The sequence below is a fragment of the Eleutherodactylus coqui genome, chromosome 6 (assembly GCF_035609145.1).
Source record: "Eleutherodactylus coqui strain aEleCoq1 chromosome 6, aEleCoq1.hap1, whole genome shotgun sequence".
Lineage (NCBI taxonomy): Eukaryota > Metazoa > Chordata > Amphibia > Anura > Eleutherodactylidae > Eleutherodactylus > Eleutherodactylus coqui.
Window position 1 is genome coordinate 210,010,139 of NC_089842.1, and position 144,179 is coordinate 210,154,317.

Consider the following 144,179-nt stretch of genomic DNA (forward strand, 5'->3'; position numbering starts at 1 on the left):
CATTTACAGGGGGGCTTAGTAATGTATGCTTAATTAGGGGGACTGGGCAAAAAAAAATTTCACTGCTTCCTCGAGACAACCCCTTTAATATTGTGTGAAAGAACAGTGAGTGGAGCAATTATTACTACTAACTATGAAGAGTGCGTCCTGATAATAGTTTATGGTCTCCAGGACTACAACATGGTCCCTGCAGCGGGCTTGCAGTTTGTGGTTGTGACTCAGCTGATCGTACACTAGTAGAATGGACTGTCTGGCACAGATAAGTCTCTCCGCATTCCACCGTTATCCACTATAGTGTTTATTTTTGAAAGTCAAGTAAAACTTCCCATGTGACATCAGTGCCACTCAGTGTCACCAGCGGCAGCCACACATCATGACCGAGATAGAAACCTCCACAAACGTGAGTAGAGGAATATCACCGTGTTACGTTACTGCTTTTATATGAACAAAGCCTCATCACTGTATAATGAAAAGTTCTGCAATTCTCAATTATTCGTGTTGTAATATGTCACCATTTTCAAGATCTCTGCTTGCTGTCAGTGAGTGAGAGGATTCTTGTTTGCATCTAGAGTAGACGGTTAAAACACATGCATATATATTACTATTCACAGCTAATAGTTCATTTATATGAGAGATTATGCCATTCGCAAGATACATAGAAATCGCACGGGAAAAGGAACCATTGTTTTTAATGGTTACATTTACATGTGCAATTTTTTTTTTAGCGCTGCAAAAAAAAGCAATGTAACAAAAAAATTGCAGCAAGTCCTATTTGTGGGCAATTCTGTTTAAGAATAGCCCATTCTTCTTTATGGGAGCCCCCCAAAAAACGCATTGCGCTTGCATGTACATGTGAGTTTTATTCAAGTGCAATGCAATGTATTTTTGCTCCCATAGGGAACAACAGGTAAATTTCACGCGCATAAAAATCGCAAGAGCAGCAATGCGAGTACAATGCAATTTCCTTGCAAAATGCATCGCACTGACATAAGAGTGCGGTATTTTCCAATAGATTCGCCTGCGTAAATGCGTACTAATAGTTTGCTACAATTGTATCCAGTCTAGGAAGGCTGAACCCCTGATGTGAACAGAGCTTTACCTATACTGATACACTGTAGCAAACCATCAGAACCAGAGAGGTATTTGTGCAATGAATGCATTTAGCTCAATTGTATCAAGACAATTCCCCAAACTAGATACAGCTGCAAAAAACTCTCACTGGGAGAAGTATTCGATCTGTATGAGTTTTTTGCCTCTGGATGCAACAACAATGGTACCATTTACTAAAAGCAAGCAGAGATCTTGAGAACAGTGAAAACTTTCATTCAACCTATGTACGAAAGCTGCAGAAATTATTACTACACAATATGATGAGGTCATGTAACCTCAATGTATTTCCCTGTGGTGGAAAGAGATGTATCATTTGCAAGAATATGGCATAGGGGAAACATTAAAAATATGATCCATGGTTTTACCATGATGGTAAGTGACCAGAATTTGTAATGGAGCCTAAGGTGCTTCCACACGGGCATTTGCGTTTTGGAGCGGGGAAAAAACGCAGCGATAGGGCAAATGTGTGTCTGCTTTGTGAAGTGTGTTGTCTTGCGTTTTTTTACTCAAATCGAACAAATGATAGCTTCATATGGAAATGCAGCGTCCCAGAGGGAGACCCCAGATACCTGACACACGTGGGGAGCGGGGAGGGTATAGTGCTGTCTTGTCACAGCAACACTTACCAGGCTCCTTCCTGGAGGAACACACATAGCCAAGGCCAGAGTTTCACCGCAGGCCACCTGGGACACCCCTAGAATAGGGAGATGCCCAACACACAGGATGACAGGGGTTGTAGTTGTCCTGGGTGACACCACTATTCCTACACACACTGGTATGACCTTGGGCGGAGAATACATTTAGCCACAGACATTTCTTAGTACCACGGTTAGACCCCGCCATAAACTTTACTTGAACTTGAAAACAGGTAATACAAGGCAGTTCAATTATGGACTTAACAGTGCAGGAAAAATAACGACTTCAGAATGTAGTACTTCCACATGGCTCTTATAAACTCAAAGACGCACATGTGTGAACAGAGATTTTTGTCTTGCAGTACCCCCACCCCGACTTGGAGACGCGTGGGTGTGACAATTAAAGAGTGTACCTCTACGCTGTGATCCAGACCTCAGACAGCCGATTGGGAAAATTAGAGGATTAATTAGTACCTCTGCACTGGCCTTGGAAGACAGTTGTTACTTATAAAATGCTCTCTCTCTCACTCACTCTTGGGGGCTCACTCCATTTACATCCAGCTCACAAGCAGCACAGGAAATCTCTCTTCTTCTTCCATCTTCACCACAAGAAGGCTGAAGGTGCCTCTATGTGGATATGTGTTAGGTGGAAGACAAGATGGAACATAGATTGAAGACCACTACTCCCCCTTTCCTGCTTTCAAACACTCACATTTATAACCTCCTCTCATACCACATGACATGACAGACTTGATACATTTACATGCAGGCTTTGGATTTTTATTAAGCACTTAACCCTTCTAGTACCGCAGCTGTGCAACATGCATAATGGAACTGACAAGACAAGTTTTCACAGTGCATCAACATAAGACAAACAAGTATGACATTTATGGAGGGGACCAGGATTTGCATAAAAAGGCAAAAAAGCCGAAAGATAGAACATGGCGTGATTTTTTGATGTAAATGAAACCATTGAAAGACATTGGTATTATAAATCTGCTTTTTTACTCACTCTTGCATAGAGCAACAAACGCAGCATTTTAGCGTCCGTGTGGAGGCACCCTTAGATTTAGATCTTTTGTCATTTTCAGATCATTCACAGAAAACTGAGTCATATTATAGAATGTTTTCCTGTAATTTTTTGCCATAAAGTATTAAAGGGGTTTGTTCAGTACTAGAAAAAGGGGTGCTGTTTTTCCAGAAACTGTGTCACATGTGACTGTGGGCTGTCTGGTATTGCTCCATTCACGTGAATGGGGATGAGGTGTAATATCAGATCCGGCCCACAGACCCTTTTTTCTATCCTCTATAGGTGTCCCATTCTTTTACTATGTTTTACACTGAATAGATCTGAAAACATTGCCAACAATTCTTTTCTTGTCTTTGGGGATATTTAAGGCACAATTCTATAGGCGCTGCTGCTATTCCTGGAGTGGCAGGGAGGGCAGGCGGGAGATCTGAATTGTAGCAATCCTTATCTGTGAGCAGCACCAGGGTTGGAATCTGTTGGCTTCTATTTTTTTCATGAGCTGCACTTACATGTGAGTCTTATATCATTGAGTTATGACAATGCAAATTTTCTCTTTACCTGCAGTCACGTTTTTTTGAGTCAATCGCATGGATGCTTGTAATTGTAGTTTTACGTAATTTATTTTTCTTTATTTTGTAAGAATCTCAAAAATTTACATCTGACACAAGCGAAAGCCAATATCTAACCATTCCCTCTAAGTCCAATTGTTGGAGGCCCAAGAAGCTGAGAACTGGGCGGTTTACAGGAGGCACTTGTTTATCTGCCCTCTGCTTGTGGAAGTGAAAAAAAGTTGTCAGCACTGAATATCCTTCGCTGACCAACAGGACTAATGAGACACTATAAGATTAATGAAGTTGTAAAGTTTGGAGAGACCCCCAAAGTGAACAGTTGTAAGGTTGAAGAGTTCATTAACATGTATTGAAGGAAGTCAGCCGCCAGAATACAGCCCATAAATCACTGCCAGCAGCAGATTGGCGCTGTGCTGATATCCAGGAACTCCTGTTTTCTGAAAGGGCAGCCATCATAGACATAAGGGCTTTTACGTATTCCACTCACTGCCTACGGCTCAGTCCTCCTCAGTTCTCTCCCATTGTCTAAGGATTGGAGTTGTAGACGTCAATCATTAGACAAGGCGAGAGGCTAAAGAGAACCAATTTGTAGACTGTCCATCAGACTGATTACAGCTCATTTACATAGAGCGTGCACAGACCGTATAATGCACACAGGAGGACGGAATAGGCCCCACAACGTACCGCAAGCCACAGTAAATTCTGCACCAAAATCTACAGGCTATCTACAGCTTTTGATACAGAATTGAAAATGGGGTAAAACCTGCCTGCAATCCCACATCAAAACTTGAAGTAAGACCTGCGGATCTTGGTGTGGAATTTCGCAGATGCTGATTTGGCTGTGTCTTGCGGTGTAATTCGATCCTGTGTAAAAGATCCCTAAAAGTCCCTATCTACCTGATGGTTGCACTTTCAGAAAAACAGGAGGGGATGTACAATCTTGCATATTGGCATAGCACCAGTGTACTGTTGGCAGTAGTCGGTGGGATGTATTGTGGTGACAGACTTCCTTTACCCGTTTTCAAGGGTTCTCACTGTCCAGTGTAGTGTTCCTCCACTCTAGGTTGGCAACAGGGAGATATCCAGCCTCGGTTGGCATATAATGGGAGCAGATAAGCTTGGGCAGCTACATTGAGACAATGTGCCAGATTAGGGCAAACACTGCAGCTGCTATGGAATTTGTGGAGAGATGTTTGGTTTCACATCCTTTTCTACTAGGCGGCTGGAACCAGTGCAGGACTTCCCTCTCCAAAGGAACTGAATTGCTTAAAAACAAGGAGGTTGGGAATTGTTCTAAAGGTCATGGTAAAGGACAGGAAACCAAATACCAGAGCCTTCTGCCCTGGGTGCCAAAATCTAGCACCTTAATACGGGCCCATTTGATCTGACCTCCCCACTTGGCGCTGCTTCAGTTATGTATATAGTAAGCCAGCTTCTGCATTTCAGGTGAAATGCGTTGGGGCAGCCTGAGTGGAAAGTCATATTTCGGCAAATAGGATAAGGCCTGGAGAAAAGACTAGTATGACCGGAGACCCCTTGAGAAGCTATCCTGTGGCCGGAAGGAGGGAGAGAAGTACTTTGCAGAGTTGCTAGCGAAGGTTCCGAGAGAGAGGGGAGTTGTGGGAGACACCAATCGAGTGACGCAAATCAGAAGCCAGAATGCAATTACTTTTGTATTGCGTTCCAACAGAGTTCTCTATCCAGAGATATATTTTTCTGAAAAAGACTGTGTTTATTGACTTGTTTGGGTTTTGCAAGTATTTTGTGCCCTCCAGAAGGAGTTTCTGCCGGAGTAAAGCTCAGTTGTTTGCATTCTGGTGTAGGCCTATCCTCTATCCAAAAGAGACTGTATCTAAGAGCCGTACTGGTCCCATTACCATAGAGTGACAACTATTCTTATTAGGGATAGACGTTCACTGGTGACTACGTGCCTTTTGCCATATCCGTTCTCCAATGTGAGGAACTCTTTACTATAGTAAGTGCCAAGCAACAACAGGTCCCGGGACATGAGTTGAATATATACAAGGGAAACACATGTGCTCTCCATATCTAGCAGGTGGCCTCTCAGATTACTTTCCTTAGGTGGTTCTGAGGACGACTATTTCCCACTGATGAAGATAATTACTCACTGTATTAAATCTTAAGGGAGAAAAATATGTTGGCGCCATCAAAGGAGGGATGAAGCCAGCGATGAAGATCACCATCATGGGCATTGTGGATGTCAGACCAAAGAGGTAAAATAAAAGCAGAACATTTTATATTAACATCTATCTGTATAGTAATTATACATAAAGTCCAGCACTTCACTAGGATCCAATAAAACCTTGTAGCTTTATTGGGCTATACAGTAAATAAAACCTTCAATAATACAACACTTATGCATTTCGAATTCCCAGACTTAATCATAGCTTATCATTTCTTTAATGAAGAACAGATGATCAAAACGCGTAGGTGAATATTATCTAAGATGGTTTTATTCACTGTATAATGTAATAGACCTGCACGGTTGAATGTGATCGCAGTGGAGTGCTGGACTTTACCATCTTGCATCAATAGCATTCCCATGCTGATGTGCACCCGGGGGTGAGGTACAGTACTGTGGAAAAGTTTTAGGCAGGTCTGGAAAAAGTAAGAATTTTTTTCAAAAACATAGGGCGTCTGATTCCAAACTTATTGTGCAGCAGGTCAGCGACACCCAATGTTATTAACTAGAGATGAGCGAACGTACTCGGTAAGGCCGATTTCGCAATCGAGCACCGCGATTTTCGAGTACTTCACTACTCGGGTGAAAAGTACTCGGGGGCGCTGTGGGTGAGCGGGGGTTGCAGCGGGGAGTGGGGGGGAGAGGGAGAGAGAGAGGGCTCCCCCCTGTTCCGCGCTGCTACCCCCCGCTCCACCACGCCACGCCCCGTACCACAGCGCCCTCGAGTACTTTTCACCCGAGTAGTGAAGTACTCGAAAATCGCGGTGCTCGATTGCGAAATCGGCCTTACCGAGTATGTTCGCTCATCTCTATTATTAACCCCTTAATTATGCGGCCCTTTTGTTTTTTTCTATTTTTGTTCTTTCCTCCCCCGTTTAAAAAAATCGGAACTCCTTTATTTAGCCATTGACGTAGCTGTATGAGGGCTTGTTTTTGCCAGACGAGTTGCATTTTTTTCGTTCAAAAATATTTTATTCGTTTCTTTTCAATAGAAAACATACATTTGTCTTACATGTACCGCTGAGGGCTAACATGTGTTAGTGAGAATTGATAAACTACAATAAACTCTTTCTGTGACAAATTCGGGCATGTTTCCTTTTTCCCAACTTAGACAGATTTTACTGTCCTCGCCATACAACACTTAAACCAAATCAACAACAAGACTGACAAACAGGGGACAAGGGGACGGGGGAAGGGGGGGGAGGTTTGAGGTTATTGGGGGGGGGGGGGGGTAGGGGGCACTGAGGAGCGTTCTAGTTTGGTCGAGCTTAACTCCGAGGGGAGCCACACCCAGAATCGAGTCCCTTCAGGAGCGTACCTGATCGCCTCTATAACTGTCCCGTAGCCACCCAATTTTTAAATCTTTCAGTAGACCTGAAGATAGTCCACACTTGCCATGTGTGATAGAATCTCTCCTGAGTGTCGCTCTCCTCTGCCCCCAATTCGTCAAATCTCATGAGGCTATTCAGTTCCTCGACCCACATCGCTCTTGTGGGTGGTGTCGTGGTTTTCCAGAGTCTAGGAATGACTCTTCTAACCGCCAGAATGAAAAATCTCAGGATACCTTTCTTAACAGTTTTGATTGAACCTGGGAGGACTGAGAGAAGGGCCATCTCCTGAGTAACAGTTAATTGAGACTTGCAGATATGATTGTATAATTCAGTCGTTTCTTTCCATAGGTCAGACACTGCCGAGCAGTTCCACCATATGTGGGACATGCTCCCTCTCTCCGTGTTGCATCGCCAACAGGTAGGGGGTGTCTGGGGAAAGATCTTGTGTAGAAGGTCGGGCGTTCTGTACCATCTGGATAAAATTTTAAAGTTTAGCTCTTGGGCTCTGCAAGCTGGGGACATTTTGTGGCACAGGGTCCAGGCCCTCTCCCAGTCCTCGTTTGTTAGACTGTAACCCAACTCTTTCTCCCAGGCATCTATATATGGGGGGCTCTGGGCCTCCATCTCCCGACTCCGCAACAGCTTGTATAGGGATGAGATCATGTGCCTCTGTGGTGAAGCTGACATGACCATTTGTTCGAAAGGCGTAAGCTCACCTGCCAAGTTCACCTGGGGGACCAGGGACCCCACGAACCCCCTCAACTGGAAGTATTGCATCCAAGAGCCGGAATGTGTTATTCCTTCTCCTATGATCTCTGACAGTGGTTTTACATTTAGATTAGTGATCACGTCTTTAACTCTTGGTATTGGCGTTGTGTGTATGCCTAGTATGGGTACCCCGTTCAGCGTTGTTTCGAATTGCGGATTGGTTATGAGGGGGGTTAATGGGCCTGGAACTATGACCATGTCGTTTTTTTGGCCAAATTCTGTCCAAGTCCTGAAAATCTGGCTTGCGAACGGGGAAATATTGGGGATTGCTTTTATGAGTTTGGGTGGGATCCAAGCAGCCCCTCTCAGGGTACCCGGGACCAGTGCGTGCTCTGCAGTGACCCAGAGTTTGTGGTTCTCTTCTTTGAGTAGATCTAGTATGCAATTTGATAGGCAAGCTTTATAGTAAAGGGTGAAATCGGGTAAACCCAGACCCCCCCTCTCCTTCTGTCTGGTGAGGAGCGAGAATCTCATCCGTGGCTTCCTTCCCCTCCAGACAAACGCCGTGATGAGGGTGCGTAGGCGTTTTAGGTAGTAGTTTGGCAATTTCACTGGGACCGTCTGGCATAGGTACAAAAATTTTGGCAGGGAATCCATTTTAATTACATTTATTCTACCACTCCAGGAAAGAAACATAGGTTTCCATTTACTGAGGTCTTTTTCCAATTCTAATAGATATGGGAGGTAATTAAGTTTGAAAGCTTGCGTAATGTCCTTTGGGAGTTGGATTCCCAAATATTTTATTGAGGGGTCTCTCCATTTGAATGGGAACTGTGCTTCTAGCAGTGATGCCTCGGCCTGCGGCAGCGAAATGTTCAGGATCTCTGATTTTTGAGTGTTTATTTTGTAATTGCTGATTCTACCAAATTGTTTGAACTCCTGCAGGATCACGGGAAGACCTACGTGTGGGTTGGCTAAATATAAAAGCAGGTCGTCTGCGAACAATGCCATCTTGTGTTCAATTTTCCCTGTCCGCATCCCTCTGATTGAATCGTTTTGGCGGATCGCGTTCGCTAGTGTTTCCATTGTTAGGACATAGAGAAATGGGGAGAGGGGGCACCCCTGCCTAGTCCCGTTTGTTATTTGGAAGGCTTCCGACAGGGAGCCGTTCACTCTGATTCTGGCTGTAGGCTTTCGATACAAGGCCATGATTCGGTCCTTCGTTTTCTGGCCCACTCCTATCTTGTCTAGAGTGGCTGCGAGAAATTGCCAGCTAACCCTGTCGAATGCCTTTTCTGCATCGACCGCCAGAAGACATAAAGGGTCGCCTGTTACCCCAGCTCTGGCGATCAACGATAAGGATTTAATCGTATTATCCCTAGCTTCCCTGCCCGGGATAAACCCCACTTGTTCCCCATGTATCAATAACGGGATGACTTTTTGTAAGCGCGAGGAGATTAGTTTTGCGAATATTTTTATGTCCACGTTCAGGAGTGAAATGGGTCTGTAGTTGCCGCAGACCGAGGCATCTTTCCCCGGTTTGGGGATGACTGAGATATGGGCCATCAGTGACTGCATCGGGAATGGGCAGCCCCGGTCCACTGCATTAAAGGCTCTAATTATTAGAGGGGAGATCTCCTCTCGGAAAATTTTGTAGAATCTGGCTGTAAAGCCATCCGGGCCTGGGCATTTCCCGACTTTTAGGTCTTTGATGATTTCTCCGAGCTCTACCGAGCTGAAGTCCTCATCCAGGCCTGCTGCCTCCTCTGCTGTTATTCTTTTGGGGGCGTTTAGATTCAGGTAAGTCTCCATCTCTTTATCTAGTCTCTGGGTGTCGGGCTGTGTTATATCTTTGATATTGTACAGTTTAGTATAATATTTTTTAAATTCCTCCAGTATGCCAGTTGTGGCGTGTACTGGTTCGCTGTCCTCCCCCTGTATTTTGGAGACATGTGTTGTGGCTGATCTAGGATGGAGAGCTCTTGCTAACCAGCTCCCGCATTTATCTGCGTATTCAAATGCCCCTCTGCGCAATTTATCTCTATAAGCTAGGGATCGTTGGTCAAGGATTTTGAGTATTTGGTGTCGTATGGTGGAAATTTCAGCCTTAAGGTCATCTCTTTGGGATTTTTTGTTGGCCGCCTCTTTAGTTTGCAGGTTTAGGATTAGTTTACGTAAGTTCGCCGCGTTTTCTTTTTTGCGCCTTGATCCGTGCGAGATTAGGATTCCTCTAATGACGCATTTTAGGGTTTCCCATTGGATAGGGGCTGATGTTTGGTCATTTTGGTGGTCTGCTATAAATCCCGCTATGGCTGTTTTGATGTCCGCGACGCACACGGGGTCCCGGAGCAAATTGTCGTTGAGTTTCCACGAGGTGCCCCCTGTGCGCTCCAAACGTCTCGAGAACCCACAATAAACTGGGGCGTGATCTGACCATATAAAGTCGCCCAGGGAGCACCTCGGTGCGAAGTCCAACAGGTCCTGCGTGACCAGGATCATGTCTATTCTGGTATATGTGTTGTGAACTGCCGAGTGGAACGTGTAGTCCCTGGTCCCCGGGTGAAGGATCCTCCAAAGATCCACCAAGTGTAGGGCGTTAAATGTTTTTTTGAGTCGCTGTAGTGCCGAACGGGAGATAGAGGTCCTACCTGTCGAAGAGTCCCGCTCTGGGTTCAGCACCAGGTTCCAGTCCCCTCCCAAGATGATTTTGGATCCACCTGCGAACTCTGTCAAGGTCTTCAGTATCTTGATGGCGGTTGGTACCTGTTCCTGGTTAGGGAGATAAATGTTAGCAAATGTACATATCATATCAGACATTTCTATTTTTAGAAAAACGAATCTGCCTTCTTGATCTATCGCGGAGTCAATTACGTTATGCCGAAGTCCTCTGTGCAAGGCAATAGACACGCCTCCTGCTTTCTTCGTGGGGTGGGGGCTGTGGAACCAGGTGGGATAAAGTTTGGATCTGCATGTTGGGATACTGTCTGCTCTAAAATGGGTTTCTTGGAACATGGCTACCTGAACCCTTTTCTTATGCAGGTGGTAGAGTATCTGGCCTCTCTTCTGGGGGCTGTTTAGGCCCTTGGCATTGTATGTGCTACACGTCAGTTCAGCCATGTTCCTTTTTGGTTAAGAAGTGCCATCTCGTGGGTTTCTGTCCGCTCTCAGCAGTGGGAGGGGATTTGGGAGGAAGGGTGGGGAGGGAAGACACACGGGGGAAGCTATACATAAACAAAAACAGATAGTTAGTAACAAACTGTAAATCTATCGTGTCCCGATAGTTTGCGAGGGCTAACTGCGCCGACGCCATAACCTCTTTTAGCCGAAATCAACAAACCTACGAGCTTTCGCTCCCAACCCCTATGAAACCAAACATAACTGGTGCAGTTAGACTCTGAGACCCCCCAGACCCCAATCAAGTCCCGGTTTTGTCTTTCCCCCTGCCCTTGTGGCTCTCTCCTCCGATCTTGTAGAGTATTGCCAGCGTATTCCCTCTCAGGTTGGCTTCGCTGGCCTGGGCTTCTGGTTTTCCCTGCTTTCACCAGGCCTCTCTCTTCGTCTACGTGGTCTGTGATCCACCGTCTGCCACTCGGATCTTGGCGGTAATGTCAGGAGAGGTGACGACTTGGGCCAGTCTGGCAAGGCTACGAGTGGCAGTTCAAAGGTGCCGAGAAAATTGGGTAGGTCTCCCAAACCTCGAAATGTGGCAGATTTGCCTCCTTTATTGGCGTGTAACTGGAACGGAAAGCCCCACCTGTACATTATTTCTTTTTCTTGCAGTAGTGTGAGAAGAGGTTTTAATGCCTTTCTTAGTTGGAGGGTGCGGCGTGATAAGTCTGTCAGTATCATTAATGGGGCACCTTTGTAGGATAGGTCTTTCTCTCTTCTGGCTTGCTGCAGAATTTGCTCTTTCAACTTGTAAAAATGCACTCTGCAAACTACATCCCTCGGTCTGTTTGGGTCGGTAGATCTAGGGCCCAGGGCCCGGTGAATTCTGTCGATCTCCACTTCAGAATCTGGCGGTCTCTGTAGTAGGTTGTTGAAAAACTCTTGCGCCCACTTGTCTAGCTGGTTGTATTCAATCTCCTCTGGAAGACCTCTGATTCTTATGTTATTCCTTCGGTGTCGGTTTTCCAGGTCGTCGATCGTGTTGTATAGCTCGGAGATTTGCTGGGAGTGCAGCGCCAGCTCGCGTGCGTGGTCATTAACGGTATTAGAAACTATCTCTTGTTCACCCTCCACCTCCTCCAATCTTTGCCCCATGTGGCGAATATCTTGTTGTAGTTCTGCAATATCCTTTCTGTGGGATGCTTCCATTTTTTGGAATAGGCCATTAATTTCGCTTTTTGTGGGGAGCGCTCGCAGGTGCTCTTTCCAATCCCACTCTTCAGGGGGGGCTTCAGATCTCGGGGGGGAGGGGGGGGAGAGGCTCAGTCGCTCACTCCTGCTCTTCCTCTGCTTCACGGGTGTGGATGCAGTGGCGCTTGTGACTGGCGTTGGTGACGGGGGAGCGGATTCTGCCGAGCTGGAGTCCTCCAGGCTGCCTGTCTCAGCTGCTGTCTCCCTTCTCTTGGGACCTCTGGCTTCTCCCCTTATCTGTGGGGTATTTAAGGACAGGGAATGATGCTGGTAGGGGGGGGGGGCTCCCTTCCCCTGCTGCTGCCGTCTGTGCTGTGACCCTTTCTCCCCTGGGGACCTCTGGTGTGGGATTTCCTGCCTCCCTGCCTTCCTGGCTCAGGGGTAGGCTATAATGCTGCCTCTCCTGGGGCTTGGGGCCAGATAGCGTGGGGATACATTCCTTACCCCGCTCTGAAGTCGGCTCCTCCTCTCCTGCCGCCGCTCTGTTTGCCGGCATTCCCCCCCCCCGCTGTGTCTGCTTGCGGAACGTGGTATGACTTGGTGCCCGGCTCCGCTTCCCCTGCCGCTCCGGAGTCCGTCCGTGCTTCCCCCACGTGTGCCGCTCTCCTCTCTGCCGGCGGCGCCATCTTGGATCCGACACCGCGCTTCCCGCTCTCCCCTGCGCCTCGGAGAAACGCCTCTAAGCCCGCTCCCCGCCGGGTCGGCGTCTTCCCGGGGTGCTCCTGCGACTTCTTCTTTACCATCTCCGGTGAGAGGGGTCCTGGGGTCTCTTCTGGGTCTCTTTATGTAACTTGGGGCCGGGAGCGAAGTGAGTGCACGTCTCACTCGCACATCTGCTGGCCACGCCTCTTCCGAGTTGCATTTTTTAATGGTACTATTTAGATTACCATATAATGTAATGAAAAGTTTTAAAAAAAATTCTAAGTGGAGTAAAATGTGAAAAAAAAGGAAATTCCGCCATCTTTCGCTGCATCTTGTTTCTACAGTGCAAAAACTGCAGCAAAAATGACACAATAACTTTATTCTATGTGTCAGTACGATTACTACGATACCAAACCCGTATAGTGCTTTTTTTTGTTGTTTTTTTTAAGCTGTACTACATGTATTCTATATTTAATCTTTTTAAATTATTTTCTGCCGCCATCTTCTGCGCAGAATAGCTTTTTTTTTTTCCAGCGACATAGTTTTGCAAGGGCTCATTTTTCTCAAAACATTCTGTAGTTTGTGTTGGTACCATTCTGGAGTATATACGACTTTTTGATCACCTTTTATTGCACTTTTTTCTTTGAAGACAGGGTAACCAAAAAAATTGATTTCCAGCTCTTTTTTTTTCTGCCGACGTTCATTATGTGGGGTAAATAAGGCGCTACTTTTATAGATTGGAATTTTATGGAAGCTGCAATGCCAAATATGTATTTTTGTTATATTATTTAATTTTTTTATTATAAATATAGTAAAAGGTTTTTTTCTTAAAACTTTCATTCCTTTTTTTTAATATTTAGTAAAACTTTATTGATCTTATTTTTACTTTTTTTAGCCCCCTTGTAGGACCACAACTAGCGATGCTTTGATTGTTCCTGCAGTATTATGTAATGCCATAGCATTACATCATACTGCGATTGGATAGGCAGTCTATCAAGCCACCCCACAGTAATAGCTTGATAGGCATTCTGCCATGACAGCCCTGGGGCCTTTCAGAAGTCTGCCGGCTGCCATGACACCTGTACAGCTCCCTGCATCCTCAGGGGGCCGTACGGGACCCCTGAACATTGTTTGGGGAATTTAAATGCCAATGCCAGAATCGACAGAGGCATTTAAAGGGTTTACAGCTCTGATGAGCCGTGTGGCTTATCGGAGCTAATGCCGCTGGCAGCCGCGATGTACGGAAGGAGATTGCTGCGCAATCTCCCGTCATACATACTCTGCAGCTGCCCAATGTAAAAACACTATAGGCTGGTCATTAAGGGGTTAAGAACCATCTTCAGGGTAAAGAAGAACAAGATACCAGCTGTGCGCTCCGTGAATACAGCAGGAGTATGCAGAAGACAGTGCTCCAGCTGTGTTCTGTATACCCTGCTCGGAACGCTCAGCTGGATACCAGCTAAGTGCTCAGAGAAAAAAACAGCTGTACTGTATACAGAAGATAAACGGCCCCACTTGTCTTCTGCATACTCTGCTCTGAGTGCTCAGCTGAGAGAACAGCTGTATGCAGAAGATAGCGGTCCCGCTTGTCTTCTGCATACAGCGGGAGCCTCTATTTACACTCTTATACAAAGTGAACGCTCAAAACTGTCACTCAAACTGCCGGTTGAGCGAATTTTGAGCGATCACCTTGCCGTGTAAATGCACACAACGATTATCGCTCAAAAGATGTCTTTTGAGCAACTTTTGAGTGATAATCGTTGTGTCTAAATTAGGAATTACTTTGCAGCATTTTTTCCACATCTCACAAACTTTTACACAGTACTGTATATTCAAGCGTGGGGAACACACAGTTTTCTTATTCTATGTCTAGAGCATGCCAAGCACTGATTAATGCTGTTCGATATGTAGCTTTACAGTCAGTTTGCTGTGCAGTCCCAAAGTTGCAGAAGAAGACGTTGCTCTTCTACTTACCGTCAACTTCCAAGACAGATCTATAATCCGAAACGCCATGTTTGCAGGAATTTGGGGTGCAGAAGAGAAAAAAATTCCATATTTCCCTTTCACTCCTGGAGACAGCTTTAAGGTAAGAGTCCAAATAGTATTATTAGATATTACCTGGAGCATCAGAATGTCCACGACCAGCTACAGCTGCGTGTGTAATTTAGCAGATTATTAAAGGGATTAGAGAAAACCTTAAAAAGTTCTTATATAAAGTAACTTTCTCCTGTTACACACTCACAACTCAGCCCTGTTCCCATTCCAGATGGAGATCCTCTGTGAACACCAACAGATACGGGTACTCTTAGACGGACAGCAACTCTGCGAATTTACACATCGTGTACCACAGCTTAAAGCAGTAACGGGTCTTCGGGTCACAGGAGACATTAAACTTACCAAGGTGGCATAAGAATGGGGCCCTATGAAGAAGAAAGATACTATTGTGCTTTGGCTCCAGTTGCCTAGTACAAGTCCACAATCTGCCAGTCAGCATTCTACTACTTGCTTGATACCAAGTTCTCTCTTAATTATTTGCAATCTTCTATCTGTCTAGCACTATTTTACTACTTGCCTGATACCGATCCACTATATTCCAGGAACCAATCTAATATCTGTATGATACAATTCTACTTCTTACTTGGTACCTGTCTATTATCCTTCTGATACAATCCACTCTTTGCTTGTTATCACTTTACTTTCACTATTACCCTGGCACCATTTTACTACTTTCTTATAACCAGTCCATTATTTCCCCAGTACCATTCTATTTGCTTGGAATCAATCCATCATCTGTCTGGTACAATTCTACTATACGTCTTGCTTGGTATCTGTCCATATCCATTTGAAGTCATTTCACTACCTGCTTGGTAGCAAACCCTTTTCTGCCTGGTATCATTCTACTATTTGATTGATGGCAGGGAAATAGTTCACTGGTACCATTTGACTACTTGCTTGATACCAGTCCACTATTTACTTGGTACTAGAACACACTCAGCTGTACTTCTGGCTTTATACCACTTAATGTCTTGCCCAATTCTGTCCACTATCTGATTGCTACCATGCTAGTACTTGCTTAGTACCATTTTACTACTTGTGTGGTACTAGGTAACTGTTTGCCTGGCACCATTTCTCTACTTGTTTTGTATCAGTTCACTATATGCCTGGTACAATTCTACATGTGAGCAGATAGGCGCCATATATCAAGGTTTGAATGGAGGCTCCACCGACAGTACAGATTGACCCATCTATCAAACTGTCTTGTAGTGCCCTATATTAGCACAAGAATAAGAATAGTATCCAAAAGGATAGAGTTCAATACCTTTCATGACACTTCAACCAAATCTCAGAAACTGGGAGGTGGTGAGTTCTCCTTGAATGGAAGTGTTCAAACAAAGGCTGGACAAATATCTGTCTGGGATGATTTAGTGATCCTGCATGATCCCAGTTGGGCCCGATGACCATGGAGGTCCCTTCCAACTCTACCCTCCTATCATATGATTCTATGAACCCACGGTACTGTGACTGGAAGACACCCAACGCATATCACTGCCACCCTGTGCAGCTTTGTGAGGGGCATGAGGTCATCTTAAACTGTCCTATTTATATGGTCACTAATAGGGTGATGTAGTGTCTTGTTATTGGTGACCATATACATAAGCATCGGGATGTCTTCCAGCCACAGTACTATGGGTTTGTCTGTGGAATATGAGCTTCTTCATATAGTTTCTTTTGCCCTATGCATCATGCTTAGCAGTTTACTTCTGGTCCTACTCTTTGCTGACATTTAATGAGTTGCCACACTGTTTGCTACATCTTCTGTTTCACTACATATCATGCAATACTTCGGGGTTTCTGAGATTTGGTTGAATTGTCATGCAGGCGTATTGAACTCTATTCTTTTGCTATTGTTCTTATGCTAATATTGGGCATAATACAGTTTGATACATTACTCAATCTGTACTGTAGGCGGAGCCTCTATTCAGATTGTTATTGGAGGGTACATTTTTAAATGTTTTTTTAAACTCTCAGCCTGTTATGTTCTTTAGGGCTCGTTCACATGGGCGTGAAAATCGCACAGAAGATAGCCGCGGGAAAAAATTGTGTGAATGGACGATTTTCCGTGATCAAGTGCTGAGCCTCATTAGTGCGAAAATCACCCATTCACACGATCGGGAGCGGCGTGTTGTAGAAAAAATGCACTGCTGAAAGAGAGCACAAAACCTTCACACATGTGACATTCCCAGCTGCTAATCCCACTCCTCCTCCCTCTGGCATTGTTTAACAAACTCCCTCTCCCTACCAATGCCATTGTTTAGCAGGGTTAGGTAAACAATGGCAATGTTTAGCTACAGCTGCTACACTCACTTCCCCTCCCACTCCCTTTTTTTCCAGCTCCCAAAAGGAGTCTATGGACACTCCTCCGCTTAGCACACCAAAGATAAGTCAAGACTAGAGATGAGCGAACCTACTCGGCCACGCCCCTTTTTCGCCCGAGCGCCGCGATTTTCGTACTTCCGTACTCGGGCGAAAAGATTCGGGGGGCGCCGTGGGTGAGTGAGGGTTTGCAGCGCGGAGTGGGGGGGGGGGGGGAGATGGAAAGAGAGAGGGCTCCCCTCTGTTCCCCGCTGCTACCCCCTGCTCCGCCATGCCCCCCCCCCCCCGAAACTTTTCACCCGAGTACGGAAGTACTCGAAAATCGCGGTGCTCGATCGAGTAATTACTCGAAACGAGTAGGTTCGCTCATCTCTAGTCAAGACCTATCTTTCTGCGCAACAGGGAATTTCAGTTACTCATGTCTTATTTTTTTTTTTTAGGTGAGATTTTTTTTGCGTAGCTAAAATTCCTTTGTCTGAATGTTTCCTTAGGAAACAATTGGTTTAAGTAGTCACAATAGTTTTTGCGTGTGTAATTTAGCTGCGCAAATTCCCTTGTGTGATTGAGGCCTTATAAAGCGGATTCATCATTTGCACAATACCTGGGAGTGTGCTAACCTTTTTGATGGTTCCTTCTTTCTTCTTTTGTTAATGGTACCAGTCTACTTGCTTGAAACCAGTCTACTATTTGCTTGTATCATATAATTGGCTACACATAGGAGATCAAACTATTTCATCTGCTAGATAAAAGGATACCGGCAAATTCTGCCACTTTTCTGTTTGACTAGTGTCAATGTTATGACTGTCTATGTTTTATATTATGTGGTAAGAGTCACTACTTGTGGTAAATAAAATATTTCATACGCATGGTTACTTCTGTCAGATGCGCAGCAGTGTGGCGTGTATACCAACAAGACTGCGCCAATGTTCAAATCCATTGCTCAAGGAAAGCCAAAGCATAGTAAAAGAGTAGTGGAACAATCCCAGCTTAAAATAGAAAACAAAATTGAGGACAATGCGCTCTTTCTGAAGAGTAATGAGCTGAATTCTTTGAATAAACGGGAAAAAGCCCTATATAAAGCAGGTGCAGCCAGCCCAAAGTACCGTCATACCCAACTGTACAAACATTTAGACAGCAAATGCCAAAACGGTTAAGAAAATTTGGATATAAGGTGCGGCCTATATACATAAACACATGAAATTGATATTTGCCGGTTTATAAGACTAACATATATACACGTTTCGAGGTCAGCAGACCCCTTCCTCAGTACTTATTGGGAACGAACGTCTGGCTGAATCGTCTCTCAAACACACCATCAGCATCCAGTCATGCGTCCCCAGCAAGTACCGAGGAAGAGGTCTGCTGACATTGAAACATGTATATATGCTGGTTTTATAAATAAACAGTGAAGTGTGGCAAATATCCATGTCATGCGATTATATGTATATAGGTCGCACCTTATACCCAAGTTCTTTAACCATTTTGGCCTTTATCGAGGAAAACCAAAAGACTGACTGAGTGCTACCGGAAATCACTTCTGCAGAGTAATTAAATCACTTGTAGTATTAAAGGGAAACTCCAGCAAAAACAACATTTATTAGGAAGTCTTTCCCATTTCCTTATCAGCGACTATAAAGATGGAAAAACACCTTTGCAGCGCCACCTATTGGATGGCAGCATTCCTTCAAATCAATCTGACTTTCCAAGCCAGAATCCATATAGACAGCTGTTTTGGGGCGTTGCCCCTCAGTGTGCAGATTTCTGGTTTAGTTAGTGAGAGGCCTATGACGTGGGTCGGGAGGGGTATCGTCACTCCTTAAGGAGTACCCAAAAAAAAGGCGTGGGGACATGCACACGGGTGGTAATGGCACAGCAGAAAGCTATAACATTGGCAAAGTCACTCATCAATATTATGTGGCTTTGTCACGATTGTGGTCACCATTTCAGAAAACATAAAAACAGTATGAAAACCATCTTGTTTTGCCGAGCACTATTAACCCTCTCCAATCCACTGTCTAACATCTAAAGACATTATGATTTAAGGCTGTACAGCTCTGATGTTGGAAGACGTCCGTCCGGGTTCTCTTACTGTATATTGCCAGCCTTTCTGCTGACGGAGCCTATCCAACGTGTCACCTCATGCAGTACTGGCTTTAGCCAGCATATAGCGCCATTGTATAACAGCAGAAAAAGAGTAAGACCCCTAGGAAAACCAGGATAGAAATTGGATTGGAAACGGTTAAAAAGGATTTTCCAAAACTTAAAAAAAAAATCTACTCCTTTAGAATAGTGTGAAATAAAGAAAAATGTCAAACACGCCTCTTTGGTAGTTCCCTGCCCAACAGTGGAGTTTCGACCCTGGAAGAATCTGCCTGCAGTTACATGATGAAGCCTGTGATTGGCAGAGTGGTCACACACAATGAATGGCATGTGACCGCAGCCGGCTTTTTCTGGGTTTGGAACTTCGGGGACTGGAAGCCACCGAAGCAAAAGAGTATGACTCTTTATTTCCCACCATTCTGCTGCAGAATATTTTTTCTTGAGAGTCTTGCAAAATCCCTTTAAAGGAGTATTTCCATCTTAGCCAATCATGATCACAATAAGAACACTCCTGTGTATGAGGTGACCATGCGGTCGACAGTTATGGAAACACGGTTTCATAGGCTCCATTAGAAATGAGTAGGGGTTATGGAAACAGCAAAGCACAAGATGCAATGTTCAGGCTATGCTGTTTGTGTAATACTCATTCACTTCTGTGGGAAGCTAAGAATCAGCATAAGACACCCCCGCTTGGCTGTTTCTGTAATGGCCAACCACTAGATTCAATCAGGTTATAGACCTGAATCTGAGTCTCGGCTCTTGGACCCACACTTATCAGTCTTTTACAAATATTCTGTGGATATGCCATTTAAGTCTCTGATGCAAATACCCCTTTTAAAGAGGTTTTACCCAAGATTACAATAAAGATCTACTTTTTGAGAAACAGCACCACATGTGTCCATAGGCTGTGTTTGGTATTGCAGTTCAGCTTCATTCACTTGATTTCATATAGAATTTTACCAAAACACTACAACCTATGTCTCCATGTAAAGCCATATGGTGGTACTGTATGACCCCGTAGATGTCTAGGAGTTGCAATTTACTGCTCCACACAACCCAAAGGATGCACATGGTTGTAAGAACAGTAAAGTAATAATGAAAACCAAGCAGTCTTATAAGGATAAAATAAGATTTTATTTATACTTTTTTATTGTAAAGGTGAACATTAATTGGAGATGGCCAATTGGGCTTATGCACAATATACCTAGTATTTCCAAGAGGAGGGGTGGAAACAGAAACATTAAAAAGTATCATCATTTTACTGGGCACACAGAACTTCATGTGTGTAAAGAAATAAAAAAAAAGGTAAGAAATGATAATTTAACTATTCACCAACATTGAACCATAACGAGCTATGCGACAGGCTTGGTCATCCTGAACCTTCCCAGCAGTTGTGATGTCAGTCACTGAGGCAAAAATAAAAAAAGGTTAAAAACAACAAAAAAAAATTTCAAAAACAATAATCGTTAGAAAAAAAAAAAAATCAAACCTACAGCGACCGAGCATTTGACAACTAGACACGTATAGCCTAATGCTGTTAAAGGTTAATACATCTCCTGCATGCATACCGGTAGGACACATATACCGAAACGTCCTCTCAGACGCACAATGGAAAATAGCTGCCAATTTTGTACTATGCTATATGATAGCAGACTTAAATAGTGAAGATGCTTTGTACACCAGTAAAAGTTCATCAATTGTGTGCGACATCCACAGCACACCCGATACCACGAGATAGCAGATTTACCAATATATAAACAATTATATTCAACTTACCATACTGTTATAGAAAAGTACTGCGATATTGTGAAGTGTTCCTCCACCAGCAAATAAAAGTGCTCTTCGGACAACTTCTAACAGCTGTTTGTTATGTCTCGAGGTGACAGCCAAATTGCCCACCAACTCCCATAGGGGTGTTCTTTCCCCCCTATAACGGTGGCATATCTGGCTTGTTATGATGTGTTATAGCCACAAGGGTGCAGCACTGAAAGCCTACATTATTTGTTGTTATTTAGCAGTATGAAAATGGTGCGACATGCCCCCCCCCTTGTGTAATGGCAAGAAAAAACAGAAAACTAAAAAACAAGCCGAATAAACCGGACGATGCAAGGATGGAAAATTCCTACGCAACACCGAGTGCTATTTTACCTATGAATGCCAATTTATACAATCCCTGTCTTCATGATGGAAGAACTAGTATATGTACAGGTGTAGCAGGACTACAGACATCCTCACAGGCGGACTGATATGGAAAGCCCTACCATGAGACACAAGAAGGGATGCGCCTCTATCAAATGTCGGTAATCAAAGACAAAATTAAAAACTATAAAAATATATTAAATAGCAAATCAAAAGAACTAAACAAAAAAAGGGGGAAAAATATAAAGCGCATAATAAAATGAACATAAAGCTCCACTTTGGAGTAGACTTTCACAAGCATGAGCGTTTGCTAATAGAGCAATCCCTTAAAGGGCTTGTCCAGTCTCTTGAATTTTAAAAACAGAAAGCTCAAAAGGTTTTAAAATTCTGAAAAGTAATGTCCGCCGTACAACCCCCCGACTCCCATTTCGAAACTTTCCAGGGTCCCCACTGGTTTCCATACTTTTTAATCTGTTAAAGCGGTTGTTCGGTTACCAGACAACATCCCTACAATAGGGCTGCCTGTAGAAAAAACACAAACTGAGCTATGCTTACTCCTCTGCCTCTGGCAGGATCCAGTGCTATAGTCCCGCTGTGGTCCCAATGTATGTTGGGACAGCTGACGTCACTAGAAGTCAGATGACCGCTACAGCCAGAGGCAGAAGCATCACGTTCCCCAACTCCTGGCGCTCAAAATGTGAGCGCTAATGCCAGGAGAACAAGCGGTGATGCTGCAGCTGTCACCTGACTTTCAGTGACGGCTGCTATTACAACAAACACTGGGACCACAGCGGGACTGTAGCACTGGATCCCGGTGGCAGTAGAGGGGTAAGTATAACTTGTTTTGTTCCCTATTGGGATGTTGTCCGGCAACGAGACAACCACTTTAATACATACACATATGAGTACTGCAGCCAATTACTGAACATCCTGGTCTTTACTAACATGGACATGTGACCGCTCCAGCCAGTCATTGGCTGTAGCTCATCATCACTGTAGTCAGTAATTGGCTAGATCAATCACTTGTCCATCAACAGGGACTAGGTAGTACAGAAACTAGTAGGCGGCCCCGTAAAGCATCAGCTCAAGAGTGGCAGGAGATTGGTAAGGCAAATAGTACTACTTCAAGTGTATTTTATGAAAAATATAAGTGGCCGGAGGAGCCCTTTAAATGTGGTCGAATTACAGAAAATGCTTAGTTAGGAACAGAGGCAGAAAAATTATACTCAAATTCTGGATATACCCAACTCTCTTCAAACATGGAGCCAATCAGCGGCTAGATCAGTGTGATCATCCTGCGCCGGCTACTAAATGCAATATTGCTGGTGATTAGACTGTATTCGGAGATTGCCCTTTAAACAAGCCCCAATAGACTGGTCAAAGCCGTACTTCCAAGAGGAGCGATATTTAACACTAACGAGGATGGGGGGGGGGCTGTATGGGACTATAATGTCTCATCCAGGATGCTCCTATCCGTTGTAGCATTGAACATTACACAAGACTACCTGTCACGTAGAACAAATTTAATTTGGCAAATACATACAGAAAAACACGCACACAAATGATTTTCAATTTGAAAGTTGGTCAGATCACAGGTCTCTTGATACAAGTAGTAGTATAATACATTAAAAGTCTGAGGACGATCGCAGAGGATTCAGCTGAAGCCAAACCCAATCTGCAGAACGGCCTCCTGAGCATCACTATGGGTGGCGCTCAGTGTTGGGGAAGTGCAACTATCACTATACAATAGGATCCCGTAAACGCGGCAATCTCAATCTTCTTGGTAGAACAAGTATTGGGGTAACTAATCGGAACTAAACGATTCCAACCCGGTCTCCAGACTACGAGGGGACACTTCTAATATGTTCTCAGTCTGATTAGCCATATTTGAAGACATGTGATGCACGTGGAAACGAATGCAAAAAAAAAAAAAAAGGAGAAAAGGAAAATAAAAACGTAAATACATAAAAAAATAAAAATAAAATTGCTAAGCCTTTTTTAAAAATCAGAATTAATGCTAATTTTTACCCGGGAGGTCAACTGCAGCACCAAGTATTTGGAATTTTCTTACGTGGCATGGTAACTCCTTTTCTGCAACACTGATCTTATTGGAAGCGTTAACTACTCAGCATAAAAACAAAACAACAAAGAAACTAACAAGTGTATTTGGGTGTTTTTTCAGGTTTCCCTAACCTGCTTTGTTCACCTTGTGATACCTGCCGTACAAATATCAAACAGCAGACAAGTATTATGGGTAACGGCGGGTCACTAGAACCGCGCAGAGTGCAGATTTGTATCATTGTAAGCATGGACGTGTCGATGAAGTTTAAATAACATATAGGGGAGGGAGATATATAGGTGAAAAGAAAAGAGATGCAGTCCAATAGCTCAATGATAATGGGAAATGGGGAGGGAAGGGGGAGGAAAAATAAGGGCGAGGGGACAAACAAAAAAAAATTAGGCAGAAGTCCTTAAATGAGCTGAAAAGGGCCTATTTATGGGCTATGGAGGGTCCGAACTTGATAAGCTTGGTACAGGCTGCTGGTTTTATTGCTTGTGTTTGTTTAACTCGCTTCCATCCGTAGCTTCTTTCTGCTTTGGGGTTCCTCGGGTTCGGACTCAGAGCTCGAGTCAGATCCTCCATCGAAGGCGGATATGGTGCTGCCGTTGGGATTGGTGTAAAGGCTGCTGTCGGATGAGGAGTAGTTTGACTGAAGGCGAGAATTGGATCTCGCTTTCTCCAGCGCACGGACTGTAAAAAAAAACAGACCAAATGGTGAATTAGTTACTATCCACTTAGTATTTAATAAAAAACACAACTCTTTAGTCTTTGTAATCACAATATGTCGTGCAGCGAGGTCCATTAACACCCATTTAGGAGAAGAACTACCTCCTCTTGTTGCCTTCACCACAAATGTACATCAGGATGATCTATCTGTTTGCTCTCTACAGGTAAAGACTCAAAAACCTCAATCACTGCATAGTGAGACGGATGGACAGACTTTAGGTGGTCATATACAGAGTAATGTCCGCCGAGGGGCGGGCCAGGCAAACATCTAATTTGTATAGAGGCTTCTGAGTCGAATGTGTAAGTTGGGGTCCGAAAAGAGAAGCATTCCGCTGACAGCTTTTGGAAGTGTATGGCCACCGATTGAGTGAGGGGACTCTCGTGACCAGATAATAAACAAAGTAGCTCCATTAGAGCCAATATGGCTAATAACGGTGAAGGATAGTTACTTCCGGTCTCAGAAACCGTAATGCAAAGTCTGAGCTTACAAGACTACAGAGAGTACAGTCACTGCAACTAAGGATTCACAAGCACAGAAAAGTTTTAAAGTGACCCTCTGGTTTCAAGACAGAATCCTCTCGCAGGACCAGAGGCGGAGGGGGTAGATCACCTGCAGTGGTTTCCCTCCGGTTGTCTCTCTGATCAACAGGTTCAGGGTCCTGTTTTCGGCCATCCAAAACGGTCGACACAATATTCAGACTACCTAATTATACACAGTGCACTGCTAGTGTTAGGCTACTAATGCACCATAACTGCTCTCTGATTGGTCAGAGCTGCTCATGTGATCAGCACTGGTCAATCAGAGAACGGTGCATAATGTACATTAGGTGGCTAAAAATTGCTGAAACCACCTAGGAGAGCAGAAAACAGTTAATCAGAGGGGCAGCAGAGAAGAACAACTACAAGTAATAAACCTCCTCCGGCGTCAGTCCCGGGACAGAATTTTGTCCCAAAATCCAGAGAGTTGCTTTAATTTCTGGATGGAGGAAGATGTCAAAGTATGTAAGCCGTAATAAATGTGGCCTGCGGATGGAGGGGATGTCCGAGGCAGAAACATCTTTTTGTAAATGTAGGAAATGTTCTAAAATAAAACAATCTACAGTCATCTACCACTCCGTGGCCTCCAATCCGGTCCTCTCTTCCCTGCTCTGTTCACACGGCCGCAGAGGAGATGCACCTGTATACCCATGAGGCTACTACAGTCAATTACAGGCCTCAGCTATGTACAGCAAGAGACCGCTGCGGGCAGAGAATGGTGGCAGCAGTCATGTGGGTATATGGGCATGTCACCACTGCACTGTTTTAGTTATTTAAAGGGGATGCAAAAGTACCTCCACAGCAGCTCTATTGGAAGACGACTTCGCTATAAAATCAAGGTTCAACCTTTCAACAGGCGATTTTTGTGCGATGCGTTTTTAACATTAGAAAGTCCCATTGATTATCTCGTGAAAAAAACGCAGCGATATCGCAGCGTTAAAAAAACGCTAGTGGAAAGGCACCCTTAGACGGGCAGATAACCTACAGGTGCCAACAACCACTGACCCACAAGGAGCATGTCAGTGAGTACTCCTTAGGGCTCCCACACATTTGCGTTTTTTTAAAGCTGCGTTTTTTGTTAATGCGATTGTCAATGGGACTTTCTATTGTTAAAAACGCATCACACGGCAACTTGTGTTTTTGGTACGTTGCGTTTTTAACATTAGAAAGTCCCACTGACAACCGCGTTAACAAAAAACGCAAGTGTGTGGGAGCCCTTATTTCTACTTGGGCGACCGATCATTAACCCCTTCCCGCTACAAGGCGTAAGTGTACATCCTGGCCGTGGGGTACTTAAAGCAACAGATGTACACGTACGCCCTGTGGATAGCACGACATCAGAAGAGATCCCACACTATCCAGCAGTGGGAGCCAGCTGTTACTGATAGCAACAGCTGGGGTGCAAAGGGACAGCAACCCCGCTGGTAACCCCTTACACACCACGATCTATGTAGCTTGCAGCATGTAAAGGGCTCACAGAGGGAGTGCGCTACCTCTGTGATGTCATTAGATCCCCGCGATGTAATTGCAGAGGGCCGATGGGTTGCCATGGCAACAGGACGCCGGATACAGGCTATGCTATTGCAAAAGTCCTGCAATGCTTTATCATAGTTGCTATGGTACAAATCCCCAACAGGGATATAAAAAAGTGTAAAAAGAAGTTAAAATAGTGTAAAAAATGAAGAATGTTAAAAAAAAAAAAGAAGCAAAAAAACCCCCTTTTTTAGTGCTTTTTCCCCTTTTAGCATGAAAAAAATTTTTTTTATTAAAATCCCACATATTTTGTATCTGCGAATACGTAACATCTTGTACAACAAATTGAAAACTTTTTATCCTGCACGTCAAAAAGCTTAAAAGGGGAAGGGGGGGGGGGTTGGACAAAATGCTTATTTTTTTATTTTGCCTCCCAAAAAGAAGCAATGAAAGTGATTAAAAAAATAGGATTTACCCCAAAATGGTACCCATAAAAACTACAGCTTGTCAGGCAAAAAATAAGCCCTCACAGAGTTCTGTCTATGGAAAAATAAAAAAAGTTATAAGACTTTGAATGCAGAAATTTTGAAGAAAAAAAAAATTCCCCCCCCCCCCCCAAAAAGGTTTTTATTGTGGGAAAGTAGAAAAACCTTTGAAAAAAATAAAAAAAGAATCGTACCGCCATGCATTTATTTTTTCATTTATGCTGCATAATTAACACTGTAAAAAAAAACAAATAAAAGATCAATGGCAAAACTGATGTGTTTTCTCTCCCTGCTATCATATATACGTTTTGCAATATATTGTAGTCTAATGTACCCAACAACGGCACTAATAAAAACTACGATTCGCCACGCAAAAAACAAGCTCTCATATGACCATGTCAATGGAAAAATGAAAAAGCTACAGCTTTTGAAAAGTGGAGATGAAAATCCCCCCAAAATCGTTGCATCCTTATACCCAAAATAGGCCATGTCATTAAGGGGTTAAGAGCTTTTCCAGGCAGCGTCTGCTGTTTGTGTCGGGATACACCACAGACAGCGGAAGCAGCTGCTCCGGCCCCCGTGTAGTGGCCGTTACTCGTAACTGCAGGCGCAGCATTTACTGAAATAAATGGGAGCTGCTCCTATAATTACAAGGCCACTAAACAGGGGTCAGGGCAACGGGTTCAGCTCCGACCCTGGCGTATCCAGCAGGCGCTGCCTGGAGAACCCCTTTAACACAGTACTTCAACATACAAAAAATGTTTTATCTCGGACAACACAGTGCAAGACCGCAGTTGAGCAGTGCAAATAAAAAATAATACTACTTTCTTCTAAGGCTGGACCACAAATTTCATCCCCATTCAGTGGCACGGACATACCATTTATCACATGAATGACGAAGACATGCCCGGTATTATTACAGGATACCATTAGATACTAGCCAATAATAAGTAGGGCAAACTCTGGCTGCTGACGAAGATTCGTATTAAAGAATCTGAGGGAAAGGGGAATGTGAATATAGCAAGAGTTCAGTCGTCGCTGCTTTCTTCAGTTCATGTATAGCTCTTGGATTATCTATGGGATTGGGTAGACTCTGTACCCTCTCTCTCTCTGCCATGTGTGCACCACTTTGTGGAGTCAGAAGAGGATGATAGCTTCCCCCATACACGGTCTTACCATTAAAGGGAGTAGCAAGGAATACTTGATGGCCACCCCAAAGACCTGCCTACCCCCCATATATACCTCTTCCATCTCCCCGATATTGGCAACAGCAGAGGAACCCGCTACTTCTCACCTCCGATAATCATGTCATGATGTTTGCCAACCTTGGTTACAGTATACTTCTACTGAAGGTCTCAAGCCTGATCTGACATTACGTGTGGAGAACCACTACTGCGTGCTGGATGCCACCTGATGCCCAACAAGTATCATTTAAAATAGGAGGATATTCACTAGACATTATACGGCGGTCTAGACGGCTGCAACACCCGGCATGCAGTAGTGTCATGTACGTTAGATGTGAGATCAGGTGGGGGAGCTTCAGTAGAGGTGCAGTGTAAAGGGCACCTGTCACTGGGTCCTGCCCGATTACGCGCCCATGTTACAGTGATGTAACTCTGAAACACTTTGGTGGCTTTTCCCCACCGGCATCGCCTAAACATTCCCATTTACGCACAGGGAGAGAGCCATCAATCTCGCTGATCCTGGTGACTCGCACTTCCTCACGTTTACTGCAGCTTTTTACAGTGCCACAAAGTTTCAGAATCTAACCCATTTCACTGTAATGTTATCAGAAGCTGTAGGACCAGCGAGTCTGTCCTCAGCTGCAATACTCCGGCACTGCACAACACTGATTCTGGGAGCTTCTGCTGCTGTTAGAGGCCTTTAACCTGTAGCCATACGGGTATACACCATGCATTCACAAAGGATTCAGACCTTTTCTCTTTTACATGTTGTTATGTTGTGGCCTGGTGCAAATTTAAAAAATATGTTTTCCCCATCATTCTGCACTCAGTACCCCATAATGACAAAGTGACAACAGAATGTTAGAAATCTGTGTGATTTTTAATAAAATGAAAAAATTTTGCATTAACACTTGCATTGGTACGATACCAGAAATTTAGCTCGCAGGGCTCCATTTCTGCTGATTATCTTTGAGATGTTTCTACACCTTGATTGGAGGTACCAGTGGGAAATCTAGTTGATTGGACATAATTCTAAAAGACCCCCCCCCCCCTGTTTATATAACGTCTCACAGCTCACAATGCAGATCGGAGCCAAAACCAAGCCATAAGGAGGAAAGACCTGTCTGTACGGCTCAGAAAATGTGGAGGTACAGATCTGGAGAAAGCTACAAAAAGGAGGTTCTGCGGCTCTGAAAGTTCCCAACAGCGCAGCGGTCTCCATAATTCTTAACTGGACGTAGTTTGGAACAAGCAGGACTCTTACTAGAGCTGACTGACCCACCAAACTACCGTATATACTCGAGTATAAGCCAAGTTTTTCAAGACAAAAAAATGTGCTGAAAAAGCCCCCCTCAGCTTATACTCGAGTGAGGTAAAAAAAAAAAAAAAAACCCGCTCAGTACTCACCTATCAGCCAGCATCTGTGTCCCCGCCGCGATGCTGTCTACGGCGGTGCAGCCAGCTGCTGCAGTCTTCTCCCTGGCTTGCTTTTGAAATTTCCGCTGTCAGCGCTGTGATTGGATCGAGCGCCAGCCAATCACAGCCGGTGCTCGATAAATCAATCACAGCCATTCAGTGATGTCATTCTGAATGGCTGTTATTGGTTTATCGAGCGCCGGCTGTAATTGCCCGGCGCTCGATCCAATCACAGCGCTGATGGCGGAGATTTCAAAAGCAAGCCAGGGAGAAGACAGCGGGGAGAAGACTGCAGCAGCTGGCCGCCCCGCCGAGGAAAGCATCGCGCCGGGGACACAGATGCCGGCTGATAGGGGAGTATTGCTTTTTTTCCCCCCTACTATATACTCAAGTATAGCTAGGCTTATACTCGAGTCAATAAGTTTTACCAATTTTTTGTGGTTAAACTTATTGACTCAGCTTATACTCGGGTCGGCTAATACTCGAGTATATACGGTAAGTGATCAGGGGAAAGGCCTTGGTAAGAGAAGTGACTAGTAACCCAATAGTCACTCTTGTTGAGCTCGAAAGATCCTGTGTGCAGATCGAAGAAAAGTCCAGAATGTCATTCATCACTGCCGCCTCCAGCAATCTGGGCTTCATGGCAGAGGGGCCAGAAAGAAGCCTCCTCAGTAAGAGACACATGAAACACCGTCTGGAGTTTGCCTAAAGGCATCTAAAGGGACCTCAGACTGTGAGAAACTAGATTCTCTGATCAGATTAAACCAAAATTGAACTTTTTGGCCTTAATTTAAGCATTATGTTTGGAGGAAACCAGGTTCTGTCATCACCTGCCCAATACCATCCCTACCGCAAAGCTTGGTGGTAGCAGCATCATGCTGTGGGGGGGACAGGGAGTCCGGTCAGGATGGATGGAAAGCTAAATGAAGTAAAGAACAGAGATATTCTTAACGAAAACTGAACCAGAAAACAAGGGACCTCAGACTGGGCAGAAGGTTCTCCTTCCAACCAGACAATGACCCCAAGCCAAGACAACACAGGAGGGCCTTAGGGACAACTCTGAATGTCCTTGAGTGGCCCAGCCAGAGCCCTGACTTACACCCAATCTAACATCTCTGGAGAGACCTGAAAATGGCTGTCCACAGACGGCCCCCATCCAACCTGACAGAGCTTGAAAGGATCTGCAAAGAAGAATGACAAAAAATCCCCAAATCCAGATGTGAAAACTTTGTGGCATCATACCAAGAAGACAGGAGGGTGTAATCACTACTAAAGATACTTCAACTAAGTACAGGGTGTGAATACTTATTTCAATGCAAAATGGTAGTTTTTCATTAAAAAAAAAAAAAATTACAAAAGGCTTCTACCTTTCTGTTTTGTCATTATGGGATACTGAGTGCAGAATAATTTGCACAACACGACAAAATGTAAAAGATGTGAAAGCATCTGAAGACTGTCCCAATGCACTGTAAATACATATGGCTTTGGGTTGTGCCCCTGATCTAGTATCACCATGGATAAAAAAAACCTATCCTTGTGTCTTCTAGATGGGACCATAGGATGAGCTGCTGCTTCGGGGGCATAGTGCTCCAGGACAAATACTAAGCTGTAGGGACACAATTCATGATGAGGAAAGTGGACAAAGTGAAGTGTAAAGACTAAAGAACAGGTTAATGAATGGCACATAGTAACGTAACCTGCTGCAATGTACCGCCATACCTTGTTGTTCTAATAGAGCATTTTGTCTCTTTAGGTCGTCGATGTCTTGCTGGTGTGTGTGATTTTTCCTTCTCATGTACTGTATATACTCTGTTGCTTTGTCCAGTATTTGAGCCCGTGAAGCCTTGTAGGGAGAACAAAAAAAGCGTTTACATAAATTTTCATTCTATATCATCAGTCGTCTTTATTTAGGGATTTATTTAAATCCCATTCACTTTAAGGCCTCCCTCACACAGGGCGTTTGCAGAAACGCAGCGTTTTTCAATGCTGCGTTACTGCAGATTCTGCGCCGTTTCAGCAGCGCGGCATACTTTATGCCAGCGTTTTGGCTGCGTTTTCAGCTCGGCTGAAAACGCAGCCAAGAATGCTGAAAAGAAAAAAAAAGTTATACTCACCTAGCCGCTGCAGTCCGGGTTGCGGCCGCTGGTCTCTGCCGCTGATCCGGGCTTCCTCGGCACTCCCAAGTCTATTGCCGGAGGCCAGGTTTGAGAACCCGGCCTCCGGCAATAGAGTGCTGTGATTGGTTGTCGGTGCTTGCTCGATGCCCAATCATAGCCCTCATTGACTGTCTCAGCCAATCAGAGCTTTCCGGCGCTGATTGGCTGAGACAGTCAATGAAGGGCTGTGATTGGGCATCGAGCGTGCCGATAACCAATCACAGCACTCTATTGCCGGAGGCCGGGTTCTCAAACCTGCCCTTCAGCAATAGACTTGGGAGTGTTGGAGAAGCCCGGATCAGCGGCAGAGAGCAGCGGCCGCGACCCGGACTGCAGCGGCTAGGTGAGTATTACCTTTCTTTTTTTTCTCTAGCCAGCTGGGACTGATTTTTGGGGTAGAGATTCTATTGCAAGCCCTCACCCCGAGAATCGGCGAGCGGTTAACGCTGCCAAAAACGCGGCACCAAGTGTTGCCGCGTTTTCAGCAGTGCTAGAACCGCTGCCCATTCATTTCAATGGGCGACGCAGGGCTGAAAACGCCCCAAAATAGAACTTGCATCGCTGTCAAAGCACAGCGTTGGAAGGCGCTGGGTTTTCAGCCCTGTGTGAGCAGCCCCATTGAAATGAATGGGAGTGTTGTACAGCGTTTAGTGCTGGGCTGAAAAGGCAGCGCTAAAGGCTGTATAAAACGCCCTGTGTGAGGGACGCCTAATAGTAAAGGTTTTCCACTGCGGCTCTTCCGCAGTGTTTCTGCAAGGTGGGAACATACCGTAAAAGAGGTATACCAATCTAAAAACCGAAAGCCTATTACCAGGCGACGCCATAACTTTATGATCAGTTTGGCTCTGACCTCTGGAAGCCCCATAATCTTGAGAATGAAGTTTCCACACTGATGATTCAGCACTGCGGCCTCTTTACGGTTTTTCCTGCAGTGCATCACTCCCGGCCACTCAGCCATACTGCAGACTGAAGTCGGCCCCACTTACTTGAAAGAAGCAGTATCACCGTTCCCCTACAGAGCACTGGGGAGCGAAAGACTGAAGGGGCCGTAAGGCTGAATCAAAGCTGCAGCCACGTAAATCCTTGGGTTGATGCGAGCCCCAAATGTCGCCCCCCCAACCGATCATAAGTTTATAGCATAGCCTGGCAGGAAGCCATTACTTTATGAGACTTAAATATGTAACACTAGACCAACCCCTTTAAAGGGGTTTTCCAAGTTACAGTAAAATTGAGTAGAGGGCAGTAGACGGTTAAAAATGAAAAGCGAAGTCACACTCATTACTATGTCCCCCCTTCAGTCCAGTACGGCCACTCTTGTCCTCAACATTGGTCTTTAGTAGAGATGAGCGAGTATACTTGCTAAGGCACCTTACTCGAGCGAGTAGTGCCTTAGCCGAGTATCTCCCTGCTCATCTCTAAAGATTCGGAGGTTGGCGCCAGTGACAGGTGAGTTGGGGCGGGGAGCAGGGGGGAGAGAGAGAGAGATCTCCCCTCCGTTCCTCCCCGCTCTCCCCGCCCCCCCCCCCCCCCCCCCCCCGAATCTTTACAGACGAGCGGGGAGATACTCGGCTAAGGCACTACTTGCTCGAGTAATGTGCCTTAGCGAGTATACTCGCTCATCTCTAGTCTTTAGCTTACTTTTCTGCAGCGGTGACGTATCCATAAGCACACATGACCGCCGCAACCAATCATTGCTACAGCTCGAGGCCTCTGAGGTCAGTGATTGGCCGCAGTGGTCATGTGTGTATACGGATATGTCCCGGCTGTGGTCTGTCAACAAAGATCAGCAGGGAGAACAAGAGCGGGGACATTTGACTAGTGAGGGAATGTATGTCAATTCTTTTTAACCATCTACTGCCCTTTCCATAATTTTACTATTAATTGGAAAACTCATTTACGTTAGGTCTGAACCACTATTTGAGCATCTGTTCGGCATATATAGCCATAGACTGATATTAGCTAGACCTTTTTGAAAGAGCGCCTTATTGGCATGTACCAACATTGCCACAGTTGGCCACAGGCTTTGTCGAGTACTGCGGCTCAGCCTTATTCAACTGACTGGGCTGAACTGCAACCTTTACAGCAGGTCGCTGGCAGCTGCATAGTGAAGTAGGGTTTGTCCAGCTAAAACCACCCATTTCAGTATTAATTAACCCTTTAGCTGCCTGAAAAATTTACACACGATTGACAAATAAAATCTGAATTATGAAATTTAAGAGAAAAACATACAAAAAACACAAAGTTTACCCAGCACCTCCACCAGCAGCACCTTCATGCAATTTTGCATCAAAGAACAATCCTTTGCAATAATTGCATAAAAGACATGTTTGCGACTAAAGCCCCATTTACAGGGAACGATAATTGTTGAGTGTAAATTCTACTATCATTTGCTTTTCAGCCGAACGACGATTTTTAGTGCAGCATAAAATCCATCGTTCAGCCGGGCAACCAATAGCAGGGACCGCACGCCGTGATTCTCCATGGGATCACTGATTACATTGTACTCAGCGGCAGTCCCGCGGGAGAACAAAAGGTGCTGTATGCAGATAACAGACCACGTGCTGTTATGTGCATACAGCAGAGAGGCTCATTTACATGCAAATGAAGCTAATAAGCTACTAATAGGCATTAGTGCCCATTAATAGTTTATGCAAAATGATCGCTCATACTGTCAATCAAGCTATCTTTTAAACGACTTTTGAGCGATCATCTTTGCGTGTAAATAGGGCTTAAAAGTTTGATCCAAGGAGAACAGGAGATTCACAAAGCAAAATAAAAACAAAAGTTTAGGATCTTTCAAGTCAAAGGGTCTTTTTTTTTTAAACATGAGATGACCTGTTAGGAGCAGATGCCCGACAGGTCGTCCCAGCAATTATATCTTCTGAGCCTTTACACAGGAACGAACATCACTGGGCGAATAGAGGTGAGGGGGCCGGAGATCGTTCCGATCCGCCCGCCTCCATTCACAGTCAGCAGGTAGTCGCTCGTAAGTGAATGACTGGTTATTTCCATGGAATGATCCATTATTTAGTTTTCTGCTTGGAGAAACTGAATGCCAAATGAGAATGCGAAGGAATTGTCATCAGTCGGGGCATGCATTTACACTAAGCAATGAATCGGTCCATATAGGAGAGCTGACAAGTGTCCTAAGTGCAGAGATGATTAGTATGCAAATACTCAGCTTTTTAACTCTTTTCCTCGAGCTAAACAAAAGAATCCCGCCAGTGAAAAGCTGGAAACAAGAGGTTTGACTGACCTTTTCGCCTTGCAGTGAAGGTACGGAGTCTCTAAGGCTGTGAAAGCTGTCCTTGATATGGTCCCTGCGCTTCCGCTCCAGTGCATTGTGGTGTGCTCTTTTGTCTGCCTGTCAATGACAAGATACGCAGATGCTTTACGATTTGCAGAACTCTACAACATTGTTGTCTCCGGGTAGAGCCATTCCATGAAGACGTCGCTCGGTATTAAATACTACAAGAACGCTCAAGGACAACAAAACTATTTTATAGGAACAGAAAGTGTTTTTAATGCTTAGAAATTAAAAAAAAACAAAAAAAACAAACAAACTTAGGATGTATTTACTCAGGGGGGAGTTTCATGCGGTAGCGAAGTTCCAACCCGATAGCGATGTGCATGGAACTCGTACGTGTTAACAACACATGGATTTCGATGTGTTTATTCCCATGAGCCAACTAGACAACCCCTTTAATAGCAGAATAGTGGGGACCTCATTGATTAGATGATAGGAGGAGGCTGCGGGACACCTGGAGGCTCGTCATCAATAGTGCAGTAGCCCAGTATAGTAGTATAGTTCACTACCATTAAAGTGAATGGGAGAGAGTTGCACTACCATACCGGGCCACTGCACTACTGATAACGAGCCTCCAGGTGTCCCGCAGCTTCCTCTCATCATCAAGGTCCCAGACAGTGACTGACTGACAGACAGACAGACAGACAGAAAGACACACACACACACAGATTTGCTATTAAAGGGGTGGTCTAGTTCTAAACTATTCATGGCACCTATCCTATTACAGGCATTGAAGCAAGTGGGAACTTTGCCTGCAATACCAAGCCTGGGCACTGCAGTAAGAACAGAGCTGTCTGCTTTCTGCAGAAATCAGCTTAGTGCATGAGCTGAAAGTCCCAGCTTACAGCTGATCGGCAGGTGTGCCAGGCAGCAGACCCTTCATAATTTTCTACTGAAAGCCTATCCTAAGGATAGGCGCCATGACTAGTTTACAACTAGACAACCCATTTAATAGCTTATTCTGAGGATAGGTCATTAATAGTTGTGGACTGGAAAATCCTTTTAAAAAGGGGTTGTGCCAAGATGGTATTCCCTGTTCATATGAACAGCGTGGAGTGCGGCCCCAGATCTGGGCCCACTACCATGATCCAGAACAGAAAGCTACTCAATAAGAGCAGCTCCCCTCCTGGCGGACCAACTGAAGTCCTGTTATTACAGAACTGCTACTGATGTAAATAACCATGGGTGTGCCAAGAATGGGACCTGGGGCAATAAGCTGATCTGCCTGAGACCTGCCTGATCGGCCTGAGACAGGGCTGTGCATCTTGGTACGACTCCTTTACCCAATAATTATACAGGACGGATTGGGGAGGGGGGGGGGGGGGGGGGACGACAAATCTGGATAACGGGGGTACATGAGAGGCGTGCGTGTGCTGCAAGGCTCTGTTCATTTCTATGGGAGCGCTGGAGATTGCCATGAACTGAGTGGTGGTGTGCATGTAAGACTTTCAAGACCCCAATTCTCCTGACCGATGGTGGTCCCAGTGGTCGAACCCCACCAATTCTAAAGTTATTCCTTATACTGTGTACATGGGAAAACTTAATATCTTGGCACAATCCCTTTAAAGAGTATCACTCAATGGTGGCTCAGTGGTAAGTACTGTCACCTTGCAATGTCTGTCCTGGATTTGACTTTGACCATGGTTAACATCTGCACGGAGTTTGTATGTTCTCCTCATGCTAGAAGTTTTGATTGGTGGCAGTCTAGATACTTAGACCCCACCAATTACTAAAGTAAAGGGGCAGTAGACCTTGGCCATACATTGCGCCCCTTCTGCCGTGATCTGCGAGCAGTACGAGACTCAAGACCTTCTACTGAGCCAACACATTACTCAGAGGACAGCCGAAAAGAGCTGACTGGGCGTAGCGCTGAAACGAGCACTTCTGGCCCTTCGTTTATTAGTCTTAGCACCAAGACCCTTAACGATCAAACCTTCTAATATGTCACCATGACACATCAGTGTTAGGAAAATCTAGTTACCCTTTAAATTGGAACTCAGCATGATAACACACTCTGTACAGCGCTGCGGAATATGCTGGCACCATATAAATGGATATAATAAGAAAATATCATTAATTCTTTAAAGGGCTTGCCGTTCTCCTTAAACAGCGCCATTATTGTCCATGGGTCCACGTCCGGTAGCTCAACACTGTTGACTTTAAAACGGGTTTTCTGGGCAAAAACTATTGCTGACCGATCCTCAAAATAGGTCATCAATAGTTAATCGCTGTGGTCCCTGGCAATCACCTGATCACCTGGGCCACTGTCAGTGCATCATAGAAGATGGTCGCAGAAGCGGCCTAGCTGGCTTCAATCCCATTGAAATCATTGGGAGGCAAAGCGGCTATTACACTTCTGCTTTGAAGATCGTGGGCAGTCGTGGAAGTGCAATAGCCGCTTAGCCTCCCAATGACATCAATGGGAGTGAAGCCAACTAGGCCACCTCCCATAATGGTGGTCCGGCCTGCTGCACTGACATCTACACTGTATCCCGAGTGGCGAATTACTATTGATCACCTATCCTAGGGATAGGTCATGAATAGTTTTGGCCTGGAAAGCACCTTTAAGCTGCAATACCATAAACAGCCACGGACAAGGGTGGCGCTGTTCATGAGAAAGAAAATAAGCAGCATCTCCCTTTTTGATAGTCTCCTAAATGACATATTATAGGATGAGGACCCTTCCCCCACAAGCTATTCTGGTGACAGGTCCTCCGCGACGGAATCCCCCATCTTTACGGCATCCTTATATCTCAAAGTACAAATCTTCATCCGTCTTTGTAAAACTCCCCTGCCGCCCACCAGACTTTGTGCCCTACTTTCCCTGCCGCTTCAGCAAATCTAGGCAGAGCAGACGGTTGGAGAGGAAACACATGGAGATAGTCAGCTACGCATAACAGATTCAGGGGCGACTCCTCTGCTTGCCGAACTCCACCGGCTTTATGAATAAATCACATTTCTTACAAATTAACCCTATGCAGTCTGTGGCGTTCACCGGCGCTCTGCAGACACTGCTTGTATACGGGGTTAATAATTAAGGACCTCTCATGTGGTATCGCGCTAAAGCTCTGTAACAGATGTCGATGCAGAAAATGCCTTCGGCTTTGAGGACAGGCGGGAACTGAAATATAGGACGGGGTTATGTGGGATGCGCACAGAACACGCTCTAACAGAAGACGAAGGGAGTCCAGAAGAAGTATGGCCGCCTCACAGAGGACCACACGGGGGATAGAGGGGGCGAGAAAGGGACTCGCAGGCAGGTGCTTCCCATGGGGGGGCTCTTTAGTAGGGGCTTTCTATAAAGCAGGCCTCCTAAGCGTATTCATGCGCACGTTTGCGCCATTGATTAAGTTTAACATGTGTTGCACGAAAATAGGTAATGCTGTGAATATCTTTGTGCGACCGGAATGCGAAGGTATTGAAACCAATGGGTTCTATTCACTGCGTACTGCGTGCTTACATTTTGCATGCGTAATACGCAGCACAAATGTGATGATGTGAATAAGCCCCAAGGCCGCCCTCACACAGGCGTTATTACAGCATTTACTGCGCCGTTTCAAACGCCACTCTAAACGCTGTAAAACACATTGATTTCAATGGAGTTTGACTTTCGAATGCCGTCTGCTCTACCTTAGTGTGTTTAAGCGATTTTTGACGCGACTCATCCCCTATTGCAATGATGGGGTGCATTTGAAAACGCTGTAAAATGGCGCGCTTAAAGACGCAGTGGCTTTCTCAGACGCCTGTGTGAGAGCAGGCTTAGGGTTCGTTCACACGTCACTGAGTTTCTGTAAATTTTGTCGCAGGTTTCGGTGCGGCCCCGCAGCAGATTCCACCCCTTCGATTTGAATCCAATTGACAGGATGAAATCTGCAATTTTCCCTCCGATGCGAGACGTTTTTCTGGCAGAAACACCTTCCATCACTCCTGTGAAGTAGCGATCCTCCGGCGCGGCTTTCAGGCGAATTAGAGGATCGGCAAGTGTTTGTCATTGTTTTCAACGGGAAGCCTCGCAGCGCACTCGCACATTACACGGCGTGCGATGTGTTAAACTGTCCAATTGAAAACAATGGGCAACGAGTTCCGAAGAATGCGAAAAGGTAGGACGTGCCGCGATTTATATATATATATATATATGTCTAATTAAAGGAACCCGTCAGCAGCTTCACATGTAGAGGGAAGAAACCGCTGCGCATTTCTGCTAGCTGCACTGCACCTCTGACCCGCCGTTAGGCTGCAGATCCACTGCAGAAAGTCCGAAGCAAAAACCGCTGGATTTCCACAACATGTGAAAACGCCATAAAGGTGACTTTTAATTCTTCCCAACAGTCCATAAGGCGGACCGCTCAATCCTGGCCCTTCTCTGTGAGAGTGATGTGGATGATGTGTCCTACGTCGTCCACAGACCTGTCCAAATCTTACATAAGCCAAGACCCGCACCTACGCAGATCCTCTAGCACTACCATTGGCACACCTGGACGACTCTTCTGTGCGTGACTGCATGGCATGTGAACGAGATTTGGTCGGGACTGTGGATGACATAGGAGACATCATCCACGTCACCCGTCGATTGCAGGGAGGATGATTGGGGATTGGAGGGCACTGCAGGCAGCAGAACCAGCGCATGCCCGCCTACTGGACCACTCAGGATTCATTGCCATATGGCACAGGACTAAAAGACACAAGGTATCTGGTCATTACAGGCTTCACTAAAATGTCCAGAGCCGAACTCTCTGCCCGCTCCCTGCATAGCACTGGTCTCACCAGCTCCAACCTGCTGACAGGTTCCCTTTAACAGTCTTTCAAAGGATGCCATAAAAATGTGTTCAGTAGGAGTCAGGCTGCTGTAACCCCCATCGGTCCCGAGAACAGGTTTGCTCAGTCCCCGTTACTAGGGCACTCATCATGTGTCCAGATGGGATGGATTTTCTTCAGAATGTCCACGGCGCAAAAAGCCACATAAAAAAAAAATTGATGCAGAATCTGGTGTGGAATTCACCTCCTCATTTGAAGTGAAGGATTTTGTACAGAAAATTCGCTGCTAGAACTATATGTTCACACAGCAGAACTCACCGTGGAAAATTCCATGTGAACTCCTCGTTTTTTATGTGAATTCCACCATACTCTAAGTGACATGCTGTGGATTTAAATTGAGAATAGGTCATCAATAGGAGACCGGTGGAGTTCCATCACCTAAGACCACTGTCGATCAGTGGTTTGTCAGGCCGATGCTCTTTTTCACAGAGTTGATTTATGCAGGAAGCAGACAGCTCTGTTCATATTGCAGTGGCCAGGCTTGGTATTGCAGGCCAACTTAGCTAGCAATACTAAGCATAGCCACTGTAGTAATAACGAAACATGCTTGCCTCAGCGAACAGCTGGATTTATATATTATATATTTTTACTTTACTCTGTAAATGTTTTTAAATTTAGTTTTGTAACTTTTTTTTCTACCATCTATGATCCCCATGAGATCATATAAGACCTCTGGGGGTCATTCACATTGCGTTTCTTTTTTTTTTTTTTATTTCACACTTTTCCACTGTAGCTGGGGCATACACAAGAGCCCCCATTGTAGAGGGGGAAACAATGCCCTACAGTGACAATAGTCACTAAAAGCTGATCAGGGCCTGAAGGACCCTGCAGCTCTGCTGTGACGCACCCGGCTGTCACGTGATCCCCGGAGTACATAGTAAGACGTTCACTCTTTAGTACATAATGCTCATTGAGCACGATGTAAGCTGGAAACACGAAGGCAGAAGCGGTTACTGCTTCTCTCTTCTCCTCCGGGTCCTCTGCTGTGTCTGACAAAGACCTGGCCTGATCCTGCTTGATTGCAGGAGCACAAGATTTAATCCTGCGCTGTATTTCTGCTATTCAGCGCAATTAAAGCCCAGTACCATGGGCCATGTATTTACCGTCCACGGTCCTTAGGATAGGTCATTAATAGATGATCGCTGGGGACCAGCTGATTGCCTGACCCACTGACAGTGCAACAGGCCAGAAATGAATCACTGGGGGCGGCAATGGAAGTGCCATGACTGTCTTCACTCCCATTAAAATCAATGGGAAACTAAGGCGGCTATTCTATTCTGACACTTTTACCCCTGACCCCGGGGACAGCCAAGGAAGTGTAATAACTGCTTCAGCTTCAAGTTCGTGGATCTTAAAGGAAACCTGTCAATAGCTCATGTTGTCTGAGAGATATCAGCATGGACTGTAGCCCCGCACCCGCATCTTCTAAGGGTGCCTTCACACTTGCGATATCGCTGCGTTTTGTTTAACACGAATGTCAACAGGACTTTCTAATGTTAAAAACGCGTCGCACAGAAATCGCAAAGCACAAATTAGTAATTTTTGTGCTATACGTTTTTAAGATTAGAAAGTGCTATTGACATTTGCATAAACCCCGCCCCCAAAAAACGCAGCAATATCGCGATCACAAGTGTCAAGACACCCTAAGGCTCCAATACACAATAAACCTTAGTCATCTGAACCCACCGATAATGGAGAGACCGACCGCTCTGATGGCGGCTTACAGTTTCCAAACATACAATGTTGAAAGATAGGAGGCTGTTGAATTTTAAGGCCCAATCCTTTTGTTCCCCGGGAGATAAGCGGGAGACAGAGCTGTGCGGCTGCAGCTTACCTCTCTAAACACACAAAAGTTGGTGTACATATGGGGGAACTAGGCGAAACCAGCCATCAGATGAACGATCGGTTGTCCGACAGTTGTTAAATGCGCATGGGCACCATTATTCTGAAATGCTGCAGCTTCTCAGAAAAAACGCTGGAGGAAATTTACTAAGCCTGGCATTTCCTGTGCCGGGTTTACTAAGATTTTCCCCAGTGCACGGGGAGCTGAATACATGAAAAGGCGCATGTCCCGCCTCCCACGGGCACCTTCTGAGAAATGTATACCTGATCCTGACCAACCATACATTTCTTGGATAATTTAGGCCAGTTTCTGGCGTAAATTATACATAAATCTATCTCTCCGGGTCAGCCCAGCCTCCTCTTGACTAGCCCCACCTACTTTTCAAAAAAGGAGACAAGCCAGCGCTTGGCAGATGGGGTGGCACCGCCGGGAGTGGGTGCCATTCTGGTGTGCAATACCACACCGTTCTGTTCAGCAACTCACAGGTGGTGGCTCAGCTCTGACAGCCCTACCCAGGCATCCAAGCCACCCGCCAAGGTAGGAAGCTCGGTGCTACAGAGGTGGAAGGGGCTGGCTATCATCTAACTGGTCCTAAAGGGCATCTTGGCCTTTTACTGACCAAATGGCGTACCATTGGAACGATTTAAAGTACTTTATCAAGAACCTAGAAAAAAGGTACACACACCATTGTGTTTTGGGTTTGCGGTTATTCTCAGAACATGGTCAATGGTTGAGTATGGCGTCTACAGGTTATATAACAATATGTTAAGGACTGGTTATATTTATCAGCTCTGTGAAAGGCAACCATAATGCTGATGTGGTCCCCGGTAACAATGAGGTTGACACCCCTGTCCTAGGTTGCCTGGTGGCTAGATGTTTTTGATGCTCTCAAGTAAGGTCCCGGATTCATGCCGTGTTATGCTGCATTTAGAGTCAACGATCAATCAGATAATCGTTCACATGAGACTGAGCGACAATGGTTCAGTGTAAATGCAGCCAACGACTGAAGGACGAACAAGAATCGTGCGCTTCTCGCTCGTTGTTCAGTTTCATCCGGCAAAAGAATCAGCACCGGCTCGGGCATTTATACAGTTTAAACACTGATTGTTCAGTGGATCACATAGAATGTCAAACACTGAGCAATTACTGCAGGAGAGCAGTACAATCCCCAATGAGAATCCGCAGTCTAAAGAGGCGGCCCGAGCGCAGATGACGTCACCAGCCCGTTCACTCGGACAAACGAGAATCGCGATATGCTGGAATGAAAACCTTACGGGCTGAAGAGATATAGTGGCATCTCCTTTCCAGGTCTTTGATTAATTACTAGAGATGAGCGAGCATACTCGCTAAGGACAATTGCTCGAGCGAGCATTGTCCTTAGCGAGTACCTGCCCGCTCGGAAGAAAAGGTTCAGCTGCCGGCACGGGTGAGAGGTGAGTTGCGGCAGTGATCAGGGGAGAGCGAGATCTCCCCTCCGTCCCTCCCCGCTCTCCCCCGCAGCTCCCCGCCCGCCGCCGGCAGCCAAATCTTTTCTTCCGAGCGGGCAGGTACTCGCTAAGGGCAATGCTCGATCGAGTAATTGTCCTTAGCGAGTATGCTCGCTCATCTCTATTAACTACCTGTAACATATATGGAGCGAGATGTTGGTAAATGCGTGACGATGACAGCGTTCGCTCATAAAGCCAGTTCAAACAAGCAGATACATTGTTTAAACGCCCGGTCGTTCAGGGAGTGTGAGCGACTGAACAATCGCTGTTTACACCTAATGACGTGCGGATGATGATATTTATGTGTGCATGAAACGAACGAACAATAGAATGAATTACTGTTCACCGTTCAATCATTTTAATTTGCATGATCTAACAATTTATTGAATGCCACATAAAAGGGCCCCAAGCTGAAAAAAAGACCAGTGCCCATCCAGTTCAGCCAATATCCCCCTGAATGTTGATCCAGAGGAAGGCAAAAAATAAGGTACAAGCCAATTTTCCCCATTTAAGCCCTTTCCAACTCCAAATCTGACGCACAGAATGATCCCCGGATCACGACCCTTCTGAAGTAATTAGTGGCTATGACCTATAATATTGTATCGCTCTAGAAAGGCATCCAGGCCCTCTTCAAGTTCTGTCCTTTTAGAGTGGATCTGTAAGTAAAAGTTGTGCGCATTACAGCTGTGCGACTGTTACACAATTTTTAGCCGTTTACCAAAGCCACTTTTACACAGCCGAGAAAATCACGCATGATATATGCGCTGCGGGACGCACAAATCTTGCGCGAATATGAACGCCATTCTTTTGAATGGGCACATATACATGAGCGAATTTATTCGACATGTCCTATCTTTTGGCGTTCCCTTGAAACACCTCACCCATTGCATTCAATGTGGCTAGCAAAAGCAAAAGCCTCGCACAGCCGCGCCGGAGAAGCAGTACTTCCCTAGAGCGAGGCGAGATATTGTTGACACAAAAACGACTCTCACCCACGGGAAAATTGCACGATCGCGAGCGAGTTTCACGGTCAGATATTGTGCTCGCCTGTGTGAAATTAGCCTAATAGGAGCGCTGACAGGATTCACAACACTCAGACTCCGGATAGGCCGCCTGCAGACGGGCGGGTCGGATCCGGCGGCGAGAATTCTCGCCGCGGGACCCGACCCCAGCGCCTGCAGGGAGGAGTGCGTACTCACCCGCGCCTGGCGGCCCCGGCGATGCGCAGGCCGGAGCCGGCGGCCGGGTGAGTGACGTATCTGTGCAGGCTTTTAGTGGCAGAAATCCCGCCGCGGGATTTCCGCCCGTGTGCCGGCGGCCTTACAGAGCGTAATCCTTCATGGGATTTTTACATGTAGGTTTTACCCCCAAATCCACAGCTTGACATCAGAGCTGCGCCAGTTTTGCAGTTCAGTTCACCGCAGATCTGCATGTGGAATCTGTTGTGTGAACCATAGGGTGATGTCAGACAATAATATTGTATCACGCTGAACTCTTTAGACGACACTGCGGATTTCCCTCTACAGGGTAAATGCAGATGGGCAGTTTTCAATTGCAGAATGTGGAGCGGGCGGCCTCCTCTAGATTCCGCAGCAAATCCCGCCCGTCGCATGCTATGAAAAGTGATTCTTCCTGCACACGAGTGAAAACCAATCACAGTTTCCGCTCACAGATGAAAAAAACGCAACATGCTCCATATTTGTGCAGGCTCTGCACGGACGGCTTCCAATAAAGTCAACGCAGCCAGAATGTCAATTCCGGATTGGCTGCAGGTACCTGCGTCATCGCCTAGCGACATAGCGGGAAATTCTGTACTGTGCCTGTGCGTAGCCGAACCGTCTGCAGTACAGAAACTGTAGAGTCACCGGCCACGGCCGGATTTCGCTGTTGGAATCCGGACCTGCCGTGTGCATTCAGCTATACTGAAAGGTATTTTCACAACATTATGAGGATTTCAAAATTTGCAGCTTGTCCATTTTTCGGTGATGAAAACTTCCACATGTGTGTGGCACTAATACAACCACAACTACGCCTATTTTGGCCACAAGGATGCAACCATTTTTGGTGATTTTCATGTTGCATTCGAAGTCCCATAACGTTGTCTTTTTTTCCATGGATGGAGCTATGCGAGGACTTAAGTTTTGCTTGACAAGCTGTAATTTTTATTATTACCATTTTTGGGTACAAACTGCTTTTTTGATTACTTTTATTGCTTTTTTTTGGGGAAGCAAAATGAACAAAAGAAGCATTTTGCCGTGCAGGATAAATAGTGTGTTCAATTTACTGTACAGGTCGTTAAGGATACGAGGATTCCTAATATATAATATATGGGGGTTTTAGTTATTTTTTAGACAATTGGGAAGGTAACCAATCACAGAGGATCTCCTGGTTAATGACATCAAAGGGTTTTCTTCTGTGATGTCAAAGGAGAGAGCTCTTCGGTCTCCCTGATAACAGAGTACTATGGCATTAAAGGTGAGGGTCCAGGATACTCCTGTGCGTGGATTGTGTCTGATACTGCGGTTGTTTAAAGCCCCATTTACACGCAAAGATGATCGCTCAAAAATGTGTTTAAAAGATAGGATGATTGGCAGTTTGAGCGATCATTTTGCATAAGCTGCTAATGGGCACTAATGCCCATTAGTAGCTTATTAGCTTCATTTGCATGTAAATGAGGCTCGCTCAGCTGTATGCGGAGAACAGCAGGTGGTCTGTTATGCGCATACAGACCATTTGTTCTGCTGCAGGGCTGCAGCTGAATACAATGTTATCAACGCTCCCGTAGAGTATTGTAGCGGTCCCTGCTATCAGCAGTCCAGTGATAGATGGATTTTAAACTCAACTAAAAATCATCGTTCGTCTGAAAAGCAAACGATGGTAGCATTTACACACAACGATTGTTGAGCGATAACCGTCCCGTGTAAATGGGCATAAGGTGTTGTCCTGTTACAGGACAACATTGCTGTTAACACTCCAACTGGGTTAAAATAACTAAAAGAACTTTAGTTGCACTTACCCGATCTTTGCCAGGGGGATCAAGCGCTGTAGCCCCCACCATCCTCCCAATGATTATTAGTGTAGATGAGGTCACTGGAAGTTATCTGACCGCAGCAGCCAATCAGAGGCTGCAGCGTCACCGTTCTAACCTCCTGGCATCACAACAAACATTGAGAGGTTGGTGAAGTCACATGACTGGATTTGCGCGGCAGGGGATGAATACACACAGATTTTTTTTGTTATTTTAACTCAGTTGTGGCTAAAGGGGCAATGTTGTCTGGTAACGGGACAACCCCTTGAAATGGAACCTGTCACGTTTCACAGCACCATAAACTAAGTTATGGTGGTGTTTAGGGGGCGTGACAGGGAGCCGGTTGGTGCATTTTTTTCCTACTCACTGACTCATACAATCCAATGGCGTCCCCCTCTGATGTTGGCGCGCGGCACGAAAAACTGACTCTTTTCGAAATCCTGTGTGCTCGCTCTTCTGTAGACCAGTATAGGAGAAAGATTTTCGTACCACGGATTGACATCAATTGGGGACACCGCCGGATCACATGTGAGTATAAACAATACATCACCCGGCTTCCTGTCACATCCCCCAAACACCACCATAACTTAGTACCTAGCACTTATCACCGATGTAGCGCAGACGCTTCAGTGATTCCTCCTACCAACAGCTTTCTGGACTCCTAGAAATATGACAAAGTAGGAGAAGTGCCATGTTGGGGTCAATGGTGCGTTACGAGGTCGAGCAGGAAGGCACAACCTTTTAGGGTCTGAGGGCCATAACAGTTTATTTGTATGTTATAGTTACACCTTAAGGTGTAACTTATGTTAAACATTTTAGTGGTAGCCTATCATGTATTGTAATTATTCTTGGAGGTATGTACTTTTCCTGTGATGTCATTTATAGTATATAAACAGCATGCACCTTTGAATAAAGTAGAAATCACTTGATACCACAACAGGCTGGTGTGATTTGTATTTCTCCTGAGGGCCTACACTTCTACACGAGATCTGATTGTCTTCTTGGTAAACAAATTCTCTTCACATACTGCTGAGGTAAAATGAAAGCTACATTGTGATTGGTTGTTATAGGCAACAAAGATTTCCTAGAGTGCTTTCATAACAGTATGGTGCCCATAGCAACCAATCACAGTGTAGCTTTTATTTTACCTCAGCAGTATAAGTAAAGCAGAGCTGTGATTGGTTGCTATGAGCAACAGAAAGATTTTCTTTTAGACGCTGTGGTGCCAGGAGGGGTAACACGTGTATTTGTAGCCTTTTTTGTGTGACACAAGTTAAGGATAAACCACGCTGCTGTATTTTGCCTCCAACTTACATACGGAATACAGACGTGTGTCGCAGCCTGACCGCGGGTCTCCTGAACAGAACTCTGAGCATCCTTGTCTCCTACGATGTTTGGCGCTTGGGTCAGGAGGGATCACACTTCTGTGTTATGTATGTAAAAACAGCAGTGTGGTCATCCCCCCCTTACACAGAAGGCCCTATGGGGACAACGCCTTAAAGATTGCCGTATGCAGATCGTGCCGCGGCCCCCGAAGAGGCACAGAAGAAAAAAGACGAAAACAGAAGTACTAAACCACATGGCTTTTAGTGCATTTCACAATTCACTATTGACCTCTAATTAACACCTGGGCGTGCCGCTTTTGTTGCAAGAAAGCGACAAAAACACCACAAAATTATATTTTTTGCAAAATAAATAAAATTTTATACATTTTGTTATGGATTTGTCACGGATTTAACTTGCCGAAAATCTGCACTTGAAAATCTATGGAAAGAATTGACATGCTACGCCTTTCACAATCCCTACGCAGACATTGCAAAGCATGTAAATTCACTTTTTTGCTCACACTTGTGGATACGGCTTGCGTATTCTGCGAATAGAGAAAAAAGATAATCAAAGCATGCTCTATTTTGCTGCTAACTCCACGCAGACGGCCTCCATTGAAGTTAATGGAGGCCAGCGACCCGCAGCCCAGCCGCAATTAACATTGCATATGGGCGGTAGATAGCATCGCTAAGCGACGGCGCTTGAAATACAAACATTGTAAAGAAAAGTTTGCACTGCACATGACTGACGGCGAGCTGCTGCGCTCATACATAGTATAGAAATCATGCAGCTCATCATCGGGGCTCACAGCATGCGGAATCCGCTGCACCCATGTAAAGCCGGCCTTGGGCTACTTGGACTAGATTTCTGTTTAATTTTCGGACTGTGCACATGGGCTCTTTTACTTGAATAGAAATTCTGAATTATCCCCTTGAGGGCCAAGTGCGGTAAATATATGGCGCTTGGTCCTGGGCTTTAATCCCGGTGTATAGCAGAAGTACAGCACAGGATTTAGGCTTAGTTCACAAAGGGCGGAATTGCAGCTGAATTTCTGTGTGGACTTTCCATATGGAAATTCCACATGCAATTTTAAACCTGAGACTAAGCAGCAAAGTGGATGAGATTTGCAAAAATCTCGCTCACACGCTGCCAACAGTCCACTGCGGACAAGCCGCGTGCAAACTGACGTGCCGCGCGGAACTCAAATTCACGACATGTCAATTGTATTGCCGTTTCCGCTGCGGGCTCTCTTCTCTCTATGGTGAGAGATTTCCGCAGCGGAATACAGGCTGAAAAGTTGATTGAAACCTGTTTAAAAGCAACCTTTGCACTGCAGAAATTTTGCTGAATTTCCGTGCTGTCCCGTTGCGGACATTCAGTGAGATTTCCATCCCGTGGGAACCCAGCCTAGAGCTTCTGCTTCTGTAATCAAGCAGGAGCAGGTCAGGTCTTCGGCTGTCAAGACACAGTCGAGGACCCAGAGGTGAAGGGGTAAGTGGTTTTTGACCGTTTCTGCCTTCTCCTTTCCCAGCTACATGGAATGAGCGCTATGTAGTAAGAATGGAAGTATTACTTCCACTATGTGACCCGACGATCACGTGACCACCGGAAGAAAGCCCCCTGTTACAGCAGAGCTACAGGGTCCTATCAGACCCTGATCAGCTCTGTTAGGGCTGCTTTGCACTGGCGATTGTTAATTGCAGAATCCGTGGCGATAACCCACATGTGGGCCCCGCATGAAAAGCTTTCCATAAGATGCTTATGGAAATTGCAGTCCGGTGCCCACGAGCGGATATCCATTAGGATTTTCTGCTTGCGTAATATAAATCACAGTATGCTGCGAATCTCCGCATTGAAGCTTCCAATAAAAGTCAATTCTGCGATAAATCGCAATGACTTTTAATGTTCTTCCGTGGTGGAAATTTGCTTGCGTTATACGCAATGCCTGTGGACGGGCGGCCTAAGTGACTGCTGTCACTACAGGGGAATATCTTCCCCTGTAAATGGGGCTCCTATGGATGCCCCAGCTACAGTGGAAAAGTGTCAAATAAAAAAAATATATATGAATGACCTCATGGGGAAAATAGATGGTAAAAAAAATAATTGCAAAAATAAGTTTAAAAAAATTTTAAGAATAAGATTAAAATATATACGTAAAAAAGAAAATGACCCACTACCGACACCAACCAAAACTGCCGTCGTATGCGCCCTGCAAGCCAAAACTATACATAGTATATATCAAAATGTCTGAAACCTGAAAATGATGAACCTATTATCACACTTTACTTTAATGTAAATATACTAATTAAAAAAAGACTTTTTACCCCCGATAAAACTAAAAAGCAAGAAAGTGTCAGTGAAAAAAAAAGATATATATATAAAAAAAAAAAAATAGCCCTGTATATCACGGGGAAAAAATGCTGCAAAAATAACTTTAGTAGCTAAAGGAAGAAAAATAGGGCAGTAAATCCACCACATGGGTAAAATCCCTAAAAAGTGTCTGGACCAAAACAGCATGATTTTGCTGCGATTTTCTCACGAGACAGACAATAGGACTTTCTAATGTTAAAAAGGAATTAAAAAGCGCATGAAAATCGCAAGTCCATGCTTTGCAATGCGATAAAAAGGAGACTCCATAGCGAAACATGGGAGATTTTAAAAAAAAACAAACAAAAAAAAAACGCAGAAAAGATGGGGCATGCTGCGATTTTCTTTTCACTCCACATAGCATGGGTGAAAACATCACAAATGGGAATGAAACCATTGAAAAGCCTGTGATTTTATCGCCTGTGTGAAACCGTCCTTAAGGGGTTAATGCAGCACGTTCGTGTTCCAGAACTGTAGGGACTGGACACACCGGCTTCCTGACATATGCATGAGGTCCACAGCCAAGTGCGCACATTACACATTTTTTAGCGGATCCCTGATTGTCCTCCGACTGGATCCAGGAGTCAGGCAGCTGGGATTTAACCGTTCCGACTGTTTTGGTTGGATGCAGGTGATGCCAGATGTGTCATGTATCCCGCTATCCCTGCACGTTCTGCGGGGCCATGTGTGAGGGTGGGAGACATCCTGCAGCCAAGAGCCATCAGCTCAAAAATCAGCTGCGTGAAAACTAATGACGTAATGACAACTCAAAGTTTCTGCACAAAACAGACAAAAGGAAACAAAAAACTTTAAGGGACTAATGAGTATGAAGTATAATGCTGGGCTCCCACGGGACTGTTTCACCGCGGAAATCTTGCGGGTTGCCGAGGCCAATAGTAACTAGGAGATACACCCAGGCGTTGTGGGGATTAGTTACTGACAAGTGGGCTTTAAAAAAGATTTTATGACTAGCAGTCATGAAATATACAAAGTGGGCCACAAGAATGAGCCCCACACGGTTATGAAAGCTGTCCAAAAGAAAATCTGTTGCCCATAGCAACTAATCACAGCGCAGCTTTCATTTTACCTCAGCAGCATAAGAAACGAAAGTTGAGCTGTGATTGGTTGCTATGGGCAGCAAAAATTACAGGGGAAGTCGGTGAGGTATTCGTTGCCTGGTGCGAAAAAACGCTCACGCAAAAGTTCACTTAAGGCCGCCTGCAGACGGGCTGAAATTCTCGCGGGATTTCTGCCGCCGGAAGCCTGCAAAGGATTGCGTTAACAAACGCAATCCTAGGCAGATGGCCGCGCGAAATCTCGCACGGCAAACAAACTGCGGCATGCTCTATTTACCCGTCACTCACCCGCCGCTGGCTCCGGTCTGCGCATGCGCCGGCAGCCGGCACATGAAGGAGCCGGGGCCGCGGGAGCAGGTGAGTGACGCGCAGCTCTCTGCAGACGCTCGGGTCGGTCCTGCAGCGAGAATTCTCGCTGCCGGATCCGACCCAGCCGTCTGCAGGCGGCCAAAATCGGGCCAGAACTGTGGTTTGTATACGACACAAACAAAAGACACAAAATTTGTGTTTTATAGACAAAATATACGTGAGGGGCAACAGATCACATGTCTATCAACACTAATATTGTACGCAACGGCTACTGAGGGGACTGCGCCAAACAGAGGCTGGACAAACACCTGTCTGGGATGATTTAGGCCTAATGTCTGCGGCACGGGTGGATTTTCAATGCGGATATTCGCAGCGGATCATCTTAAAAATGGTATTTAATGGCTTGCGGGTGATGGCAGATTGTGTGTTTTCATCTCCCATGGGGAGGAGTGTAGCCACATCCGCGATAAAATGGAGCAAGCTGCGATTTTAGATCCGCACGTGGCGTCCGCAAAGCAGGTAAAAATCAAATCCGCAGGGTTTAAATCAGTTGGGGACGCCCCATTGTTTCCTATGGGCAGTTAGAGCTACGGATCTCCAGCATGGATTTAATAATTCTGCGCGTGGACATTGGGCCTAAGGCCTCATGTCCACAGGCAAAAGAAGAATTAAAATCCGCAGCGGATTTTAACTCTTCTCCTGCCCGCAGATCCACATCCCATAGGGATGCATTGACCACTCGCGGGTAGATAAATACCCGCGGATGGTCAATAAAAGTGATTTTTAAAATATGGAGCATGAAAAAATTTGGACCATGCTCCATTTTCGTGCGGGTCTCCCGCGGGGATGGCTCCCGCGGGCTTCTATTGAAGCCTATGGAAGCCGTCCGGATCCGAAAATCGGAATTTACTCACCTGCTCCGGATCTTCCCTTCGCCGCGGCTTCATCTTCTCTCCGTCATGGCCGGATCTTCTTTCTTCGGGCCGGCGCATGCGCGGGGCACGCAACCGACGTGCCCTGCGCATCCGCCAAGCTGAAGAAAGAAGATCAGGCCGCGACGGAGAGAAGATGAAGCCGCGGCGAAGGGAAGATCCGGAGCGTGCGAGAGGTGAGTTAATTCTTATTTTTATGCCTCATGTCCGCGGGGCAGGAGGGACCCGCTACGGATTCTCCATGGAGAATCTGTAGGGGGCCTGATTTCCCCCGTGGACATGAGGCCTTAGTGATCCCGCACTGAGCAGGGGGTTGGACCCGATGACCCTGGAGGTCCCTTCCAACTCTACCAGTCTATGATCAGATAGAGTTGCCAAATTACACGGAAGGCTTCAAAAATGTGTTCATATATAAATAAGGCGTCTTTGTGCACATTTGCGCGCACAATGCACAGTGAATAGAACCTATTGATTTCAATGGGTTTGTTTACATTGTCTTTTTCCTCTGCATTTCGGTTGTACAGAAAAAAAAGCTGTTTGCTCTATTTTCCTGCACATGTGCGCCCTAAAGGTCTCCATAGAAGTCAATGGGGATGTGCAAATGTGCCTCAATACGCACTGAGGTGCGTGAAACACTGCGTAATTGTGCAAGAAAACGTAAACATCTGGACCTCATTAGACTAATTAGCCATTTCAATGGCATGGGTGCTTTTCTTTTGGCATGCGCAAATGTACATGTTTTGCGCGTGCAAAAAGTACGGTAAAATACGTCAATGCACCAAAAAGCAACGTTCGTGCCACAAAAAACATGGCGCTCATGCGCACGCAAATACGTTCGTGTGAAGCCGGCCTAAAAATGTACTTAACAGAACTCTTTAGGTTGCATTGACACGAGTGACAGCGAGTCATGCCCAACATCCTCAGGTGCGACTAACATCCGAGAGCTGTGCAGGAGACCGCACGACTGCATGTTCTATTCTCATGCAAGACTCATCCGAAAATAGAACATGCTGGAATTTATCCGTCCGACATCGCACTTGCAATCCTGAGATTTTGCCTGTGAATGCGATGTGTAAACGACAGCCTCGGCGCTCTCCTGGGCAGACGCTGCAGCTGTAAACGACAGCCTCGGCGCTCTCCTGGGCGGACGCTGCAGCTGTAAACGACAGCCTCGGCGCTCTCCTGGTCGTACGCTGCAGCTGTAAACGACAGCCTCGGCGCTCTGCTGGGCGGACGCTGCAGCTGTAAACGACAGCCTCGGCGCTCTCCTGGGCGGACGCTGCAGCTGTAAACGACAGCCTCGGCGCTCTCCTGGGCGGACGCTGCAGCTGTAAACGACAGCCTCGGCGCTCTGCTGGGCGGACGCTGCAGCTGTAAACGACAGCCTCGGCGCTCTCCTGGTCGGACGCTGCAGCTGTAAACGACAGCCTCGGCGCTCTCCTGGTCGGACGCTGCAGCTGTAAACGACAGCCTCGGCGCTCTCCTGGTCGGACGCTGCAGCTGTAAACGACAGCCTCGGCGCTCTCCTGGTCGGACGCTGCAGCTGTAAACGACAGCCTCGGCGCTCTCCTGGTCGGACGCTGCAGCTGTAAACGAGACCTCGGCGCTCTCCTGGTCGGACGCTGCAGCTGTAAACGAGACCTCGGCGCTCTCCTGGTCGGACGCTGCAGCTGTCAATCCATTCTGCCAAGCAGCTCAAGAAGTTTTGTCTTCATGGCGCTTTTCGAAGTGGCGTGTGGGGAGGTTTCAAGTTATTTTTCAGATTCCAATTGCTAGTGTAATCATTGAGAAAGGTATGTATAGTCACTTCTCCTCTGCACCTATGTAGCGGGGTCCACAGTTTTGCATTGGCATATCACCTGACAGGTCCTTTTAAGGTGACCCTCTGGTTTTAACCAGCTACTAACATGTCATCCAGATATGTCAGAAGTTCACATCAGTGTAAATTAGAACGGAGCTATCCTAAACTCCATACTATTTACACCCGAAAGCTCTAGATGTAACCAGCCTCAATTCTCATCATACCTGCTGATGGTCTCCCATGGATAGAAACCGTAAAAGTGTTTCTACATTGGACCCATGGATATTGGTGAGAAACAATTGTAGGATCCCTCTCCTTGTATAGGTACTCTCATATAAACCCATTACTTACAGGAAGAATATGGGTATGTGCTCAGGGCACTGCCATGTGCATAAACCATTACTTAAAACTTATGTCTATATACCACTGGGCCACCATTTTTAATTCCTTAGTGACCAAGCCTGTCTGCGCCTTAACCCCTTCGCGCAAAATGACGTACTGGTACGTCATCGAGATAGCTTGAGATCATGACTGACCTCGCGCAATCCCGCAGCGGGAGCCGGCTGACAGTCACAGCCGACATTCCGCTGCAACAGCGGGGGGCATCGGAGATACGCCCCCCGCTGTTAACCCCTTCCCTGCCGCGATCTAAGTAGATCGCGATGTCATCGCAAGAGCCCGGCCTGTCACCATGGCAACAGGACACCAGACACTGGCTTCCTGTATTGCCTATGCCTATGATCGCTGTATAAGCGATAAGGCATGGCAGAGCACTAGCTCTGCCATGCCTTATGACAGCGATCATAGGCACAGTGCTGCAAGTCCCTCAGTGAGACTAAAATAGTGTAAAAAAAAAAAGAAAAGAAAAATGTAAAAAAAAGAAAAATGTAAAAAAAAAAAAAAATGTAAAAAAACCCTTTTTCTAATATTAGCATAAAAAAGGTAAAAAAAATATTTAAACCCCACATATTGGGTATTGACGCGTCCGTAACGACGTGTACAAAAAGTTGAACATGCTTTTTATTTTGTACGGCAAAAAGCGTTAAAAAAAAGCGAAAAAACAGAGGCAAAATTCTAATTTTTACATTTTGCCTACCAAAAAATGCTATAAAAGTGATCAAAAAAGCTGTACATTCCTCAAAATGGTACCAACAAAAACTACAGCTCGTCTCACAAAAAATAAGCCCCTATAGAGCTCCGTACATAGAAAAATAAAAAAGTTACAGGACTTTGAATGCAGCTATAGAGAAAAAAAAAAGATTTCCCCAAAAAAAGGGTTTTTATTGCAAAAAAGTGTAAAAACCTAAAAAAAATATAAGAATTTTGGTATCATTGTAACCGTACCGACCCGCAGAAAAAATTTAGTGTGTCATTTATGCTGCATGATTAACGCTGTAAAAAAAAAAAATCTATGGCAGAATTGTTGCGTTTTCTCTCCCTGTTATCATAAAAAAAAAATAATCAAAGTTTTACGATATTGTCTATATACCCAAAAGTGGCACCGATTAAAAACTACAGCTCGCCACGCAAAAAACAAGCCCTTATACGGCCGCGTCGACAGAAAAAGTTATGGCTTTTGAAAAATGGAGATGGAAAAATACCAAAAATCGCTTGGTCCTCAATGCCAAAATAGGCCATGTCATTAAGGGGTTAAAGGGGTTGTCCCGCGCCGAAACGGGTTTTTTTTTTTTTCAATAGCCCCCCCGTTCGGCGCGAGACAAACCCGATGCAGGGGTTTAAAAAAAAAAACGGATAGTACTTACCCGAATCCCCGCGCTCCGGTGACTTCTTACTTACCTTGCGAAGATGGCCACCGGGATCTTCACCCACGGTGGACCGCAGGTCTTCTCCCATGGTGCACCGTGGGCTCTGTGCGTTCCATTGCCGATTCCAGCCTCCTGATTGGCTGGAATCGGCACACGTGACGGGGCGGAGCTATGAGGAGCAGCTCTCCGGCACGAGCGGCCCCATTCAGAAGGGAGAAGACCGAACTGTGCAAGCGCGTCTAATCGGGTGATTAGACGCTGAAATTAGACGGCTCCATGGAGACGAGGACGCTAGCAACGGAGCAGGTAAGTGAATAATTTCTGTATGGCTCATAATTAATGCACGATGTATATTACAAAGTGCATTAATATGGCCATACAGAAGTGTATAACCCCACTTGCTTTCGTGGGACAACTCCTTTAATGACCAGGCCAAATTTTGCAAAACTGACGTGTCACTTTAACATGGAAAAACACCAGAAAGGTTTTGCATATCCAAGTGATTCTGACATTGTTTTTTCGCCACATGTTGTACTTCATTTAGGCAGAAAAAAAAAGACCGATAGAATTTGTGTTTATTTATTAAAAGCGCCAAAATTGGGAAAATTTTGAAAAAAATCGTCATTTTTTCACATTTCCAACTGTAATATCTCAAATATGTGCAAACATAATATAGAAATTTTTGCTAAGATATATATTTCCATCCGTTTACTTTATTTTGGATGCACATTGGAAAAACTTTCGTTTTTTTTTAACCATTTAGGAGACGTACAAATTTAACATTACTTTTCAGCATTTTGAGGAACACTTTGTTTTCCTACACCAAGCCAAGATTGGAAAGGCTCATAGGAGTCAAAATGATAGATACCCCCACAAATGTCCCAATTTTAAAAACTACACCCCTTAACGTATTCACTGAGGGGTGTCATTAGTATTTTAACCCCACAGTTTTTTTTCAGGAGTCAATGCAATTTAGAAGAGAAAAACTAAAATTTCATATTTTTGCAAATATGTCATTTTAAAGACAGGACTTTTTTCTATAATACACATGAAAATGAGGATTTGCACCCCAGAATGGATACCCCCGTTTGTCCCGTGCTCAGAAACATACCCATTGTGGCCCTAGTATTACGTCTGTTTGCACAATGGGGCCCAAAATGAAAGGAACAACCGGTGGCTTTCGGAACAGAAATTTTGCTTGAAGGAGATTTAGGTCCTATTGCCCACTTGTAGAGCCCTTGAGTGACCAAAACAATGGAGAACCCCCACAAGTGACCCAATTTTGAAAAGTAGACCCCATAACGAATTTATCTAGGGGTACGATGACTTTTTTGACTTCAGTTTTTGAATGAATCTAAGCAAAGCAGAAGGAAAAAATTACGATTTTCATTTTTTTGGCAATTTAAAAACCGTTTTTTTTGTGCAGTGTACATAGGAATGAAGACCTTCACGCCAAAATGGATCCCCCCGTTTGTCCCGTGTTCAGAAACATACCCATTGTGGCCCTAATCTACTTACAGGAAACATGGCTCAGCCTACAATGAAAGGAATACCCGTTGGATTTCAGGGTACAACTGAATAAATTCCAGGCCCCATTGCCCACTTATACGGAAAAAAATTGACTTCCTAAAAATACCCCCCCCCCCCTCGCTTTTTTGGGGGTATTTCGTGACCTCAGCGGCGGGGATGGGGTGTAAAAAGTGGCGCTGTGAGGCTTTGTAATCTTGCAGCGGTCTCACACAGAAGGCGCTCAACAAGCTGCTCCTGGAACTGCATGAAGGCGAGCGTTCCCGGTGCTTCTTGTAAATTACGGATTACAGGTAGCGATCTAAATAACGCCAGGCTCTCACAGCCGTATGCAGAATCCGCTTACGGAGGCCTGCAGCGGATTCCAGCTGTGACCCTGTGTACAGCCACGTAATGTACTGCGCATAACTGCCTACTCACACAGGCGGTCATGCGCAGTACACCGTTGTTTGTTTATATTTCCCGTGCCGTCGCTTAGAGATGACCCGGGTACCCGCAGCCCGTACACAATGTGTTTGCATATGGGCTGCGGGTATATCCGCGGTCATAGAGCACAATGGGCTCTAGGTCGCGGATATCCGTGGTAAAATATAGCATGCTGTGTTCTGTTTCTGCGAGTGGATTACGTAATTCCGACCCGCTAATTGGGGGGCATTGTGTAATCCAATGCATGCGATTGATCCGTGGATTACCGCTGATCAAGCGCATGCAGAACCCGTAATTCCTCTCCGGTCATGCGTGACCGGCCTAATGTTAGTTCACTACTTTATCATGTGACCGGGGACCGCTCAACGAGGCCGCCGGTCACTGCTCCAAGCACTCAGCAACCATTGGTCGCTGGGAGCAAGGAGATTTAAAATTTCCTGGGCTCCCCGGCTCCTGCGAATGTGTCCGGCATTTTGCCGGCGGGCACATACCCAGTAGCTGGCAGGATCCATGGAGGATAATCGCATCTGGATTCAAATGCGGAAGCCTCCGAGAAGATGTTTCATCTTCCCCAACCGATCGCATCGGTGAGGGGAGATGAAACTGCCACTTTTTAAAGAACTTTTACGTGATCGCCATTATGCATTAGATAACGGCGATCACGTGACCAGTAACCGCATACCGCGGCTCCCCGTGACATCTCCAGGCTCTTGGGTAGCCAGCAGCAGGGAGATTTTAAATTTCTTGGGCAATCTTTCACTTTTGCGCATGCGTTCGCCATCATGCTGACGGGCGCATGCGCTAAAGCTGGGGTAAGGTCCACGGATCAACATCCCACCAGGGAACAAATCCGGGACCTTGGGTACGTAATTTCATCCCCCTTACGGATACGATTCCCTACTTAGATCGCGGCAGGGAATGCAGGATATGATCTGCTATGATCTTGCGCTATCCCCATGACGTAAGGGTACGTCCTTTTGCGGAAAGTACCCCGCTCCCATGACGTACCCTTACGAAGGGGTTAAATTAGTATGTTTCCACTAAAATAAAGTATAGGAATGGGTTCCTCATTTTGTTTCAGACATTTTGATATATAATATGTATGGTTTTGGATTACAGGGCGCATACGGTGACGGTTTTGGTTGGTGTCGGAGGTGGGTCATTTTCTTTTTTTTGTTTATATTTTTATTTAATTCAGTAATTTTTTTTTTTACTTACTTTAGTAACTTTTTTTTGAGACTTGTAAAAATGTATTTTTATTAGAGACTTTGTACGATACAATCAAGTAACAGGCATCAATTTCACAAGAATACATAACACATTCCATGTAATAAGTAAAATATCTTCTGCAGCGGTCTCTGCGTTTTATTATAATATCATTCCAAATAGTTATAGTACTCTTATAAACAAGTAACTATTCCTTAACAGTTGTAACAGACGTATATAACTTGTTCAACCTGCCAACAAGGTCCCTGGAGGGGGAAATCGCCATTAGGATGTTGGAGTAGGTTAGGGGAGGGAAAATAAAAGGAACTTGTTTTGTTTTTTTTGGGGTTTTTTTTTAACCATCTATGACCCCTATGACCTCTGGGGGTCATTCATAGTCGTTTTTTTGTTTTCACACTTTTCCCCTATAGCTGGGGCATCCACAAGAGCAGACTCAAAAGGAGCCAAAGTTACAGGGGAAAATATCCCCTGTAGTGACAGTTGTCACTGGCAGAGCTGATCACCTCTGCGAGGACCCTGCAGCTCTGCTGTGACAGGGGGCACCCAGCGGTCACGTAATTGCAGGGTTGCATTGAACACTTCCCAATTGGGACTCGTCTATCCCCGGGCACAGCGGCTTCTCTGTGTAAGTGCTCCGAACCTACAGCCACTACCTTCTGCCATCCTCAGTGAGGTTAGCATAACATACCCAACAGGCTCCTTTAGGCCTCATGTCCACGGGGAAAATCAGATCCGCTGCAGATTCTCCATGGAGAATCTGCAGCGGGTCCCTCCTGCCCCGCGGACATGAGCGCTGAAAATAACAATAAATAAGAATAAACTCACCTCCCATCCGCTCCGTTTCTTCTCTTCGCTGCGGCGTCATCTTCTGTGCGTCGCGGCCGGATCTTCTTTCTTCGGCTCGGCGGATGTGCAGGATGACGTCGGTGACGTGCCCCGCGCATGCGCCGGCCCGAAGCAAAATGATCCGGCCGCGACTGAGAGAAGATGGCGCCGCGGAGAAGAGAAGAACCGGCGTGTGAGTAAACTCTGATTTTTGTCTCCCGCGGATCCGGACAACTTCCATAGGCTTCAATAGAAGCCCGCGGGAGCCGTCCCCGCGGGAGACCCGCATGAAAATGGAGCATGGTCCGGATTTTTTCATGCTCCATTTTTTTAAAAATTCCTTTTATTGACGATCCGCGGGTATTTATCTACCCCGCGGGTGGTCAATGCATCCCTATGGGGTGCGGATCCGCGGGCAGGAGAAGAGTTAAAATCCGCTGCGGATTTTAATTCTTATTTTGCCCGTGGACATGAGCCCTTAGGCATAAATGTAAAGTAGTTTGTGTAGAGACCATATAAGTGTAGTATTGTGGTCAGCTGTCGATCAACCCAGTTTCACAACTGGGCCAGGAACCTCCGGCCGGAGGTTCAGTTGCAGATTCGGCTGAAAATACCAGAAAAAAAAAGTGCTGCATGCAAGGCTTTTTCCTCTGTCCAAAAGCTGGGCAACTGAGCAGAAAGCAGGTGGACCCCATTATAGTCAATGGGGTCCGTCCGGCAGGGGCTGTTCGGTTCCGGCCAGAGACAGAACAGTTCGGCTATGGAACTCCTCTTTAATATTCCCCAGGAAAGTGGAATCCCTGACGCAGATGTGAAGCCACCCTCAGAGGCGCAATCGTAGGTTTATATAATATGGCAGTCGTGCCGTGTGCCTTGCCCATCAAAACCCAAAAAGAAATGGGCTCCAATCTAAAGTTTGGCAAAAAATACATAAATAAAATTGAGTGTCATCTGTACCAGCCTGCGACCAACTGTCCTGGTACAGGAACCCAGCCATGGGCAGGCACAGCTCTCCAAGAGCCCATTACTCTGGTGGAAAATGAAGGACGAGAACATATTAAAAGTATAACGGATCACCAGGAGAATTCACAGACCGAGGAGGAAAATCTCAAAGATTCTTCAAACGAAAAAAGGAGAAAAACTTCCATTAAGAATCCATTATTTGTTTTTCACAATTTCAACACAATAAAAGAAGTTTCATTTTAGTAATTTATGATTACTGTGAAGTGGGGGAGGGTGCTATATTATACGTAAAACGGCTAGGAGCTGGCTAGTGCCATATCGGTTGCCCTACTGTGTAGTGGCCTGTGTGGTGCTACAGTGAATGAGAACGAGCAGCAGTACTAGGCGGGTCCACACAGGGGCCTATATACAGCGGGATGCACCATTTGGTACCTCCATATACAGCGGGATGCACCATTTGGTACCCCCATATACAGCGGGATGCACCATTTGGTACGGATGGTGAAAAGGTTTTTTTTTGCATAATTCTGTGCGGAAATCACCCTCTGATTGAGAAGTGAATTCTGCAGCAGAATCGGACATAAAATTGACATACTGCGAAGTTCAATTCCTCGCTGCATGTCACTTTCCGCACAGGTTTTGTGAAGATTATTTCTGCCACTTGTGAACGAGATTTTTAAAGTCTCGTTCGCTTTGCTGCTACAGTAAACGCTGTGGAATTTCCGTGAGAAGGATACGCGTGGAAATTCCACAGCAAATCTGCCATCTGAACCCCCCTTACGGCTCACTCCCAGGGACCTGTGATGCCCACATACTAAGTACGTAAAAGCGCATTGATTTCTGTTGGGGCACTAACACCTGCGTTATTTTATCATGTGCATATTCTTCTGGTACATAATATGCCCCAATATATGCTGTAACATACACCGCATGTACATGTGTATTTGCCATGTACTGTGAATTTTGGGCGCTTAAAAGTATGCGCACAATATGCAGGACACTTATGCCCATGTGAGTGAGCCCTTATGTGGCGCCACTACACACTGGATGGGGTTAGGTCTGCCAGCTGGTTGCCGCCCCTTTAAATCAGGTGATCGGCGAGAGTGTCGGACCCCCGCTGATCTGCTACTGATGACCTTGGCCGAGGACGGGTCCTCAATAGTTTTGGACTGTATAGGAAGTGATAGCATTTTCACCAAGTACAGCTGCCGGGATCCCCATCGATCCCATGAATCAAGGTGCTGCTTCCGTTTTTTACCTGCGCAGCAACACTTTGTGCAAGTACAACGCAGCCCCTCACCCTGGATTATCTTGCCAAGGGCAGCCGCAATCAGCCATGTGTTTCCCGTTTAGCTGAGACCCTCCTAGTAGGGCATATGACCAGGGAGGGGTTGTGAGAGATAATTCCCCTCCACTCAACCAATGTGCGGACAAACGACAAGGCCCAATGCGTGAAAACTACTACACGGAAACATGGAGGTGATGGCCGTAGCAACCAATCACAACCGAGCTATCACTTCTCACACTGTGTCAATAGCTCCATTACGGCCTCAGGCACACTAGCGCTTTTTTCTTCTATGTGTCATCCGTTAAAAGTACGGACAACACGCAGACTCATATTACTAGTGCGAAACACTACTGAGATTTTTCATACAGACGCAGGTTGCGTGACAAAGGCTATTGCACGCACTATTCTGATGCCATTTATGGATAAAACTTCCCCATTTAAATCAATAGGGACAGAAAAAAAAACTGACAGGTGGTATCAGTGTGTTTTTTGTCTTTTTTAAAAATATGCAGAAAAAAAATGCCCTTTTTAAGGTATAGCAACCAGAGACCAAGTAGATGAGGCCTACTTGTCACCCATAGCAACCAGAGACCAAGTAGATGAAGCCTACTTGTCACCCATAGCAACCAGAGACCAAGTAGATGAAGCCTACTTGTCACTCATAGCAACCAGAGACCAAGTAGATGAAGCCTACTTGTCACCCATAGCAACCAGAGACCAAGTAGATGAAGCCTACTTGTCACCCATAGCAACCAGAGACCAAGTAGATGAAGCCTACTTGTCACCCATAGCAACCAGAGACCAAGTAGATGAAGCCTACTTGTCACCCATAGCAACCAGAGACCAAGTAGATGAAGCCTACTTGTCACCCATAGCAACCAGAGACCAAGTAGATGAAGCCTACTTGTCACCCATAGCAACCAGAGACCAAGTAGATGAAGCCTACTTGTCACCCATAGCAACCAGAGACCAAGTAGATGAAGCCTACTTGTCACCCATAGCAACCAGAGACCAAGTAGATGAAGCCTACTTGTCACCCATAGCAACCAGAGACCAAGTAGATGAAGCCCACTTGTCATCCATAGCAACCAGAGACCCAGAAGATGAAGCCTACGTGTCACCCATAGCAACCAGAGACCAAGTAGATGAAGCCTACGTGTCACCCATAGCAACCAGAGACCAAGTAGATGAAGCCTACGTGTCACCCATAGCAACCAGAGACCAAGTAGATGAAGCCTACTTGTCACCCATAGCAACCAGAGACCAACTAGATGAAGCCTACTTGTCACCCATAGCAACCAGAGACCAAGTAGATGAAGCCTACTTGTCACCCATAGCAACCAGAGACCAACTAGATGAAGCCTACTTGTCACCCATAGCAACCAGAGACCAACTAGATGAAACCTGTCACCCATAGCAACCAAAAACCACGTAGATGACCCTGTCACCCATATCAACCAGAGACCACATCGATGAAGCCTACTTGTCACCCATAGCAACCAGAGACCACGTTGATGAAGCCTACTTGTCACCCATAGCAACCAGAGACCACGTAGATGAAGCCTACTTGTCACCCATAGCAACCAGAGACCACGTCGATGAAGACTACTTGTCACCCATAGCAACCAGAGACCATGTATATGAAACCTACTTGCCACCCATTACAAGCAGAGTCCACGTAAATGAAGCCTACTTGCAACCCATAGCAACAAGAGACCATGTTTTTTGTTTTGGTTCTGTCAGTTGACAAAAGGAAAGCTCATCACTGATTGGTTGCCATAGGCACCAATGACACTTGACACAAAGGGCCCGGAACATATCAGCACGAATGAGAGTATAAATCATTAATGGTTATTGCCATCCTTTAAAGGCCGGCCTCACACAATTGCAGAATCTGTGATTGGCGTGCGAGCGGACGATCCACAGAAAGCACAGGCATTGGAAAGCATGTTCTTACGCTTTTTCGTTGACATTCGTGGATACAAATTGTGTATTCCACGAGTGAAAGAAAAATTGCAGCATGCTTTACTTTGCCCGGACAGACGCCCGTTGAAGTTCATGGAAGCCATCTGACCCACAGTCCATACGCAATTAACATTGTGTATGGGCTGCGGATACCCGTGTCTTCACTTAGCGACCATGCGAGAAATATAAACAGTGGGGAGGGGGGGCTGTACTGCCAATGACCGCCTGCGAGCCACCACGGTTATTCGCAATACAGATTACTCAGGTAGGCAGGGTCGCTGGCCGGGCTCACAACCAGAATCCACTGCAGGCCCATGTGAGCCTTAGGCTGGTTGCCGTATCCACATGCCCACAGCTATAGTGGATGCATATATATCTCAAGTGAAACACTTCACGTATATTAACCCCGTGTCTGGCCTCATCCGAGGTGGTTGGTCTGTTCACACGTCAAGACATCTACTTCCCCTTTATGGTATTCAGTAAACACTGTCAATCAGGAAATCCAGAAACCAGAACATCTACAGCGGGCAGAAAAGTCTACCCGTTATAATGCCAGCTGAAAGATCCGACCAAGATGAATCATTTCAGATCTTATTCCCCTTCAGTGTGACCAGTTCTCGGTACAATCCCATCAGAAACCAACTGAAATGTTTGAGGCCGCTTGCACACGGGCGGATATGCATTGCAGACGTCTACCTCCAGACTCTGCAGCGAATACCGCCCCATAGCATACAATAGCAAAACGCCATTTCATCTCCATGAGTGGAAATAGATTGCGATTTTCCACTTGCGGAGAAGAAATCGCAGTAAGTTGCGATTTTGTGCGGGCTACGCACGGCTGGCTTCCATTGAAGTCAATGGAAGCCGTCCGTCCTGTGGCACTGCCGCAGTGAGCACTGCAGAAGTATCGCAGGATCCGCACCATCGCAGAGCTGAGCAGAAGACACCAGACAGGACGCAGGGTCACAGGCCGGACACCTAGTCAAACTCCGCAAGCAGGGTCCGACCCGCCGATGTGCAGGAGGCCTTAGGGTGGAAAAAAAAATAACAAAAATAAAATAATTTTATCTTTGTGGCTGTCTGCACACGGGCGGTCAGATTCCGTATGAGGAATCCCGCAGTGCAATCTGTCCCTGTGCCCGACCGCCATCCGCCTTACCCGCTTTCTTTTATCTTTTCTGCACTGCAGATGGTCCGCACGGCGAGCCATTGGACATGCGCAGTACAGATTTTATTTTTCTTTAAACCTCTGCTTTTTCTGCATCATCTCCTAGCGTTAACATGAAAACCGCAACCCTTCCGCAATATCAGTGTGGAAGGGCCGCGGATCGGACAACTTCCATGGAGTCTGCGCAAACATAGAACATGTTGTGAATTTTCTTTCATGGGCGGAAAATTGCAATTGATTTCCGCTCGTGTACAGGAAAAAGTTTTTCAATAGCATGTTATGGGCGGCATTTGCTGCGGAATACGGAGGCGGACGCCCGCTCTGGATTGCACAATGAAAATCCGCCCGTGTGCAGGTGGCCTAAGACCCGCCAAAAAACAGGAAAAAAAGCATGTCTTAGGGCTTATTCACACTGGCAGAGAAAAAACCAGGAGTGGGTTCAAAATACAGAAGAAATGCAAATCTTTCTATTCTACCTTCTCAGTAGGTTCCACTTCTGTGAAGAGTCCTAAGGCTGCCTTCACACTGGTGAGAAACTCGTGCGAGACGCACAAATATGAGGCATATTCCCTTGAGTGGGGTCATATACATGAGCGATGTTCTTCTGCACGGCACCGCGATGCGGGAAACAGATCACAGCATCTATCTAGCTGACAGATCTCGCAACGCAGCCCTATCGGTGAGGACTCCGCGATCCTCTGCCGCCGCTGTGACAGACGCGGCGGGGATTCCCTTCATCCCCGTAGTGATGCGAGGCTATTTCTACATGAAAACGCCTCGCATCCACAGGTTTCACATGGATGGTGAGGGTGACATCGGGCTGTGAATCACATTCTGCAATTCCCATATCGCCCTCGCCAGTGTGAAGCTGGCCCTACTGTGCTACAAACTAAAAAACAACAAAAACACTGGGTGAATAAGAAAAAAAAACTATGAAAAACATGGGCTGTTTAAAAAAAAAAAATCTAAAGGGGGCTAAGGGCTTGTTTATACACACAAATACGCCGCATATTTCACCACCTCTGGCTCACATTGATTTTGTGCGTATACGATTTCAATGGACCTTTGCGCTACGCAAATATGCATCAAGCCGGGTCATACCACATATTTTTTCACACGATTGCAAACCAACCACTTTTAACTCATTGGGTTATATTTACAGCGTATTATTCAAGCTACATTTGCGCACATAGCATGCTGCGAAAATACGCTTGTGTGAACCGAGCCCTTCGGGTGCTTTTACACAGCTCAGGTGGGCCGGATAGCAAACACTGCCGGGTGCGGTGGGCGCTCGCTAAGGGGCCTTTAACGCGGGACGGAATTACACCGTTTATTCAGTTATCTATTATCTTCCAGTGAAACTAAAGATCAGACGGGGTTTATAAAATCCGTGTGGAACACTGCGAACGGTCAATGGCAACGGAAACTGATAAGAGTGACGGCGCTGCTGGACCCCTCAAATACCGGACATCAATGGCAACGGATGACCCCCACTGACTACAATGAGGTCCTTCAAGTTTCGGTCCTCATGTCCAGTATTTTTCCGTGAATTAGGCTGCGCTTACATCTGCGCTATCGATATCCTTTACTCTGCTTCATTACAGGAACAACCACGTCAAAGGACACAAAACGCGTCGGAGGCACTGCAATGACTATAAGGCCGCTGCACACGACCGGATTTCAATTGCGGAATTCACGATTGTCACCCGCACGGACAATACACGGTATTCCGGGTCCATTGAGAAAACAGAAAATTGGCATGTCCACTCAAATGAGCAGACGGCGATTGCGATTTCCGCAAGCGGATTTAGAATTGCAACATGTTCTATTCTTGCACGAAATCAATGGAAGCCATCCGACCCGCAGCCCATCCACAATCGACATTGCGGATAGGCTGGGGGTATTCGCGCCATTGCCTAGTGAGAGCGCGGGAAAAACAAATATTTAAAAAGGAGAAAAAAAATCTGTACTGCACATGACCAACGGCAAGCGTCCACGGTCATCCGCAATACAGGTAGAGACGGTACGCGGGGTCGCCGACCGCAGTCAGACGGCTTCCGCTCTCATGCACACGCAAATACACATACGCTCGTGCGACGCTGGCCTTAGTCTAGGGCTACACAGCGACGTCAACCACGACCACAGATCGCAGTGTTCCAACGCTACATCACAGCCCAACGGAAGGAAACGTAGTTGCATTTGCGACTCGCAAGTCGCAGTGACCTAACGATTGCGGTTGGACCGCAGTCACGGTAAGTTGCAACGCAACCGCATTCACTTCCATGAGGTTGCGATGTAGCTGCGGGATATTGCGCTCTTTGGCGGTGCGATGCGTTGCATCCAATGTCGCCGTGCAGCGCTCACCCCGCCGCACAGAGGGAGGTTTCCCAGTATCCTACGGTGAAAATGATCTTACAACACGCATTTCATGGCAACAGATATGGAGGATGTCCGACTACGCCAATCCAGCAGCCGTAGAGAATCAGATATTACTGAGGTCATATAGGCCACTTTTTCCGAACGGGAGAGGCGACAATTATTGTAAGACATAACCGTGTTAGAGATAGCTACGTTTAAGAGGACGCTCGCTATTCGCAGAATTTGCGTATCGTTGTTTATAATCTCATAATAATGCAGAATTACATCACATTTACAGAAAAAATATATTACCGGAATTAAAGGCTATAAAAAAATAATAATAATAATAATGTCTTTGGCGCAGGACAGCGGCGGCGACTGCGTACAATCATCACATTCTTCTTTATGACTCTTGTTTATCCAATGATCAATTCGCAGATCAAACTGGTCCGACCGGATATTTAGAGGATCTTCTCATCCAGTTCATAATATTACATGACTTATCACACCCCAGCAGATTTAAAGGAAACCTCTACTCCCTCCCATCCCCCAACCGGGTGATCCAGCAGGCCAGCAGCTTTATGGCCTTAAAGGGGAACACACCCTGTAATGTGGAGGAGATGAGCAGGGAGTATACAGCTAGATACACCCCCCTGTATACAGATCCCCGTCTTAGACAGTAATAGGATGTGCACTCACGTCGCTTTCAACCTCGATGTCATCGTTATCGCTCATGCTTTCATATACCCACAAGAAGGGAGCTGTGACCCGGGGATCAGACAGGATGGAAGGGCAGATCCGGGCTCAAAGCAAAGAAAAAAACTAAAAACAAAATAAAAAAAAGAAATAAAGGCGACAAAACAACCCGGGCGAGGAAGGGGGAGCCCTCACTGTGCCCAGGAAAACAGATCAGCGGAAGCCACACGTGACTAGACACTGCTAGGGGATCAGCAGCCAGGACTGTAGCCTCCGACACGGCGCGCGCAGGGGATGCCGGGAGTTGTAGTGCGAGAGACGCTTCGCATAGAAGAAAGGCCCTTGCTCGGAATTACACATCCCACAATGCTTGATGGCTGAAGAACGAGGATGGCGCATGCTCCCGTTCCGCGGTGGCTGCCGGGAGCTGTAGTTCTTACTTGGAAGGTTTCCCGGAAGACAGCTGGAGACACGTGGAGGCTGCTGGGTGCAGTGTTTTGGGCAGTGCTAGGGTACGGTGCTTAGGGGAAGGAGGCTAGGCCTGGGATGTGGGCAGTAATGGCATATTGCTCGTAGCTGAGGTGATAGGTTGGCATGGAGATGGGAGCTCATTGTAATAAAGGCATATGCCTCAGGATGACGCCTTCCTGTGATGTGTGTGACTGGGGCATTACAAACCCTAGAGGGACACTCTTCTGTCATTTGTGGTATGACGTCTGATCAGGAGAACTCCGACCGCTAGGATTCCATTGATGCTGGCCATCGTATGCTGCGCCACAACCTTGCTGGCGACGGGTGGTGGCGAATTGGACATAAGAACATGGTCACATGGTCATTTGCCTAGGGGATCTTATAACCTGTGCTTAAGGAATGTGTAGAATGGAAAAGTCCTTTAAAAGGAGCCATTCGTGTAGCATATAGAAATATATATGTTCCCCTTTAAATGACTAACTATGGAGTTCATCAGAGTAACGAATAATTAGATGGCGCAGGATCCAGCATGGGTAGATGACATTGTAACACTAAATAGAAGGGCTTGTAGCGCACATTCCTGCAGGGTGCCAGGACTTTTGCACATGGCTGCCATTTAAGGGAAGATGGTGGCTGTGACCTCGTCTTGGATTAGTCATTTTTGGGGGCAACTATTTATTTATTATTAGACCTGTCGTAATATAACGTACTGTAATCTGGATTTACCAACCGCAAGTCCACATCTGGAGGGGGGTGACTGCTTCTTCACAGCACTGTAGCATCCATGGTCGCTGCAGTAGATGCTAGAATAGTCCGTTCACATCCACTCCATCACGACCTGTTTTTTCACAATCCTGAAAGGGTTGATGATGATGATTATCCGCTCAGTCACATCCGACCTTCGGTCACTCCATGAATCGATGTTCTCCATGCGTTTCTGTCTTTCACATCTTCTTTCAGTTCAGTGATTGACATATTCATGGTCGCCTTGATTGTGTCTAGCCATCTTGTTCTTCGTCGTCCTGATCTTCTCTTCCCACTGACTTTGCCAAGCATCAGTCCTGTTTCTAGTGAGTTAGCACACATCACGTGTACAAAAAAAGAGTCGCTGTTTTATGATTTTGGCCTCCAGTGATATTTTCAGTTTGACGCGATCTAACACTACTTTGTTCGTTGTCATGGCAGTCCAAGGTAACCGTCGCATTCTTCTCCAGCGCCATAATTCAAACGCATCAATTTACCTTCTGTTTATTTTCCTGACGTTCAACTTTCGCAGCCATACGTCGTTATGGGAAAGACGATTGCATTGACCAGTCTGGTTTTTGTTGCAATGCTAATATCCTTGGTTTTCCATTCCTTTCATTCCTACATAGTGTAATCCGTCTCTTGATCTCAGGTCCAGATTGCCCATTGCAGTCCATTTTGGATCCAAGGAAGATGGATCTTGGACCGACTCAACTTCTTTGTTGCTGATGTTTATGCTCACTGTACCGTTGCTTACCGTGGCCATGACTTTCGTTTTCTTGCTGTTGAGATACAGTCCCATGCCTTCACTTTCCTTTTGCACTCGTTGGATAAGGTATTCCAGGTCCCTTTTACTTTCCGCAAGCAGGGTGGTGTCATCTGCATATCGGAGGTTCTTGACATTTCTGCCACTGATTTTGACTCGTCCAGATTGCACTATTTTGCAGATTTCTGATTTGTCCAGATTGCATCGCCTCATGACCGTTTCTGCGTACAGATTGAAAAGGACTGGTGATAGAATACAGCCTTGTCCTATGTTTTTCTCGATTCCGAACCAATCCCTGTTTCTATAAGCTGTCCTGACTGTTGCTTCTTGTTTGTTGTAAGGCAACCTTATAAGCTGTTCAATATGTTGTGGGACAATCAAACACCTTGTTGTAGTTAATGAAACACATGTACACGTCCTTTTGATACTCCCGGGTCTTCTCCATGATCCAGCATAGGTTTGTGATTGTCTGGTGCCACAACCTTTGCGAAAGCCAGCTTGAACGTCCAGCAGTTCCCGTTCACCAATTGTCACAATGCGTTTTTGTATGATTTTTGTTGGCGTGAGGTATGAGGGCGATGGTGCGGTAATTAGAACATTCTTGAGCATCACTTTTTTTTGTAAGTGTGACGAAGACAGATCTTGTTCAGTCTTTGGGCCACGATTTGGAGCTCCAGATCTTTTGTCATAGGTCGCTTAGGATCTTGACTGACACTGGTTAGAACAGTTCGGCTGGTATGTGATCAATGCCCAAAGCTTTCTTATTTGGTAGTTGTTTCAGGGTCCATGTGACTTCTTCCTCCAGAATGACCACTTCTTGTTTTACTTGATGTACGTGATCCAACGGGTTGTCTGTTTGCCTGCATACAGCTCTGCAGTGTATTCTCGCAACCTACGCTTGATTTGAACATCATCTTGTAATAATTTGCCATCCCAGTCTTTGATAGTTGCTGCCTTGCGTGGTATGAATGATGCCCAGATCTGCTTCACCTGGGTGAAGAGAGCTTGGGTAAGGCCTTGCTGGTTTGCCTCTTCCAGTTTCGCGCATTGGTCGTTCCAGTAGCGCTCCTTGTTTCGTCTGACTTTTTTAAAAAATTCTGCATTTAGCTGTCTGAATTCAATGATGCTGCCTGCTGCTTTAGCTGTTCGGCGCTTGTTGGCAATTCTGATGGCAGAAATACACAATCCTACCTGAAGTAATTGGACACCTGAGCAAGACTCAAAGTATTATTTATTTCCATATGTCAATACTTAGGCTTCTTTGGCCCTATTGACATCTGATACTCTCTGTGGCATACTTTCTACTAATGTCTGATACATTTCAGCTGGTATTTCTCCTACAAATGTCTGGTGAGTTCTCCTCAAAAAGATGCATCTGCCCGTCTACAATGCTGCAAGGAACATCGTCATTGGACAGTTAATACAAGTAAGAATGGGCTATGAAGTGACAAATCTCTCTATCTTCAGATCAGATGGATCTACACTGGATGCCACGGAGAGTATCCAACGTCACTAGGGCCAAAGGAGCCCCACTAAGTATTCAGATATGGAAATAAACACTACTTGTGATTCTTGCTCAGGTGTCCAATTTTGTTAGGAGCATTTATGCAACATCCGTGTTCTTACGACTGCTGGGAGAGAGAACTACGTCTTGAAGCCCCTTGAGCACCCTCTTCCTATACATTCTCCCTGGCTCAGCATCTCCTCCTCCATCCTACGCTGCCCCTAGGATGGCATAAGATACCTGAGTGATTCACTTTAAGGCTAATGTTACACAGAGGCGAGCACGATATAGGTCCGCAAAACTTGGCCCGATATCGTGCATGTGCGTTTTTTTTTTAAATTTTTTTTAATTTTTTTATTTTTTTATTTTTTAAAATTTTTTTATTTATTTTTTTTATTTTCTCTTCCACAGATTTTTGTGCCAAAAATGCCTCACATTGCTTCAGGGAAGTTGCAGTTGTCAAACGCATCACTTCAGGGAAGTAGCAATCCTGTGGCACAACTGAAAGCGCGCGGGTGGATCAGCTAGTGATTCCTATTGTTTTCAAAGGGAAACCTCGTGTGCACCTTGCATGCCATGCAATATTTTTGCTGGCCCCATTAAAAACAATGGGCAAGGCGTTCCAAGGGAACCGCCAAGGATAGGAAATCGCTGCATGTCCTATCGCTCATGTATATGACCCCAGTCAAAATAATGGTGTTCAAATTCATGCAAGATTTTCTCGCCCGTCTGAAAGCGGCCTAAGGGCATTTTCCAAGTTGACCTTTTTTTTTTTAAACTCCATGCAGTTCTAAAAGAAAATGAAAAATAACATTCGCCTTTCCAGCACTCTATCTCCTGTTTTTGTCGTCTCTCTGTGTTTGCATACTACAGTCGGTGATGACCTATATACAGACTGACCACTGCAGCAGTCACTGCGACCAGTGATTTCCTCGAACACATCTCTGATTAGAGCAATTTACTGCCAGGTGAAGCAAGGGAGAAGGAACCTTTATGTGACCGGGTGACAGAAAAATAGATTTATAGAATGGTAGAGTTGGGTGGGACCTCTAGGGTCATCGGGTCCAACCCCCTGCTCAGTGCAGGATCACTAAATCATCTCAGACAGATATTTGTCCAGCCTTTGTTTGAACACTTCCATTGAAGGAGAACTCACCACCTCCTGTGGTAACCTGTTCCACTCATTGATCACCCTCGCTGTCAGAAAGTATTTTCTACTATCTAATTTGTGTCTCCTCCCTTTCAGTTTCATCCCATTGCTTTTAGTGTTTCCTTCTCAGCCTTCTTTTTTGCAAGCTAAACATTCCCAGATCCTTTAATTGTTCCTCATAGGACATGATTTGCGGACTGCTCACCATCTTGGTAACTCTTCTCTAAACTTACTCCAGTTTGTCTATGTCTTTTTTAAAGTGGGGTGCCCAGAACCGGACACAGTATTCCAGATGAGGTCTGACTAAGGAGGAGTGGAGGGGGATAATGACCTCACGTGATCTAGACTCTGTTTTTCTTAATACATCCCAAAATTGTATTTGCTTTTCTGGCTGCTGCATCACATTGTTGACTCATGTTCAGTCTATGATCTATTAGTATACTCACGTCTTTTTCACGTGTGCTGCTGCTTAGCTCAATTCCTCCCATTCTGTATGTGCTTTTTTTCATTTTTCTTGCCCAGATGTAGGACTTTCCATTTCTCCTTGTTAAATACCATTCTGTTAGTTGCTGCCCACTGTGCAAGCTTTTCTAGATCTTTTTGAATACTCTCTCTCTTCCCTAGTGTTAGCTACCCCTCCTAGCTTTGCGTTGTCGGCAAATTTGATCAGTTTCCCATCAATTCCCTTCTCCAGATCATTTATAAAAATGTTCAACAACACTCGGTCTAGGACAGGGCCTTGTGGTACCCCACTTGATACATTCTTCCACTTGCAGCCATTTATGACCACTCTTTGAGTACGATCATTCAGCCAGTTGTGAATCCACCTAACAGTTGCCTTGTCAAGCCCATATTTGATCATTTTATCAATAAGAATGATATGAGATACTTTGTCAAATGCTTTACTAAAGTAAAGATGTACTATATCCACTGCATTTCCCTGATCAACCCAGTCAGTGATTCTGTCATAGAAGGAAATTAGATTTGTCTGGCATGACTTGTTTGTTACTTTTAGTTGCACTGTTCAGACACAGTCCACTACTTTTGTGTCTGGCAGGCGAGGGCGCCGTCCTGCTCTCCCTGTTCACTGAACTTACATTTATTCTCTTCCAGCACTCCCAGGGTTTAATTGCTTCTGGGCCTTCTGCTCAGCTGATACACCTTTTCTAATCACCTCCCTATATGGCTGCCCTGGGCCTTTCAGACAATGATGTGTGATTTGTGTCCATAACTCCATGTTTAGCCACTGCTCTGGCAGTTTCCTTGCTACCTTGCTTTCTGTTCGTATTCTGCGTACTCTGTTCGTGTATCCTGCTGTCTGTTATTCTCGCAAGTCTGTTTCTCTGTTTATCCTTGTCAGCCTGTACACCCTTTGCTCCTGTATGCCACGGTATTGTTCTGTCATTTGTTTTATAGGTGTTCTGTCCAGTCAGGGTCAGTCCAGCGCCTAGAAGAAGAAAGTGGGGTCGTCCTTATCGGGACGAGTGCACCGCTTATAGGCAGGGGTTTCCCTCTCCTCGTTATTAGTTCAGGGCAAGATACTTTCTCTAGTTTCCATCTGCATATGGGGTTCGTACATCCAGTATCTTACCTCCCACCCTGGGGTTGGCTGTCAACCATACTGTACTGGATCATCACCTACACAGTGGTTCCACATCCAGAATTGTTACAGTTACAAACCCATGCTGGCTCTGGTTAATTATTCCAATCTCATCCAAGTACTTGCATACATGCTGTTTAATAATTTGTTCAAAGATCTTTCCCGGTATAGAAGTCAGGCTCACAAGCCGGTAGTTTCCTGGATCCACCTCCTTTCCTTTTTTAACCCCTTAGTGACCAAGTCTTTTTGCGCCTCAATGACCATGTGTACTTTAACATAGAATAGCTCCGTAAAGGTTTTGCATATCCAAGTGATTCTGACATTGTTTTTTCGCCACATGTTGTATTTCATTTCGGTGGTGAAAATAGTCCGATATAATTTGTGTATATTTATTAAAAGTGTCAATACTGGAAAATTTTTGAAAAAAATATCGTTTTTTTACATTTTCAATTGTAATATATCAAATATGTGCAAACATACTGTACAAAACTTTTGCTAAGATATATATTTCCATCTATTTACTTTATTCTGAATGCACATTTGAAAAACTTATGTTTTTTTAACCATTTAGGAGATGTACAAATTTAACATTACTTTTCAGCATTTTGAGGAACACTTTATTTTCCTGCACCAAGCCAAGATTGGAAAGGATCATGAGTGTCAGAATAATACCCCCACAAATAACCCCATTTTAAAAACTACACCCCTAATGTATTCACTGAGGGGTGTCATGAGTATTTTGACCCCACAGTTTTTTTCAGGAATTAATTCAATTTAGAGGAGAAAAAGTAAAATTTCATATTTTTACAAATATGTCATTTTAAAGACATAGTTTTTTTTCTATAGTTTACACGAAAATGAGGATTTACACCCCAAAATGGATCCCCCTGTTTGTCCTGTGTTCAAAAATATACCCATTGTGGCCCTAATCTTATATCTGAGTGCACAACGGGGCCCAAAATGAAAGGAGTGTCTTTCAGGACAGAAATTTTGCTTGAACACATGTAGAGTTCTTGAGCGCCCAAAACCATAGAAAGCCCCCACAAATGAGCCCATTTTGAAAACTTAACCCTTAACAAATTTATCTAGGGGTTTACTGTCCATTTTGACCCCACAGTTTTTGAATAAATTCAAGCAAAGCAAAAGGAAAAAATTGTGATTTTCATTTTTTTTGGCAATTCTGTCATTTTAAAAACAGCTTTTTTTTGTACAGCACACATATAAATGAAGCCTTGCACCCCAAAATGGATACCCCTGTGTCTCCTGTGTTCAGAAACATACCTATTGTGGCCCTAATCTTCTGTCTGAATGCACAACGGAGCCCAAAATGAAAGGAGTAATCGGTGGCTTTCAGAACATAGATTTTGCTTGAAGTCCTTTTAGGCCCCATAGCACACATGTAGAGTTCTTGAGCGCCCAAAACAATAGAGAACCCCCACAAATGACCCCATTTTGAAAACTAGACCCCTAACGAATTTATCTAGGGGTGTACTGCCCATTTTGACCCCACGGTTTTTGAATGAATTGAAGCAAAGCAAAAGGAAAAAAATTAGATTTTTGTTTTTTGGCAATTCTGTCATTTTCAAAACAGCTTTTTTTATACAGCACACATGTGAATGAAGACTTGCACCCCAAAATGGATACCCCTGTTTGTGCTGTTTTCAGAAATATACCCATTGTGGTCCTACGATAAGGAACCCCCTCAAATGACCCCATTTTGAAAACTAGACCCCTTAACAAATTAATCTAGAGTTATACTGTGTATTTTGGCCCCGCAGTATTTGACAGAATCTTATCAAAGCAGAAGGAAAAAATTAAGATTTTCAAAATTTTTCAATTTAAAAACAGTTTTTTTGTACAGCGTACATAGGAATGAAGACGTTCACCCCAAAATGGATACCCCGTTTGTCCCGAGTTCAGAAACATACCCATTGTGGCCCTAATCTACTTACAGGACACATGGCAAGGCCTATAATGCAGGGAACACAGGTGGATTTCAGGGTACAACTGAATAAATTCCAGGTCCCATCGCCCACTTATAGAGCCATTGAGCGGCCGAAACTATAAGGAACCCCCTCAAATGACCCCATTTTCAAAACTAGACTCCTTAACGAATTCATCTAGGGGGTGTACTGTATATTTTGACTCCACAGTATTTGAATGAATCTAAGCAAAGCAGAAGGAAAAAATTACGATTTTCAATTTTTTGGGCAATTTTTTCAATTTAAAAACAGGTTTTTTTGTACAGCGTACGTAGGAATGAAGACGTTCACCCCAAAATGGACACCCCTGTTTGTCCTGAGTTCAGTAGCATACCCATTGTGGCCCTAATTTACTTACAGGGCCCATGGCATGGCCTATAATAAAGGGAACACCCGTTGGATTGCAGGGCACAACTGAATAAATTCCAGGCCCCATTGCTCATTTGTACGGAATAAAAATTGACTCCCTAAAAATATCCATTCCCCCCCTCCGCGCCCTTTTCGGCTTTCCCCAAATCTTAGATAAAAGTAATAATGTGAACTGTGTGGTATTTCCAAAGACATGGGTAATTACGGAGGCTGGTTGGAATGGGCACATGGGGCAATAAAACCGGTATCCCCCCTCCTCTCATGCTTTTTGGGGGTCATTTCTTGACCTCAGTGGTGGGTATGGGGTGTAAAAAGGAGCATTCCGTGAGTCTTCGTAAGCTTGCCGAGGTGCGGTGGTCTCACACAGAAGGCACTCAACAAGCTGCTCTTGGAACTGCAGGAAGGTAAGCGTTCCCAGGCTTCTTGTAAAATACGTATTACAGGTACTGCGCATAACTGCCTACTCACACAGATGGTCATGCGCAGCACTTTTTTTTTTTGTTTGTATTTCCCGCACCGTCGCTTAGCGATGACGCTGGTACCCGCAGCCCGTATCCAACGTAGTTGCGTATAGGCAGCGGGTATATCCACGACCATGGAGCACAATGGGCTCTACGTTGCGGATATCTGGAGTAAAATAGAACCTGCTGCGTTCTCTTTTCTGCGAGTGGATTACACAATTCCCACTAATGTGAGCGGAATTGTGTAATCCAATGCGATTGATCTGCGTATTACCGCGAATCAGAAGCATGCGGAATCCGTAATTCCTATCCGGCCATGTGAGACCGACCTATGTTAGATCGCTACTTTTTTATTACATGACCGGGAACCGCTCAACGAGGCCATCCATCACTGCTCCAGGCTCTCGGCGACCAAAGGAGATTTTAAGTTTCCTGGGCTCCCCGACTCCTGCGCATGTGTCCGGCATTTTGCCAGCGGTCGCATGTGCAGAATCCGGGTAAGTTCACGGAGGAAGATTGCGTCGGGGTGCAAATACAGAGGCCTCCGGTAAAAAGTTTCATCTCTTGTCACCGATCGCATCGGTGAGGGGAGATGAAACTTCAATTTTTTAAATAACTTCTACGTGATCGCCATTATCCATTGTATAACGGCGAACACGTGACCAGGAACCCCTCACCGCAGCCCCCCCCCCCGTGAAATCTCCAGGCTCTTGGCTCAGTTTTGTAGCCAGGAGCAGGGAGAATTTCAATTATCCTGGCAATCCACAGCTTTTGCGCATGCGTCCGCCATTTTGGCGACGGACGTGTGCGCAGAAGCTGGGGTAGGGTACGCGGATAAATCCGGGGGCCTTATGTATGTACTTTCATCCTCCCTCATGGATATGATCCGTGAGGGGAGATGAAACGTAAGCTTTTTAAACTTTTTTTTTAACTTTTTAAAATTTTTTTAACTTTTATTTTATTTTTTTTACTTTACATGATCACTGTTATCCATTGGGTAACAGTGATCATGTCCCCGGTGAAATCTGTCTGCTCCTGGCTACACATGGCAGCCAGGAGCAGAGGGATTTTGAATTTCCCGGGGCTCGAGCCCCTCTGTGCACGCACCCGATGTCAATCATCGGGCGCGCATGCGTAGAGGGGGACTTTAGGTCCCGGAACACCGGGGACATCGGCGGACCTGAGGTGAGTATTTTCACCTCCCTTCATGGATCGGATCCATGAGGGGAGGTGAAACTTGTACTCTTTCTTTACTTTTTTCAAACTTTTTCGTGATCGCCGGTGATCACGGGGCCGGGGACCGCTCACCGCGGTCCCCAGTAACATCTCCTGGTTCCCAGGTTTAAGGAGCCGGGAGCCAGAAGATTTTGAATTTGCCGGGGGCTCTCGGGTTTCTGTGCATGCGCGTAATGTCATCGTCTGGCGCGATGCGCAGAAGAGCGGCGGCGGGTCCGGGAGGCTTCCGTCACCGCAGAAGACCCCGGAGAAGGCGGGTGAGTAATTTCAGCTGCCCTGATGGATCTGATCCGATCTTTAACTTTTTAAAAACTTTTTTTCACTTTATTGCGATTGGCACTATTCATTGGATAGCAACAATCGCAATGCGGGGGGGGGGGGGGGTCCCCGCAGCCTGTGATGACAGCTCCATGCTGTTGGCTACCTGCGGGCACCGACAGCATGGAGCTGTCGCGTCCAGTGCCCACGGGCTTTATTCTCTGCAGGACACATGTTTTTACGTCGTCAGAGAATAAAGCCCACTTAGGCAGGACGTAAAAACACTATGGGCTGGTCGTTAAGGGGTTAAAGATAGGGACAACATTTACCCTTTTCAAATCTTCTGGAACTTATCCTGTTTTCCAGTTATTTTGAAAGATTATGGCGAGTGGTTCAGCAATTACCTCTGCTGCTTCCTTTAGTACCCTAGGATGTAATTCATCTGGACCTTGAGACTTGAATTCATTTAGGCTAAGTGTTCCCTCACCATCTCTCTGCTTATATATCGCCTACATTTTTTTTATTGCCCCAATAGCACAGGAAAGATCAGTTGATGTTCCATCTACTTTCTGAGAGAAAACAGATACAAAATGGGATTTTAAAAGTTCTGCCTTCTCAACATCATTCTTAACCAATTCACCATTTTCTTCTTGTAAAATGGTAATCATGGGCCTGGAGACCGGTCACCGCGGTCCCCAGTAATATCTCCTGCCTCCCGGCTACCTTCGGGAGCCTGGAGGTTTCAAATTTCCTTGGGCTCCTGACATACTGCGCATGTGGCTGACGTCATGAAGCTTGGAGCACATGCGCAGAAGACTGGTGTCTGGTCCTGGAGGACTAGATTGCCACAGGACATCGCAGAGGACGGAGGTGAGTAGGTTCAGCTGCCCTCATGAATCCGATCCATAAAAGGAGCTGAATCTTTAACTTTATTTAACTTTTTATTGACTTTAATGCGATTGGCGTTATCCATTGGATAGCACCGATCACATTGCCGGAAAGGGGGGGGGCTCCCCGCGGCCCCCCATGACTGCTCCATGTTGTCGACTACCTCCGGGAATCGACAGTATGGAGCTGTCACGTGGCTTTAATCCTCAGGAGATGCATGTTTTTATGTCCCTGAGGATTAAAGCCTACTTAGCTAGGACGTAAAAAGGCAATTGGGTGGTCACTAAGGGGTTAAACTATACCTAAAATAAACACAGACTCCTTTTATGAATTTTAATGGCTGTGGTATTTATTTTAAATGGGGTTTACCAATACCCATAAATATATACCCAAGTATACTCAGTCCTACCTCCTCAAGTCTACTATCAAATCACCAAACCCCCTTGATGCCCACCCGCAGGACGCGGGCGGCAATCACCCATTTAAAGATGCCTACGACAAGGATGGACAAAAACAATTAAAAAAAAGTGGGAGGGTGGGACAATCTTGCAGTGCTGTAAAAAGCTGAGGTCCTCCACCACCTCTTTATAACATTCACCACACACTCCAGCACTACGCTCCCACCAATCAGCTTCTTCTTGCTATACGAGTATAAGTGACCATCAGGAAGATTCTTCAGGCTTGTTCCTGCGATTTTCTCCTGTCCAATCCGCTGTCATCGCCAGGGCTGTAAACTCTTCCTAACAACCTCCAGCACCTTCCAGCCTGCTCACAGCTGACCCTGCAAGGAATTTGATAGACATTCATTAAGCAGCCTTATAACCTCCATTAACTTCACATTAAAATGATCTTAACCCATTCCCACTCAGTCCCTAAGCGTCCTTCGGCCATACAGGAATAGGGTCAATTCTTAAAGTGACCCTCCAAGCCTTAAGGAACAAAGATGGCAGCACCAGTTTCTTTGACTGTCTGATACACATTATGCCTTGGTACAAATCACTAGCACCTTAGTGACCATCCATATGTGTTTACACGTCCTGAGTGTCTAGGCTTTATTCTACAGGGCCGTAAAAAACGCGCTTCCTTGATTCAGGGAGTGTGACAGCTTCTGCCTATTGGCTATCAGAGATAACCAAGAGCCTGAAGGTGTCATCGAGGGCCACGGTAAGCAGTCCCCAGTCACATGATTGCCGTTATCCAATGGATAACTGCGATCACAAAAAAACGGATCCGATCTGTGAGGGGACATGAAACTACTCACCTCTATGATGTCTCCTGATGATCCACACCTCTAAGGGCTCATGTCCACGGGCAAAATGAGATTTAAAATCCGCAGCGGATCTCCCGCGCGCGGATCCGCACCCCATAGGGATGCATTGACCACCCGCGGGTAGATAAATACCCGCGGATCGTCAATAAAAGCGATTTAAAAAAAAATGGAGCATGAAAAAATCTGGACCATGCTCCATTTTCATGCGGGTCTCCCGCGGGGACGGCTCCCGCGGGCTTCTATTGAAGCCTATGGAAGCCGTCCGGATCCGCGGGAGACCTAAAATAGGAATTTAAAGCATTTACTCACCCGCAGCGGGCTGCGAAGCTCTGCTCTTCCTCACGGCCGCATCTCCCTTGCTTTGGCTCGGCGGATGTGCCCGGCGCATACGCGCGGCACGTCGACGACGTGCCGGCGACGTGCCGCCGGCGTCAGGAATTCATCCGCCGGCCGAAAATGAAGATCCGGCCGTGAGGAAGAGCAGAGCTTCGCCGGCCGCTACGGATAGGTAAATGCTTTTAAATTGCTATTTTCACCGCTCATGTCCGCGGGGCAGGAGGGACCCGCTGCAGATTCTACATGTAGAATCTGCAGCGGATCTGATTTTCCCCGTGGACATGAGGCCTAAGGACCTGTTTCCCGCCTGCGCATGTGCCGGCCATCAAAATTTCAGTCACAGGCAAGAAGCCAGCTTTTGCCCTGCAAATTTAAAATCTCCCGGCTACCAAAGCTAGCTGAGAGCCTCAAAATTTCATGGGGGACAGCGGTGTGCGGTCCCCGATCATGTGATCGCCGTAAATCAACAGCAATCATATGAAAGTTTAAAAAAAAAAAAAGGTTTAATCTCTCACAGACTGGATTTAAGAGGGGAGATGAAAGTAGCTACGCAAGGCCCCGGATTTTTCCCCTGATGTGATCTTTATCCGCAGACCTTTTCCTGGAATCTGCGTATGCGCCCATCGACAAGATGACATACACATGCGTAGAAGCCGGGGGATTACCTGTTAGATTTAAAATTTACCGTCTCCTGGCTACCAAAGCTAATCGAGAGCCCGGCGATTTCACTACCGTGTGCCAATGGATAATGGCGATCATGTAAAAGTAAGAAAAAATAAAAAAAAGTTAAAGTTTCACCTCCCCTCATGGATCAGATGTGTGAGGGGAGATTAAGCTACTTACCTAAGGCCTCCAGCAATATCCGCCGACAGAATCGTTATCCATGGAACTTTCCTTGGCTTCTGCGCATGTGCCCATCGGCAAAATGTTGGATGCAAGCGCAGAAGCTGGGGAGTGCCCGGCGAAATGTAAAATCTCCTTGCTCCTGGCTACCAAAGGCAGCTGAGAGCCTGGAGCAGTGACCGAGAGCCCCTTAAGTGGTCACCGATCACATGATCACCATTATCCAATGGTATAAAAAAAGTAGCGATCTACCTTAGGCCAGTCTCACACGACCGGATAGGAATTGCTGATACGTGGATCGATCAAATGTATTGAATTACACAATTTCGCTCACAATAGTGGGTCGGAATGAAATAATCCACTTGCAGAAAGTAGAACACAGCATGTTCTATTTTACCACGGATATCTGCGATGTAGACTCCATTGTTCTCTATGGTCGCAGATATACTTGTAACCCATAAGCAATTATATTGTGTACAGGCTGTGGGTACCCACGTCATCGCTAAGTGACGCGTACAGGTAATATAGACAAACGAAAAAAGGTGTACTGCACATGACCGCCTGTGTGAGTACACAGTTATGTGCAGTACATTACACAGCTCATAGCTGGGATCCGCTGCGGGCCTCCGCAAGCAGATTCCACATACGGCCGTGTGAGCCCGGCATTATTCAGATCACTACCTGTAATACATAAAGTACCCGGGAACGCTCGCCTTCCTGCAGTTCCAGGAGCAGCTTGTTGAACGCCTTCTGTTTGAGACCTCAGCAAGCTTACAAAGCCTCACAGAGCGCCACTTTTCATACCCTATCCCTGCTGCTGAGGTCAAGAAATATCCACCAAAACGGGTCGGGTTTGCAGCAAGCATGGGGGAAGGAGAGATGCCCAGTTTTATTGCCCCATGTGGCCATCCCAACCAGGCCCCCGTAATGACCCCTGTTGTCAGACATACAGTACAGATTACATTATTACTTTTTTCTAAGATTTAGGGAATGCTAAAAAGGGATAGTGGGGGAATTTCTTTTTAGGGAGTCAATTTTTTCTTCTTCGCAAGTACAGCCAGTACTAATTACCCATGATTTCACCAAAGAAATATTTAGTACAAACAGATGCTTCTGATGCAGGTTTGGGCGCAGTGTTGTCACAAATGCTAAATGGTGAACAACATCCAGTAATGCACTTGAGTCGAAGTTACCTCCTGCAGACAAAAATGATGCTTGTGTAGAACGGTTAAGGTGCTTTTACACGGAGCGATTATCATTCTGATTCCCATGATCCAGCGAGAATCTGAATGATTCATTCAGTGTAAATGCCTAAGCTGGGTGAAATGAAAAATCCATTACAGATGGTTTGCTTAGCAAACATAGCTTGCTGCGTGATTATTTAAGTGTTTTATGGGCTGGATTTTTATTGGTGTGATCGGTAGGTTGGTAATGGGATCCATGAATCCCTCACCCAGTCCAGTATGGGACTTAACTCGTTCTCCAGTCAGCTCAGCTGTCTCCACTGAGCTGGTTACTGGGACATAAAAATCTAGTCCAAGCAGTCTGGGTCAGGGCCTAGAAGTGAAAACACGTCCACTGTGAATGTTTGTTTGCTGACAAACACCACATGTTATTGCTAGATGTGCAAAGTACTGTCTAGTTAGTGCCCAGCCGGGCAGGTGTTTTATTTCTATTTATTGCACAAAGTTTATGTGCTGGAAGTGGCTTCTTCTCCACTGTGTCAGGTTTTGCTCCTGGGAGCTGTAGTTCTATGGGTTTCCAGGAGCACACTTCCATAGATGTTGGATAATTGAGCTGGCTTGGTATGTATTACTTCAGTCAGCCAATCACCACATGCTGTCACCAATCACCAATATGTCTGCTGCACATAAATAGTAGACCCACTTGCTAGAGGGAGTTGGTCATTTATCTTTTTCTATTTCTCTTACAGCCCTGGTGTTTGGAGTCTTGCATGTTTTGCTTGTATTGCTGCATGCATGAGGTTCTGGGTGGATTTCCCTCGTCTGTTGGTGTCAACTGTGTCCTATTCAGCTTGTTTGTCCGTTTTCAATCTATAGCGAACCGGGCCCATAGGTTCCAGCGAGGGGCTGTCCATATTGGAACAATCGCCCTGCTTACAGGCAGGACTCCTTGGGGTTTGAGTAATCTTGTTAGAGTAGGGACTCACGAGACAACAAGGACCCTTGTCGTGGGCTCATGAGCTTAAGTATCTTTGCCAAAATATGAACCAATACCTCGTACGTACACTATTCCATCTGCTTATGCATGTTGGTATTATTGGTGTTTGTCCGTCATTGCTGGATGTCTGCTTGCGAGTCCCGTTTGCAATTCACTTTGTTATGATGATCAGCATGTATGCACATTCCCCTGTCCCAATCCTTTCCCTACAGCCTCTTTTGTGTTCGTCCTGGGTGTGGTTTGCATTACACTTGGGGCGAACGTGACACACTGCTCTTCTGTTGCTGGAATAAAATAAAGTTAAATGGATATTATATGGACTGTGTCCTGGCTGAACCCCACCCCAACGCAGACATTACTACATATGGTATTACATTATACTGCAGGAGCAAACAATTGAAAAAAACTGTAAAAATCAATTTTAAAAAATGTATTAATTTTTAGAAAAAATGGTATTAAAAAAATCCTTTTCCAATATTTATAATTAAAAAGAAATCCAAACAAACAAGAAAACATTGGACTTTTATGGATGCAGCAATACCAAATCTATCAAAGTAACGCATTATTTATCCCACTTAGTGAATGTCGTTCAAAAAACCCCCAACAGAATTGTATTTTTTGTTCACCCCGTCTCCATGAAAAAATGTATAAAAAAGTAATTGAAGAATCGTATGTACTCTAAAATGGTACCAATAGAAACCATAGGACGTCCTGCAAAAGATGAGTCCTCGCACAACCATCAACGTAAAACTAAAAAAATTATACCTGTCAGAGGGCGGCAGAAAATAATTTTATGCTTTTTTCCAAAGATATTTTCTTTTTTAAAAGTAGTACAGCAAAAGTTAAACTCTATAAGTTTGGTATCGTAGTAATCCTACTGACCCATATAATAAGGTTATCATGCCATTTTTGCTGCAGTGTGTGTGCCATAAAAAGACCCCTCCCCTCCCAATATGGCAGAATTTCATTTTTTTCCCATTTCACTGACTTAGAAGTTTTTTAAAAGTATTTCAGTACATTATATTGTACATTAAATGGTACTATACAAAAATACAACTTGACCTGCAAAAAACAAGCCCTCAGACAGTGGCGGTGATGGATAAATAAGAGTTAGGGGAGGTAAAAACAAAAATGAAAAAAAGAGCTGTGTCCTTAAAGGGGTTGTCCCGCGCCGAAACGGGTTTTTTTTTTTTTTTTAACCCCCCCCCGTTCGGCGCGAGATAACCCCGATGCAGGGGTTAAAAAAACAACCTGCACAGCGCTTACCTGAATCCCGGCGGTCCGGCGTCTTCATACTTACCTGCTGAAGATGGCCGCCGGGATCCTCTGTCTCCGTGGACCGCAGGGCTTCTGTGCGGTCCATTGCCGATTCCAGCCTCCTGATTGGCTGGAATCGGCACGTGACGGGGCGGAGCTACACGGAGCCGGCATTCTACACGAGCGGCCCCATAGAAGACTGCAGAAGACCCGGACTGCGCAAGCGCGGCTAATTTGGCCATCGGAGGGCGAAAATTAGTCGGCTCCATGGGAACGAGGACGCCAGCAACGGAGCAGGTAAGTGAAAAACTTCTTATAACTTCTGTATGGCTCATAATTAATGCACAATGTACATTACAAAGTGCATTATTATGGCCATACAGAAGTGTATAGACCCACTTGCTGCCGCGGGACAACCCCTTTAAGGGTTTAAAGGGATATTCCCATCTAAGGGCCCATTCAGACAGGCATATACATACAACACACAGACCCATTATAGCCAATTCACATGAGCCGTGATCTATGTGAAAGCAATCACTGTGTCCTATTCTGGTCTGTATCACGGACAAAAGTAGGACATGCCATGTTCACTGCTGCTCAGACAGAAAACAGTTGCGTGTCCGTGTGCTATGCAATGAGTTGCATCTGAGAAAGTTGGGCACAACTCGCATATGCTCGTCTGAATAGACCCTTTAGAAATTTATGACATTTCCACAGGGCCTAGCCACCTCTCATTTCAGTTGCAGCCTGGATGCAGTGGCCACGACTAGGCTGGGGAACATCTGTTCAGGAGATATCCTATAGATATGCCATGAACGTCTAAGATGGGAATGGCCTTCTAAACCCTTTAAAGGGTTTTTTCCAAGATGGCTTGCCTTGTTCAATTGCTCTATTAGGGCATATGTACATCATAGAGCAGGGTTCTCCGCTCAGGACCCCCCTATATGCCTCATAACAGAGAGATGCTCAATAAGAGTGGCTCCTGTCCTGGTGGACTGTCTACCCTCCAGTTCATGTTTATGGCTCATCCTGCTGGGAAAATGCCAAGCTGGCCGCAACTTCCTTCATGCTAAGGGCTTATTCAGATGAACGTATTTTATGTACTGTTGACCACAAACTCCTCCTCAGTACGCTTCGCTCCATCGGCCTAAAGGACACTGCCCTCTCCTGGTTCTCCTCTAACTATCTGACCACTCCTTCAGCATCTCCTTTGCTGGCTCTACCTCCTCTCCTCTTCCTCTTGCTGTTGGGGTACCCCATGGCTCGGTCCTCGGCCCTCTCCTCTTCTCCATCCACACAGCCCCTATTGGACAAGCCATCAGGAGATTTGACTATGAGTACCATCTCTACGCCGACAACACCCAGTGATACAGCAACACTCCTCCAGAACGCCACCGACTGTCTGTCCACTGCCTCTAACACTATGTCCTCTATCTACCTAAAACTGAACCTCTCAAAAACTGATCTACTGGTATTTCTGCCCTCTACTAACTGACCTCATCCTGACATCTCCATCTCAGTGTGTGGCGCCACCATAACTCCCAGACAGCCCGTTGTCTTAGGGGTTATATTTGACTCCAATCTCTCCTTTACCCCCTACATCCAATCTATGGCCCGAGCGTGTCACCTGCACCTCAAGAATCTACCCTTTTCTCACCATGGACACACCAAAAAAGTTCACTGTTGCCCTCATCCACTCTCGGCTCGATTATTACAGCTCGCTGCTGATCGGCCTCCCGTGCGCCAGACTCTCCCCTCTCCACTCCATCCTGAAGGCCCAGCCGCTACCACGACTCCTCTGCCCTGTGCCGGTCACTGCACTCGCTGCCCGTCAAATACAGTATTCAATTCAAACTCACTACCTTCATCCATAAAGCTCTTCATAGCGCTGTACCGCCCTACATTGCCTCCCTCATCTCAATTCACCACCCAGTCCCCGCCCTCTGCTCCACTAACAAAATCAGATTAATTGCCTATTTAATTCGAACCTCTGATTTCTACCTCCAAGACTTCTCCAGAGCAGCACCAGTCCTCTGTAACGCACCACCCAAAACTAACCGGGCAATCCCGGATTCACAAAATGTCAGGCCTGCTCTAAAAACACCTCTTCAGGGAGACATACGATATCCCCTAAACCAAACGCCTCTTTATTCCTGATAACATGCCCCCGACCTACTGATTGCAATCTGTGCTAGCCGCCATCAACCACCCCCTACAGTCATAGTGATTCAGCCACTATACGGCCTGACCATTGTCTATATGTATAGCATCCCTTACTCTCCATCTCGCCATGCCAGGCACATCTCCAGCCCCTTAAAGGGGTTGTCCCGCGAAACAAAGTTGGGGTATACACTTCTGTATGGCCATATTAATGCACTTTGTAATATACATCGTGCATTAAATATGAGCCAAACAGAAGTTATTCACTTACCTGTTCCGTTGCTAGCGTCCCCGTCTCCATGGTGCCGTCTAATTTTCAGCGTCTAATCGCCCGATTAGACGCGCTTGCGCAGTCCGGTCTTCTCCGTGTTGAATGGGGCTGCTCGTGCTGGAGAGCTCTCCTCGTAGCTCCGCCCCGTCACGTGTGCCGATTCCAGCCAATCAAGAGGCTGGAATCGGCAATGGACCGCACAGAAGACCTGCGGTCCACCGAGGGTGAAGATCCCGGCGGCCATCTTCGCAAGGTAAGTAAGAAGTCACCGCAGCGCGGGGATTCGGGTAAGTACTATCCGTTTTTATTTTTTCAACACATGCATCGGGTTTGTCTCGCGCCAAACGGGGGGGCTATTGAAAAAAAAAAAAAAACGTTTCGGCGCGGGACAACCCCTTTAACTTTCTGCACCACCCCATTATCGTTGGAGCCCCCCCACCCCTACTGTCTCCATCAACTGATTACTACATGTAACAGTGGTTTTTCTATCTTTGTTTTTTGTATCTGTTCTCCCTCTGTTTTGTAAGCGCTGCAGAATATGTTGGCGCTATATAAAGATTATTATAATTATTACATAAGTATTTTGAGAGCCCAAACCTATTTTTACACGCAAATTTCTGATTTGCCAGGGAAATTTTTGTGCACACAGAAAACAGTAGTATCTGTTCTATCTTTCTGTGCAGCAAACGCCCCATAGAATATAGGAGGTGCGCAAATACGCAAGGGCAAGCGTGAAACAATGTGCAAAACACAGGGAAAAGAACACATTTGGACCTCATAAGTCTTTTAATCCACGGAAGCACTTTGTTGTGTGCGTGTTAACTGGCCCTGCATGTGCAAAACGTACACTACTATGAGCAGACACGCGCGCAAATCAACCTCACCCAACCCCGTTCATGCGCTAATATGCTGCGCTTCGGCAAGCATTTTTTCATATATGCTCATGTGACCCTAATGGCGAATTTTGTGATGTTTTTTCATTAGCTCAAATATAAAACAAGTCAAGTACTAAAATAGAGATGTAAAATAATACAAAACCCATATGGGAACCTGCGGATGCAGCAGCGCACGGCGATAGAGCGGGCAGGAGTATTTCTGAGGATTATTTCTTCAAATAAAGAGAAAAAGGAAATAAAAAAAAATCAGAACTGAATGAAAATAATATGAAAAATCTGGGTCAATTTCCATGGCAACTTTGCATCCACTCGTCAGCGGCAGCACTAATTCCTCTGGTATGGCCGTCACGGAGAAGCCTGGATGCTGAACACATATTATTATGTGTCGTTTCACGTCATATTAAGACTCTAAGTGCTTTCAGCGGGCTGCGCAGAACTGGCCACAATGCAGCGAGAGGCAGCTGGCAGCGCTCCAGTCAAGGTTATGTCAGGTGAAAGAGGAAAGCTGGTCTTACTCTGCCCCCTGCTGGTGGATCTGCAGCTTCCCTGATTGGAATGTGCTCTCCTTACCAGGTGTAAGGTAGCAGTCTCACGTAAAGGCTGTGGCTATAAGGGGGGGTCCAGATGGGGCGGATCCGACACAGAGGGTCCAGACGGGGCGGATCTGACACAGAGGGTCCGCACGGAAACTCCACTGTATTTATAGTAGCAGCAAAGTGGATGAGATTTTGCGCGACAGGGGGAATTCTGCAGGGGAATACGAGATAAAACACATGGGTTTTAGGACAGGTCTTTTAGCTATTGTTCAAAAAAATCATTATGACGAGTGAAAGTGAATGATATTCATTCGACCCAACGACAAACGATAATTGTTCACTTTTCAATCCTCGTTAATTTGATGCAGCGTAAAAATCATGGTTGGCTCGTTCGCTAATCGTTCAGTTTAAACAGCGATCATTCGGTCCTTCTTGAACGAGCTAAGGATGTATCTACCTGTCTAAGCAGACTGCACCAGCGAATGAGCTAAAGGTAACGTTGTTCGTTCATTCACACAATAATCGCTTCGCCTAAAAGGCCCCTAAGGCCGGTGTCACGCGGACGCATTTGCACACACAAATGTTGCGCATGCAGTATGCAGAGAATGGAACCCAATGATTTATATGGGTTTGTTCACATGCGCATAGTTCAAAATAGAACATGCTGTATTCTTTTTTGCGCTCTTGTATTACGCAATGCATACACGAAAATGTGAGCCGAACAGCATAGTACACTGTATTTGATTGCCCATGAATTATCACGTACAACTCATGGAATACGCGGTAAATTTACACTCCTGTGAGCCTGGATTAGGTCTGTCTTCATACAGACGAGAAAATCATGTGAGCTTTGTGCGTTGCGATGCAGAAATCTCGCACAAGTACGAGACCCATTTTTTATGAATGAGGTCATACACATGGGCGATGTTTTCCCGCATTGCACTGCATGCTAGGTGCACACAAGTGTGATGCGTTTAAAAACAATGTGAGAAATTCATGATCGAAGTGACTACCCAAAGTGATGCGTGGGGAAATCGCACGTTGGCGAGTGCGATATCAGCATTCACTGTGATTCACAGCCCGATATGGCACTCGCCTGTGTGAAGTTAGCCGTAGGCTGGATTCACATGAATGTATATCGGCTCGGTTTTCACGCCGAGCCGATATACGTCGTCCTCATCTGCAGAGGGGGGAGGATGGAAGAGCCAGGAGCAGGAACTGAGCTCCCGCCCCCTCTCTGCCTCCTCTCCGCCCCTCTGCACTATTTGCAATAAGGAGAGGTGGGACGGGGGCGGGGCTAAATTTCACGAATTAGCCCTGCCCCGTCCCACCTCTCCTCATTGCAAATAGTGCAGAGGGGCGGAAAGGAGGCAGAGAGGGGGCGGGAGCTCAGTTCCTGCTCCTGGCTCTTCCATCCTCCCCTCCCCTGCAGATGAGGACGACGTATATTGGCTCGGCGTGAAAACCGAGCCGATATACGTTCGTCTAAATCCAGCCTTAGGCTTGTTTACATCTGCTCTAGAGGTTCCCACATGCTGCACTATTACGTCTGTGAATATACCGGAGGGCATGAAAGAAGCCAGTTGGACCCCGTTAAAGTCAATGGGGTTGGTTTGGTTTTTTCACAGGATGGATCAGGTCAAGGATTCTGTTTCCCTGCTGCCATGTTGGAAATGGAATCTTTAGGACGGCTTCACACGAGCGCGTTTGCGCATGTATTTGCATGCGTAAAATTTTCAGGTACGAAAAAAATGCAGCATGCTCTACTTTTGTGCACAAAGGTCCCTTAGAAGTCTATAGGAGGAAAACAAATGTGAGCTCAATATGCAAGGAGGTGCACAATTCTACTGGAAAAAAAAGAACACATCTGGTACTCATTAGGCTAAATAATAGCCATTTAAAGCAGGGCGTGGTTGTAGTATCTTCTGAAATCAGCTGTAAAAGTGCGCCTGATTTCGAGTCAAATTCCACACCGATGGTTCGTATTTTGACTTTGTGTCCTTTGCAGAAATGCTGGTTTTGCAATGCAATTTTCTGCTGCAGAAAACCTGCAGCATTTCCGCTATGTATAAACATACACCAAGGGCTGCATGCCTCAATGTAAGGTATTGCGCCATCAATGAGGTTTTTTTGCACACATATGGGCATGTTTTACTGTACTTTTTTCATGCACCAGGCATGGATTTTTACAAGCAGGACATTGAGTAGCCGGGAGATAGGAAATTTTGAATCTCCCGCGACAATACGCTCTTCTGCGCATGCGCTGCCATTTTCCCTTTGGAGAGCATGCGCAGAAGATGGCGGAGGGTCTGCTCCAGACCGAATCAGCAGGGCGCAGCGAGCCGGACGTTGGTAAGCATTTTCAGCTCCCCTCACTACATAATACGCAGCCCATTTACACTCCTGAGAATGCATACTAAGGGTTCATTCACATGGGCGTAAGCACATCTCACTTGTGCCCGTGTATTTTGGCCTTTGCTGTGGATTTTTGCGCACACAACAAAGTGTGCGGAAGGGCCCATGTATTTGCGCTGGCTAATTCTCTTTAATGGCATATTACGGTACCTAATATGCACCAAAATAGGCAATCAAACATCATGTGAAAAAATACTCTCATGTGAAGGAACCCTTTGAAATCTATGAGTTCTATTTACAGAGTATTACACGTGCAAAAACTGCGCATGTAATACGCAGTACAGAGATGGCCACGTGAACGAGTCCTTATAGTAATTAATTTCTCTAGCCCATATGTGAAACCTGTGTCTCCATCATATGACCAGGACAGATTGTTATCCCCCAGAACTAAAAAAGAATATGTTTTATTTAGTAATTACAAGCACGCTATCTTGAGAAGGAGGAATACTCAGACTCAGTCCATTAAAATATGCCTTTCTGGATTTCAGAAAACATTCAAAGAGATCAGGAAAAAGGGGGGGGGGATATTTAAAGAAAGATATAATGCAGTCTGCAGAAACTGTAGGGCAAGTGTCCTAATAGCTAAAGCTAATAATGAATTGTGGCTTGCAAGAGAGGCCAAAAGCAATACAAAATGTATCCTGTGGGTATGTCAAAAGAAAAGTCAGATACTATAGGATATTTACAGGATGAAAATGGTGAATTGGTTAAAAATTATGTTGAGAAGGCCAAACTTTTAAATTCCTATTTTGTTTCTGTTTTCTCTCAGAAAGTAGATGTAGCATCAACTGATTTTCCCTGTGCTATTGGGGAAATAAAAGAATGCAGGCTATCTATAAGCAGAGAGATGGCAAGGGAACAATTAGCTAACTTAAAATAATTCAAGTCTTAAGGTCCAGATGACTAAAGGAAGCAGGATACTAAAGGAAGCAGCGGAGGTAATTGCTGAACCACTCGCCGTACTCTTTGAAAATTCCTGGAGAACAGGAGAAGTCCCAGAAGATTGGAAAACGGTAAATGTTGTCCCTATCTTCGAAAAAGGGAAGCAGGTGGAACCAGGAAACTACAGACCTATGAGCCTGACTTTCATACCGGGAAAAATCTTCAACATTTTAATAAATGATCCAGAGGAGAGAATTGAGGGGGAAACTGAACAAATAACAAAGGGATAACTAACACTAGAGAAGAGTGAGAGAGGATTCAAAAACATCTAGGGAAGCTTGAACAGTGGGTGGTGACTAAAAGAATGGTATTCAACAGGGAGAAATGCAAAGTCCTACATCTGGGCAAGAAAATTTTAAAAAGCACATAAAGAATAGGAGGAATTGAGCTAAGCAGCAGCACATGTGAAAAAGACTTGGGTATACTAATAGATCACAGGCTGAACATGAGTCAGCAGTGTGATGCAGCAGCAAAAAAAGGCAAACACAATTCTGGGATGTATTAAGAGAAGCATAGAGTCTAAATCACGTGAGGCAATTATCCCCTCTACTCTTTCTTTATCTGGAATACGGTGTCTAGTTCTAAATACCCCAATTTAAAAAATACATAAACAAACTGTAGCAAGTTCAGAGAAGAGTTACCAGTATGGTGAGCAGTGTGCAAATCATGTCCTATGAGGAATGTCTAAAGGGTCTGAAAATGTATAGCTTGCAAAAAAGAAGGCTGAGATTGAATCCTGCTGTCCGAGCATGAACCCAGGAGCTCCTGTGCTCCAGGCCACGGCTCTTCCTGTTGAGCTATTCAGCATTCTGATAAGCTCCTCTGCTGAATTCTGTTTCTTACTCGTTGCTTTTGGTCCAGTTCCCTGTTTTGGCTCTGTCCTGTTCATAATTGGACGCTCTATATAAGCCTGGCCTGGTGTCTCCCTCATTTTGAGATTGTGCTCTAAGCCTGTAGTCAAGCTTCATTGCCTGCCTGCTCCTCTGTACTGAAACTGATATTCCTGTGTACTGACCTCTGGCTTCCCCTGACTACACTACCTGTCCGCACTGGTCATAATTAGAGGCTCGAAACCTGAACCAGAATCTTGACAACTGCATTAAGCAGGGGGTTGGACCTGATGACCCTGGAGGTCTCTTCTACTTCTAAGGGCCCATTTAGACGTGACGAATGTTGGGCAAACGATGCCTGACACTCGTCCCCACATACACTCGCTCCCGTGCTGTGCTAGTAGCGCTGGCTCACTCACAGAGCAGGAGGGGGGGGGGTGGCTGCAGGAGATTTCTCTTCTCGCTCGCCCCTGCTCCTCTCCATTGACTTAACATAGCCGCCATTCAGTACTGAATGGCTGCTATTTACACTGAATGATCGGCGTTCAGCTCATCGTCCATCGTTTGTGCAGCATAATACTTCGTGTTGCATTTGTGTCATCTGTTTTTCACATGCACAAAAAAAAGCAAGAAGGCCCAAGTGGTGTTAGTTTTGTCACAACCCACAGAAAATAAGGTGCGCCAAAAATACCACTGCAGACATGGACACTAATGTGTGTTTGCTGGGGGGTTTGTTTTTTTACACACCCATAGTCTTTAACCCCTTAGTTACCAGCCCATTGCCTTTTTACGTCCTGCCAAAGTGGGCTTTATTCCCTGAGGACTAGAGATGAGCGAACGCGTTCGTCCGAGCTTGATATTCGTGCGAATATTAGGGTGTTCGGGATGTTCGTTATTCGTGACGAACACCATGCGGTGTTCTGGTTACTTTCACTTCCTTCCCTGAGACGTTAGCGCGCTTTTCTGGCCAATTGAAAGACAGGGAAGGCATTACAACTTCCCCCTGCAACGTTTAAGCCCTATACCACCCCCCTGCTGTGAGTGGCTGGCGAGATCAGGTGTTCGCCTAATATAAAAGTCGGCCCCTCCCGCGGCTCGCCTCAGATGCGGTGTGAGTTAGATGAGGGACAGTGCTGTTTATACCGGAGCTGCTGTAGGGAAAGAATTGGTAGTTAGTGTAGGCTTCAAGACCCCCCAAAGGTCCTTATTAGGGCCACTGATAGCTGTGTGTTGGCTGCTGTTAGCAGTGGGATTTTTTTTTTTCTCAAAATCGCCTCTGCAGACCGTTGCACCTGGCATTAGGGACAGAAGTGCTGCATAGGCAGGGAGAGTGTTAGGAGTGAGTGTAGCCTTCAAGAACCTCAACGGTCCTTTCTAGGGCCATATTTATCCGTGTGCAGTACTGTCCAGGCTGCTGTTGGCTGTGCTGCATTTTTTTTGGGCTTCTCAAAATCGCCTCTGCAGAGCATTCCACCCTCCATTGATACTGCAGGGAAAGAATTGTATAGGCAGGGCCACAACACAGTTATTATTCATAGAATATACGCAGTGCTGCCTGTTGGTGGGAAAAAACTGAAAACAAATCTATTTGTCCAGCCTCTGTCCGTCCTTACGGGCGGTGGACACGTGTGAGCTGCGTGAAAAACATTGCTAAATCATACGCACCCAGCTACGCTTTACTGCTGGCTTCGCCATTTGCTTTCCTTAATTGGGAAAAAAATACCTGCTCTCCAAGAGTTATAATAACTCTGCTACCCTCACGTTCTGTGACACATAAGCAGGGACACAGCACAGTTATTAAACTTCTCAGGTTCATTGAATATACGCAGTGCTGCCTGTTGGTGGGAAAAAACTGAAAAGAAATCTATTTGTCCAGCCTGTGTCCGTCCTTACGCCTGTGGAGACGTGTGAGCTGCGTGAAAAACATTGCTAAATCATACGCAGCCAGCTACGCTTTACTGCTGGCTTCGCCATTTGCTTTCCTTAATTGGGAAAAAAAATACCTGCTCTCCAAGAGTTATAATAACTCTGCTACCCTCACGTTCTGTGACACATAAGCAGGGACACAGCACAGTTATTAAACTTCTCAGGTTTATTGAATATACGCAGTGCTGCCTGTTGGTGGGAAAAAACTGAAAAGAAATCTATTTGTCCAGCCTGTGTCCGTCCTTACGCCTGTGGAGACGTGTGAGCTGCGTGAAAAACATTGCTAAATCATACGCAGCCAGCTACGCTTTACTGCTGGCTTCGCCATTTGCTTTCCTTAATTGGGAAAAAAAATACCTGCTCTCCAAGAGTTATAATAACTCTGCTACCCTCACGTTCTGTGACACATAAGCAGGGACACAGCACAGTTATTAAACTTCTCAGGTTCATTGAATATACGCAGTGCTGCCTGTTGGTGGGAAAAAACTGAAAAGAAATCTATTTGTCCAGCCTGTGTCCGTCCTTACGCCTGTGGAGACGTGTGAGCTGCGTGAAAAACATTGCTAAATCATACGCAGCCAGCTACGCTTTACTGCTGGCTTCGCCATTTGCTTTCCTTAATTGGGAAAAAAAAATACCTGCTCTGCCACAGTTAATAACTCTGCTACCCTCACGTTCTGTGACACATAAGCAGGGACACAGCACAGTTATTAAACTTAGATAATTCATTCACTAGAGGCAGTGGGGCCTTTCGTTTTCCAAAAAGGGCAAAAATTATATTTGGCCTGCAGTCTTGCGCCAATTTATTTCCTGCCTGGGAAATCTAATCACTGGTAATACAGCATGCTGAGGGGTAGGGGTAAGCCTAGAGGACGTGGACGTGGACGTGGCCGAGGACGCGGAGGGCCAAGTGAGGGTGTGGGCACAGGCCAAGCTCCTGATCCAGGTGTGTCGCAGCTGTCTGCTGCGCGATTAGGAGAGAGGCACGTTTCTGGCGTCCCCACATTCATCGCCCAATTAATGGGTCCACGCGGGAGACGGTTATTAGAAAATGAGCAGTGTGAGCAGGTCCTGTCCTGGATGGCAGAAAGTGCTTCGAGCAACCTATCGTCTACCCGCAGTTCTGCGCCGTCCACTGCTGCCAATCCGAATCCTCTGTCTGCTGCTCCTCCTTCCTCCCAGCCTCCTCACTCCACTACAATGACACCTGCTCAGGAGCGGGAACACTCCCAGGAACTGTTCTCGGGCCCCTGCTTAGATTGGGCAGCAGCGGTTCCTCTCCCACCAGAGGAGTTTATCGTCACTGATGCCCAACCATTCGAAAGTTCCCGGGGTCCGGGGGAAGAGGCTGGGGACTTCCGCCAACTGTCTCAACAACTTTCTGTGGGTGAGGAGGACGATGACGATCAGACACAGTTGTCTTGCAGTGAGGTAGTAGTAAGGGCAGTAAGTCCCAGGGAGCAGCGCACAGAGGATTCGGAGGAAGAGCAGCAGGACGATGAGGTGACTGACCCCACCTGGTGTGCAACGCTTACTCAGGAGGACAGGTCTTCAGAGGGGGAGTCAAGGGCATCAGCAGGGCAGGTTGCAAGAGGCAGTGCAGTGGCCAGGGGTAGAGGCAGGGCCAGACCGAATAATCCACCAAGTGTTTCCCAAAGCGCCCCCTCGCGCCATGCCACCCTGCGGAGGCCGAGGTGCTCTAAGGTCTGGCAGTTTTTCACAGAGACGCCTGACGACCGACGAACAGTGGTGTGCAACCTTTGTCGCGCAAAGCTCAGCCGGGGAGCCAACACCAACAGCCTCACCACCACCACCATGCGCAGACATATGATGGCCAAGCACCCCGCAAGGTGGGACAAAGGCCGTTCACCGCCTCCGGTTTGCACCCCTGCCTCTCCCCCTGTGCCCCAACCTGCCACTGAGATGCAACCCCCCTCTCAGGACACAGGCACTACCGCCTCATGGCCTGCACCCACACCCTCATCTCCGCTGTCCTCGGCCCCATCCAGCAGTGTAGTTCAGCGCACCGTTCAGCCGTCGCTTGCGCAAGTGTTCGAGCGCAAGCGCAAGTACGCCGCCACGCACCCGCACGCTCAAACGTTAACCGTCCGCATCGCAAAATTCATCAGCCTTGAGATGCTGCCGTATAGGGTTGTGGAAACGGAGTCCTTCAAAAGTATCATGGAGGCGGCGGCCCCGCGCTACTCAGTTCCCAGTCGCCACTACTTTTCCCGATGTGCCGTCCCAGCCCTGCACGACCACGTCTCCCGCAACATTGTGCGCGCCCTCACCAACGCGGTTACTGCCACGGTCCACTTAACTACGGACACGTGGACAAGCACAGGCGGGCAGGGCCACTACATCTCCCTGACGGCACATTGGGTGAATTTAGTGGAGGCTGGGACAGAGTCAGAGCCTGGGACCGCTCACGTCCTACCCACCCCCAGAATTGCGGGCCCCAGCTCGGTGGTGGTATCTGCGGAGGTGTATGCTTCCTCCACTAAAGCACCCTCCTCCTCCTCCTCCTCCTCTGTCTCACAATCAAGATGTGTTAGCAGCAGCATGTCGCCAGCAGTCGGTGTCGCGCGGTGTGGCAGCACAGCGGTGGGCAAGCGTCAGCAGGCCGTGCTGAAACTACTCAGCTTAGGCGATAAGAGGCACACGGCCCACGAACTGCTGCAGGGTCTGACAGAGCAGACCGACCGCTGGCTTGCGCCGCTGAGCCTCCAACCGGGCATGGTCGTGTGTGACAACGGCCGTAACCTGGTGGCGGCTCTGCAGCTCGGCAGCCTCACGCACGTGCCATGCCTGGCCCACGTCTTTAATTTGGTGGTTCAGCGCTTTCTGAAAAGCTACCCACGCTTGTCAGACCTGCTCGTAAAGGCGCGCCGGCTCTGCGCACATTTCCGCAAGTCCCACACGGACGCTGCCACCCTGCGCACCCTGCAACATCACTTTAAGCTGCCAGTGCACCGACTGCTGTGCGACGTGCCCACACGGTGGAACTCTACGCTCCACATGTTGGCCAGGCTCTATGAACAGCGTAGAGCTATAGTCGAATACCAACTCCAACATGGGCGGCGCAGTGGGAGTCAGCCTCCTCAATTCCTTTCAGAAGAGTGGGCCTGGTTGGCAGACATCTGCCATGTCCTTGGTAATTTTGAGGAGTCTACCCAGGTGGTGAGCGGCGATGCTACAATCATTAGCGTCACCATTCCTCTGCTATGCATCTTGAGAAATTCCCTGCAAACCATAAAGGCAGCTGCTTTGCGCTCGGAAACGGGGGCGGGGGAAGACAGTATGCCGCTGGATAGTCAGGGCACCCTCCTGTCTATTTCTCAGCGCGTACAGGAGGAGGAGGAGGAGCATGAGGAGGATGAGGAGGAGGGGGAAGAGACAGCTTGGGCCGCTGCTGACGGTACACCGGCTGATTGCCTGTCATCCTTTCAGCGTGTATGGCCTGAGGAGGAGGAGGAGGAGGAGGAGGAGGATCCTGAAAGTGATCTTCCTAGTGAAGACAGCCATGTGTTGCGTACAGGTACCCTGGCACACATGGCTGACTTCATGTTAGGATGCCTTTCTCGTGACCCTCGCGTTGCACGCATTCTGGCCACTACGGATTACTGGGTGTACACACTGCTCGATCCACGGTATAAGGAGAACCTGCCCACTCTGATTCCCGAAGAGGAAAGGGGTTCGAGAGTGTTGCTATACCACAGGACCCTTGCGGACAAGCTGATGGTAAAATTCCCAGCCGACAGCGCTAGTGGCAGAAGGCGCAGTTCCGAGGGCCATGTTGCAGGGGATGTGCGTAGATCGAGCAGCATGTACATCCCAGGCAGTGCAACAGTCTTTAAGGGCCTGGCCAGCTTTATGGCTCCCCACCAAGACTGTGTCACCGCTCCCCAGTCACGGCTGAGTCGGCGGGAGCACTGCAAAAGGATGGTGAGGGAGTACGTAGCGGATCGCACGACCATCCTTGGTGACGCCTCTGCCCCCTACAACTACTGGGTGTCGAAGCTGGACACGTGGCCTGAACTAGCCCTGTATGCCCTTGAGGTGCTTGCTTGTCCTGCGGCTAGCGTGTTGTCGGAGAGGGTGTTTAGTGCGGCTGGGGGAATCATCACCGATAAGCGTAGCCGCTTGTCAACCGACAGTGCCGACAGGCTAACACTCATCAAGATGAACAAAGGCTGGATTTCGCCAGACTTCTGTTCTCCACCAGCGGACAGCAGCGATACGTAAGCAATACGTAGGCTGCACCCGCGGATGGAAGCTACGTTCTCTCTCACCATCCAAAACGGGGACATTTGTGCTTCATCAATCTGTGTCTAATATTCCTCCTCCTCCTCCTCCTGCTCCTCCTCCTGAAACCTCACGTAATCACGCTGAACGGGCAATTTTTCTTAGGGCCACAAGGCTCACTCAAATAATTTTTCAGAACAATTTTTATAAGTTTCAATTAGCTTAAAAGCGTTGGAACTTTAACTTGAACCAATTTTTCGTTACACTGGGCTGCCTCCAGGCCTAGTTACCACTTAAGCCACATTAACCAAAGCGATTCACCTGCCATCTTGGTTGGGCATGGCCAATTTTTACTGAGGTACATTAGTACTGTTGGTACACCAATTTTTTGGGGCCCTCACCTACAGTGTAATCATAGTAATTTCTATGTTCTTCGCCTGCACTCATGGTACAGAAAGGTGTGTGGGGTTGGCCTACAGTTTAGCTACATAAATGTCACTTGTGCCTTGGCTATACTAAGGCTACTGAAATGGAACGAAGACTGCGCTCCCGCTATACTGCTGCTTCAGAATTGTTACTGGGGCCTGTCTTGAGTGCTACTATTGCTTACATGGAACGAAGACTGCGCTCCCGCTATACTGCTGCTTCAGAATTGTTACTGGGGCCTGTCTTGAGTGCTACTATTGCTTACATGGAACGGACACGTGGAGAGGACACGTAGTGCCTCAAAAACATCCCCCTCCTCCTCCAACAGGGAAAACATTGTTGGCAAATGCCTTTGCATTGGTTCGTCTGGCGGCAGTCCAAGAATTTCACCTTTACCGACACTACAAGAGAGCCCCCCCACCATCCCCCCGCCACGGCCCACTTAATCCTGGCCACATTCCGAAAACCAACAAAATACAACCGTGGTACTAGGTCCGCAGTCACCACCACATTACCACCAACGCGGTTACTGTTAAGGTGCATATAACCACGGACACGTGGAGAGGACACGTTGTGCCTCAAAAACATCCCCCTCCTCCTCCAACAGGGAAAACATTGTTGGCAAATGCCTTTGCATTGGTTCGTCTGGCGGCAGTCCAAGAATTTCACCTTTACCAACACTACAAGAGAGCCCCCCCACCATCCCCCCGCCACGGCCCACTTAATCCTGGCCACATTCCGAAAACCAACAAAATACAACCGTGCTACTAGGTCCGCAGTTACCACCACATTACCACCAACGCGGTTACTGTTAAGGTGCATATAACCAGTCTGACTGGGGCATGCAGACACCTTGACAGAATGAATAGTGTGTGGCACATAGGTTCCCCATTGCTATGCCCACGTGTGCAGCTCCTGATGGCGGTGGCACAGGATTGTATTTCTCATTGCTTCTGTACAGCATTGTGGGCTATCGCCCCGCCCCTATTAAAGAGGGTCGCTACCTAGCCGTGCCAACCCTGTGCAGTGTGTGCCTGCGGTCCCTCGTCGTGGCAGACGCACTTCTAAATAGACATGAGGGTGGTGTGGCATGAGGGCAGCTGAAGGCTGCGCAGGGACAGTTTGGTGTGCGCTGTGGGGGGGAGGGGGTGCGGTTGGGCAGCATGTAACTCAGGAGAAGTGGCAGTGGAGTGTCATGCAGGCAGTGATTGTGCTTTGTTGGAGGTAGTGTGGTGCTTAGCAAAGGTATGCCATGCTAATGAGCGCTTTTCAGAAGTAAAAGTTGTTGGGAGGGGGGGGGGCCCACTCTTGCCGCTATTGTGGCTTAATAGTGGGACCTGTGAACTTAGGATGCAGCCCAACATGTAGCCCCTCGCCTGCCCTATCCGTCACTGTGTCATTCCCATCACTTTCCTGAATTGCCCAGATTTTCACACATGAAAACCTTAGCGAGCATCGGCGAAATACAAAAATGTTCTGGTCGCCCATTGACTTCAATGGGGTTCGTTGTTCGAAACGAACCCTCGAGCATCACGGGAAGTTCGTTACGAATAACGAACACCCGAACATTTTGGTGTTCGCTCATCTCTACTGAGGACGTAAAAACATGTGTCCTGCAGGGAATAAAGCCAGAATAAAGCCACGTGGGCTATGGACATGACAGCTCCATGCTGTCGGTGCCTGCAGGTAGCCGACAGCATGAAGCTGTCATCCCGGGCTGCGGGGACCCTCCCCCACCCCCCGGTAACGTATCTTAAGAGACGAAGTAAATAAAAGTTTTTAAAAGTTAGACTTTCAGCTCCCCTCACGGAATGCTCATGTTCAGTCTGTGATCTATTAGTATACCCATGTATACAGCAATTACCTCCGCTGCTTTCTTTAGTATCCTGCTTTAGTCATCTGGACCTTAAGACTTGAATTAATTTAAGTTAGATAATTGTTCCCTTGCCATCTCTCTGCTTATAGATAGCCTGCATTCTTTTATTTCCCCAATAGCACAGGGAAGATCAGTTGATGCTACATCTACTTTCTGAGAGAAAACAGAAACAAAATAAGAATTTAAAAGTTTGGCCTTTTTTAACCAATTCACCATTTTCATCCTGTAAATATCCTATAGTATCTAACTTTTCTTTTGACATACCCACAAGATACATTTTGTATTGCTTTTGGCCTCTCTTGCAAGCCACAATTCATTATTAGCTTTAGCTATTAGGACACTTGCCCTACAGTTTCTGCAGACTGCATAATATTCTTCTTTAAATATCCCCTCCCCTTTTTCCTGGTCTCTTTGCTTCCCATTCTTCCTTCTTTTAGGGATTGCTAACGATTGTGAGAATCTCATTTCACAATATTTCCCAACCTTCTTGGACATTCCTGTCTTGAAGAACATCCAGCAATTGGATCCTTCCTACCCTCTTTCTGAGTCCATTAAAATCTGCCTTTCTGAAATCCATAAAGGCATATTTAATGGACTGAGTCTGAGTATTCCTCCTTCTCAAGATAGCGTGCTTGTAATTACTAAATAAAACATATTCTTTTTTAGTTCTGGGGATAACAATCTCTCATGGTTAGAGATGAGCGAGCATACTCGATAAGGCAAACTACTCGAGTAGTGCCTTATTCGAGTACCTGCCCGCTCGTCTCTAAAGATTCGGCTGCCGGCGCAGGTGACAAGTGAGTTGCGGCAGTGAGCGGGGGGGGGGGGGGGGGGGGGGGGGGGGGGAGGGAGAGAGAGAGATCTCCCCCGCCGTTCCCCGCCCCCCGCCAGCACCCAGATCTTTAGAGACGAGCAGGCAGGTACTCGAATAAGGCACTACTCGCTCGAGTAGTTTGCCTTATCGAGTATGCTCGCTCATCTCTAGTCCTGGTCATATGATGGACACACAGGTTTCACATATGGGCTAGAGAAATTAACTACTATAAGGACTCGTTCACATGGCCATCGCTGCACTGCGTATTACATGCACAGTTTTTGCACGTGTAATACGCTGCAAATAGAACCCGTGGATTTCAAAGGTTTCCTTCACATGAGAGTATTTTTTCACATGATGTTTGATTGCCTATTTTGGTGCATATTAGGTACCGTAATATGCCATTGAAGAGAATTGGCCAGCGCAAATACATGGGCCCTTCCGCACACTTTTTTGTGTGCGCAAAAATCCACAGCAAAGGCCAAAATACACGGGCACAAGCGAGATGTGCTTACGCCCATGTGAATGAACCCTTAGTATGCATTCACAGGAGTGTAAATGGGCTGCGTATTATGCAGTGAATAGAGCCCATTGGTCTCATTGGGATAATTCAGATCTGTGTATTATTCCTTCTACCTTCGGTTGTGTGAAAAGAAAATGCAGCAGTCCTATCTTGGTGCATATTACATGCTGTAATAGCCCATTGAAATTAACGGGCATGTGTAAATATGCAGGAAATCCCATTGATTTTGTGCAGGTTTTTTACGCTTGCAAATACGCAGCATATTTACACATGTAAAAAAATACTGCCAATAGGCAGAAACACGCAAGATATCAGCATATTTCGATCTGTGAATACACTACATATTGATTGTATGAAATATGGACAAGGTCATGTGAATACACCCTTAAAAGGAACATAACAGTGAGTTTAAGGGGGCTGTCCACCTTTTAACTATTGATGACCTAGCTTCAGGATAGGTCATCAATATTTGACTGGCATGGGCCCCTCTGCTTACGACCCCTGGAGACCAGCTGTTTGCTGTGCCACTATCATTATATACAGATTCATAAACTGATAGCTTCAGTATAGCTATCAGTTTATTTGGGTATAGCCATGCCACGCCTGCCATCCATAGTCTTCTCTGTGAAGCAGCCCCCTACCTCTGATTGACACAGATGATGTCCTTATGCTCCCCTTAGCAGGTGAAGAAGCCGATATCCCAAAGATCAGAGATGGACCAGCACATGTCAAGAACACCCTGTTGAATCAGCAGACAACTGGGCAGAACAAACTGTGTATGTGCTGCCGATCCCACTCTGACCTCTAGGACATCAGCTTCTTCACCTGCTGGGGATTGCATATGGACATCATCTGTGTCAATCAGAGGCAGGAAGCTCATTCATAGAGAAGATGGCATTCAGCAGGCATGGTCTAGGTACAACCACTGGACTACTCACCCTTGATTTGTATATGGAGCTGGATTTTTACAACTTGATTTCCAGAGGTATGCAGAGCTAATAGATACCCATTAGTATTACTCATGAATAATTACTTCCTATTGTGTGAACACTTTAGCAGGATTGAACCTGGTAACAGGTTCCTTTTTAACCCCTCCCAATCTAGTTTATGAGAGTGTAGGTGCCTCCTACAAGTTCTAAAAGTTAATCAAATGCATTTTTAACTAAGTATATTCCTCACATTGCAGCTGTTGTGCGGTGGGGACCAGTTTCTTCATTTTTGCAGTGCAGTGACCTAACAAACATGGCAATGCTCTTTGTGTTCCCTCACAGTAATACCCATGAGTGCTGTTACCTCTAATGATCACAGGTGGCGTCTCAGATTGGAGTTGTTCATTCTTGTTTTTCTTTTCTATCCTGGCCCAGACCGCCATGAAGACTTCTTCTAGCAACAACTTGTCTCTGCACACTCTTCCCCTCCTGCTGCTACCCCCAATGAACATATCAGTAACCCCCCCATAATACTAGTGCTCTCCCTGTGGCCCTGCTTGTTTAGAGTGCTCCCTCCCCCTGTCCCACAACCAGGTCCCCCCTCAATCAACTCTGTCCAGCAGCAGCATCATTTTATCACTCCCATACTACTTCCTATTACACAGGATGCTCTGTATAGACAGTTGGCTGACCCCCCACTCTGTGCCAGGAGATGATGGAAGGAGTTATTCTCTGGTTATTCTCTATGCAGAGAATATTCTCTCTGTCCAACCAGCAGTAGTATATGGGTGATGAAGTGACACTGCTGCTGAACTGAGTTTACTGGAACAGGGCCCACCAGTGAGACAAAAAGGTCAAGGGAAGTGAGATAACTCCCAAAATCAGGAACAGTTTGAGGGCGTAGTGTAGCATTGGTAAAGCCACTTAAATATTTTGCACCCAAAACTAGGAACAGCACAAAACATGGAAAAATAGTATAATGAAAATTTGTTGGCCGGGGATGTGCTGCCAATAATGAAGGTGTATAAGGGACCAATGATCCACTCAACAATAACTCGTTCCCAATACAGTCTGCATCAGCCTGTGTGAAAGTCCTTTAAACATGCGCTGATATCATAGTAACATAGTATGTAAGGCTGAAAAAGACATATGTCCATCCAGTTCAGCCTATTACCCCCTAATGTTGATCCAGAGGAAGGCAAAAAAAAAACCTATTTAAGTAGAAGACAATTTTCCCGATTTAAGGCAAAAAAATTCCTTCCTGACTCATGTCAGGAGCGAATGCAAACAAACATAGCCTGCACATGTGAACGATACATTCAGGCTATGTTTGTTTGCAGTCGCTCCTTCCCAATATGGGCTGGGTTGACTGGGTGAGTGCACATTAGTCTGCACTGAACAAGTAGATCCTCCTTATCATAGTCTGGCAGACTGTATTCTATGAGGGTTTACGGCGATTGCGCCTGCCCTGTGGCAATTGTGCCTACCTAATGGCGATTGCGCCTGCCCTACAGCGATTGTGCCTGTGGCGACTGTGCCTGCTCTGCGGTGATTGTGCCTGCTCTGCAGCCTATCAGGTATTGCATTTTTTGGCCTTTTCAGTGAATGTCTTTGTATTTTTTTTTCTCACCTCTGTGATTTTAACATATACTATTGTATCACCCAAGAAAGATGTCCAGGCCCCTCTTATACTCTTTTCTCAAATTTGCCATCACCACGTCCTCAGGCAGAGAGTTCCATAGTCTCACTGCTTTTACAGTAAAGAACCCCCTTCTATGTCGGTGTAGAACCCTTCATATCATCAATCAGCACTCATCATGGGGCTCAAATTAAGTCTGGTAAAAGGCAATTTTCAAAGCCAAATTTTTATTGTCTCCATGTATCTAAAAGTAAAGCAACCTTATAATAGATCTTGATCATAAATCTCTTACTATTTTGTGTATGCGGCTTCTGTGCAGACCTGTGTATCTCTATGGTAACAGACTACAAGCAAACCCTGTGTAGCCTGGTTTTGCATATGAAATCCTTTGTACTAGTAAAATAAAGACAAATTAATCATAATAGATGAGTTTTGCCCATTTTTGCCACCTGATCCTCCTGGCATGGGCTGCTGGATTTCATCCTGAACTTCTGGTTATGAGCCGAGTCACAGCTAGTAAGTACACCTACTATATTTATGCATTGCCTGCTTGGTACATCTCCTAGCTAAGAGTATAACCCATCCAGTACACCTCGTACATGCCTATGCACATGTGCATTCACTAACAATGTATTTGACATCGTCATCATGTACATAGCCCAGGCAACATAGTGTGTCAACTCTCTTAATAGTTCTTGCAACTCAAGTGCATGCATGTACAAAGAACATGCATGTACCTCTGAGAAACATGGCAGCCAAGATCACATATTAGATGTGCAGTGCGTTTCCTTGAAGGGGACTGGAGGAAAGGAAATTTGGTCACATGACCAACATTAACATTGACGGCTCTGTGAGTCTAATTAAAAAAAGAATTACAAATATGGTCGAACCTGCTGTATAAAATGCTTAAAGGTGAAGACAAAGTCCCAGACAACCCTTTTAATGACTCTTGGTCCTGACAGGGATTTAAAAGTGGTTTTAAAGGTGGGAATAGACTTTAATCTTCACAATGCATGAGCCCATGTGTATTTGTGGAAATTCAATAGCAAATACTTTAAGGGCCTCTAAACAAATAAAGTTAATTGCTAAGTTGAGTGAGGAGTTTTATGACTCACTGTGTGTAATGTAATCAGTGCTAAAATTCTTTCTCCATCACAAATGAAGGCAATGCTTGAACTCACAGCTATGTACTATTCACAGAATTGTTGGTTACTTTGATTTCAATGCAGGCAGCTATCCCAATGCAGGCAGACCCCTGCCCCAGGAAGTGAACCAACGTGACAACCTGAATAAATACGGAATAATTCACTGTTATGTCCTGCTGTATCATCTACAGTCTTCTGGTTGGTTGTTAGGGCAGTCGCAATGTAACTGCTCCACAGTTTACCCATTAGAATGGGTCATGTTTCTGCAACTGAGTTTCGTTTGGTGAGAAGTTCGTAATTGGCTCACCTCTCTTTAAAAATTCTTGGCTTCTGCAGTGTGGTGCTAGCTTTAGCATAAGCTATGTGCATATAAATAGTGTTCCTGGTTTGCATCTACTATCTCATTTCTAGTCTAGCCTTGTGATTTCATTGTATGCTTCTAGTGTTTTGCTTGTAGCCCAGCTTTGCCTCTTGTCAGTATAGTGTGCCTCTATGGGTTACTAGTAGAGATGAGCTTGATACTCGTTCGAGACGAGTACCACGTGATGTACGAGTTACTTTCACTTTCATCTCTGAGACGTTAGTGCGCTTTTCTGGCCAATAGAAAGACAGGGAAGGCATTACAACTTCCCCCTGCGACGTTCAAGCCCTATACCACCCCCCTGCAGTGAGTGGCTGGCGAGATCAGGTGTCACCCGAGTATATAAATCGGCCCCTCCCGCGGCTCGCCACAGATGCATTCTGACAGAGATCAGGGACAGTGCTGCTGGTGCCGAAGCTGCTATAGGGAGAGCGTTAGGAGTTATTTTAGGCTTCAAGAACCCCAACGGTCCTTCTTAGGGCCACATCTAACCATGTGCAGTAGTGTGGAGGCTGCTTTTTGCAGTGTTGCACATTTTTTTTTTATATATATCGGCCGTGCAGAGCATTGCGTCCTGCAGTAATTTTACATTGTCCAGGGCCAGTAGTGGTGAGGCAGGGACAGAAGACATATTTAGTGTATATAGGCAGTGGGCCTTTCCAAAAACATTTGGGAAAAAAAATCTATTTGGGCTGCCTGTGACCGTCCTCAGTGTACTGGGTCTCTGCTGGGGGTAGTTGTCCTAATTCATACGCAGCCAGCTAAGTGTTACAGCAGGCTTGTGCAAAATTCTTTCCTGCCTCTGTGTTGCCTCTTACATCACCGCTGTATTCCTGTCCACAAGTGTACTGGGTCTCTGCTGGGGGTAGTTGTCCTAATTCATACATAGCCAGCTAAGTGTTACAGCAGGCTTGCGGAAAATTCTTTCCTGCCTCTGCTGTGCGTTCCATAAGCGAAGTCAGCCTCCAACCACAGGCCAATAAGCGGCACATTTAATTACAGCGTTCTGTTTCTGCACTACTGGTAATACAGCATGCTGAGGGGTAGGGGTAGGCCTAGAGGACGTGGACGCGGGCGAGGATGCGGAGGCCCAAGTCAGGGTGTGGGCACAGGCCGAGCCAGTGCGGTGGCCAGGGGTAGAGGCAGGGCCAGACCGAATAATCCACCAACTGTTTCCCAAAGCGCCCCCTCGCGCCATGCCACCCTGCAGAGGCCAAGGTGCTCTAAGGTGTGGCAGTTTTTCACAGAGACGCCTGACGACCGACGAACAGTGGTGTGCAACCTTTGTCGCGCCAAGATCAGCTGGGGAGCCACCACCACCAGCATGCGCAGGCATATGATGGCCAAGCACCCCACAAGGTGGGACGAAGGCCGTTCACCGCCTCCGGTTTGCACCACTGCCTCTCCCCCTGTGCCCCAACCTGCCACTGAGATCCAACCCCCCTCTGAGGACACAGGCAGTACCGTTTCCTGGCCTGCACCCACACCCTCACCTCCGCTGTCCTCGGCCCCATCCAGCAATGTCTCTCAGCGTAGAGTCCAGACGTCGCTAGCGCCACTGTTTGAGCGCAAGCGCAAGTATGACGCCACGCACCCGCACGCTCAAGCGTTAAATGTGCACATTGTAAAATTGATCAGCCTAGAGATGCTGCCGTATAGGCTTGTGGAAACGGAGGCTTTCAAAAGCATGATGGCGGCGGCGGCCCCGCGCTACTCGGTTCCCAGTTGCCACTACTTTTCCCGATGTGCCGTCCCAGCCCTGCACGACCACATCTCCCGCAACATTGTACATGCCCTCACCAACGCGGTTACTGCCAAGGTCCACTTAACAACGGACACGTGGACAAGCACAGGCGGGCAGGGCCACCATATCTCCCTGACGGCACATTGGGTGAATTTAGTGGAGGCTGGGACAGAGTCAGAGCCTGGGACCGCTCACGTCCTACCCACCCCCAGAATTGCGGGCCCCAGCTCGGTGCTGGTATCTGCGGCGGTGTATGCTTCGTCCACTAAACCACCCTCCTCCTCCTCCTCCTCCAACACAACCTCTGTCTCGCAATCTAGATGTGTCAGCAGCAGCACGTCGCCAGCAGTCGGTGTCGCGCAGCGTGGCAGCACAGCGGTGGGCAAGCGTCAGCAGGCCGTGCTGAAACTACTCAGCTTAGGAGAGAAGAGGCACATGGCCCACGAACTGCTGCAGGGTCTGACAGAGCAGACCGACCGCTGGCTTTCGCCGCTGAGCCTCCAACCGGGCATGGTCGTGTGTGACAACGGCCATAACCTGGTGGCGGCTCTGCAGCTCGGCAGCCTCACGCACGTGCCATGCCTGGCCCATGTCTTTAATTTGGTGGTTCAGCGCTTTCTGAAAAGCTACCCACACTTGTGATACCTGCTCGGAAAGGTCCGCCGGGTCAGCGCACATTTCCGCAAGTCCAAGATGGACGCTGCCACCCTGCGCACCCTGCAACATCGGTTTAATCTGCCAGTGCACCGACTGCTGTACGACGTGCCCACACGGTGGAACTCTACACTCCACATGTTGGCCAGACTCTATGAGCAGCGTAGAGCTATAGTGGAATACCAACTCCAACATGGGCGGCGTAGTGGGAGTCAGCCTCCTCAATTCTTTACAGAAGAGTGGGCCTGGTTGGCAGCCATCTGCCAGGTCCTTGGAAACTTTGAGGAGTCTACCCAGATGGTAAGCGGGGATGCTGCAATCATTAGCGTCACCATTCCTCTGCTATGCCTCTTGAGAAGTTCCCTGCAAAGCATAAAGGCAGATGCTTTGCGCTTGGAAACGGAGGCGGGGGAAGACAGTATGTCGCTGGATAGTCAGAGCACCCTCATGTCTATATCTCAGCGCGTTGAGGAGGAGGAAGAGGAGCATGAGGAGGAGGGGGAAGAGACAGCTTGGCCCACTGCTGAGGGTACACATGCTGCTTGCCTGTCATCCTTTCAGCGTGTATGGCCGGAGGAGGAGGAGGAGGAGGAGGAGGATCCTGAAAGTGATCTTCCTAGTGAGGACAGCCATGTGTTGCGTACAGGTACCCTGGCACACATGGCTGAATTCATGTTAGGATGCCTTTCTCGAGACCCTCGCGTTACACGCATTCTGGCCACTACGGATTACTGGGTGTACACACTGCTCGACCCACAGTATAAGGAGAACCTTTCCACTCTCATACCCGAAGAGGAAAGGGGTTCGAGAGTGATGCTATACCACAGGACCCTGGCAAACAAACTGATGGTAACATTCCCATCCGACAGCGCTAGTGGCAGAAGGTGCAGTTCCGAGGGCCAGGTAGCAGGGGAGGCGCAGAGATCAGGCAGCATGTACAGCGCAGGCAGGGGAACATTCTCCAAGGCCTTTGCCAGCTTTATGGCTCCCCAGCAAGACTGTGTCACCGCTCCCCAGTCAAGGCTGAGTTGGCGGGAGCACTGTAAAAGGATGGTGAGGGAGTACGTAGCCGATCGCACGACCGTCCTCGGTGACGCCTCTGCCCCCTACAACTACTGGGTGTCGAAGCTGGACACGTGGCCTGAACTCGCGCTGTATGCCCTGGAGGTGCTTGCTTGTCCTGTGGCTAGCGTCTTGTCAGAGAGGGTGTTTAGTGCGGCTGGGGGAATCATCACGGATAAGCGTACCCGCCTGTCAACCGACAGTGCCGACAGGCTTACACTCATCAAGATGAACAAAGCCTGGATTTCCCCAGACTTCTCTTCTCCACCAGCGGACAGCAGCGATACCTAAGCAATACGTAGGCTGCACCCGCGGATGGAAGCATTGTTCTCTATCACCATCAAAAACGGGGACCTTTTTGCTTCCTCAATCTGTGTATTCTATTCATCCTCCTCCTCCTCCTGAAACCTCACGTAATCACGCCGAACGGGCAATTTTTCTTAGGCCCACAAGGCTCAGTCATATAATTTTTGTAAACAATTTTTATACGTTTCAATGCTCATTAAGGCCGCCTGCACACGGGCGGAAATCCCGCGGCGGGATTTCCCGTGGGATTTCCGCCACTGAAAGTTTGCATAGGAGTGCATTACAATACGCACTCCTATGCAGACGGCCGCGGGTTGGCCGCGCGAAATTTCGCGTGGCAAACAAACCGCGGCATGCCCTATTTTTGTGCGGGGCACACACTCACCCGGCCGCTGGCTCCGGTCTGCGCATGCGCCGGCTGCTCCGCATCCGGCACATGAAAGAGCTGGGGCCGCCAGGCGCGGGTGAGTACGCGCTCGTCCCTGCAGGCTCTCGGGTCGGGTCCCGCGGCGAGAATTCTCGCTGCCGGATCCGACCCGCTCGTCTGCAGGCTGCCTAAAGTGTTGAAACTTTCACCTGAACCAATTTTTATTTTAACTGGGCTGCCTCCAGGCCTAGTTACCAATTAAGCCACATTAACCAAAGCGATTAATGGGTTTCACCTGCCCTCTTGGTTGGGCATGGGCAATTTTTCTGAGGTACATTAGTACTGTTGGTACACCAATTTTTTGGGGCCCTCGCCTACAGTGTAATCCAATTAATTTTTTGCCCACCTGCATTAAAGCTGACGTTACATCAGCTGTGATGGGCAATGCAATGGGATATATTTATGTACCGCCGGTGGCTTCCTGGCACCCACCCATGCTGTGGGTCCACAGGGATTTGTAACTGCATGTGCCCACTTCTAAAGAACCCCAGTCTGACTGGGGCATGCAGTGTGGGCCGAAGCCCACCTGCATTTAATCGGACGTTACCTCAGCTGTGATGGGCACTACAATGGGATACATTTATGTACCGCCGGTGGGTTCCAGGGAGCCACCCATGCTGTGGGTGCACACGGAATTCCCATTGCGGAGTTGTACCTGCCTGTGACTATAAAAAACCGCGGTCTGACTGGGGCATGCAGACACCTTGACAGAATGAATAGTGTGTGGCACATAGGTTCCCCATTGCTATGCCCACGTGTGCAGCTCCTGATGGCGGTGGCACAGGATTATATTTCTCATTGCTTCTGTACAGCATTGTGGGCTATCGCCCCGCCCCTTTTAAAGACTGTCGCTGCCTAGCCGTGCCAACCCTCTGCAGTGTGTGCCTGCTGTTCCTCCTCATGGCAGATGCACTTATAAATAGACATGAGGGTGGTGTGGCATGAGTGCAGCTGAAGGCTGCGCAGGGACACTTTGGTGTGCGCTGTGGACACTGGGTCATGCGGGGGGGTTGGGCAGCATGTAACCCAGGAGAAGTGGCAGCGGAGTGTCATGCAGGCAGTGATTGTGCTTTGTTGGAGGTAGTGTGGTGCTTAGCTAAGGTATGCATTGCTAATGAGGGCTTTTCAGAAGTAAAAGTTGTTGGTAGGGGGGCACTCTTGCCGCTATTGTGGCTTAATAGTGGGACCTGGGAACTTGAGATGCAGCCCAACATGTAGCCCCTCGCCTGCCCTATCCGTTGCTGTGTCGTTCCCATCACTTTCTTGAATTGCCCGGATTTTCACAAATGAAAACCTTAGCAAGCATCGGCTATATACAAAAATGCTCGGGTCGCCCATTGACTTCAATGGGGTTCGTTACTCGAAACGAACCCTCAAGCATCGCGATAATTTCGTCCCGAGAAATGAGCACCTGAGCATTTTGGTGCTCGCTCATCTCTAGTTACTAGTCCAGTCCTCACTTCTGGCTTGGTAGTTTTTTTGCTTTTCCCTGTCTGTGTAATAGCCTATTTGTGAGGCCAGAAATTGTAACCATGAGAGATGCCAAATACTGCAACGGGCAGTTAAAAATAAAAATATATATCCTGTTACGTGACTGCCAGGAATTGTACACGGGGCCAAACGTCTTGTCACTTGAAAGGGTAATTACTAGAGATGAGCGAACGTACTCGTCCGAGCTTGATATTCGTGCGAATATTACGGTGTTCGGGATGCTCGTTACTCGTAACGAGTACCACGCGGTGTTCTGGTTACTTTCAGTTTCCTCTCTGAGACGTTAGCGCACTTTTCTGGCCAATTGAAAGACAGGGAAGGCATTACAACTTCCCCCTGTGACGTTTAAGCCCTATACCACCCCCCTGCTGTGAGTGGCTGGGGCGATCAGATGTCACCCGAGTATAAAAGTCGGCCCCTCCCGCGGCTCGGCTCAGATGCCGTGTGAGTTAGTGAGGGAAAGTGCTGTTCTATTGGAGTTGCTGTAGGGAGAGTGTTTGTAGTGAGTGTAGGCTTCAAGAACCCCAACGGTCCTTCTTAGGGCCACATCTACGTGTGTGCAGGCTGCTTCAGTTAGCAGTGGAAATTTTTTATTTTTTTTTTCTCAAAATCGGCAGTGCAGAGCATTGCACCCGGCATTAGGGACAGAAGTGGTGCTTAGGCAGGGAGAGTGTTAGGAGTGAGTGTAGCCTTCAAGAACCTCAACGGTCCTTTCTAGGGCCAAATTTAACCGTGTGCAGTACTGTGCTGGCTGCTGTTAGCAGTGTTGCTTATTTTTTTTTTTCAAAAAATCGTCTGTGCAGAGCATTGCACCCTCCATTGATACTACAGGGACAGAATTGTGTAGGCAGGGCCACAACACAGTTATTGTTCATTGAATATCCGCAGCGGGGCCCTCCCTTTGCAAAAAAGCAGGGAAAAAATTACATTTGGCCTGCCTGTGTCAGTCCTAAGGTCTCCGTGTCCGTGTGTGCTGCGTGGAGAACGTACAAAAATCAAACGCAACCAGCTACGGTTTACTGCAGGCTTGCGCCATTGTCTTTCCTGACTGGCAAATACCTGCTCTGCCAGAGTTAATAACTCTGCTACACTAAAGTTGTGTGACACTTTTTCAGGGCCACACCACAGTTATTAATTAAACGTATTGTTCATTGAATATCCGCAGTGGGGCCCTCCCTTTGCAAAAAAGCAGGGAAAAAATTACATTTGGCCTGCCTGTGTCAGTCCTAAGGTCTCCGTGTACGTGTGTGCTGCGTGGAGAACGTACAAAAATCAAACGCAACCAGCTACGGTTTACTGCAGGCTTGCGCCATTGTCTTTCCTGACTGGCAAATACCTGCTCTGCCAGAGTTAATAACTCTGCTACACTAAAGTTGTGTGACACTTTTTCAGGGCCACACCACAGTTATTAATTAAACGTATTGTTCATTGAATATCCGCAGTGGGGCCTTCCCTTTGCAAAAAAGCGAAAAAATTATATTTGGCCTGCAGGCTTGCGCCAATTTATTTCCTGCCTGGGAAATCAAATCACTGGTAATACAGCATGCTGAGGGGTAGGGGTAGGCCTAGAGGACGTGGACGCGGCCGAGGACGCGGAGGGCCAAGTGAGGGTGTGGGCACAGGCCGAGCTCCTGATCCAGGTGTGTCGCAGCCGATTGCTGCGCGATTAGGAGAGAGGCACGTTTCTGGCGTCCCCACATTCATCGCCCAATTAATGGGTCCACGCGGGAGACCTTTATTAGAAAATGAGCAGTGTGAGCAGGTCCTGTCCTGGATGGCAGAAAGTGCTTCGAGCAAGCTATCATCCACCCAGAGTTCTGCGCCGTCCACTGCTGCAAATCCGAATCCTCTGTCTGCTGCTCCTCCTTCCTCCCAGCCTCCTCACTCCACTACAATGACACATGCTCAGGAGTGGGAACACTCCCAGGAACTTTTCTCGGGCCCCTGCTCAGATTGGGCAGCAGTGGTTCCTCTACCACCAGAGGAGTTTATCGTCACTGATGCCCAACCATTGGAAAGTTCCCGGGGTCCGGGGGATGAGGCTGGGGACTTCCGGCAACTGTCTCAAGACCTTTCAGTGGGTGAGGAGGACGATGACGATGAGACACAGTTGTCTTGCAGTGAGGTAGTAGTAAGGGCAGTAAGTCCGAGGGAGCAGCGCACAGAGGATTCGGAGGAAGAGCAGCAGGACGATGAGGTGACTGACCCCACCTGGTGTGCAACGCCTACACAGGACAGGTCTTCAGAGGGGGAGGTACGGGCAGCAGCAGGGCAGGTTGCAAGAGGCAGTGCGGTGGCCAGGGGTAGAGGCAGGGCCAGACCGAATAATCCACCAAGTGTTTCCCAAAGCGCCCCCTCGCGCCATGCCACCCTGCAGAGGCCGAGGTGCTCTAAGGTCTGGCAGTTTTTCACAGAGACGCCTGACGACCGACGAACAGTGGTGTGCAACCTTTGTCGCGCCAAGATCAGCCAGGGAGCCACCACCAACAGCCTGACCACCACCAGCATGCGCAGACATATGATGGCCAAGCACCCCACAAGGTGGGACGAAGGCCGTTCACCGCCTCCGGTTTGCACCGCTGCCTCTCCCCCTGTGCCCCAACCTGCCACTGAGATCCAACCCCCCTCTCAGGACACAGGCACTACCGTCTCATGGCCTGCACCCACACCCTCACCTCCGCTGTCCTCGGCCCAATCCAGCAATGTCTCGCACCGCACCGTCCAGCCGTCGCTAGCGCAACTGTTGGAGCGCAAGGGCAAGTACACCGCCACGCACCCGCACGCTCAATCGTTAACCGTCCACATAGCCAAATTTATCAGCCTTGAGATGCTGCCGTATAGGGTTGTGGAAACGGAGTCCTTCAAAGCTATGATGGCGGCGGCGGCCCCGCGCTACTCAGTTCCCAGTCGCCACTACTTTTCCCGATGTGCCGTCCCAGCCCTGCACGACCACGTCTCCCGCAACATTGTACGCGCCCTCACCAATGCGGTTAGTGGCAAGGTCCACTTAACTACGGACACGTGGACAAGCACAGGCGGGCAGGGCCACTACATCTCCCTGACGGCACATTGGGTGAATTTAGTGGAGGCTGGGACAGAGTCAGAGCCTGGGACCGCTCACGTCCTACCCACCCCCAGAATTGCGGGCCCCAGCTCGGTGGTGGTATGTTCGGCGGTGTATGCTTCTTCCACTAAAGCACCCTCCTCCTCCTCCTCAACCTCTGTCTCGCAATCTAGATGTGTCAGCAGCAGCAGGACGTCGCCAGCAGTCGGTGTCGCGCGGCGTGGCAGCACAGCGGTGGGCAAGTGTCAGCAGGCCGTGCTGAAACTACTCAGCTTAGGAGATAGGAGGCACACGGCCCACGAACTGCTGCAGGGTTTGACAGAGCAGACCGACCGTTGGCTTTCGCCGCTGAGCCTCCAACCGGGCATGGTCGTGTGTGACAACGGCCGTAACCTGGTGGCGGCTCTGCAGCTCGGCAGCCTCACGCACGTGCCATGCCTGGCCCACGTCTTTAATTTGGTGGTTCAGCGCTTTCTGAAAAGCTACCCACGCTTGTCAGACCTGCTCGTAAAGGTGCGCCGGCTCTGCGCACATTTCTGCAAGTCCCACACGGACGCTGCCACCCTGCGCAGCCTGCAACATCGCTTTAATCTGCCAGTGCACCGACTGCTGTGCGACGTGCCCACACGGTGGAACTCTACGCTCCACATGTTGGCTAGGCTCTATGAGCAGCGTAGAGCTATAGTGGAATACCAACTCCAACATGGGCGGCGCAGTGGGAGTCAGCCTCCTCAATTCTTTTCAGAAGAGTGGGCCTGGTTGGCAGACATCTGCCAGGTCCTTGGAAACTTTGAGGAGTCTACCCACGTGGTGAGCGGCGATGCTGCAATCATTAGCGTCACCATTCCTCTGCTATGCATCTTGAGAACTTCCCTGCAAACCATGAAGGCAGCCGCTTTGCGCTCGGAAACCGAGCCGGGGGAAGACAGTATGTCGCTGGATAGTCAGAGCACCCTCCTGTCTATATCTCAGCGCGTTCAGGAGGAGGAGGAGGAGGAGGAGGAGGAGGATGAGGAGGAGGGGGAAGAGACAGCTTGGCCCACTGCTGACCGTACCCATGCTGCTTGCCTGTCATCATTTCAGCGTGTATGGCCTGAGGAGGAGGAGGAGGAGGAGGAGGAGGAGGATCCTGAAAGTGATCTTCCTAGTGCGGACAGCCATGTGTTGCGTACAGGTACCCTGGCACACATGGCTGACTTCATGTTAGGATGCCTTTCTCGTGACCCTCGCATTCAACGCATTCTGGCCACTACGGATTACTGGGTGTACACACTGCTCGACCCACGCTATAAGGAGAACCTTCCCACTCCCATTCCCGAAGAGGAAAGGGGTTCGAGAGTGTTGCTATACCACAGGACCCTGGCGGACAAGCTGATGGTAAAATTCCCATCCGACAGCGGTAGTGGCAGAAGGCGCAGTTCCGAGGGCCAGGTAGCAGGGGAGGTGCGTAGATCGAGCAGCATGTACAGCCCAGGCAGTGCAACAGTCTTTAAGGGCCTGGCCAGCTTTATGGCTCCCCAGCAAGACTGTGTCACCGCTCCCCAGTCAAGGCTGAGTCGGCGGGAGCACTGTAAAAGGATGGTGAGGGAGTACGTAGCCGATCGCACGACCATCCTCGGTGACGCCTCTGCCCCCTACAACTACTGGGTGTCGAAGCTGGACACGTGGCCTGAACTAGCGCTGTATGCCCTGGAGGTGCTTGCTTGTCCTGCGGCTAGCGTCTTGTCGGAGAGGGTGTTTAGTGCGGCTGGGGGAATCATCACAGATAAGCGTACCCGCCTGTCAACCGACAGTGCCGACAGGCTAACACTCATCAAGATGAACAAAGCCTGGATTTCCCCAGACTTCTCTTCTCCACCAGCGGACAGCAGCGATACGTAAGCAATACGTAGGCTGCACCCGCGGATGGAAGCTACGTTCTCTCTCACCATCCAAAACGGGGACATTTCTGCTTCATCAATCTGTGTCTAATATTCCTCCTCCTCCTCCTGCTCCTCCTCCTGAAACCTCACGTAATCACGCTGAACGGGCAATTTTTCTTAGGGCCACAAGGCTCACTCATCTAATTTTTCTAAACAATTTTTATATGTTTCAATGCTCTTAAAAGCGTTGAAACTTTAACTTGAACCAATTTTTCGTTAAACTGGGCTGCCTCCAGGCAGTGTAATCATAGCAATTTGTATGTTCTTCGCCTGCACTCATGGTACAGAAGTGTGTGTGGGGTTGGCCTACACTTTAGCTACATAAATGTAACTTGGGCCTTGGCTATACTGCAGCTACTGAAATGGAACTAAGACTGCGCTCCCACTATACTGCTGCTTCAGAATTGTTACTGGGGCCTGTCTTGAGTGCTACTATTGCTGACATGGAACGAAGACTGCGCTCCCGCTATACTGCTGCTTCGGAATTGTTACTGGGGCCTGTCTTGAGTGCTACTATTGCTGACATGGAACGAAGACTGCGCTCCCGCTATACTGCTGCTTCGGAATTGTTACTGGGGCCTGTCTTGAGTGCTACTATTGCTGACATGGAACGAAGACTGCGCTCCCGCTATACTGCTGCTTCGGAATTGTTACTGGGGCCTGTCTTGAGTGCTACTATTGCTGACATGGAACGAAGACTGCGCTCCCGCTATACTGCTGCTTCGGAATTGTTACTGGGGCCTGTCTTGAGTGCTACTATTGCTGACATGGAACAAAGACTGCGCTCCCGCTATAATGCTGCTAGTGATATGTTAGTGGGGCCTGTCCTAATGCTACGGCTGAAATGTTACGAATTATGGGCTCTGCCTATACCACTGCTAATGGTATGTCTCTGGGGTGTGGAAACAGAGGCTTCCCAAAGACATGATGGCGGCGAGGCCATTTCCCACCAACGCGGTTACTGTTAAGGTGCATATAACCACGGACACGTGGAGAGGACACGTAGTGCCTCAAAAACATCCCCCTCCTTCTCCAACAGGGAAAACATTCTTGGCAAATGCCTTTGCATTGGTTCGTCTGGTGGCAGTCCAAGAATTTCACCTTTACCGACACTACAAGAGAGCCCCCCCACCATCCCCCCGCCACGGCCCACTTAATCCTGGCCACATTCCGAAAACCAACAAAATAAAACCGCGCTACTAGGTCCGCAGTCACCACCACATTACCACCAACGCGGTTACTGTTAAGGTACATATTACCAGTCTGACTGGGGCATGCAGACACCTTGACAGAATGAATAGTGTGTGGCACATAGGTTCCCCATTGCTATGCCCACGTGTGCAGCTCCTGATGGCGGTGGCACAGGATTCTATTTCTCATTGCTTCTGTACAGCATTGTGGGCTATCGCCCCGCCCCTTTTAAAGAGGGTCGCTGCCTAGCCATGCCAACCCCTCTGCAGTGTGTGCCTGCGGTTCCTCCTCATGGCAGACGCACTTCTAAATAGACATGAGGGTGGTGTGGCATGAGGGCAGCTGAAGGCTGCGCAGGGACACTTTGGTGTGCGCTGTGGGGGGGAGGGGGGGCGGTTGGTCAGCATGTAACCCAGGAGAAGTGGCAGCGGAGTGTCATCCAGGCAGTGATTGTGCTTTGTTGTAGCTAGTGTGGTGCTTAGCAAAGGTATGCCATGCTAATGAGGGCTTTTCAGAAGTAAAAGTTTTTGGGAGGGGGGTGGCCCCACTCATGCCGCTATTGTGGCTTAATAGTGGGACCTGTGAACTTGAGATGCAGCCCAACACGTAGCCCCTCGCCTGCCCTATCCGTTGCTGTGTCGTTCCCATCACTTTCTTGAATTGCCCAGATTTTCACACATGAAAACCTTAGCGAGCATCGGCGAAATACAAAAATGCTTGGGTCGCCCATTGACTTCAATGGGGTTCGTTATTCGAAACGAACCCTCGAGCATCGCGAAAAGTTCGTTCTGAGTAACGAGCACCCGAGCATTTTGGTGCTCGCTCATCTCTAGTAATTACTCACTATGACTCTTTCTTGTGGAAAACATTTAGGGTCACTCCCTCCCATGCACTTCACATATGGTCAGGCGGTATCTCCTTTTCCTCCATCTTCAGCAACATAAGGGCTGATGGTGCCCTCATGCTCCTCTGTGACAGCAAACCCTCAGGTGTTAGATGGGTGCTCCTCAGCAGCCTGAAGACGGGCTCAAGACTCCCTTCTGGAACCAAATCACTCATACTTCGAGATTCATGCACCCCACATCACATGACATAGCAAGATAGATACACTTAACATGCAGCCAAACTCACAGCAATGATTTTAATGTAGTTAACCCTTCAGACGCTGCAGCTGTGCAACACACATACAGAAAATAGACATGACCGTTTTGCACAGTGCATCTACATAAGACAAACATGTATGACAATTATGCAGGGGTCCAGAATGATGTTCTGGGACACTACATCTGTCTCTGCCTTGTGTTGCATATAGTTCAGTATGGTTTTCTTTTCTCTGGGTTCTAGTGCCCTCTCATTGTTTCTCAGGGACAGTGTTTTAGATAGTATTTCTGTTAGGGATATCTAAGAGCTGGGGGTGTCTGGTGTTAGAGCCATTGTTAGGGATAGATTAGGGAAACTGAGCGATAAATATAAAAGTGAACAAATTCTTATTCATTGTTCAGTTGCTGCATGCATTTACACTGAACAACAATCTTCAAATTCCCGCTGGATTCCGGAATCTGAACAACTTATTGACCTGTGTAAAGGGGTTCTCAGGGACAGCGAGAGTTAGGGTTAGGTTTGCCAGGTTGTAGATTCTCCTCCTATCAATCATCTGCTCCACTAACTGTATGTCATCTTTGTTATCATCATCATCCTGTTATCTATTCTAGTCTTGCATTTATGTTACCTACTAGCATTAAAATGTGCTTCATTTATCCGGTTGTGACAATATTCAGCCCTACTGTCCTGAAGTTATTTTGAGACATTGTTCGTATCCAAGAATGGCGACTGCTATAGGTGAATTTCATTGCTGCTATCCTGTGTCTAGTCGGAGTCGTTTTAACAACGTCAGCATCATAAACGGGCTAGTGAAAAAGAACAAGATGAAACTCTGAAGCTCAGATGACAAATTTCAGAACTGACATCAATAGAACTTGCCAATAGATATAGCAACGTGATTCCAGTGAGCAGGCGGCCTGGATTAGCCTTAATAGGCACATAGCTGATATTAATCCCGCTTTTGACAGTTTTATTTTCCGTAAATTCATGGGCCAGATTATGTCTTGGACTTTTGTATATTTTCTTTATCAAATTTGGCAAGTACAAGGGACACCTGTCTCCCTATCCTGCCATTTAACACCCAGGCCACAAGTCTAATGTGGATGTTTTCTAATATAGGCCAACCTTCATATCTAGCAGGAAAGCAGTGGTTTCTGTTACCTAGAAGCTCGCCTTTCAACGCTGCTTGGAAGAAGCAGCCACACAATCATAGAGTTATACGGTTATTTCTATCTTGATGACACATTGTTAGTCTATGCCATCATTTTATGATCTCTAGGGGTCTGTACCACTGGGACCCCACTGTCCCTGAGAATAAAGAGACTACAGCACTGGTGAAGTATTATGCCCCCTTCTAGAATTTCTTGCAAAAAGCTGAACACTTGAAGGGAGGCTCTAATACCCTGTTGTACTGCCTCTAGCTTGGATACAAGATGTGATACGGGTGGGCATGGAGGCTCTAGTACCCTGTTGCACTGCCTCTAGCTTGGATACAAGATGTAATATGGGCGGGCATTGAGACTCTAGTGCCCTATTGTGCCACCACTAGCTTGGATACAAGATGTGATATGGGTGAATATGGAGGTTGTAGTACCCTGTTGTACCGCTTCAACCTTGGATAAAAGATGTGATACGGGTGGGCATGGGGACTCTAGTACCCTGTTGTACCACCTATAGCTTTGATATAAGATGTGATATGGGCAGGCATGGAGGCTCTAGTATTCTGTTGTACCACCTCTAGCTTGGATACAAGATGTGATACAGGTGGGCATGGAGGCTCTAGCATCCTGTTGTACTGCCTACAGCTTGGATACAAGATTTGATACGAGCGGGCATGAAGGCTGAAGTACCCAGTTTTACTGTCTCTAGCTTGGATACAAGATGTGATACGGAGAGGCATGGAAGCTCTAGTATTCTGTTGTACTGACTCTAGCTTGAATACTAGATGTGATACAGGTGGGCATGGAGGCTCTAGTACCCTGTTGTACTGTCTCTAGCTTGGATACAAGATGTGATACAGGTGCGCATGGAGGCTCTAGTACCCTGTTGTACTGCCTCTAGCTTGGATACAAGATGTAATATGGGCGGGCGTGGCGACTCTAGTACCCTATTGTACTGCCTCTAGCTTGGACACAAGATCTGATATGGGTGGACATGGAGGCTGTAGTATCCTGTTGTACCGCTTCAACTTTGGATAAAAGATGCGGTACAGGTGGGCATCAGGGCTCTAGTGACCTGTTGTATCACCTATAGCTTCGATATAAGATGTGGTATTGGCAGGCATGGAGGCTCTAGTATTCTGTTGTACCACCTCTAGCTTGGATACAAGATGTGATACAGGTAGGCATGGAGGCTCTAGTACCCTGTTGTACTGCCCCTAGCTTGGATACAAGATTTGATGTGAGTGGGCATGAAGGCTGAAGTACCTGGTTGTACTGCCTCTAGCTTGGATACAAGATGTGATAAAGATGAGCATAAAGGCTGATGTGCCCTGTTGTACCGCCTCCAGCTTGGATACAAGATGTGATACAGGCAGGCATGGAGGCTCTAGTACCCTGTTGTACCACCTTTAGCTTGGATACAAGATGTGATACGGGTGGGCATGGAGGCTCTAGTACCCTGTTGTTCCACCTCTAGCGTCTGCAGTGGTGAACTGATATTAATAAGTGGGCTGATAACTTGTCGTGACACCAGTGCTATACAGCACCGAATTGTGAGAGAAGCAATAAGGTGGAGACTGAAGGTTGTAGTAGAACGACATTGCAACAGTTTACTGAACTCCACAGGTTTATAACATTCACAGTTTCTTAGCATACAACTATTTACAAAATTTGCCAACTGTACAATGGCAGTAAGGTAGCCTGCTCTGGTGGGCAGTGGGGCTTCTCCAGACTCCTTCCTCATGACTGTTCACCCAAACCAGACCTCCTTCACGCTCCACTCTTTGTTCCGCTCCCTCTCCCCTGCTTCTCCTCACCACATCTCTCACTACTCTCTCCCTGCACATATGTCTGCTCTGCTTGCTTTCCCTAGAACGACTCTTCAGTCCCCTGCGCACTTCCCATCTTCCTGTGCAGGGTTTTTTCTTCTCTCCTACCCTGACTAATCACGGGCTACTTCTCTCACGCCACTGTCTATCAGCCAATACCAAAAACCTTCCCATAGAGAAGACTGGCCAATGAGAAATGGGGTTGCCAGTAACCAAAAACAAGGGTCTACTGGACCCTGCTGCCATTTAGATTTCCCTTCACTTAATGCGAACTACATTTAACCTGTTTTAGGACGTGGTTGAATGCCTGAGCCACCACACCACAATGACAACTTTGTGTAGGACCCTCTCGGTCACTACATCAGCACTGTTTAACGTTGTATGTCCCAGTGGTTGGGAGAACAATGACAAACTAAAATGACAGCTAGAGGTGCACAAAAGTGAACCTCTGCACTGACAGATCGTCAGATTATAAGAATGGCGCGTTGTGATCCATTCTGTACTGCAAGTGAAATTGGGCGTCACAGCCCAAGCCTACGACATTGAAAAAGTATCTACACAAATCACCAGAAGGCATTTGCACGACATTGGGCTCCGAGTCAGATTTCCAGCGACAGCTGTTATTGACCTCATGCCACCGCTCTCAATCAATATGTTTGGAAAGCTCTTTTTCATTTTTTTTATCATTTGCATATCGTTAATAGAGATGAGCGAGCACCAAAATGCTCGGGTGCTCGTTACTCAAGTCGAACTTCCCGCGATGTTCGAGGGTTCATTTTTGTATATCGCCGATGCTCGCTAAGGTTTTCATTTGTGAAAATCTGGGAAATTCACAAAAGTGATGGGAACGACACAGAAACGGATAGGGCAGGCGAGGGGCTACATGTTGGGCTGCATCTCAAGTTCCCAGGTCCCACTATTAAGCCACAATAGTGGCAAGAGTGAGACCCCCCCCCCGCACTGTCAGCATAAAGATCGTTCTCCTCTGCCACAGCTGTAACAGCTGTGGCAGAGAAGAACGATGTTAGCCCATTGAATTCAATGGAGCCGGCAATACAGCCGGCTCCATTGAAAGCAATGCGCTGCGGGCGATCGCGGGATGAATTTTCGGGAAGGGCTTAAATATATAAGCCCTTCCCTGCAATTCATCCAGAAATGTGTAAAAATAAAAAAAAAAGCTATATACTTACCCGGTCCCGGCAGACGGAGTTCAGCGGCGGCCGGCGGCAGTTCTCTGAACTGCTCTCTGTAGTATTCAGCAGCCGGGGATTTAAAATCCCCGCCTGCTAAATGAGCTGCCTCTGATTGGTCACAGCCTGACCAATCAGAGGCAGGTCTCACTCACACACCTATTCATGAATTCATGAATGGGTGAGTGACTGCTGCCTCTCATTGGCTCAGTGGGACCAATCAGATTGGTCCCTGCGCTGAGCCAATGAGAGGCAGCAGTCACTCACCCATTCATGAATGGGTGTGAGTGAGATCTGCCTCTGATTGGTCAGGCTGTGACCAATTAGAGGCAGCTCATTCAGCAGGCGGGGATTTTAAATCCCTGGCTGCTGAATACTATTCACAGCTGTTCAGAGCAGTTCAGGAGGACTGCCGCCGGCCGCCGCTGAACTCCGTCTGCCGGGACCAGGTGAGTATATATATATTTTTTTATTTTTACACATTTCTGGATGAATTGCAGGGTAGGGCTTATATATTTAAGCCCTTCCCGACAATTCATCCCGCGATCGCCGGCAGCCCATTGCTTTCAATGGAGCCGGCTGTATTGCCGGCTCCATTGAATTCAATGGGCTAACATCGTTCTGCCGGGACAAGGTGAGTATATATTTTTTTGATTTTTACACATTTCTGGATGAATTACAGGGAAGGGCTTATATATTTAAGCATTTCCTGACAATTCATCCCGCGCTCGCCGGCAGCCCATTGCTTTCAATGGAGCCGGCTGTATTGCCGGCTCCATTGAATTCAATGGTCAGTGCTCGTTTAATCGAGACGAGTACTGCGTGGTGCTCGTCTCGAGTAACAAGCATCTCGAGCACCCTAATACTCGAACGAGCATCAAGCTCGGACGAGTATGCTCGCTCATCTCTAATCGTTAACATGTTTATGAATCCTCTGGTTAGGTGGAGCCTAAAGGGGAAAAAATAGTTCTGGCGAGCCATTAGTGGTACATATTCCCATTCAAACACATCCCTACTCCTACATCATCACGTACTGCATTAGAAGAATTAAAAGTCTTGTATGAGAGGGGAAACTCTCCTTTTCAATCAAGCCTTCTTGAGACCCATCACATTCTCACTGTAATTGTATTCAGTAACTGTGACAATTGCTCTATTATGAAGAAACAGAAACGCTTTTCATCTGTTAGATCTCATCCATTAGTGGCTTTACGGAATCACTAAGATCAAGATCAATGGTTATCTTATAAGTGGTTCTGTAAAGCTGATATAGAGGAGCTTAAAATATGTGTGACCCGTTAACGGGGTACAAAATAATAACCTATTGTTTAATAGTGGAGTTTTATTTTTGTTTTTTCTTTTTGCCAACCCCCACATACTGGAGTGGTTCTGTGCAGAGCTATATCTATGCTTTGGGAGATAGTCAATCTGGTATAGTTATGTAATAAGGTACTAGCCCACACTTCAAATCACAATCTGGGTTGATCAGGACAATGCGGTGGATATAGTATATCTTGACTTTAGTAAAGCATTTGACAAATTATCTCATTCCATACTTATTGAAGAATGACCAAATATGGGATTGACAAGGCAACTGTTAGGTGGATTCAGAACTGGCTGAATGATCATACTCAAAGAGTGGTCATAAATGGCTGCACATCCAAGTGGAAGAATGTATCAAGTGGGGTACCACAAGGCTCTGTCCTAGGCCCAGTGTAGTTCAACGTCTTTATAAATGATCTGGAGGAGGGAATGAAAGGGAAGCTGAACAAATATGCAGACAACACAAAGCTAGGCAGGATAACTAACACTAGAGAAGAGTGAGAGAGGATTCAAAAAGATCTAAGCAAACTTGAACAGTGGGCGGTGACTAAAAGAATGGTATTTAACAAGGAGAAATGCAAAGTCCTACATCTGGAAAAATGAAAAAAAAAAACACATACAGAATAGGGGGAAATGGGCTAAGCAGCATGTGTGAAAAAGACTTGGGTATACTAATAGATCACAGGCTGATCATGAGTCAACAGTGTGATGCAGCAGCAAAAAAGACAAATACAATTCTGGGATGTATTAAGAGAAGCATAGAGTCTAGATCATGTGAGGTAATTACCAACACAGAAGGGGGTTCTTTACTCTAAGAGCAGTGAGACTGTGGAACTCTCTGCCTGAGAACGTGGTGATGGCACAATCCATAGAGGAGTTTAAGAAGGGACTAGATGTCTTTCTAGAGAGCTATGATATTACAGGATACAGACATTAAATAACCAGCCGGGTTGTTGATTTGAGGGTTGGAGTCAGGCAGGACCTTTCAAATGTTGATCCAGGGATTATTCTGACTGCCATTATGGTGTCGGGAAGGAATCCCCCCCCCCCCCACCAAGTAGGCTAAATTGACTCCGATGTAATTGGATTTTTTTGCCTTCCTCTGGATCAACGGGGGGTGGGGGGGGGGGGGAACAGACTGAACTGGATGGACATTGTCTACCTTCAGCCTAACATACTATGTTACTATTACTGTGAGTGGAACATGGAGTTATTATTGAGAGGGGACACAAGGTAAAATGGAATTTTCCCTCTTTTCATTGTTCTAAAGTTATGAGGTAATTGCCAGGACGCCGAATTACCTTCACTTTTCGGTACACATCAGCTATTTTGCGCTATCCATTTTCTTTTGTGAAAATAATATATGCCCACAAGGTGGCACTGCAGTCCCTATTATGCCATCCAGAGGATGGTCTGTTCGATGCATTCTGCAGTTTACAGAGGACTTGCAATGTACACGTATTGTGGTCATGATAGCACAAACTGCTCTGTTGAAAGTTTCGTTTAATCTCACTAACTGCCCTGACTTTCTATAGATTAGTTTTATATTGATTCATATTTTGTCTTTTATTACAATGTGAGGTGAATACAGATGTGGATATCTCAGGGTAACTCTGGATCTCTGGGGACTTCTGAAATCAAGATAGGTATCCTCCAATCTCCTTCTCAGAGCTACAGACGGTAGGAAGTCCTTCAGGGCTCCAGCATTACTATGCAGTGATGGTTGCTCTAGCTGGTGAACTGAATGAAGGTGATAAGACGGATTTTGCTTATGAAGATGCTTAGTTTAGGCTGAAATGGTGTGTATTGACCAGAGGCGTTACTTTAAGCTCCTGGACGCATAAGCAAAATCTGCAACAGGGGCTTCTGATTACCATGTGCCATACTAATGTCTTCCTATGTGGTAGTGGGCACCATAGACACCAGGGCCGGTGTGACTGCTATCTCTGCTCTCCCTTTAGATATGACTCCACTATTGACTAATTCATATATACGGGCCGGGAGCTAATATAATGTAGGACCCTGCCTTGCCCAGCAAAGTGCAGCAGCTGCTACTGAAGCCTTCCGCTGCATCCTATAAATGTGTGATATGGCTCATGTTGGGTGAACGTGCACGTCACACCATTCATAGGAACTCTCCAGAATGCTACTCGAACCAGTTCTGGGCAACTTGGACCTGATAGCATGCTGCTGGAATATCCCATCATTGTCGAGTACATGAAGTCCATGAAGGGCTGCAAATGGTCACCAAGCAGTGAAGTGTAGTGTGCACCAGTTCTACCACATGAGAAAGTAAATGAAGCGTTACAAAACTTTTATTAATTTTTATTATTTTTATTCGTTTTTATGTTGCCTGTGTAATACTAAATCCTCCAGAGCAAGATCATTCTTTGTAGCCACTCTCTACTTTGTCTAATTGATGACGGCCCTGGAAAAAGGATTCTCCTGTGCTATGAAAATCAGTTTTCTAAGGCTGTTTTCACATTTGCATCCGGAGTTCTGTTTTTCTGCTCTGTTAGGGGAGCAGGAAAGGGGAATCCCTTGGCCAAACAGGTCCGATAGGCTCCTGCTCAGCTGCCCGACATTTTACCGGAAAAAAAAGCACTGCATCAAAAAATATGTCTGCACCTACATGTCATGTAATAATAATAATTAGAGATGAGCGAACCTACTCGTTTTGAGTAATTACTCGATCGAGCACCACGATTTTTGAGTACTTCAGTACTCGGGTAAAAAGATTCGGGGGCGGGGGGAGGCGTGGCGGCGCTGGGGTAGCAGCGGGGAACAGGGGGGAGCCCTCTCTCTCTCCCTCTCCCCCCCACTCCCCGCTGCAACGACCCACTCACCCACGGCGCCCCCCGAATCTTTTCGCCCGAGTACGGAAGTACTCGAAAATCTCGGTACTCGGGCGAAAAAGGGGCGTGGCCGAGTAGGTTCGCTCATCTCTAATAATAATATAATAATAATCTTTATTTGTATAGCGCCAACTTATTCCGCAGCGCTTTCAGGCATGGATAAATGCAAAACGATACAATTACAATGTGAGGTACATTGGGTTAGACACAAATGGGTTGAGGGTGGTACAGGAGGTGCAAGGGCTGGGGAACACAGGCAATAGGAATTTTCATGTACAGATCATTTATTAGAAGGCAAACAGGGTGGGGCGCCATAGGGAGGGGTAGGGGACTAGGTCAGGAGATTTGGTATGCTTCCCTGAAGAGGTGCGTTTTTAAGGCACGTCTGAAATTTCGTGCATCGGGAATTGTCCGGATGCCTTGGGGTAGAGCGTTCCAGAGGATGGGTGCTGCTCTCCTGGAGGCGAGCATGTGAGGTTCGTATTACAGGGGTGTTTAGTCTGAGTGTGTTAGCCGATCGGAGTGAGCAGGCTGGGTGGTGTACTGACAGTAGGGAGGCGATGTATGGTGGCGCAGCGCCATGCAGAGCTTTGTGAGTGAGGTAGAGGAGTTTAAATTTAGTTCTGCAGTGGATGGGCAGCCAATGCAGCTACTGGCATAATGCAGAGGCGTCTGAATAACGACTGGATAGAAAAATGAGTCTAGCTGCTGCATGTATTATGGATTGGAGTGGAGCGAGTCTAGTGCGGGGGAGGCCATTGAGTAGCAAGTTGCAGTAGTCAAGCCGGGAGTGGATGAGCGCAACCACGAGCGTCTTTAGCGTGTCCGTGGTTAGAAACGGACGTATTTTAGCAATATTTCTGAGGTGCATGTGGCATGTTTGGGCCAGAGATTGGATATGGGGGCAAAGGAGAGGTCAGAGTCCAGTGTGACCCCAAGGCATCGGGCATGCGTCTGGGGTTTATGATGGTGCCAGACACTGGAATGGAGATTTTGAGGGGAGGTTGGTTAGAAGGTGGAAAGACAAGGAGGTCAGTTTTAGAGAGGTTTAGTTTGAGAAAAAGGGAGGACATAGTGTTAGAGACAGCGGACAGACAGTCGGTGATATTTTGGAGGAATGGTCATGGGAGTGCACTCCTTTTTATTTCACGCAGCAATTGACTTCATTGGGAGTGTGATGTAAGGGCAGCTTCACACAAGCGCATCTGCGCAGATAATAGAACCCATGCTCCATTTTTGTGCTCATTTGCGCACCAAAGTTCCCTATAGAAGTCTATGGGAGGTGTACTCAATACCCATGCAAGTGCACAATATGTTGCACAATTCCGTGTGGAAAAGAAGACATCTGGAGCTTATTAGGCTAAATAGCCCTTAAAATCACAGCAGCGTGTTGTCCTGCATGCGTGTGAACGGGCCCTACAAGTGCAAAAAGTACAGTAATATGTGCAAAAACGTGCGCAAAAGCACATCATTTACGGTGCATATGTGATGCACTTATATAAGCATTTTTGTGCATACGTTCATGTGAAGGGGCCCTTAAGATCACTCTGTTTTTCAAGAACCAAAATTAGACACACTAGTGTGAAGGGTCAGGCTTCACTTTTTTGTGTATGTCTTTTTAAGGCTAATTCACACAAGAATATTTTTGGCCCACGTCTATAAACTGCTAGACTCACATAGACCCATCACAGTCAATTCATGTATCAGTTTTTTACACATGGACATATGGATGACACTCGCCCATTCAAGTCAACACAAGAAAAATGGCCCCGTATTTCATGAATCCGTTGCGAAGAGATGCAGAAAAGAAACAAATTGGGACCTGTTTCAGTTTTATTGCAGGTGTGAAGAACAGAAGACATAGGGAAGTGAAAACAAAACGCATGCAGATGAAAAAAACGTATGTTTTTTACGGCCATCGCACGGATCAGTGTGCAATATGCGGAGAATAGAACCCATTAATTTTTCCTGCACACATAAGAAACAGAAAAAAAACTCAGCATGCTCCCTTTTTTGTGCATTTCCAAAAGGGCCCAATAGAAGTCAATCTTGGGGGGAGGGATGTATGTGCAATATGCTAGGAGATGGATGATACACTGCATAATTCCGCTGGAAAAAAAAACACATCTGTAGCACATAAGCCTAATTAGCCATTTAAATTTATGCATCCTTATTGTCCGCGTGCAAATGAATATGTCCTGTGGGGGGAAAAAGTACAGTAAAATACACTGTGCATGCAAAAAAGCATCATTCATTCTGTTAAAATGCCACGCTCATGCACATGTAAATAAGCATACACTTGTGTGACACAGGCCTTAGGCTGCATTCCCACGAACGTATATCGGCTCGGTTTTCACGCCGAGCCGATATACGTCGTCCTTATCTGCAGGGGGGGGGGGGGAGAGGATTGAAGAGCCAGGAGCAGGAACTGAGCTCCTGCCCCCTCTCTACCTCCTCTCCGACCCTCCGCACTATTTGCAATGAAAGGAGGCGGGGTGGGGGTGGGGCTAAGTTTCGAGAATTAGCCCTGCCCCCGTCCCACCTCTCCCCATTGCAAATAGTGCAGAGGGGCGGATAGGAGGCAGAGAGGGGGCGGGAGCTCAGTTCCTGCTCCTGGCTCTTCCACCCCCCCCCCCCCCCCCCACTGCAGATGAGGACGACGTATATCGGCTCGGCGTGAAAACCGAGCCGATATACGTTCGTGTGAATGCAGCCTTTGGGTGTACACCAACTTGCGTTTTTTTAACGCTGCGATATCGCTGTGTTTTTTTTAACACAAATGTCAATTGGACTTTCTAATGTTAAAAACGCATCACACAAAAATCGCAAAGCACCAACAGCCTTAAAAAAACACAAGTGGGAGTTCACCCTAAGGCCTCATGTTCACTTGAAAAATACAATCCGCGCAGAATCTGCCGCGTTTTTTCCCCCGCGCGTGAAAAACGCAATTCTTTTAAAATGCCATCCGCGGGTGCAAAAATCAATTTAATGGACCCGCGGATGGCCAATGATTCCCTATGGGCAAAATCCGCTGCGGATTCCGCAATTCCATTGAGCTAGTGGACATGAGGCCAAGGCTGCCTGTCCACGGAGGATAGTTCATTGCGTTACCCACAGCGGTAATCTGGCCACAGGTAACGCAGTGAATGCTTTCCATAGACTAACTATGGAAAGCGCAGCCCCACTGTCCACAAGCGGAGAATCATAGCGATTCTCCAATTGCGGGATTCAAATCGAGGCATGCCGCGATTTACTGCAATTCTCCGCTGCGAGCCTATCTATCAGATAGACAGCTGACAGCTCTCCCCCTGCTCCCTCACGGCGGAATATCGCTAGCGATATTCCATCATGGCCATGGACAGCGGGCCTTAATCTGAGGAATACTCTATTACTATACTTTACAAGCTATTCCCCATTGCTGTTTTTAGGTTTAGAAATGTGTTATAATGGACTTGCTCAAAACCCCCCTGGTGTGGATTAGTTGGTTCGGCCCTAAACCCCTGGACATTGGTAAGAAAACCCCAGAGATGGAGTAAGAAGGTTGATATAAAAGGGGGGTTGGTCTCCAGCAAAGGCAGTCTGCAGCAAATGGGGATTTAAGGGGAAGCTGCGCCTGTCAGTTGGGCAGATATTCTGCTACAGTCAAGAGAGCTGCTTCATACTGGCAGATGACCGAATAATTAATAGTTATTAGTACCCAGTTTCTCTGTGCAGAGCTACAGTTTTTCCCCAATAATAAGACCTACCCTGATAATAAGCCCTACCCCAAGTTTCAGTGGAGGCTTGAAATATAAGCCCTCCCCCAAAATAAGCCCTAGCTAACCTACGTGAAAAAAAAACAATACTCACCTGGTCCGCGCTGTTCCAGTACCTCGCAATGGTCTCCGGCGGCGCTGCAGCAAGCTGCAGTGTCCTCTGCGCTGACATATCAGTTTCCTTCTGGTGACGGGCTTTCAAAACCCCACCTCCAGCAAACCGAGCGCTGTGATTGGATTGAGCACCAGCCAATCACAGCCAGCGCTCGATGCTCCAATAACAAGCATTCAGTGATGTCATTCCCTGAATGGCTATGAGTGATCGAGCGGTGATTGGCTGGCACTTGATCCAATCAGAGCACTCGCTTTGCGGGAGGCAGGGTATTCAAAGCCCCATCACCAGAAAGAAAATGATATGTCAGTGTGCAAGGCACCGGGACGTTGCAGACAAGGTGAGTATAAGCCCCCCCCCCCCCCCCCCCAAAAGACACTGTGCCTCTTTTGGGGCAAAAATTAATATAAGAAAGTCTCTTATTTTCGGGGAAGCACAGTAGTGACCCCAACTCTGCTACATCTACTGTTGCTGATTAGTTTTTTTATGTTTGCTGCTCACTGATATGACCCATTGGTAACCGCTAAGTTTAAAGCAGTTCTGGTCGATCATATGTGGTTATATCATACCCTTAGTGTATTAGATAGTATATTAGACAGGGCCTGGTATCCAGTTTAGGGATAGCGACAGATTAAGTGACCGTTGGCCCATAGGGATAGTAGTGGTCCGGTCACATTGGTAGACTAGATAGAGTTTAGGACCTGGTGTAGTGCAGTTAGGCTTGTCATCATTATCTGCCTTCCTGCTTGTTGATCGTCAGATGAAGAAGCTTTTAGACATTATCATCATCCTCACTCATCTCCTGACCTGCAGCGGATCGTCCTGTTATTCCTGAGGAATCCTGCGTTTTCCACCAGCTACAGATCCATTTTACTCCTGATTTCAGAGGTATTGTGCATGGGTCTCCCTGCACATTATTTCTATATGTGACTACTGTTATATTCAACCAGCTGATATACCCGGCTTCGCCCGAGTTAATTTGGTACTGGTGTTTATCTGGTGTTCACACGGAAAATCTTATGAAGTCGTCGTTACTTTAGATATACCGAGGAAAAAAATATGTTCACCATTTTGCAAGGTTCTTTGCGTTACCCAGGAAACGCCACGTGGAGGTAACCATGCGTCGTTTCCATTTTATAAAATGACATCGGGAAGTGAGAGAATTAGATTCCATACGTAAATTTTGGATGCTAATTCTTTTGCACTTAGAATTGAATAATCGAGTTGGGACCCATTAACTTTTCCTATTTATGACATATTCAATGCTCGTGCCAAATTTCAAGTTTCTATGACATCAGGAAGGGAGAGAATCAGATTCCGTATGTAAAATTTGGATGCTAATTCTTTTGTGCTAGAATTGAATAATCGAGTTAGGACCCATTAACTTTTCCTATTTATGACATAATCCATTCTCGTACCAAAGTTCATGTTTCTACGACATCGGGAAGTTGGAGAATTAGTGGTCAATTAGTGGTCAATGAGTGAGTCAGTCAGTGAGTGCTTTCGTCTTTATATATATATATAGATGTAATGTATATCTGTGCCATCCCCAATTATGACTTTATAAAGTTGCTGTGATGATCTTTATTGTTATCTCAGTATAATTATTGATGTAGTATAATGTTAATATAGAAATGGTTGCCTGTTTACCTTAATGGATAGGTAATTCTCAGGAAGAGGTCCTTGTTATGTCAAAGGCTCCATCCTGAGTGGAGGCACTGAAAGCAACTCATTTATACACCCATTCTTCCACTCAGCGGAGGTGCCAGGTCTCCGTGTCCCATACGGGTTAGTGCCAAGGCCTGTTGGGGAGAATTATTATTCATACCCCACCCCCACCCCAACCAGGGTTACACTTGTATAGCAACAACATATTCCATAGTGTACAGCAGTGTTTCCCAACTATTTCAGCCTTGGGGCCCTACCAAAGAGTGGTATGGCACATGGAGGCTTCTAGTGAGTGCAGTGCTGCTGGCCACTTGTGCATTACCTGACCAGCAGCACTGCACTCACTAGAGGCTGCCAGATACCCAGTGAAGGAGGCACTGAGAGAGCAAAGACTTCGTAGGTGAGAGGGAATGCGGAATCTTCTGAAATCAGCTGTGGAAGTGCAAGTGATTTCAAGTCAAAATCCACATCGATATGTCTTTTGTGGAAATTCTACGGATTTTGCTACTGAATGGTCTGCTGCTGAGAGTCCGTAACATTTCGGCACCCCTGTTGGGAATCACTGCTGTACAGTGACCACCAGTCACATCATGTGAAGAACATACAAACTCCATATAGATGTTGTTTAGTTGAATTCTAGCCTAGGACCCCAGCTCATCTGCAAGGCAACAGTGGGATCCATCGATCCACCCATCACTGCTCATACTTGTGTTTCCGGTAGGACGCCAGATTATCTGATTTTGTAGATTGATGCTGGATTAAAGAAACTGCTTCTCAGCTACATTCTATCGGATTTTCTGCGTTTCCGTGCTGCGTTTCGTGTACACAATACCGCTGCTAGTATTATTGGGTAGCGTTCAGCAGAGATTTATCCTACCAGAGTAAACTACACTGGTACCTTGGAGGCTTTGGGCACAGATGTCAGTATGCCCATGCTCCGCGATGATTAATTGCACGATGCACAAAGCTCTCTAGACATTTGGTTGCCATGAGAACACTAAAAGATTAAATACATTTACAACAATACCGGCCCGACGCGTTATACACTCAAATTACATATGTTATACTCATACTCCTGTGCCGCTCCTTCTTACTATAACCTAACAGAAACCAGTCATTTTTCTAATCTCTCCACTTCTAATAATGTTCGTTTTATCTGTTAACTATTTCCCAATTTCTGGCTTTAGAGGATTATTGAGATTAAGATAAAGTTATTTTATGCACAGAGGCGCTCGGAGTAATCTGCGCCGGCCACTTAAAGCTGAACAGATAATAACCCCTTTATCACGTGTGGTTTCTTATCATCGGTTTTTACACTGAAATTATAGGAAGCCATTTTTGCGGCTGTATCTTCAGATGTTATAGGACTAATACTTGTGAAAACACCGTAAAGATGAACTATAAAAGATATTAAAGCTTCTGTATAACTTTGTAACATTTTTTTATCACTACATCTAAAAAAAGATTAGCCAGCTTTTGCAGATAGTTCTGCATAAAACTGTAGACCCATATCAGTAGGAAATTTGCAATCAAAACTAAGTGTCTCCATGGTAACAGACAACAAACAAACCCAGTGTAGTCTGATCCTGCAGTCATACTTTCTTCCTCCTATTTCTTGGTAATGGTTTAGCTGTCACATCTACATAGAAGACAATTGGAAGGGAGTATGACACCAGTTTTATTTGTAGCCTGTTGCCATAGAAATATATAACCATTCATGAGAGCCACTAAAAGATAAGCCATTTTTTATGTAACGCTAGTACAAAAGTACTTCATTTTTCCTTATAGATGCATATGCATTAGGTGGCATTCTTGATTTAACCATTGGACACTTGCAAGAACACCTATCAGAGCTCCAAAGCTAGTATGTCAGGGGTGTAAATAAAGAGAGAGTGACCCTGCCTCTCAAGACTTCATACAGAGAGGTGATAAAACAGAAAGAGTGTAAGGTTCACTTTAAATGAGACAATTATCTTCTGAACAGTCACTTGAAACAGTCGTTAAAAGGGTACGAAAGACTATTATTTGTGTGCCTTTGGCAGGCATATACTTGAAATTTCAACCCCCCCCCCCCCCTGCATGCTCATTAGTTTCTGAGTCCACTGAACACATATAAGGTATTAGTGTATCTTGACGCCCCCTGTTACCTAATTGCCTGCAAGTCCTGGGAGCTGAGTATAACTGTAGTGTTCTTCTGTTGCAGTGTTCCTGGGCATGCTCCTCGGCCGCTGCTCATGTCACGTTCCTGGGTAAAAGATGGCTAACCATAACCATTCACAGCAGGCAATAATCAATGGACAATGTGCTGCTAGAACCTTTGACAAGTCACCCAATTGGGAGCTAGGGGGGTGAGATGGGCGTTTCCCTGTCAAACCCCTAGCTTCCTGGTGGCGTCAAGATACAATAATACCCACATATAAAAGGCCACAGCACTGAGTGTTCCATCGAAAGCCAAACCAGCAAGAGTACATCTTCGAAGACCAAAAACAGCCAGAGATAGCAGCAGCAAGTATTCTTTTGAAAAGCAGCAGGGACTGTTCATTTGAAGATCACTCAAACTTATTTGTTTTCAGGCATCAATGAATGTTAAGTGCGAGCAGAAAAAGGTTAAAAAAAGGCGGGAGCCAATCAGCGTTCAGTGGGAAGCACAAGTAGAACAAAGTTGTTGGCTAGTGGCTTGCAAGGGTGAGGCACTGCTCCCTCACTCTCCCTAAACACTGTAAAGAAAGATCCTGGAACTTACTAAGCACTGTAGAAGGAGGTCCAACCCCAAGAAAGGTAGTTAAAACTTAATACGCACACTGAGGAGAGAAATGCAAGTTGTGGTAGAGACTGGAGGAAGGCAGGCACAGTGAGATGGTGCTGGCTCTGCAAAGAGCAGTACATGCAGCATCAGAGGGACATGTGTGACACAGCAGCTGCAGGAGAATAAGCTGAGACTTTGATGAGCAGCTCAGGACGGCTGCTGCACAACGTGAGATAGACTGCACATCAGGGCCATTGAGGCAGAACAGGGGATTCTGTGCAATGAAAAGGAGAGGCTGCTATTTTATGATTGATGAAAGAATGTTTGAAACAGAATTGCCACTGGGACAATTGCATTAAGGGGCAACTGACAGCACTGTGCCAGAGGAAAAAAGAGACTGGATCTGCACACTAAAGATCCTAGACTAAGACTCAAAGCAGGAGAGTGAATTCTTTTTTATCATTAGGTCGTAAGTGAGGTTGGTCTCAATAAAAGCCAAACATGTGCACACATATAGTGACTGTTAGGGACTACACAAGCCTGCTGTATAAAGACAGGCTCCTGCATCACTCAATGCAAATGCAAATCTTGCAGAGGAGAAGATTTTCAAGCCCATGCAAAGCCACTTCCACTGAGACCATGGACCTCTGGTCCCATCCAATATTCACCAAATATTAGAAATACGTGGCAGCATCAAAGGTGTAAAAAAGACAAACTTCTTTATTGCTCCATGTTAAAAGCAGAACAGGCAACGTTTCGACAATCAAGTGTTTGTCAAGCCTAGTATGAGACCGGCTCCATTGAATGCAATGCGCTGGACAGCTCCGGCCCGTTTCTAATGAAACGCGGCTAGGAGCAGATTTTCGGGCGATTTTCGGGCACCGGTCACACGATTTGCGGATGCGCATCTGTCATGCGATCCACAAATCGCGCGAAAAAATGCCCGTCTGACTAAGGCCTAAAGGCGTTTTCCGATTAAACACATTTATCACCTATCCACATGAAAGGTGCTAACTATATGATCGCTGGTGATTTGAGACCCACGGGGATTGCAATAACAGTGGTGTCCTAGTCCCACTAATGAATGGTACAATGCTGTGCATGCTTGACCACTGCTTCATTCCCTATCTATGGAAATGGACAAAGCAGAGTGTAGTGCTTGGCTATTAGTGCTATAAAAGTGAATAGGAAACCAACCTCAGGGCAGTTTAGGAAAAACATCAGTTGCCGTGGTTGTCCAACAGTGTCAGAACCTCCACTTCCAAAGCCAGGTCGCATTGTATGACTCCTCCTCTGTGTCCATCACATCATCAAGAAAACGGATGGCTTGACTCATCTTAATAAGTAAGCCAGACCCCTTCTCTGTAATGGCCAATATAGAGACAGCTTTGTATCAAAAAGCTAGTGCTCTTAAAACTAAAGAGACTTGGCTACCTCTTTTTGGCTTACCCCTAATGTTTTGCTTATCTTTAATATTGTTTAGATGCCCTATTCTAAAAGAAAACTCCACTAATTATAGTTTCTAAACCCTTAATGTGGGACAACTATCGAACAAGTAGTCGTCGAAACAGTGAAAGCTGTTCTGTGTAAGCACAGCCACCAACCAAGTGATTAGCAAGAATTCGTTCACTAGTAGCTTTGTTTCAGCTCACCTAAAAATAGTCATTGTTGATTAAATATCATCTGGTGTAAACAGGTAGTTATTGTCTTTCAACATGTCGCGGTAGTGGGTAGGAGATACAGCTACCATGATATGAAGCAGACAACAAAGTTACAAAAATATACATTTTATTATAGCTTTTAAACTGTGGGGGAGAAAGGGTTATGAAAGGTTTTAGCAAACAGTTGAGAAAACAGAAATTCACCAGATCCGTTACAGAAGCCTGAGTATTGCTAACTAGGAATTATAACAATTGTCAGTAACAATAGCAGTAATGCACATCAGAAATAGAACAAGCAGTATTTCAATAACAACTGGCAAACCAGTTGCTACACATAATCCGTAATCACCTGAAGAACCAAAACACAATTGGCAGATTTCTAAATTCTTGAACCAAAGTCACAGGCTCATTTTCAGTAATGCCTTTGTCCTTTAGTTAAGTGGTCAAGCTACTACTACAGTTCCATAAAGTAGTGTTATGCAACCAGCAGGCCTGTGTACACCAAATATTAGAAATACGTGGCAGCATCAAAGGTGTAAAAAAGACAAACTTCTTTATTGCTCCATGTTAAAAGCAGAACAGGCAATATTTCGACAATCAAGTCTTTGTCAAGCCTAGTATGAGACCAGAAACGCTGGTCCTAAATACATATATTTATATGGGCTGGGTGTTAGCCCCTTTTTTCCCCGCATGTCCTCATAAGTAATTGTTTTAATAGTGATTGTAGTATTGCTAAGAGCAAACTATAGCTGTCTGGATGGACACTGGTTTAGTTGCTACATTATCCATTGGATTGGTCTATATGAGTGAATAGTTGGCGTGGCCATCTTGTGGTTGGCCTATGTCTGCAGTCTGATTTATTAATATGGACTGTGCATGCCCATGATAAGGTTGGCGAAGGCCATCAGCGCTGAGCCAATCAGGGGGCAGGTCTGACTCACACCCCCTTCACACCAACTGCAGGCCGGCCGCACGGAACTCCGGCTGCCGGGAGCAGGGGAGTATATATATATTTTTTTATTTTAACACATTTCTGGATGAATTGCAGGGAAGGGCTTATATATTTAAGCCCTTCCTGACAATTCATCCCGCGCACGCCGGCAGCCCATTGCTTTCAATGGAGTCGGCTGTATTGCCGGCTCCATTGAATTCAATGGGCAAACATCGTTCTTCCCTGCCACAGCTGTTACAGCTGTGGCAGAGAAGAAGGATTTGTCTTCTATATGTTCTCAATGGGGTCGACGCTGCTGTCGCCGGCCCCATTGGGCGCATATAGAGAAGAGAACAGGAATCGCAGATCTCAGATAGGTGCGATCTGTGATTTCTGTTCTATAATTTATCGGACGAGCGCATAAAAAACGCTCATGTGTCCGATACCATTGCAAAGCAATGATTTTATAAAATCGCCGGACGCATGCGCAAATCGCGGCAAAAAACGCCCGTCTGACTAAGGCCTCAAAGCGTCACTCCGGTGAAAACATATTTTTTCCATTCCTTACCCCCTAAATTAATTGCCTGTCACTCCCTGGAGGACTTCTTTGCGTATTGCAGCCAATTCCATGCATTGTTGCCTCCTATCTGATGCTTATCAGGCACCATCTTGATAGTGAGACTTTAGTTTCACTTCCCAAAATGCCTCAGCACAGCATTAGTTATAGGCTGTACCATTTTGGCCTGCTAGAGAGACAGTTTAATTATCATTACCTTCTATATTCAGCTAAATAAGCTATAGACCATATGTATACAGTCAGGAGGATGAGCTTTGATTTCCTCTGTGGTCAACATCAATAAATCTGACAAGTATGTCTGTGTCCCCTTCTAGGCAGTTTCTGCGGTAGGGTCGATGTAGTAGCATCACACTGAGAAATTGACTAGAAACTGAATACATAACCCCAAGTAGATCTGAGCTGATCAGAATTGAAATCACATGACTATCTGAAGAGATAGAGGCTGTGAGTTTCAGAAAGTAATAATCAAGATAACATTAGCCCACTTATATGTACTGGAAGATAGTTACTGTGGCAACCTGGTGGAGAAGTGTGTGTGTGTGGGGGGGGGGGGGGATTACTCGCTCTCTGGGATCGCAATCTTCTCCATTCAAGGAGGGTTGGCACCACACACATAAAGGCTCAGGACCGCCAAATTACTTCAAAATATGGCTTCCACCAGTTTTATTTCACACATAGCAAAGACGTACTGCAAACACGTACTGAAATATAATACAATTTCAGGGTTTCCAACCGGCAGGGTCCTTGACACTATCTCCTACCTGGGGTATCTCGAGGGAGTCCTCCTCTGTCAGATGTGTTGCCCTAGTCTGGTCCGCACTGGACCTCAGGTTTTGTAGTTCCTGATGCTGCTACCGCAGCCTCTCACTCTGGCTTTCAGCAAGGGACTGAATGTGTCTAGAGATTGAAGCTCCTAATTACAGCTTAATTACAGCTTTTACACCTCCAGGGTCAAAACTTCAGGCTCGGGATCTCTATGGCTCTATGGCAGGCTATCACTGCAATTTTCTTACTATTCTATAACTGGCACTTTCCTAGCTGCCACCTCTGTACCTTGCATCTCTTGCTGCAAATTATCTTTCCTAGTACTGAACTGCTGTTGGATCTTCAGTTGCTTTTCTACAGAACCTTGTGTAGATGCCTCTACTGACTGTTTTCCTACTCTTTGCAACTTTTTACATGGTTTTCTTCACCTGCAACATCTGAGGCCTTTTTTCAGTCTCTGCTTCTTTACTGGCTTTCTCAGCGTCAGCAGGCTGACCTTCTGCCTTCTTTTGGTCTCTTGTACTTCAGAGGATTACTCATCCTCCACCTGTTCCTCAGTCCAAACTTTCTCAATGTCTTTACTATTGTTTACAAAGGCAATTTCTTCTCTCAAGACTTTTTCAGTTTTCACAAACTATTCACCTGTAGTGCCCAGGTCACCTTCTAAGCATAACTTGGCATGTTTTACTGCTTGTAACTCTTTTTTCAGATTCTTCACCAATATCTTCTTTTCTTTTATTTGCTGTTTGAATTGGGTCCTAGACCTCTTTAGTCTCTGAACCTTTCTTTCAGCACCACGACTATTCAATTCACAATGTTTCATCTTTGTGCTTAACTTCTTGGCGAACTTTTAAAACGCCACATTTTCCTCTGAAACTACTTTCAGAGTGTGTCAAGGTTAGCGCTTCAGTCTCTTTCTTACGTGCCCTTTCCTCAGCATACTCCCGTTCAATGACAAACTGCAGACCAGATTTTCTCTTCAGTCAGCCCCTGTTAACATGTCTTCTGTTTCTTCTCCAGTCTGGACACAATCTGACATTGGTGACCAAGCTCTACAGTATTATCTTCAAATTCCTGCTGAAAACTCATTTTAAAGTTCCCAAGTTTATCATAAGCAGCTGTTTTTCTTCATACCATTGATTTATAGCTTCTAATTTTCTTTTCATTTTTCTCTTTTGCTCTTCAACAGAACCAAAACATGTAGTATTCTCTGTACTTTCTTTTCCATATCTGACACCTGAGCCTGAATGGTTGCAATCTGCTTTGACAGGTTTTGCTTTGTTTCTGCATCTTCTAACTGTTTTGAGGAACACATTTCTCTCAGTTTCTATTCTCTTCAGGTATGCACTAAGGCCAAACTTCTGTTTCCTCATCCAAGTTTGTCTTCAACTTGGTGACCTGTTACTTATGGAGTGCTTCCTGGGCTTCCTTTAAGTACAGAATATCATCCAAGACTTTTGTTTGCTGCTCCACGTAGCTGCCAGCAGGTTTCTCCATTTTTTAGCTCACTTATCTGAGACTTCAGTTCACCATTTTTCTCAGCTAACTGCATTTTCAACTCTGCAATTTGATTATTCAAATCTATAGACTCTCCTTCTGACTTGCAAAACATCATCTCCAACTCTTAGGCTCTTATTTACATTTTCTTAAAGTGCTGTTCACACTGTGCAGCTTGCGCTTCCAGAAAAAAATCTGCGTTCACCTAATTTTTTGCTACATTTCTGAGGTCTTGTATCTCTTCATCGGTTTTTGAAAGATATTCCTCCTATTTCTTTTTCTTCTCAATTCTTCCAAATCTTACACTGAGCGGTTTGCTCTTCCAGCAACAACCTGTGATCAGCTTTAGCTAATCTTCTGAGGCATTCATTCTCCTTTAAGACAGTTACAATTTCACCCAAGCAGCTTCTTTGAGAGCATACTGCACCCTTTCTGTAGTTCCTGGAACAATCTCCCCATTTTCTGGATCCACTGCGGCACTGAGGCAACTCATGAACTCCTTTGAGCATAGTTTACTTTCTCAGTTACTGTAATTCCATCCATACCCCAGTGGCGTTTGACTGCCCACTTTGTCTCTGGATATCCAAACATACACTAATCCATTTGTAGACAACCCCAATATGGCTACATACTTGTGACACCAACACGAACAAGAAAGTCAACTGACCTCTTTGGCAGCCATATTCTGCTGCATGACTTTTGTTTCCCCATGGCAACTGCACTTTCTGCCTCCTGGGCCTTTAAATTCAACTTGCAGCGATGTTCACAGCAAACACATCCAGTCGCCATCAGCCTGAAGCCACGCTGGCTTTTACTGCAATCTTTGTGTGCCATTCCCTGCCAGCACATCCTAGTATATGGAAACCTATTGATAACTAACTCTCTGGGATTGCCATCTTTTCAGTCAAGCGGGTTGGCACCACATGAATAAAAGCTCAGGACCACTAAATTACTCCAAATTTTGTCTTCCTCCTGTTTATTTCACACAGCAAACACGTACTGGAACATAATATAGTCTCAGGGTTTCTAAACTGCAGGGTCACTGTCACTATCCCCCAACCGTGGTGTCTAGAGGGCGTCCCCGTTTGTCAGACACATGATGGGCTCTAGTCTGGTCCACATTGGACCTCGGGCTTCTAGTTCCTGCTGCAACCACAGCCTCTCACTCTGGCTTTCACTAAGGGACTGAATGTTTCTGTAGATTTAAGCTACTCCAGACACACCCATACAGCTGTCCCTGCTGATTAGCACCTCTTCCAGTACAAGGAAGGCCGGTTTACAGCCCCCTGCAGGCGATTTTGTGCATCACCTTCCCACGCTACACAATGAATGACTAAATAAAATCACTAGAGTGGCCCTTTAAATACACATATTTAACCACAACCCACATCAAGGCGCCAACGTACATGTCTTGCGTAAATCCATGGGCCCCTTCACAACAGAGGGCTGTGACAGTAGCCTAGGGTTACGAATGTCATGTTGTTTGTACAAAAGGGGGCCACGATCACCAACAATGAATTGGCAACAGAGCATATCAGCCACAGCGAGACAAACTAAACACAAAAACCAGCACAAATAATAGATAAAGCTGCTGAGGTGGAGGAATAGTCCTGCCCTCCCACACAGCAGCCTTATTCATTTACCGTTAAGTGATATTTTACTTTTGCTTTGTCTGTCTTCTCTCCATGAGGTCTCTGATGTGACTCCAATCACAAGATCTCCATTTAAAACAATGGCCAGGGCATTTCATATCACTGCGTCCAGCCGGGCAGGTCATGACCAAATCATAATGCTTGCTAACAGAGATGTTCTTTGAAACTACGGGTTTAGCAAACGAGTGTTCATCTAACCTTCCTACAGAGGAAACAGCCATCGAACCGCGGCTACTAATTGTTATCACTGTGTATTCCCAACTGAGGGATGTTACTATGGAAACATTGATTGAAGAAACACTGGAAAGAGTGCGAATGTATGGAGTAAATTCTAAAAGTTAGATAGTGTATCCTCGGCAAGTATCGATGCGAAAGGGTAATCAAGTCTTTTCAGAAATTGTAGTTTTTGGGAACTTTCACATGGGGTGGAATAGGCATACGACTCATTGCAATCCGCGGTAAATTCCACGCCTTGTATTTACACTGTGTATGGTGTGGCAAAAATGACAT

The 144,179-nt window shown here is 46.4% G+C and overlaps 2 protein-coding genes across 2 annotated transcripts; one reads left to right on the top strand and one right to left on the bottom strand.

Moving 5' to 3' along the window:
- The first annotated feature begins 303 nt into the window (after positions 1-303).
- Positions 304-17,833, top strand: LOC136633163 (galectin-related protein-like). Its single transcript, XM_066608681.1, has 4 exons — positions 304-400; positions 5,490-5,578; positions 14,499-14,673; positions 14,854-17,833. The coding sequence occupies exons 1-4, from the start codon at positions 374-376 to the stop codon at positions 14,995-14,997; spliced, it is 435 nt and encodes a 144-aa protein (XP_066464778.1). The 5' UTR covers positions 304-373; the 3' UTR covers positions 14,998-17,833.
- A 4,875-nt stretch (positions 17,834-22,708) lies between these two features.
- Positions 22,709-67,980, bottom strand: MAX (MYC associated factor X). The gene is made up of 4 exons (XM_066608682.1): positions 67,743-67,980; positions 34,496-34,603; positions 30,803-30,926; positions 22,709-23,952 (listed from the first exon to the last, which is right to left on the bottom strand). Exons 1-4 carry the CDS (start codon positions 67,776-67,778, stop codon positions 23,765-23,767), a joined length of 456 nt encoding a protein of 151 aa, XP_066464779.1. The 5' UTR covers positions 67,779-67,980; the 3' UTR covers positions 22,709-23,764.
- Between the last annotated feature and the right edge of the window lie 76,199 nt (positions 67,981-144,179).

Bases quoted from the DNA above. Each gene is read 5' to 3' on its own strand.
- LOC136633163 (XM_066608681.1), top strand. From the start codon at position 374: ATGACCGAGATAGAAACCTCCACAAAC. The intron at 401-5,489 runs GTGAGTAGAGGA...TTAAATCTTAAG, and splicing joins AGATAGAAACCTCCACAAAC to GGAGAAAAATATGTTGGCGC. The intron at 5,579-14,498 runs GTAAAATAAAAG...TTCGATATGTAG, and splicing joins GTGGATGTCAGACCAAAGAG to CTTTACAGTCAGTTTGCTGT.
- MAX (XM_066608682.1), bottom strand. From the start codon at position 67,778: ATGAGCGATAACGATGACATCGAGGTTGAAAGCGAC. The intron at 34,604-67,742 runs GTGAGTGCACAT...TGTCATTGACAG, and splicing joins ACATCGAGGTTGAAAGCGAC to GCAGACAAAAGAGCACACCA. The intron at 30,927-34,495 runs GTCAGTCAAACC...TCTCCCTACAAG, and splicing joins CTTCACTGCAAGGCGAAAAG to GCTTCACGGGCTCAAATACT.